The 144,179-nt window shown below is 35.9% G+C and overlaps 1 protein-coding gene across 1 annotated transcript; it reads left to right on the top strand.

The window, feature by feature from the left end:
- Positions 1-55,937: 55,937 nt before the first annotated feature.
- Positions 55,938-130,974, top strand: lrfn5a (leucine rich repeat and fibronectin type III domain containing 5a). Its single transcript, XM_073826891.1, has 3 exons — positions 55,938-56,683; positions 115,730-117,137; positions 129,299-130,974. The coding sequence occupies exons 2-3, from the start codon at positions 115,750-115,752 to the stop codon at positions 130,272-130,274; spliced, it is 2,364 nt and encodes a 787-aa protein (XP_073682992.1). The 5' UTR covers positions 55,938-56,683; positions 115,730-115,749; the 3' UTR covers positions 130,275-130,974.
- The last annotated feature ends 13,205 nt before the right edge of the window (positions 130,975-144,179 follow it).

Genomic DNA, 144,179 nt, shown 5'->3' with positions numbered 1-144,179 from the left:
GTTTGATAGTTTTATATATAAGTCATTTTACGAGTTGAAAAGAACTGTGTGAAGATTCAGCGTATACAGGTTTGGAAGTGAATAATGACAAAATTAAACCAAACAAATACAACGCCTATTATAATTCACAGCACATCCAATAAAACCCCAGATAAACCTAGTTTGCCCAAGGAATCAAATCGTAAAATGAAACAGGCCTGAATAATGTAACATTCAGTTCAATTTCTCTTTTTTCCCCCCACCTCTATTGAAACTAATTTGATGTCTGAAGCCCCATGAGCTGCTGTAAATGTCAGTCATCAATATCGTGATGTCTCCATACTATCTGTCTTAGCGTTCATCTAATGTATTGCGTCTCAGGTAATGCTCTCCAGGAACATGTATCATGATCATTTTCCTACAGTCCATTGCCCTGAGCTCCTCTGAGATTGAGGTGTTTCACTCCATCAGATGTGTGTTGTCTGGGTCCATTGAGAGGCTTTTTGTAGAGTGAGACAGCATATGTCATGTGTAGTCAGCTATACCGAAACCTTAAAGAAGAGAAATAAGACAAGAAAAGATGCAAAGTTGAGTTGAAGGTCATTTACGCATTATTTACTCATCCTCATGTTGCTTCAGAACTGTTTGCTATATTTCTTTTTTCCTTTAATTAACTCTTATAATATAATATAATATACTATAATGCACTATATTCCTCCCACCCTCCAGAAATTAAAAATAATATGAGCAATTACAATGCTATTCCAAAAAAACAACAACAAAAGTAACATTTATTTATGTATGTAAATTAGTCTTTAAAATATTAATTTTGCAAACATTCTACATTGCAGGACATTTCCTATTATTATATTCCACTTCAGTTAGGTGCAAGCACTGAATGTGCGTAGGCACCTATTGTATCTTTTAGTGTTTTTCTTCCTTCTCTTCCTCTTCCTCCACTCTGGAAGTCTATGGCGGCCAATAGAACCTTATGGTAAAAAATTGGGATATTTGGCACACAGATAGAGGACACTTTGTCCATTTGTCCAAAGTTACACTCACATTTGTGCTAATAGCTTTTAAACTGTAAGGGCTAGAAACAAAATTATGTTTCCTTCTGATTCCTAGGTCAAGATTCAATTTGAATGCAAAAGAGTGGTGTAAAGATTATATGTTTTGATTTTTGTAAAAATCAGAAAAATGATCTAGAACGAGCTCAAAAAAGTGTTTTTTTTTTTTTTAAAAATTCAAAATGGATTTTTCGGAAAAAAAATGCTTTTTCAAACTCATTCTAGACCATATGTCTGATTTAGATTTTTTTTTTTTTTAAATGTACTATTTTGAGAATTTTTCAAAAAACCTACTTTTTCAAACTCGTGGTAGAGCTATTGTCCAATTTAGAATTTTACAAAAAAAAAAAAAAAAAAACGACTTTTCCAACTCTTTCTAGACATTTGTCAGATTTAGAATTTTTCTAACTAGTTCTTGACCATTTGTCTGATTTAGAATTTTTTGAAATACCTACTTTTTTTTTTTACTCATTCTAGACCATTCATCCGATTTAGAATTGTTTGGAAAACCTACTTTTTCGAACTTGTTCTAGAATGTTTGTCTGATTTTTATTTTTTTCGAAATACTTACTTTTTAAAACGAATTCTAGACCGTTTGTCCGAAAAAAAAAAATACAGTTTCAGACTCGTTCTAGATTGTTTGTCCGTTTTATAATTTTTCAAAAAAATGACTTTATCGAAATCATTAAGCTGTTTTGTCCGTTTTAGAATTTTTTACGAAAAACCTAAGTTTTCGAACTTGATCTAGACCGTTCATCTAATGTTCATCCAATTTAGAATTTTTAGGAAAACTTACCTTTTCAAACTTGTCCTAGACCGTTTGTCCGATTTGGAATTTTTCCAAATACTTTTTCAAACTCATTCTAGACCGTTTGTCCAAATTTTAATACTAGATTGTTTGTCCAATTAAAAATTTTTGGGAAAACCTACTTTTTCAAACTCATTCTAGACCATTTGTCCAATTTTGAAAAAAAAAAAAAAAAATACTTTTTTGAACTCAATCTAGATTAATTTGTCCGATTTATAATTTTTTGAAAAACCTACTTTTCAAACTCATTCTAGACTGCTTGTCCGTTTCAGAATTTTTACGAAAAACCTACTTGTTTGTACTCATTCTAGACCATTTGTCCAATGTCCTTTTTGTTCGGAAAATCTGTCCAATTTTGAAAAAAAAAAAAAAAATACTTTTTTGAACTCAATCTAGATTAATTTGTCCGATTTAGAATTTTTTGGAAACCCTACTCTTTTTCTTTTTTTTTTACTTATTCTAGATTGTTTGTCTGATTTTTAATTTTTTGAAATGCCTACTTTTTTTTACTTATTCTAGACCGTTCATCCGATTTAGAATTTTTAGGAAAAGCTACTTGTTCTAGACCATTTGTCTGATTTAGAATTTTTCAAAAACCTACTTTTTCAAACTCATTCTAGACCGTTTGTCTGATTTTTAATTAAAAAAAACCCTACTTTTTCGAACTCGTACTAGATCGTTTGTCCGCTTTAAAATTTTTGGGAAAACCTACTTTTTCGAACTCATTCTAGACTGTTTGTCCGTTTTAAAATTTTTATGGAAAACCTACGTATTCGAACTTGTTCTAGACCATCCAATTTAAATTTTTTACGAAAAACCTACTTTTTCAAACTCGTTCTGGGGTGTTTGTCACATTAAGAATTTTTATGAAAAACCTGCTTTTCAAACTCGTCATGGACCATTTGTCCGATTTTCTTTTTTATTCTGAAAACCTACTTTTTCAAACTTATTGTACACTGTTTGTCCATTTCAGAATTTTTATGAAAAACCACATTTTTGAAACTTGTTCTAGACAATTTGTCCGATTTCCTTTTTATTCGGAAAACCTACTTTTTTAAAACTCGTTCTAGACCATTTGTCCCATTTAGAATTTTTATGAAAAATCCTACTTTTTCAAACTCGTTCTAGACAATTTGTCCAATTTCCTTTTAATTCGGAAAACCTACTTTTTCAACCTCATTCTAGACTGTATGTCCAATTTATAATTTTTCAAAATACCTACTTTTTCGAACTCATTCTAGACCGTTTGTCTGATTTTTATTAATATATATATACTTTTTCTAACTCGTTCCAGATCGTTTGTCCGATTTAGAATTTTTCAAAAACGCTACTTTTTTAACTTGTTCTCGACCGTCCGATTCCAAATTTTTTTTACGAAAAAGCTACTTTTTTGAACTCTTTCTAGACCATTTGTCCGTTTTACAGTTTTTCGGAAAACCTACAGTCGTGGCCAAAAGTTTTGAGAATGACACAAATATTAGTTTTCACAAAGTTTGCTGCTAAACTGCATTTAGATCTTTGTTTCAGTTGTTTAGGGTTAGGGTTAACTAAATTCTTTCATAAACACTTCTTGGAGCTTGTCAGAATTAGTGGGTTTTTGTTTGTCCACCCGCCTCTTGAGGATTGACCACAAGTTCTCAATGGGATTAAGATCTGGGGAGCTTCCAGGCCATGGACCCAAAATTTCAACGTTTTGGTCCCCGAGCCACTTAGTTATCACTTTTGCCTTATGGCACGGTGCTCCATCGTGCTGGAAAATGCATTGTTCTTCACCAAACTGTTGTTGGATTGTTGGAAGAAGTTGCTGTTGGAGGGTGTTTTGGTACCATTCTTTATTCATGGCTGTGTTTTTGGGCAAAATTGTGAGTGAGCCCACTCCCTTGGATGAGAAGCAACCCCACACATGAATGGTCTCAGGATGCTTTACTGTTGGCATGACACAGGACTGATGGTAGCGCTCACCTTTTCTTCTCCGGACAAGCCTTTTTCCAGATGCCCCAAACAATTGGAAAGAGGCTTCATCGGAGAATATGACTTTGCCCCAGTCCTCAGCAGTCCATTTGCCATACTTTTTGCAGAAGATCAATCTGTCCCTGATGTTTTTTTTTTGTTTTGTTTTGTTTTTTTTTGGAGAGAAGTGGCTTCTTTGCTGCCCTTCTTGACACCAGGCCATCTTCCAAAAGTCTTGGCCTCACTGTGTGTGCAGATGCGCTCACACCTGCCTGCTGCCATTCCTGAGCTCTGTACATCCCAAGCTCTGCACTGGTGGCACTCTGATCCCGCAGCTGAATCCTCTTTAGGAGACGATCCTGGCGCTTGCTGGACTTTCTTGGACGCCCTGAAGCCTTCTTAACAAGAATTGAACCTCTTTCCTTGAAGTTCTTGATGATCCTATAAATTGTTGATTTAGGTGCAATCTTAGTAGCCACAATATCCTTGCCTGTGAAGCCATTTTTATGCAACGCAATGATGGCTGCACGCGTTTCTTTGCAGGTCACCATGGTTAACAATGGAAGAACAATGATTTCAAGCATCACCCTCCTTTTAACATGTCAAGTCTGCCATTCTAACCCAATCAGCCTGACATAATGATCTCCAGCCTTGTGCTCGTCAACATTTTCACCTGAGTTAACAAGACGATTACTGAAATGATCTCAGCAGGTCCTTTAATGACAGCAATGAAATGCAGTGGAAAGTTTTTTTTTCGGGATTAAGTTCATTTTCATGGCAAAGAAGGACTATGCAATTCATCTCATCACTCTTCATAACATTCTGGAGTATATGCAAATTGCTATTATAAAAACTTAAGCAGCAACTTTTCCAATTTCCAATATTTATGTAATTCTCAAAACTTTTGGCCACGACTGTACTTTTTCAAAACTCATTCTAGACCATTTGTCCGATTTACACTTTTTTTTTTTTTTTAGTTGGGGGTCCTGCGAGACTTATCGTAGTGAAGATCGATAGAAAATCAGTACTGAACCAGAGCCGCTGGACAAGACTGCAGACAGTTACGAATGAGATTCCTGACCATATCATATTTGGATCATGTTGAGTAAAAACATGGGAATCAAGTTAATCAGTCAAACCTTTAATATCAATAATAATAATAATTTTTATTATTATTATTTATAATAGGTCTCTAAACCAGAGTTTTCACAACAAATAGTCTTTGTATATTGTACTTAAACAGCCTAAATGTTTAATCAATACAGCCAGACTGTAATGTATTTTTGCTGGATCTGTGTTATTGCCTTCAAATGGTTAGTAATGAGTTAGCCAGACTGAGGTATCATTATCCGCACCACTTGAAGGCCTAATAATGGATTCACTGTGAGCTGTTTTTGATTTAATTGCAGAGTGTATCATTTAAATGTGTTATATTACCTTCACTTCTATTCACGAGGTGAACAGTGCCATGGAAATTATGTAAACTGTACCAAAGTCCTAGAAAAAAGCATGGAAATCTAAGTATTAAACATGCACCCAGTAATTTTACACATAAAGAAAATTAATAGCAGTTTTGAAGATGTTATTATGTTTAAAATGATGTATGAGATGAAGATTGCATAAGGTCTCTGTATGGGAGCTGTCATGTTTAGATCACATGAATATTGCTCACTTTAGCTCTGTAATACCCCCTTATTTGACATTAAATTAATTGATTACATTTAATAACATTCAATTTAATAATGTACCTTTGTGTGACATCCAGCTTTGTAGAATCCTGTTGAATAATTGCCTTTCCTTTCTGTAAATACTACAAAAAGCATAGCATTTCAACAAATTACATACTACATATTTTTTTCTATTATTCCCAGAAGTGCTTAGATTCTGGTTTTGATACTAAGCTTTTTGCATAATAGAGATGCTTATTATGCTGACATCTCTTGGAACATTTTAACACTGAGTAACCTACAGTTATGGCCTTTGAGCTTTGGCAGGTCTCTGATCTGATGAAAAGAAAATGAGAATGTCCCAAAGACAGAGGAGCAATACAAATTATTTAGCGAGACAGATTTTCACCTGGATTAAATCAATGTCCCAAATGAAGGGGAGAGGAGAGATCTACAATTGACAGATCCGATATCAATGACCGCTCAGGAATTATTTAACACACATTCAGTCCCCTGGGCGAAACAGCAGGGCCCTAAAAACAGACGGATAGTTGGGGGTCCTGCGAGACTTATCGTAGTGTCTTGTGAGCTCTGAGAGAGGCAGAAGATCGATAGAAAATCAGTACTGAACCAGAACCGCTGGACAAGACTGCAGACAGTTACGAATGAGATTCCTCTTTCAGCAAAGCAAAGATTCACAAATACAGATGACCACGGAACTGCACCACTCTCTCATTCAGACATGTTATTGGTAATGCTTTACAGTATATTTACACGTTAAAATAATAAAATCTGCTGAATCTTAAAATTTGGCCTATCTATCTATCTATCTATCTATCTATCTATCTATCTATCTATCTATCTATCTATCTATCTATCTATCTATCTATCTATCTATCTATCTATCTATCTATCTATCTATCTATCTATCTATCTATCTATCTGAATCTAAATTATTCATACCCCTGGCAAATTCTGACTTAAAGTTACTTTCATTCAACCAGCAAGTTTTTTGTTTTTTGACCAGAAATGACACAGGCGATGTACAAGAGGCATCGTTGTGAAAAAAAAAAAAAAAAAAATTCTCAGCTTTATTTACATTTGAACAAAAAGTGGCATGTCCAAAAATATTCGTACCATTTGCAAACTGTCACAGTCTATGGGAAAATCCAAAGTTCTATACCATTCCAAATAGTCAAAACTGTTCTAAAGCATCCTAATGACCCTGATTCATTGGGAACAGCTGTTTTAATCAACTCAACAGGTGAAAAACAGAAGCTCTCTGCTGTGGGTTTATGGACAGTCATGGCTAAGACAAAGGAGCTCACTGAGGACCTGTGGCTACGCATTGTGGCTGCTCACAAGTCAGGAAACTGCTTTAAGACCATATCCAAATGTTTTGAAGTTCCAGTGGCTACAGTGCAAAATATTATTAAAAAATACAAGACGTTCCACACTGTGAAAAATCTCAGAGGACTTGGTCCGAAGCCAAAAGTGACTATCTGTCTATCTATCTATCTATCGTTCTATCTATCATTCTATCGTTCTATCTATCTATCGTTCTGGCTATCATTCTGTCTGTCTATCATCCTATCACTCCACTTTTGCTCTAACTATTTGTTGGTTTTCTTTTTAAAAATTAGTTCATTAATTCAAATACAATTCTAAAATTCAATTCAGTTTCATAAATTGAATTGGAATTGAAAATGCATATTCTATTCAGTTTTTCATAATGCAAAATCCTCTTGATTAAAGTTTATCTTCCCTGCTTTCAAAACCTCAAATCATTAATTCTTTTTTTGGGTTATGCTTTCATATTGTATTTCATATTTCATATTGTAGTGGTTTGTTTGCATGATTCTGATTCAACTGAACACTGAGTCAGACCACAGCATTTAGCATTATGAAGTCATTCTCCTTATCTTACCTCCCGTATTGTGGTTACTGTTCTCCTGCACATTTGTCATTTTATTCCATCACTTTTATACACACTAGTATTTTGTGATTCATGAAACATTAATGAGGGAACAACGTATTTTATTCATGTCCTGGTGGTTGAAAACAAGCAGATTTTTCATAATAGATGTGGTTCAGTAAATAAGAGGAAATTTGCTCCCTGAACAAGATATCACCAATTTAGTGAACATTCTGAATCACTGAACATGGGTGCGGCGGGTTTAGAAAGATGACTTCAGATTTTTCCCATTGTCCTGTTGTTTTGTTAATGAAAACTAGAATGGAAGGTGACTTTTATATTATATTTAAAATGTAACGAGTAATTTTCTGTGTAGTATGTGGTGGTGTTTCATAAGGCAAGCGTAACTATTACTACTGCTCATGTTTAGAGATTTAGAGTTTTAAGATTTTGAACAACTATTGACTGAATTCAATCAAACTCAAACCATGCAGCTTGTTGAGAAGAGTTAAGTACATTTTTAGTTCAGACTTTTCAAACAATAACTAGATTTTACATTTCAGAAGTCACCACCATGGTTGCTAACATGTGGTGATTGGTTGACAGGGCATATCTATGCAGTTGGTAAGATGTTCTGAGTTGTTTTTAGCATGCTTTGTAGTTGCTAGATTGTTGTAGGTAGTTCCTATTGTTGCCATTGAGTTTTAGGTGCTTGTAAGAACATTGCTATGCAGTTACTGTGTGTTTCAGTGCCGTTACTGCATTCAGAGTAAATTACATGGTTTTGCTAGGTACTTTCTAGTGAGTTCTGGGTAGTTATTTTGTGATTGTTTACAGGGCCAAGACATAATAGCCCACCTGTACATCTCTGATATCTAGGCATTGCTCTGCTCCCTTCTGTTTTGTTCCCTGTTGGCTGGTCTTTAAAGGATAGTTCACTTAAAAAATTCCTGATAAGTTACTTACCCCATGTCATCCAAAATGTTCATGTAAATAATCATGTGAAAACTTTTTGAATTTGAAGATTAGGCTAAATTTAACTTATTTTGTCTTTTGGAAACATATAACTATCTTCTGTAGCCTCTGAAGGGCAGTACTAAATAAAATAAAAAATATGATATTTGGGCAAAATAAGAAAAAATTTCATTCTGTTCAAAAGTTTTCACCCCCAGGCTCTTAACTCCCTGAGGCCGGCTGTATCGCCGGCGATACCAGCTCATTTTTTTTAAGATCAGCGCAAAAGACACTAAAAATGCTCTGTTAGTTTCAGTCATACAAATTAGAGATATACATCATTGGAAACTGTAAAGTGTGTACTTTTATTTGTGCACATTCACAAGAACAACAGAAAGGTGTTCTTTTTTTGAGAATAAAGAAAAAAAAACAGGGTGATTTCTGTTTTCTCTGTCTCCGCGAACTGCTTTTAGAAATGCGTCACTTAAATCATTCAAACTCGGTGAATACTCAGCACAAAAACAGAAAAGTGGTATCTACTGAAAGCTTGAGATTTATGCTTTTAAACGAAGTAAGTTTTTATCAAAAACAAATAATCTGTGATAAATTAATCTATATGAAACCAAGGAGATGTCTACTCTATCCAGACATCCAGTCCATGGTTTCATACTTACCCATGTCTCTGCCTCCTTCTGAGTGTGACATATGTACACATATTTTATGTGAAATATCTTATTCAGGTCATTACTAAATAAACAATAACATGCAGTTTGTATGATCCCTCATTTTCCAGATTCTGAAAGGGCCTGAACTGTAAATGGGCCTTCAGTGTTGTTTGAACCCAAACTTTCTTCAAAATAGCTTATTTTGTCTTCTGCAGAAGAAAGTAATAGAGGTTTGGAACGACACAAGGGTAGTAATGAGTAAATGACAGAATTTTTATCATTAGATGATCTCTTTAATTATAAACTCATTTAAAATCAAAGCAGTAGTAAAATCAAGTTTTGCTGACAAAGTGCACTGCATGAGCATCTCAGATTATAACTGCTGAAAACTCCACAGAAGTGTGTATGAGCGTTACTCTTTCTTAAGCGATTCATTTCGATTCGCTCACTCGCCCTGGTGACTCACGTCCTCTCCCGCGCTTTTTCTCTGTCCTTTGCTCTCTTCCTTTCCTGTCATTCTTGATAGGAGGTGCCCATGTAGCCAGTCTCCAAAATGCCTCTCTTTAGAACCCAACATTATCTGAGCAGAAAGGCGGCTAATAGAAAAGCTCTCTCTCTATCAGCCCTGTAGATGTGCAGCACAATGAAGCTGTGGTGGAACATGAATATTTATGAATTTTCACTGCCATTTCTAAAAGTGTCAGGGGGAAGTAGAGCATTTCACAAGCGGCACCAGCCTCTGCTTTATCCGAAAACAGCGAGGAACAGAGTAAGTGAGAGAAAGAGAGAGAGCGAGCGAGAGGAGATGGAGAGCGAGGTGAAAAGCGAGGGCACAGTCATGTCACACATCCTAAGAGATCTCAAATTTAATCAGACACACTAAGAAAGGCTCCCGAAAACGACTGCAATCACAGAATAATAACATTCTTCATCGGAAAACTGGAAGGTGTACCAACTCGTAGGACATTTCAGAAGTTTTTCCAATATGTTCAATAGTTGCACTGAAACTAAATTAGATTCTGGCGTGCGACTAGTGGGATTTTTGTACATTGTGTTGTACTGTAATCCGTTAAACGCTGTAAACATAATACCAACATCAAGTCCATCTGGTTTTGTTGAAACGCCTCAGACTGGGCTTTGAGACATCTTCTTTAAAGACGTATCAGTCAAGCATGAACTCTGTCCCCGAGAAGCCGATATGATGAGGGAGAGAGGTAAGACGAATGGAAGCTGACACTGAGCTCTAACTGAGTATTATGTGAACTCACCATGATACATTCCCATACGGCTCCCAAGCAGCTTACACTTCTGTCAATGTTTTCATTCAGGGACGTAAGACCGATCTGAAGTAGGAGGGACACGTTAATACGTATGAACCCGTCTGATGACTATAACTCACCCAGTGATTTCTTGAAAGGTATGTGGGTAATAGTCATATTAGAAACACATTCTTGTATTCAAAGTAAGCTAGATGCAGTGCAGTCATTTTTAACTACTTTTAATTAATAAAACATTTGCATTTTTCAATTAGCAGGCATCTATCAAAGTCTTTCAAAATGTTAGTTCTTGCTACAGGTTACTACAGATTTTACATATAATTTGCATAATGAAGCACATAATATAAAATAAAAAACAAGATGTCACTTGTTGTATACACCTTTCTTTTATTTATTCAATTGGCTTTTTTAAATAATTTGTAACACTTTACAATAAGGTTCATTAGTTAACTACTTCAGGTAACATGAACTAAGAACAAGCAATATTCTACTACAGCATTTATTAATCTTAGTTAATGTTTTCATCATTTACTAATGTGTTATTAAAATCAAAAGTTGTGCTTGTTAACATAGTTAATGCACCATTAATTAACATGAATGACTGTATTTTCATTAACAATAACAATGATTAATAAATAATGTAATAAATGTATAATTCATTGTTTGTTCATGTTAGTTAATACATTAACAAATATTAACTAATTGAACTTTATTGTAAAGTTCTAAAATGTATATTATTATAAATTATATTATTAATGTAACTTAATCTAAATCATTTTAAATTATCTTGAATTCCCCTTAGTTTTAAGGTAATTATTATTTAATTGTTTATTAATGACAATTAATTATATAATACATTTTTATGATAACTTAATTTAGATATTGTATATATAAATTAAGTTATATTAATTATAATGTATAATTATTAGGGCCGGGACTCGATTAAAAAAATTAATCTAATTAATTAGAGGCTTTGTAATTAATTAATCGAAATTAATCGCATTTTAATCGCATATAAATATTTGACCTGAGAACAGTGAGAAGTAAGTTTTTTCATATGGATTTTTAGTAACCATTGAATAATGACTGAATACATAAACTTAAGCAACAAAATATTGTTTATTTTTATTCAACCAAGTCCAACAGACCAGTGCAATATTGCCATTAACTGTAGCAATAGGATACAGTGTTTCGCATAACGAAAACATTTATTTCTGTGAAAAAATAAATCCAAAACTCTCTATTTTAACATTTTGAACAATAGGGCTTTACAATCTTTTGCTATTTTTTTTTTATATAAATTCTTGTGTTTTAATTTTTAATCAAATGAAAGCATAAACATTTATTTATTTTTAATCAAATGAAAAATAAACATTTTTAATTTTTGTCAAACAAACAGAGGTTTGCTGTTAAAATCAATAAATAAAAAAATAATCATATTATTTTTTTTACAATTAAGTGGTTAATCTTGTTGTTATATTTATTTTTTATCATATATATATTGTTTTTTGTCAATTATTTAAATAGGAATATTGTTCCGTTTCATGTTAAACCGTACTTTTATTTTGACAGGTTGCCGTGAAGTTTCTGTGTGTAAAGTATGATATGATGCTAGTTTTCTCAAATGAAACGGTAAAAGTGACACTGACAGTAGCTTTGGAGATTGAGTCTATCTGTTCATGTGAGATGCAAATGCCAAAAATTAACGGGAGCATCACGCGTGCAGTGTAAAAAAACGCGTCTCTGCCATTCTAACATACAGAGGCAAACGGCACATGCAGGATTCATATTAAAACGGTCTTTTTGCATTTCAGTTTTCACAGACACTAGTCCATATCGCGATTTGAATTAAGTGACAGACCAACTTTTGATTTATCAATCCAAAAATCGACGAATTTACGTGGCATTCCGCGCTATAGTAAATTCGGTTTTTATGAATGGAGTCCGCGATCCAGTCCGTGTTTTCTTGGAGGAGACATTGTAAACGCGCCCCCCTAAGATAATGGTAGGGGAAACACTGGGATATTTAGAAATATACTAGCCTACATTTCAGAAATTCAGGTACCCTATAGGTAGGTAGACCTTCTGTAAAAGCATTGAGGTGATACCTGAGGCTCGATGTGCTGCGGTGATATGCGCATTCCTCTGCTCTGTCTGAACCATAGACTGTAAAAAATAGGTCTGAACGCAAGTTGGTGCTCCAGTATAATCGGTCCGCTGAAACTCATCCAGTGAGAAACGTTCCGCGGTGCAAAATTAAGTGCGATTAAAATGCGTTAAAAAAAATTAACGCGTTATTTTTGTGTAATTAATTAATCTAAATTAACGCGTTAAAGTCCCGGCCCTAATAATTATATATGTATATATATGACAATAATATATTATTTGAATATTATTACAGTGTATAAAATAATATATGTTATTTGTTTTGTATTTATTTATTTATTTAATAATTAAATAATGTATTATTGCAAATTATAAATATAATCAGTGTTGTTGTTGTTGATTATTATAATTATTATTATTTAACTAAAATTAAAACTAAACTCTCATTAATTAATTTATTTATTTATTTCTGTTAACTTATTTTGTTTTATAATATTATATATTTATTTTATTTTAGCTGGTTGCTACTTGATGTACTAAGATGACTAAAACTAACTAAAATGACAAAAAAGAACAAAACTACTAAAACTAAACAAAAATAAAATGAAAACTGAAAATATAAAAATGTACTCAAAATATTTATAAACACTTTAAAAGTGTTTATACATTTATAGACAAAAAAGCTGATTCAATTTAAAAACGTAAGTGTTCATGCTGCCTTTAAATTTTAAGTTTAGTCAACATAAAATGTTAAGTTGTACTACATGAAAATGTGGATATTTGAGTTGAGTAAACTTAACATTTTAAGGCAGCACGAACACTTGCTTTTTTAAGTTGCAACAACTTTTTTCTGTTTTTTCTCCTTTTTACAGTGTATAAAAACCCCACTTATGTACACTACCAGTCAAAAGTATTTGAACAGTAAGATTTTTAATGTTTTTTAAAGAAGTCTCTTCTGCTCACCAAGCCTGCATTTATCCGATCAAAAGTACAGCAAAAACAGTAAAAACTGCTCAGAATCTACGTCTAATCACAATTAAAATGAATAAAATCTGACTTAAATATAGTATCTGTATTTTAACAATTTGATATAAGCACCATAAGGTAATTTTGAAACATTTATGACATTTATTTTCATTTTCATTTTATGTTTCCTTTTATTTACGTTTAGCAACCAAGGTTTCAATTTGATATGACACTTTTACATAGCCAGCTTTTCTTTTCACTGCTTTCAAGTGAAATAAAGCTCTTAAAATATAATGATTATATCTCAAAACGGGAGGCCGGGCACATGTCCCCCAGGTTAAAATGGTTGCTACTCCACTCTTTTGATCCATTTGCAAGCAGTACCCTTTAGCACGGCATCTATTATATCCTGGGTGATTTTTCTGAAGTTTCGGTGAAGGGCAGGTGAATGATTACAATCAAAAGCGCTAGTCAAGGACGACGTGTGCCGATAAAGCCTGAAGTCCAACTTATTTATTATTGATGCCTAACCTTTTTAAAGATGCACAGAGCACACAAACTCGTTAATGTGATAGTTTGCGTGCCTTTAACTGGTTATAGACAGCATGCTCAGAGTGGTGGAAGAAATGACCTTGGTTTTTGTGCCAGTTTGGAACAAAGCAGTGTTGGTCCAGTGTTATTCGATGACTGTACAAGTCCTCGAATAACGATGTGGCAAAGCAAATGAAGACCCCGGTTCTGTAAAAGCAAGGCACTGTCACACATAATGCATGTTGCTCTTGATGTGATCAAAAATAGGTTAGCAAGCATATAGAAAGGGTTTCGACAGAAATATTGTGCAAGCACCGATGCAAATTTGTGAAATGTGCTCTTAACAAGCCTGTCTTGAAGGCCACATGCCTTTATTATTTCATTTCATGGCTTGTAGTTCTCACATATTGTCACCGGCAGAGGCAGATGGGAGTTGAGAGTGTGCAGTAAGGACCTTCAGGTTTAATTTTACGAATATCTGCCGCATTGTTTTGAAGATGGAATTGGAAGGCGAGAAACCAAATGCAACATTTCCACGAGGAAGCCATGTGCTCTGTTCTCTGCTAACTTTTCAGAGTATTCATGGTGTGCATTAAAACAGGCCTTGCTGAAAATATGAAAATGAATTTCCGTGATGGTCCAGACTGGTTTATGCTGGTTAATGCTGCTTGTGTAACTGAAATCCAACATTAAGTCAATATAAGTTTAACATCAAATACTGACGTCAACCCGATTTTCATTCCCCACCAAAATGCAACGTCTGTCTGATGTTGGGGTCCAACATCAACCTGACATTATATTGACGTCCATCTGCTTGGACTATATGGGTGAAGTACTGTATTGCTTTAAAGCAGTGGTTCTCAATCCTGGTCCACTGTAAAAAGTGAACAGTTGGATCAACTTAAAAAAAATTACTTCAATTGGTAACAACTAAAAAATTTAAGTTGATTGAACTAAGATTATTTAAGTGTGATTGACCACACTTAGATAATCTTAGTTCAATCAACTTAATTTTTTTAGGTGTTACCAATTGAAGTAATTTTTTTTAAGTTGATCCAACTGTTCACTTTTTACAGTGTCCTGGGGGACCCCTGCTCTGCACATTTTGCATGTCTCCCTTATTTAACACACCTGACTAAGATCATCAGCTCATTAAGAGAGAGATCCATGAACTGAACTAACAAGCTGAAGATCTCAATCAGGTGTGTTAAATAAGGGAGACATGCAAAATGTGCAGAGCAGGGGTCCTCCAGGACCAGGATTGAGAACCACTGCTTTAAAGGATAAGTTTTGCAGATTTTCAACCAGAATGATGTGTTTTGCATCATTTGTTGAACTTTTGTTGACATATTAACAGGGTTATACAATGGGTGAAGGTAAAATGGATAAACAGTTCACATTGTTAATTTACATACTGTATACTACCAATATTGTAACAATTCAAGGCTGGTTGAAAATGAGCAAACTTATCCTGAATAATGAATAATGAATAATTCACCTGAAATTCAGAATTATTTAATTATTCACTCAACCTAATATTGTGTCAAACCTGTATGACTTTTGTGCTTTCAACATAAAGTCGAATTTTTATGACTTCTTTTTTAATATAATGAATTAAAGAAAAATTTGACCTGTCAAACATCACTAAAAGAACCATAAAATATCATGAAAATAGTCCATAAGGCTTGTGTGCTGTATTGTGTGCTGACTTAACTTTCATTATATGTGACTCTGGACCATAAAACCAGTGTTAAGTAGCACAGGTATATTTGTAGCAAGAGCCAAAAATACATTGTATGGGTCAAAATTATCGATTTTTCTTTTATGCCAAAAATCATTAGGACATTAAGTAAATATCATGTTCTATAAAGGTATTTTGTAAATTTCCTACCATAAATATATCAAAATTAGTGGTATGCATTGCTAAGGACTTCATTTGGAAAACTTTATGTTGATTTTCTCAATATTTAGATTTTTTTGCACCCTCAGATTCCAGATTTTCAAATAGTTGTATCTCAGCCAAATGTTGTCCTGTCCAAACCATACATCAATGGAAAGCTTATTTATTCAGCTTTCAGATGATGTATAAATCTCAATTTCGAAATATTTACACTTATGACTGGTTTTGTGGTCCGGGTCACTTATGTCTTTAAGTATGACTTGGAATTTAGTGGCAAAACATTTTTTTTTTCTGCCTGTTTTTCATAAAAGTGTGCACTGTTTCTCTGTATTACCTGCATGCATGTATCATTTTGCATCATCTGAAGGACCTTTGACATCTCTAGAGCTATTTTTAAAAGTACAGATTAAAAAAAAAACATTTCTGCTGCATAGACAGCCAAGTTTTAATAAACTCCCATTTTACTAGTGAATTCTTCCTTTAACTTGCCTAACAAGCAAGTCTACCACTTTAAACAGAAATCACAAAACCAGTTCTAACCAGTCTTTTCAGTACTGTTAACCCAGCTCTGCCTAGAAAGGAAATAATTCTCGGGCAAGAGCTTTTCCCATTTATCAATGTCATTAGCTCTTTATACCAGCGCTGAACCAACCGATGTAACTGAGACAGATTGTGTCATTTCTGTCCTAATACATGTGCTAAAATGAGAGTCCAGATAGCAAGAGTGCTCTAACTCGCAACCTCAATAGCCGGCGAGCTCCTGACCCCATTATTTGAGCTTCAGAGGCCTGCAAACGGGCCTGCCAACCCCATATTCACATATGCATGTCCGGCCTCGCATCCTCCTCAGCCAGCTCCGTTCTCTCTATTCCCATTCCAGACAGTGTGTGATACTCATATCAGCATCATTGCCATGCAGCTCGAGTTTGTCCTTATCCTTGCCGGTGTCAGACCTCTGCCTCAGACACCTGGAATACTCTGGAGGATTTTCCTCTCAACCGAGCGCATGCGAGAGAGTATTTCACGGAAGGTGCATGGACCGTAGCTTCCTTTGTAGTGCCTGCCCCCTATTTCTCTCTCTCTTTCTCTTTCTCTCCCTCACTCATTCTCTGGCTGTGCAAACATGAGTCCTGCCGAGACAGGACATTAATCCTAAAAACAAACAGAGTGTGTCTGCATTGCAGCTTCTCCTCTCGCTCACATGCCCAACACGCGGCCTTAGTGCATCCCTAGAGTGCCAACTAGCCCTGCCATTTCGATTTTCACACGCCCAATAGCAGCTAAAAGAGCCTGGTCTTGGCGGAGCTTCCACCACCCGTCTTGATGTCCGTGGAAAGCTGGGTTAACTGCCGTTCACATGCACAGTGTTTATTTTTCCTTTAAAGACACAGTAGGTCACGAAAAAGAATCAGTTAAAAGCCAACAATTTGCCAATTTAAGCATGCATGCATTTTAGGTCTTTATTTTTATAGTGAATATTTTGTTAAATGTTTTTCTTTACTAATTTTTTTTTTTGTTTATTCCTTTGTTTTTTTATTTTACATTCTCTTTTTTTTATTGTTGTTTTAAGTTAAATGCTGTGGCTTGCAATTCATAAAAAAAAAAAACATTTTTGTGCTTGAAAAATAAACTGTTAATTTGTTTCAGTATAATTAGCTGTGATGTGATTTAGTTAAATAGCTTTTTTTATTTTAAGAGTAGCTTGACTGTAGTTTAATTATTTTGAAGACAAAAAAAGTCATTGCCAAGCTTAGTTATATAAATTATTATCTATTTCTTTTTTATTATTAATTAATTAATTTATTTTATTTTATTATTGTTTTAAGTTTAATGCTGTGGCTCTAATTGAGATTCATTCAAAAACCCATTTTTGTGCTTGAAAAACATATCTGTAATTAATTTCTAAATTATGGGATAATATTTTTTAAATAAATGTGTTTTGGTATAATTAGCTGTGATGTGATTTAGTTAAATTGTTTTAAAAAAAAATTAAGAGTAGCTTGACTGTACTTATTTTGAAGATATTCACCAAAAGTTATTACCAAGCTTATGAAGTTATATAAATGATTGTCCATTCCTTTATTTTATTTTAGTATTTTTTTTTAGTGTTTTGTGAAGTTTTAAGTTTAATGCTATTGCTTTATCTAATTAAATTTGAAATTATATAATCATTAAAGCTATATCATTTAAAATAGATAAAAAAAATATAGAACTGTTCATTTGTTTCAGTTATTTTAATTTATTTTATTTTATTTTATTATTTGTGTTTTGTGTGGTTAAAAGTTTAATGCCATGGGTCTGATTGAGATTCATTCAAAAATATTTTTTGTATTTGAAAAAAGTATCTGTAAATAAATTCCAAATTATATTATCATTAAAGGTACAGCATTTGTGATAAGTAATAAATGCAATATTTGAATTGATTATGGGAAAGTATTTTTTAAATAAATAAATAAAATATTGAACTCTTGCCTTTCATTCATTTAGAAACCCTCATAGTTATTGTATAGATAAAATAATGAGAAATTTGTCCAAATGTCTTCTGTTGTGATCCACAGTACAGGCAAATAATAAGAATTTTCATTTTTGTGTAAATTATCTCTTTAACTAAACTTTTCCAGTGAGATAATTTCCTGTCAATTTTGAGCTTAAGCATGAAACAAAAAGTGTATTCATGTCATAATATATTGTATGGAGATGACTATTTACACTGTACAGAATGCAAAATATAAAAAAGAAGGAAAAAAAGAAAGCAAAAGCAAAACAACAACAACAAAGACAGAATTTTTCACGTATCCCAGACTGCTAGCAGTAGACAAAAAAGGCTGCTTTGTCGGGATTGACAGAACTCATTACAGACAGCTTTCTTCTGAAACAGACGAGCACGCTGTCTGACATGAGCAACAGACAGTTCACTTTCTGCTCGTCAGTTTTCAACACGAGCCTTTGCTGAAAAAAACATACCGGAGATTCATCGCACATAAATTGTTTACCTCATTATCATTATTTGATGTGGATTTGATCATTTTGAAGCTTCTGCAGGGAGGTTGCGTTTGAAGGTAGCGTACTTCTTTTACAAAGCCTTGTGCTGACTTTGTGCTAGGTATGTTTAGCATACCTTCTGTGCATCTGTGTTTTTACATTTATTCATGGAAATGAAATATGTACCACTATTCAAATTCTAGACCAAACATTGTGATTTTCAAGGATCATTTGATCCATCTTGGAGAACTGTAGTGTGTTATTTTTTCAAGGACTTGCGTAAAGGTTGTGTATGAATATATGTAAGTAACATACATAATCTTTCATCTTTGAAATGCTTCAATAATATACATAATATTATATGTTTAAGGAATTAGATAGTTCAGCCCAAAAATGTATTTTTTTTTTATTTATTTACTTACCCTCATGTCTTCCAGCATGGTCTGGTTGTTTATATGTAGGTATTTACACGTTTACAGGCACAAAACGTACATTTTTGTACGTTTTTATTGATGCTAAAACGTACAATTTAGACGTATTTCAACGTTTAAAACGTATAAACAGCTATGTATTTTTATCTCAAAAAACTTAAAATATTTACATATCTTTTCTGTCATTAAGATATTCTTATAAGTGCCTTTTTACCCAGCCTGGTCTCATCGTTTATATGTAGGTATTTATACGTAAAGTTTACAGGCACAAAATGTACATTTTTGTACGTTTTTATTGATGCTAAAACGTACAATTTTGACGTATTTCAACGTTTAAAACGTATAAACAGCAACGTATTTTTAGCTTAAAAAACGTAAAATATTTACGGATCTATTCTTTCATTAAGATATTCTTATCAGTGCCTTTTTATCATTTTATTAATACGCGATTTAGATTTTTAGCCCCCTTAACCTATCCATTTTATAGCAAATATGCATTTTTATTATTTTATTAATAAGCGATTTAAATTGTTAGCCCCCTTAACCTTCCCCTACCCATTTTATAGCAAATAGAAAAGGATAGAAAACGTAACTGACCAAAATATGCAGGGAAATTACCATTTTAGTAACAGTATAGCATACAAATATTTTTTATAGTCGCTAATCCCACTCCTACCTCTAAACCTAACTTTAACCATAATTCTCTTTGTACAGTAATAAAGAAAAACAACAGAAACGAAGACAGAAAAGTGCAATCGCAATCATTTATTTATTTCAAAATGTCAACAACCGTACCACAAAGTAATCCAAATGACGATGCGTTTGCAGCCGCAGTCCTCTCTGGTGGAATACAGTAGGTTTGTTTGAATTTAGAATTTAAATTGTTAATAGCTGAACATATTAATTCGATTATTATCCATTCCGTGAAAGCGCCCGCGCATCATTCAAACACATCTCACCAGAAACACGGCATGTCGTAATCTGTGACGAATGCAGGCGAGAGCCAATGAGCGTTCGATTTTCCTGCAGTAAAAACCTGCGGCGTTTCTTCAGCTCCGGTTGGTTTGCTCGGGATGGAGATGATCGCCGGATAAATGCTTGAATTTGGGTCTGTTCCTCGCAATCGTAGGGACTCTGAAGATCTGCATTACAGCGCACAAATAAAACGGGTTCCTTTTGTAATTATGGTGCGTGTTCGGAGTATTTTGTGGTTCTATTGTTAGCCACAGCATGTCTGAGAAAACGCCTTTCGGTGTGTTCACACGGGGGGTCAGCGTCAACGCTTCCCATTGAGTTTGAATGGGTGACGTCAAGCGTTGCCGAAAAGAATTGTGGATCCGTCGGCAGTGCTTCACTGGCGTTGGCTGAAGTTTGGCACTGACGCCATGGACATAGCAGCGTCAGCCAATGAAATTAGACCGTTTGCTGCTCTTGAACAGGACGAACGTGATTGGCTGTCGCCTGGCTACTGTATTTGCATAGAGCGATCCTGATTGGCTGACGCTTCCGTCGGCGGCGCTTCACTGGCGTTGCTCGCGGCAGAAGTTGAAAAATTCTCAACTTCTGCCGCGAGCAACGCAAGTGAAGCGCCGCCGACGGATCCACAATTCTTTTCGGCAACGCTTGACGTCACCCATTCAAAGTCAATGGGAAGCGTTGACGCTGACGCCCCGTGTGAACACACGTAGACCTATTCTTGGAAATGAGCTGGCAGCAAAAAATCACACAGAACAATGAATGTTGTAATTTCATATTAAGTAAACGAGTAAACTATTTAATAATGCAATTGAAAACATAAGGCCATTGGTATGACAACAAAACATAAACAAAAATAATGAAATTAATGCAGCTATTTCAATATTCATAAGGATTCGTTTTTAGGTGTTGTCAACATGTCAGTATTTTACGTTAAAATGCTAAAAATACGTAAGTATTTGTACGTTTAGATGCTGTAAATAAGTCAGTATTGTACGTTTTAGTGTCTGGAAAAACGTAAGTGAATGTACGTTTTGTAAAACCACATTTTACGTAAAATACATACGAATTATCATAAGATCACGTTGACAATATACATAATCTTTCAAATGCTTCGATAATCTACATAATATTATATGTTTAAGGCATTAGATAGTTCAGCCCCAAAATTTTTATTTTATTTATTTACTCTCCTTCATGTCTTTCCAACCCTGCATGCTGTTATTTTTTTTCTGTAGATCACAAAAAGAGAATTAATTTAGTGTTATACAGTGTTTACAGTTGTAGAACTTTTATAACATAATTTAGTTGTTAAGTGTTTTGTTTTCATCTCCAGTAATTTCTAATGTGAAGCAGCTGTTTTTGCACTGATGCCAAACTCATTTGTTATGAATATTAAGATCTTTTGTTTCACATTCATTAAGTTCCAAAAAAGAGAGAAAATACTTCAAATAAAGTACTGCACTGCTGTGTCCTGCTTCTATTTTTATAAATAAAAAACATCATACATTTGTAAAGGATTCTTTTGTAAATAAAAAGCTCAAAAGAACAGCATTTATTTGAAATGTAACATTATAAGTGTCCTTACTGTTGGTTTAGATCAATTTAATGCATTCTTGCTGTATAAAAGTATTAATTTCTTTCAGAAAAAAAGAAAATCATGCTAACCCCAGGCTTTTGAACAGTATTGCATGTAACATGAGATACAAAAGAGCTGAAATAACATAGATTTCTGTTGCCATGTTTTCCAGGAGACCTCAGGGGAAGGAAAGCTATGGATCTGACTATGCTGGGCATCTACTTGCTGTGTGCTGGCCACCAGATTCCCTCTGGATTGCAGCTCTTCTCTGGCCAGTGTTCGTGTGGATAGGGTAAGGTCAGCGTTGCATGGAAGACTACAGTATGTGACAGGAACAGATGCTGCAGAGAAGAGCAGCCCCGTGGCCACAGCTGAACACAGAGCGGCCGGATTTACTCGAAACCCTCAAACAGCCAACGAGCTGTGTCCTTTTAGACAACACACTGTGCACACACACACACACACACACACACACACACACACACACAAGTTTTTGATCAAGTTCACATACGAGAGGAGCAGCAAATACACAGTTGTCTGGTTTGTTCAGCTCTGTGGTTTAGTTTAAAGACAAGATATGAACTGGCTGTGAATCTGGGTGAAATATTCATTATATGTTAGTTGTTGCTCTAGAATCTGATTAGAGAAGCAGTGTTAAAAAATGCACATCAGTTGAAAAAAAAAACAGAAATGGTATCCACAACCTATTTCATTTTCATAGGGTGATGTAATTCAGAGTGAAACATATGGAAGCCCGTTTCTAAAAGGTAATTGCAACCTTTTATCTCACATTTCTGACTTTTTTCTCAGAATTGTGAGCTACTTCTGAGAACAGTCCTTTTTTTCCCCCCAGAATTGGACTTTATGACCTTCAGTTGCGAGTTTGTCTCACAATTCTGAGAAAAAAGTCCGAGTTGAGACTAAAAAGTCAGAATTGTAAGATATAAAGTTATAAAGTAAGAATTTTGAGCTATAAATTCTCAATTCTGACTTTTTGTTCCTCAGAATTACATGATATAAACTCGTCGCATGTTTGTAGCTCACAATTGTGACTTTTATCTCAGAATTTGTGGGTTATTATCTCATAATTGTGACTTTTTTTCTATTCAAAATGTGAGTTTATTTTTCGCACAATTGTGTCAGAATTGAGATAGAAATTTGTAATTCTGAGAACAGTCCTTTTCCCCCTCAGAATTAGACTTTATAACTTGCAGTTGCGAGTTTGTCTCATAATTCTGAGAAATTACGACAAGAAAGTCAGAATTGTGAGATATAAACTTGCACTTGCGAGTTATAAAGTCGGAATTGTGAGCTAGAAACTTGCAATTCTGACTCCCCCCCCACCCCCCCCCCCCAAGAATTATGTGATATAAACTCAGAAAAAAAAAAAACTCAGAAAAACTTGTGAGTTATAAAGTCAGAATTGTGAGATAAAAAGTCGCAATTACTTTTAGAATTTGCGAGTTTATATCTCACAATTGTGACTTTTTTCTCAGAATTGCGAGTTTATATCTCACTTTTCTGACTTTATAAATCACAATCACAACTGAGATATAAATTTGTAATTCTGGGAACATAGTCCTTTTTTTCCCCCTCAGAATTGGATTTTATAACTTGCAGTTGCGAGTTTGTCTCATAATTCTGAAATAAAATTGCAACTGTGTTATAAAGTCAGAATTACGAGATAAAAGTCAGAATTACTTTTTTTTTCTCAGATTGCGAGTTTATATTTTGCTTTTCTGACTTTATATAACACAGTTGTGTCAGAATTGTGAGATGTAAATGTGCAATTCTGAGAACATAGTCCTTTTTTCCCCTTAAAATTGGACTTTATAACTTGCAGTTGCGAGTTTGTCTTACAATTATGAAAAAAATAAGAATTGCGAAAAAAAGTCAGAATTGTGTGATATAAACTTGCAATTGTGAGTTATAAAGTCAGAATTGTGAGATAAAAAGTCGCAACTACTTTGCAAGTTCATCTCACAATTGTGACATTTTTCTCAGAATTTGTGACTTTATTTCTCACAATTGTGATTATTTTTCTCAGAATGGTGAGTTTATATCTATTGCGAGTTAAGTCAGAATTGTGAGATGAATTTGCAATTGCAAGAAAAATGTTTGTATCACGCAATTGAAAGAAAAGTCAGAATTGTGAGAGAAAAAGTCGCAATAACATTTTTTTGAATTCAGTGGTGGAAATGGGCTTACACAGAATTGTGTGATATAAACTCGCAATTGCGAGTTATAAAGTTAAAATTGTAAGAAAAAGGTCACAATTACTTTTTCTTAGAATTAAATTGTGAGTTTATATCTCGCTTTTCTGACTTTATAAAACACAATTGCGAGTTAAGTCAGAATTGGGAGATATAAATTTGTAATTTTGAGAACAGGCCCCTCAAAACTGGACTTTATAGCTTGCAATTGTGATTTTATGTCTCACAATTCAGAGAAAAAATTCAGAATTGCGAGCTTTAAACTTGCAATTTCAAGAAAAACGTTATATCATGCAATTCTGAGAAAAATAACTTTTTTTTTCCAGTGGTGAAAACGGGCTTCAACAGAAACAGGATATTCATTGGTAAAAATGTAGGATGGGATTGTTTTTTTTTTTTTTTTTTTCCAAAAGTAGTCTCTGTATGTTGGTGAGAAGGGTTGAAACATTGATAAAAAAAAAAAAAAATCACGAATGGGTGCCGTCAGAATGAGAGTCCAAAACAGCTGATAAAAACTTCACAATATTCCATAAGTAATCACTACAACAGTCCATCAGTTAGTGTTTTGTGAAGTAAAAAGCTGTGTGTTCATAATTGATAACAACGCTTCCTCTAGTTAAAAAGTTAACCCAACGTTGTCCTCTCAAAATCCACTGGCATATTTGTTTTGGACTGTTTACACTTGCAAACAGTGCTTGATCTGTGCATATTTCTCTCCTGATTCAGACCAGATGGATTTTTTTTACTGAAGAAAGCAACATCATGGACTTATCACATTATGGATATTTTAGCTGGAAGCAACAGTTTGAAGTTAAAATGTCTTTAAGATGAATCTTTTTATCACAAACACATAGCTTTTTCGCTTTACAAGATGTTAACTAATGGACTGGAGTCGTGTGATGTACAGTAAAACTAAATTTCTCCAAGTCTGTACAGATGAAGAAATTAATTTTCATCTTGGATGGCCATTTTTAGCAAATTGCTGTAAGAAAGCCAGTAGAGTCTATTTTAATTTGACTTAAAGACTTGATTATTGTGCATATTACCATTTAATGTGCTTGTTTATTGAACATCCGTGCCAGTCATATTGCTGGGTTATCATGTTGTTGATTTGTGCCTTTCTGGATTCTGTAAAAGCAATAAGCCATCTGCTGCAGTGCCTTTTTCCATGGTTAAGGAGGTAAATCCGCTTCATATTGGACCTAACAACACACCTTATCAGAGGTAAATCACTGTCTCTCATGGTTTATTGCTTTTATAGCATCCAGAAAGTCACAAATCAACAACTACTGTCTAATGAAGTCTTGGAGGTCATATGCGAGGGTGCAGAGAGCTGCGGAGGTGAATGAGAAAATCAAAGTGAGCTGCAGTACATAAAGAACATGAGCACTTGTTTGTATCATGGGCCTTAAAAATCCCTTTGTGATTGGCAGATTGTCTCCTAGAAAGCTGTTTAGCACGGCTATGCCCGATAATCCTGTCACCTCAACCCTGTCACCTTTAAGTAAATGTTTTCATCTCCTGGAAGACAACCTGCCAATGCTGATGTGTCCAGTTATTAGCAGTGATTCAAAACCTAGTTATGCTACTAGTCAAAATATTTTTTAAATGGCTTTTTAAAGAAGTCTCTTCTGCTCACCAAGCCTGCATTTTTTTAGTAAAATTTAGAAATACTTTTACAATTTAAAATAAATGCTTTCTATTTGAATATATTTTAAAATGCAATTTATTCTTGTGATTTCAAAGCTAAATTTTAGCATCATTACTCCAGTCTCATGATCCTTCAGAAATCATTCTAATATTCTAATTTGCAGCTCAAAAAATATTTATTATTGTTATTATTACGTTGAAAACAGCTGAAAATATTGAGAAAATCACCTCTAAAGTTGTCTTTATCATCACTTTTTTATCAATTTAAAGCATCCTTGCTAAGTAAAAGTATTCATTTCTATAATTTATTTCCCCCAAAATTATGCTGACTCTAGCTATTGTATATATATTATACATTGTGTATAATTTTGCAAAAGCTTTTTATTTCACATAAATGCTGATATTTTGATCTTTCTATTCATCAAATCATCTTGAAAAAAATGTACTCAACTGTTTTAAATATTGATAACAATAATACATGTTTCTTGAACAGCAAATCAGCATATCAGAATGATTTCTGAAGGATCATGTGACACTGAAGACTGGAGTAATGCTGCTGAAAATTTAGCTTTGATCACAGGAAAAAAATACATTTTAAAATATATTTAGCAGTTATTTTAAATAGTTAAAATATTTAAATATTTCACTGTTCTTGCTGAACTTTGAATAAAATAAATGCAGGCTTGCTGAGCAGAATAGACTTCTTTAGAAAACATAAAAAAATCGTAACACTTTACAATAAGGTTCTTTAGTTAACATTAGTTAACTACATTAGTTAACATGAAGTAATAATGAACTGCACTTATACAGCATTTATTAATCTTTGTTCATGTTAATTTCAACATTTACTAATACATTATTAAAATCTTGTTAACATTAGTTAATGCAGTGTGAACTAACATGAACAAACATGAACAACTGTATTTTCGTTAACTAACATTAATGAAGATCAGTAAATACATTAACAAATGTATTGCTCATGGTTAGTTCATGTTAGTTAATACATTAACTAATGTTTAACTAATGAACCTTATTGTAAAGTGTTACCAAAAAATCTTACTGTTTAAAAACTTTTGACTGGTTGTGTAGCTGCCTTCTAAGATACACTGAAAGAAAAAAAAAAAGTTTACTGCATTTGTGATTAAATAAATGCAGCTATGGTGAGCATAAAATACTTATTAAAAAAATAATAATAATAGTAAAAATAATAATAAGTACAGAATTTTTGTTTCACTTTGTTTCACTCACCACATTATATGGAGAGGTTAAAGGAGTAGTTCACTTCCAGAACAAAAATAGTTAAAGTACTCACCCCCTTGTCATCCAAGATGTTCATGTCTTTCTTTCTTCAGTCATAAAGAAATTATGTTTTCTCTCCATATAATGGATATGGTGCCCCCAAGTTTGAACTTCCAAAATACATCCCATTTTCTCCTCCAACTTTAAAATTATGATGATGTACTGACCCAGTTTTTACAAAGTGAACGTGCAAAGAAGTTCAAACGCCCTTTACCAATAAAGAAAAGGTAAAACAGCGATGTTGGATGATTGTCCTAAACAGCAATACACAGAGTTCACACAGAGCTAAAACAAGCCTTTGAGGTTAAAAGTAAATAAATTGTAATTGGTTTTGGAAAATAACAGATTGTTTCACTATAGAAGAACCTTCTTCCTCGGCTGGGATCATATAGAGCCCTTTGAAGCAGCATTTAAACTGTATTTTGGAAGTTCAAACTCGGGGGCAACATCATCCATTAGAGAAATCCTAAAAAATGTTTTTTCTCAAAAAAAAAAAAATTAAAAAATTAAAAAAATTCTTTACGACTAAAGAAAGAAAGACATGAACATCTTGGATGACATGGGGGCGAGTACATTATCTGTAGTTTTTTTTTTTTTTTTTTTTTCCCAGTAGTGAATTACTCCTTTAAATGCAATGCATATGCTCTTAATGTTGTCTTAAAAGATTAAATATCTTTATCCGCTCTCAGTAAATCCTGTTTTGTATTATAGGCCAATTCTGTTTACAAATACTAAAGGTCACAAGTTCATGGTAATATGTAGAGGCAGCTTTCACATAAAATTGTCAGTAATGATGCATTAGGTGAGCAGACACAATATGAAGCACTGCTGAGTCATAGCTCTGAGTGTCTGAACACCTGCAAAGATTGAATCTCTGTTTCTGTTCTTACAGACATCGCAGTGCACATAGACAAAATAATGTGAACATCCGTAATTTTGGAGAAAAGAGTGAAAAGCAGATTCTCATCTTCAGTACGAATGTCTTTGAATTCTAAGAAGGTTAGAAGATTGTGATAAAACATCTTAAGAAAGAAATATGGACTATTTTCCCCAGGTGTTCACATTGTTTTGTCCAATCCCTTTTATATTTCCCTTGACTCCTGCTTGTTCACTCTCTGAGAGCTGACCGTAAACCTTGAGGTGCCTTAATGTCTAGAGTGCACCTGTCCATTCATTTGAACAGCTGAGAGAGCTAATCAGTGTTTTGGCAGCTAAATGTCCTGGGCACGGCACCCAGTTTTAGGTAAAGTTATCTGGCGTGCAGAAAACCAGGGCACTCTCTGCTTCAGCAACTGCCAGGGTCATTCGTCAGCACCTGGAATGGAGACCGAGGGAGAATACGGCTTGTGAAATGTGGACTAGAGTGAATGTGAACGATTCTTCCCAGCACTCCCGTTTCCTGATTTACAGTCTTCAAAAGTGGGCCGTAAAATTCCTGGCTCTGTCTGACACGTGCACTCAAGCTTTCTCTGCTCTCTGGCTGTTTGTTCCTATCTTAAACTTTCTTTAATCCCAATGGGACGCCATACTACAAAATCCCATAATCGTACGGCCAGCGTGCAGCGTTTATGACATGTCATCTCAACCTCGACAGGGTTGGACTGAAAACAAAACCAAAAAAAAAGCTCTAAAAGCAATTGTGATAAATCTTAAATACTGTTTTATAAAACGGTTAGTTCCATTCCTCAATTCTGATTGGTCAGCAGCTGTGTTTTATTCACGATACAGCACGGCTACGACCGCTTCACTCAACGGTTCTGTGTATCATTGAGCCCCCTTAGCAACATAAATATTGATACGTTTGAGAAAACTCGTAATGAAACAAAATGGGTAGTGAAATGCTTCAATGACTGGTGTGATGAAAAGGGTTTCAGTATTGATTTTAAACAAATCACCAAGGCAGAACTCAACGAACATCTCCGTGATTTCTACGGAACAGCCAGAAACTCCAAAGGTGACGAATATGGCATCAGCAGTTATGTAGCGTTACGTGCAGGTCTGAACAGATATATCAACGATCCACCTTTGAGTTTGTCCTGGTGTTTAATGAGAGACAGGGAATTCACCTCAGCAAATAATGTTTTCGTTGGAGTCGTAAAGACACTGAGAAGACACGGCCGGGACAAAACGGAGCATCACACACCCATTTCTGCTAAGGAATTCAGCACCATTAAACTGTCCGACGCGCTTAATCCCAACACACCTGAAGGACTTGCAAACAAAGTCTGGTTTGATGTGCAGTTGCATTTCGGGCGTAGAGGAAAAGAGGGGAACCGGGAACTCATGCCAGACTCATTTAAGATTTTAACCGATGAAAATGGTCAATCATTATATAGATCAGTGACTTAAATCAAAGAAAGCGCTGGAGCGACATCCTTGCTGCAACAGAAAATATTGAGCCTCAACCAAAGAAAACAACATCGAATATCACAACAGAGCCATTTGAAATGAGACAAATCTTTAATGCCTGCACAATAAATGGAAATGTTCAAATAAATGTAAATAAGCACTAATAAAAAAAATGTTATCTCTTGCTAGGCAGCATTCGAAATGAACAAATTATTAAAGTCCCCCTGAAATCAAAATTGATTTTTTTTAGTTTTTTAGTATGAACATGTTAGGCTGAAGTTTACTTATAAGCTAGTCTACTCCAAAACAATGACAAAATTCGCTTTTAGAAGATATAAGCATTCAAAACTTACAGTCTCATCACTTCCGGCCAAATGGATCAAGATTTTTATGATATCACCGTGCACTTCAGCTTCTCATCAAACGTTGTGTCCAATCAGATGCTCTCAACAGTCCATAGTGTCCCGCCCCTTATACTATAAATAGACGCTGAATCTGCGGCTAAGATCGGTCACTTGTTCACAGTGTAAGTGTTTTCTGTTTCGTGAATGGCATGTAGTGCACAATGTAGGCGATAGAGAACGATTCAGACAGTGTATATGTGCTTTCCATTAGGGCAAATGAGGTTTCACGTTGTGTCACGCGAACCGTGGCAGCGCGCATAGTCTACTCCGGATTTGGCTCGGTAGAGAGACGCAATAACACGGAGGAGATCATATGCGCGGTCGGCATGTATTAAACTACACAGCCTCAGCATGATAATGATCACTATTTTGTTTTAGCAAGAGATTCATATTGAGTCTATGGGGTAATTTATTAGACTGTGGCTGTTATAAGCTTACAAATGCGGCTTTACTAAGCTCAACGGCTCTGGCCCGAGCAGATATAAATGGAACGCTATTGGCTATTCAAAAGAAGTGGGCGGGGCTAGGCGATATGTTTTTGTTTCAGTTAAAATTACGTCACCACATAGAATAACGCTGCGTGTTTCAAGGCACTTCAGTTGACCTTTAACATGTCATTGTCATGTTTTGTTAATATGTTTTAATTAAATATATTAATAAAATAATTATTAAATATGTGCCTATGTGTTTTGTTATTGTAACCATTTTAGAAATGAACTGTTTATAACCATTGACAACTTTGCAATAAGGTTTATTTAGGCTGTAAGCGCAGCGGGAATATTGGGCAATACATGGGAAAAGGACATGTTCTCGTGCTGAGAAAGCTGTATTTGTGTAAATTATCACATACTGTTATAACAATGATGATGGTGATACAAAGTATAGGCTATACATAATGAATACAGCGCATGAGAACTGTTCCTAACCTGTTTTTATTTGAGCTCCATGAAATGACGCACATATAGCACTCTGTTGACGTTAGGGACTACTTTTTACAGCGGAAGGCAGATGATTTTACTTGATGAAAACATTATAATATATTTTAACATATAATAAATATGATTTTAATATTTTTATTGTGTGGTAACCGTCGTGCCTAACAACGCCCTTCAGCCGTGATTTATTCACGATACAGCGAGGCCTCTCGTACCTTATTGCTTAATTAGATGGTCCATGTTATACATCCAGAGAATCCATATATATATATGCAGTATAAATAGATTTAAATGGGATATGTCATGCAAAACAAAATTTCCCTTGATATTTTGAAATGAAAAAGTTCAAGAATCAAGAATGCAGATGTAGACATTAACAATAAAACATCCCTGTGGAGTTTGACCAGATTGGCTACATGAATCCAAGCAGCAAAAACACCTCATTCATAATGATACACATTATATACACTACCAGTCAAAAGTATTTGATGATTTTTTTTTTAAGATTTTTAATGTTTTTTTTTTTGTAAGAAGTCTCTTCTGTTCACCAAGCCTGCATTTATTTGATCCAAAATACAGCAAAATCAGTAATATTTTGAAATATTTTTTACTATTTAAAGTAACTTTTATATTTGAATATATTTTTTAAAAATAATAATAATATAAATTACAGAAATGTTTAGCATTTAGGATGCTTTAAATTGACCAGATGTGATGATAAAGGCATTTATATATTTATGTTACAAACGATTTCTATTTCAGATAAATGTTGTTCTTCTGAACTTCCTATTCATCAGAAAAGCCTGAAAAAATTCTACTCAGCTGTTTTCAACATAATAATAATAAAATCAGAATATTATAATGATTTCTGAAGGATCATGTGACTGGAGTAATGATGCTAAAAATTCAGCTTTGAAATCACAGGAATAAAGTACATTTTAAAATATATTCAAATAGAAAACAGTTATTTTAAATAGTAAAAAATATTTAAATTTTTCTGTTTATGCTGTACTTTAGATCAAATAAATGCAGGTTTGGTGAGCAGATAAGACTTCTTTAAGTGTATTATATTGTATAGTATTATATTTAAATATATTCTGGATTCAGAAATCATTCTAATGATTCTTAATCTTGAAACAGGTTTGTGGAAACAGTTCTTTAATGAATAAGTAAAACAGGCTTTAATGAATAAGTAAAATGAAAAAAGGCTTTTATCTGAAACAATTTTTACAATGCGAAACATACTTTTTTATAAATTTACTGCATCATTGCTGAATAAAAACTATAAATAAAGCACAGTAAAAAAAAAAAAAAAAGGATGGATAATGGTGGATATTTGTTGAATGCAACTGGCATCAGTCAGGTGGAAACCAGAACCGGGCTCCCTGAAGTGCTTGGTCACATGGACAGTTATTTATGTCTGTATGATAAAGAACAACTACTGTTATCCTGTCTGTGCTCCCCTGTCGTGTGTTTTACCATCACACAAGGGCATGCGTTTTTTTTTTCTTTTCTGCTCGGTTTCACAAGTTTACGAATGAGTGCCAGAGTCTCTCAGCAGGTGAGACGGCAGCTGTTTCGCACCTCACTCTGCCAAAAAACACATCGCGTTGGAGCGATACACACATATGCACCTAGACACACATAAACATAACCCACCGAAAGCCAGAAAGCATACAGAAGAGTCAGCATAGCTGGACCTCCTGCAGGAATAAATCCGGATATCTGAGACATTTGGAGGTGATAATATACACCTGGTACAACAGGAGAAATACAAGTGGAAAAAAAAAACACACTACAGTGTAATGATAATGTCAGCAAACTTATATTTAGTTTTGTCTATCATATAACTAACTCGAAGCTCTTTTTTTTTTTTGTCTCTGAAGGCTTAAAGTGCTGAAGAAATTGTAAAATATTCTTCTCACAAGCACAGATGTCACTTATCAAGAGCAAAATATGTATTCAGATCTATTGATACTTAAAGCTGCTTCAAAACTGCTGCTAAAATTACTTCTCAGAAATAATTTACCGAGGAGAAATCTGTGTTTTTACAATATTTACAGATGGCGATAGGCAAAAGACAGAATTATGAATGTTAAACTAGTACAAATGGCAGTATTTCCAAGTGCATTTAACTGTTAAATGCACTTGGAAATTTAACTCCAATGACAGCAGAGTTTTAACATTTTAGATACTGTTAGATATTTGCACCATTGTTTTTCCACTATTTGGCATGGAGGACAAATTTTAGGAGTTTTCCCATCAGCATAGAGAGATTCTGAGCTTCGTGGTGGAACAAAACCACTGAAGCCATATGATTTTTTCATTAATTCAGTCACATTTTGATTAGTCAAATCATTAATTGAATCTTTTAAATAATTGTAAAAGATTTTCCAAATTATAAATTTGTTCAGTGTTTCATTCATTATGGGTCTTTTTGCAGATTAACAAGGAGCATTCCTTTTGTGTGTTGTGAGTGAGTCATTGAATCATTTCCTTAACCAAGTCATTTACATTTATGTTTTGCTATCCTTCACTATTATCTATTATTTGAATGTGTACAATCATTTTTACACACCATTCAGACTCTCCCTACTATTTTGTGGCTGTGTCCGGGCTGAGAGGGTTCACGGGAGGGCTGGGACTGTCAGTGCTGTTCAGTCAGTGTGTTTATCAGGCTACAAGAGCACGACAGCTTGTATGCTTCATTACGGCTTCAACCGCAGCATCGAGTGGCAGGTGGCTGTGTGTGCTTCCTGCCCGCTCTCTCATTCACACATACGTGACAGTACACATACGCAGTCTGTCTCTATTTCTGACTCGCTCTGTCTCTCCTGTCACCTGTGCTGCTCATTAGCGGGAGGTCTTTTGTTTTTCCTCCAGAGGTGAGCGAGTGAGGACTGGTGCTGAGAGCTCTGCCATTCTATGGGTGCCAGACTGTGTCATCCTGAGATAACCTACACGCTCTGATTCCTGCTCATTTTGTAGAGTGGTCATGTTTCCTTACCTTTGAATGAAATTTCACGTACATTCACAAAGGTGTGAACTAAGAGGTTGGCTACATTGTTGTTATTAATATGCGTCACAGATTGTGTTACGCTAACACCCTGAAATAAAAGACAGATAGACAGACAGGCATAAATGAAGAGACAGACAGGCAGATAAACAGACATTTCTAGACAGACAGGTAAATATACAAAAAAATTTACACAGACAGACAGACAGACAGACAGAAAGGTAAATATACAAACAATTCACATAGAAAGAAAGATAGACAGACAGGTAAATACACAGACATTAGACAGACAGACAGACAGACAGACAGGTAAATAAACAAAAACAAATCCACATAGATAGATAGACAGACAAACAGACGAAAATGAAGAGACAGAGATGTAAATGCATAGACATTTCTAGACAGACAGACAGACAGACAGACAGACAGACAGACAGACAGACAGGTAAATATACAAAAAAAATCCACATAAATAGAAAGATAGACAGAGAGACATGAAGATACATAGACATTTCTAGACTGGTAAATATACAAAAATGTCCACATAGATAGATAGACAGGTACGAAAATGAAGAGACAGACAGGTAGATACACAGACATTTCAGGACAGACAGGTAAATATACAAAAAAAATCCACATAGATAGAAAGATAGACAGGTAGATACATAGACATTTTTGGACAGACAGACAGTTAAATATACAAAACTTTTCAGATAGAATGTAAATGCATAGACATTTCTAGACAGACAGACAGACAGACAGACAGACAGGTAAATATAAAAAAAATCCACATAGATAGAAAGACAGACAGGTGAAAATGAAGAGACAGACAGGTAGATACACAGACATTTCTAGACAGACAGACAGGTAAATATACAAAAAAAATCCACATAAATAGAAAGATAGACAGAGAGACAGACAGGTAGATACATAGACATTTCTAGACAGACAGGTAAATATACAAAAATTTCCACATAGATAGATAGATAGACAGGCATGAAAATGAAGAGACAGACAGGTAGATACACAGACATTTCTAGACAGACAGATAGACAGACAGGTAAATAAACAAAAAAAATCCACATAGAAAGATAGACAGACAAAAATTAAGAGACAGACAGACAGATGAAAATGAAGAGACAGAGATGTAAATGCATAGACATTTCTAGACAGACAGACAGGTAAATATATATAAAAAAAATTCCACATAGATAGAAAGACAGACAGGCGAAAATGAAGAGACAGACAGATAGATACACAGACATTTCTAGATGGATAGATAGACAGACAGACAGACCGACAGATGAAAATGAAGAGGCAGACAGGTATATTCACAGACATTTCCAGACAGACAGATAGATGGTAAGACAGATAGACAGATACTCATACATTTATATAGATAGATAGACAGGTAGATGGATAGACAGGTAGATACACAGACATTTCTAGACAGACAGACAGGTAAATATACAAAAAAGACAGATGAAAATGAAGAGACAGACAGGTATATTCACAGACGTTTCCAGACAGACAGATAGATGGTAAGACAGATAGACAGATACTCATACATTTATATAGATAGATAGACAGGTAGATGGATAGACAGGTAGATACACAGACATTTCTAGACAGACAGGTAAATATACAAAAAAATCCACATAGATAGAAAGATGGACAGACAGACAAGTGAAAATGAAGAGACAGACAGGTAGATACATAGACATTTCTAGACAGACAGGTAAATATACAAAAAAAAATCCACATAGATAGAAAGATGGACAGACAGAGAGACAGACAAGTGAAAATGAAGAGACAGACAGGTAGATACATAGACATTTCTAGACAGACAGGTAAAAATTTCCACATGGACAGACAGACACATATAGAGGCAGATATACAGAAAATTCCACACGAACAAACATACAGACAGACAGGAAAACAGAGAGACGAACAGCTAGGTAGATATACAAACATTTCCAGAAAAACAGATAGATACATCCTTGCTTTAACTGGACTGCAGTGGATTGTGGGTGTATAATGTACTGCTTAGTTTGAGTAGGCTTAGCATGCTTTTTTTGGACTCTATTTGCTAGTATCTTGTACATTTAAAACTATGTGCTCAAGTACTCGTAGATGGCCCTGTTTTGATCCAGATAAATCCATCTGTGAAACTGCCACACACTGGCTTAGCATAAAGCAGAATAGCGTGCATAAATAGAGTTCTTGACTCTTTATCCTTGCATGGAAGATGAAAACGGAATAAACTACTGGAGAACCTCTGGAGGATGTTGCAAAAACAAGAAAAAAGAAAATCAACAGGTCAAAAAAGAAAGCTGTTGACTGAACTCATTAGAGGATATGTCTTCACCAAGGTGAAAGCTAATAGTTGGTGGTTCGGTCCTATTTGCGTTTGAGGATGAGTTTGTGTATGCCTGAGCTTGTGTGTGTGTTTATTTACTAGCGTTGTGCTGGAGTCTGGAGCCGATCACTGGATTAATCAGGCATTTATTCCAAGGAGAATAGCAAACGGATCTGTTCTGTAAACACTTTAGGCAAGTGTCAGAGAGGCAGGCTAAGCCATGCCTGACAGATTGGGCATGTCAAGGCCCCATCACACACATTCTTTACTAGCTTTGGCCTAATAATGAGTGTGCCCGTCACATGAACCTCCTTTCCACCGTGTCACATTATCAGATGGTCTCCTTCTGCTATATGTTGGCTCAGCCATTTAAATAATCAACAGGGTCTCATTAATATTCATAGGTATTCATACCAAAAGTGTGGCTCTAGCACACATACGCTTTTCACGACTAGATAAACACTGATTGCAATAGATAGATAGATCTATCATTCATTGGATCTATGGAGGTTAATTGAACTAATCAGCTAGTTTTATTGTATTTTTAATAAATTAATTTGGTTAAACATACTACATTTTTTCAAAGCTTAATGTTGAGATATATATCAACATTTGGAAGGTTTATGGAATTAAGCTGGTTTTATTGTATTTTTAATATATGAATTTAGTTAAATATATTAAATTTTTTTCAGAGCTTTGATGATAATTCAATTCAAAAACAAAGACTGCAAATGACTTATTAATCCCATTCAGATCAAGTAAATTTGCCATGTCTTCTCTCTCTCTTTCTTTATCCATTATATTAAATTGATAAAAGAGTCTCACTATGACATTTCTTTTTTTTAATGGTATGTAATTTTCAACTGTAAGGATTCCATATCTGACCAGACTTAATTCATAAACATTTGTCTGTTTAATTTTTTTTAGATTTGTACACTGTATAAATAAACAAACAAAAAAAATAAATAAATACATGTCTAAAAATACATCTAAATAAATATGTGTAAAACACCTGTAAAAAATGCAGACTTTTCATAGATTAAACATATGGTTGCTTTTATGATGTTGGTTTTGTACATTTTAGTGACTTTGAGTGTTTGTGTGAGCACAATTTATTTTCAACTTCTTGAAAAAACAATTAAATCATCCTAAAATAACACTGCTACCTTTCAATGAGTCATATTCGGCATACACTAATGCTCATGTTTTCACTGTATTGAGTATCTAAATGCTGCTACAAAGCAGAACTGACCTGCTGTGCCAGCTTATCCATGATATCATTGCATCACAAAACCTCTTTACTATTACGCCCCCCTAATGCTTTATTCCCCACTCCACACCTGACACGGCACCAAGCCACAATCCCTCATCAGATCAGCCTCAGCTTCGTGGAGATTCATGAAGGTTACCTTCACAATTTAATCCTTGACTCCATTCTTCACAAAGGGGGGTTAGATGTTTAGTGAGGCAGAGGAGGAAGGCCACACTTTTAGCTACTGTTCTCAGACCCCCTCCAATCCAATGCCATAATATGTTGCTTTTCACTGGGGAAACTGAATGTTCTCTCTTTCTCATCTTATTTCCAGAGTGTAGCTGCAAGATCTGCTCCATAAGCTCCTAAAAATATTATCCTCCATTATCCATCGGAGAAGGATTACTATCCAAGGAGGTCCATATAACACCTAGAGAAAGCTATACCCTTTTATTTTATCTCAGCTGGCAGAGAAGGTATGTGGCTTGACATTTGTCATAAACTCCAGACAGTTCAGAACTAGTCAATTCTTAGACTTGAAAGGAATCACAGGAATGGCGCTCAGCTCAGACCAGCTTCAGTGTAATTGAATGTCATTTCCAAGATGTTGGCAACTAAAACAACATTACGTTGGTTCTTTTCATTTGGATGTGGGAGAATTTTAAGTTTGAGCTGACTATAACTCTAACTTGACTGGAAATTTTAAGGTTAGAAGTTGGAATTGTCTACTCTTATCGACTTGTCCTGACATTTGCTATTTAACACAGTTATTTCTGAGTAAATTTCTTGAAAAAAATTTTATGATGATGAATTTTTTGCTACTACACTCTAAAAATTATCTAAATGTTCTTTATTGCCATTGATGGTTCTTTAACATTCATGTGAACTTTCCATTGCACAAAAGCTTCTTTATCCACCTTTTGTTACTCGTAAGAGTGGGTGCACCCATTTGAAAATGTAATGGGTCAGGCTTCCGGGCTCATCCACGTCCTGCTATTTTTAGCTGTACAAAACAGTTCATTTTGCTGCGTCCCATTGCAAATTGGTGTGTTCTACCATGTTATCTCAATGTATTATCTTAATTAGGAACACAGTGGGTTGTAGTGCAAACAGTTTTACCATTTATTCTTCTCTTTATTTCCCTATAGGAGATAATGAAGTCTCACCCATAGGCTTACTTCCATGTTGAAGTGAAAGGTGGATACTGGAAAAAGGATCTTTAGATCAGTGTTTCACAATTTCTTGGAGGCACACCAACATAACATATTTTCAAACTCTTAATTAAACACAGCTGAATCAACTCATCAGCTTGTTAGTAGAGAATCCTAGACCTAAAATGAATGGCTCAGATAAGGGAAATGTCCCCAATGTGTGCTATTGGTGTGCCTCCAGATACAGGGTTGGGAAACACTACTTTAGAGTATTAAAAGGTTCTTTTTACACTACATTCTTAAAAATTAAGGCTCTTCATTGGCATAAATGGTTCCATGAAGAATCTTTAACCTTACCAATGCTTTAAAGTGGAAAATGATTCTTCAGAATATTAAAATGTTCCTCTTGATTCTTTGGAGAACAAAGGGGGTTAGATGTTTAGTGAGGCAGAGGAGGAGTGCCTCACTTTTAGCTACTGCACCCCCTCCAATCCAATGCCATAATATGTCGCTTTTCACTGGGGAAACTAAAAGTTTACTCTTTCTCATCTAATTTCCACAGTGTAGCTGCACAATCTGCTCCATAATCACCTAAACCATTATCCTCCATTATCCATCAGAGAAGAATTACTATCCAAGGAGGTCCATATAACACCTAGAGAAAGCTATTCCATTTTATCTCAGCTGGCATAGAAGGTATGTGGTTTGACCTTTACCGTATATTCCAAACAGTTCAGAACTTTGAATTTTTACTTGAAAAGAATCACTGGAATTGGAATCATGGAGTGCAAATGAGTGTCATTGGATGTCATTTCCAAGATGTTGGCAACTAAAACAACATTCTTGGTTCTTTTCAGGTGGATAATGGAGAATTTTGAGTTTGAGCTGACTATAACTGTATTATGATTAGAATTTTTGAAGGTCAGAACTGGGAAATGTCAACTCTAGTCAGCTGGACCTGGCATTTGCCATTTAGTTATTTCTGAGTAAAAAATTGTAAACTCTCTACAGTTCTTTATTGGCATTGACACTCTAAAGGGCCCTTATTGGCATTGAAAGTTCCATGAAAAACCTTTAACATTCACGTAAACTCCTTATCCACCTTTTTTCCCGTAAGAATGGGCGCGGCCATTTGTAAATGTAATGGGTCCGGCTTCCGGTCTCATCCGCGTCCAGCTATATTTAGCTGTACAAAACAGCTTGTTTTGCAAATTGGTGTGTTTTACCATGTTATTTTAATATATTATCTTAATTATGAACACAATGGTTCGTAGTTGTCACGATTTGAGCCTCCGTCGTCCTGTCATCACAAACTCTTGCACTACACATCATGGACTTCATCCCCCACAAGCCACTGCACCAATCACTGCTCACACTTGCTCCTCGTGACCCACTGCACTGATTGCTGCACGCATCTGTTTCTCATCACACTGACTGTTCATAAACCACTCACACACACAGCTTCTTCGCGAAGTCTTGTATTGCCCCGGCTGCATTTCTGAGCGTTTCTTCCCGTGTTTGTTTTCCCGTGTTTTGATTCCTGGACTCCCTCCCGTGTTTGATTCTCGCTGCCTGCCCCGACCATTCTGCCTGTGTTTGACTACGATTTCTGCCTGCCCCTTTGTGTTTGTTTGCCTGTACTATTAATTGCTGCATATGGATCTGCTCGTCTCAGACCATCCTTGTGACAGTAGTATACACAGTTTGACCACTTACTTCATGTTGTTATACCTCTATAGCGGATAGTCTCACCCACAGGCTTCTCCGCATTGAAGAAAAAGGTTCTTTAGATTAGTGTTTTACAATTTCACGGAGGCACACCAACATAACACATTTTCAAACTCTTTCTAATTAAACACAGCTGACTCAACTCATCAGCTTGTTAGTAGAGAATCCAAGACCTAAAGTGGATGGCTCAGATAAGGGAAATGACCAAACGTGTACTTTAGGTGTGCCTCTAGAAACAGCATTGAAACACTGCTTTAGATTTTTAAAAAGTTCTTCACACTACATTTTAAAAAAATAAGGCTCTTCATTGGAATTAATGGTTCCATAAAAAATCTTTAACATCTACAGAACCTTTCCAATGCTTTAAAGTGGAAAAAGGTTCTTCAGATTATTAAAATGTTCCTCTTGGTTCTTTGGAGAACAAAGATGTTTAGCAAGGCAGAGGAGGAGTGCCACACTTTTAGCTACTGCACTCAGACCCCCTCCAATCCAATGCCATAATATGTCACTTTTCACTGGGAAAACTAAATGTTCTCTCTTCCTGTTCTTATTTCCAGAGTGTAGCTGCAAGATCTGCTCCTTGAGCTCCTAAAAACATTATCCTCCGTCATCCATCGGAGAAGGATTGCAATCCAAGGAGGTCCATTTAACACCTATAGAAAGCTATTCCCTTTTATCTCAGCTGGCAGAGAAGGTATGTGGTTTAACATTTGCCATATATTCCAGACAGTTCAGTTCTCAGACTTGAAAATGGTAACCAAAAATGGTCTTTAAAGAGCTGTTCACTGAAAGGTTCTTTTAGAAACCCAAATATGGTTTTAAACTTCTGAGCCAAGCCTTCATTCCTTGTTACTAACTATGAGCATTGTGTTCGAAACATGCATGGTACGCTAGTCAAAGTAATTTTTCTTCATTTCAGATGAACTGGGACATTGGCCGGGGCTCTTGAAACAGCAGGAAACTGTTGTGGCTTTTTATAGTGAACGTGACAGCTTGATATATAGTTTTTGTTTATTCATATAAACAGAACAGCAGAAAGATGCAGTCGTGACCTTAAAAATCACCACAGATGCATCCTTCCCTGCAATGCCATGCATCAATAGACTGCTGCCTGACTTATCTAGCGGCCTCAGTTGGTACGTTCATTGCCTTTGTTATATGGATGGCTTTAGAACCAAGGCTTACGTTTCTTCACCAAATGCCTCTGCATGTGTTCTGTGATTCGAATCCAATATAGGATTGAGTTTAAAGCTTTTTGCTGGACAGGGAATTGGAAGTTACTACAAAACTGTGTCACGGTCAGCCATGGTAAATCAGAAACACAGTATGGGGCCGTTTAATTCTGTGCAGCAGTTCTAAGTCCTCGCTTTTGAATTACATCTGGGACTTAAGATAATGTCATCACCATATATTGAAATGTTCTTCTAGTATATGGTCTAGTTCACAATACAGATTATATACAGTTGAAGTCAAAGGTTTACAGTACACACCTTGCAGAATCTACAAAATGTTAACTATTTTACCAATACAAAGGGATCATACAAAATGCATGCTATTATTTTAGTACTGACCTGAATAAGATATTTCACATAAAATACATTTGCATAGTCCACAAGAGAAAATAAGTTGAATTTATAAAAAAACAGTTCAAAAGTTTACATACACTTGATTCTTAATACTATGTTGTTACCTGAATGTTCCACAGCTGTTTTTGTTTGTTTGTTTGTTTGTTTGTTTGTTTGTTTGTTTGTTTAGTTCACGAGTCCCTTGTTTGTCCAGAACCATTAAACTGCCCACTTTCAGTCCTTCAGGTCCCACAGATTTTTTGGTTGCTCAGCATTTTTGTGTATTTGGACCCTTTCCAACAATGACGGTATGCTTTTGAGATCCATCTTTTCACACTGAGGACAACTGAGGGACTCATATGCAACTATTACAGAAGGTTCAAACACTCATTGATGCTCCAGAAGGAAAAACAATGCGTTTAAAGCCAGAGGTGTAAACTTGTGAACAGAATGAAGATGTATAGCCTATTTTTTATTTATTTATTTTTTTTTTTTGCCTAATAACATAATATATTTTTTGTTTTTCATTTAGTACTGCTCTTTGAACTAAGAAAGTAAAGTTTTCTGGATTAAATTTGAATCTTGGCTCGATAAAGCTTTGTTTGAATCTGGTGTTTTGTTTCCTGACAGACTGATAAAGCACTGTGCTACTCTTGTGTGTAAAGTCAGCCAATAAGATTTGAGCTTTTCAAATGGAGAAAACGATTGCCAGTTTTGTGTACAGTATACATCATATGGTTGTCATGCCCGTCTGAGACTAATGTCCACCCACCTGAAACAACATAAACAGTCCCTGAAGAAGCTGTCCAGACAGCAGAGACACTCAGTACATGATCCTTAAAGCCCCACGGGAATCATTCTACCACAACCAGATGCCTGTCTCTTTATTTCTTAAGAACTACTGAGCTTGCTCTCTTTACACAAATCCCTCCAGTGCACCCCGCGAGGGAAGACTCAAAGAGCGGGAAATACAGAGCCTGAGAGAACATCTCATTTTTCTCTTGTACTTTCCAAGCGGTAAATTCTTTTTACATTATTTCACACAGCTCCTACAAAATAATGGTTGCAGGGGGAGAAAGTTACAGAGCAAGATCCAATTATAAAGGGGCGGTGAAAAACCCCAGACATGACACGCACCGAACAGCAGATAGGGAGGAGGAGCAGGAAACTCAAGCAGGTGTTGAGACTCCTCTTTGACTGAGGGCGAACAGATTGCCTCCATCCCGCCAGTGCTCATCTGCATGGTAATATCAGCTGCCCCCTGCTAACCAGACAAAATGATAAGACCTTCTGCCACTAAGCAGTCCTGAGCAGTATGTGAAGAAATGCAACACAGTTCTGATGGTTGCTTGTGGAAATGCAGCACATCAGCCTACAACTGTTTGACAAGATTGTGCCATTCCAGTTAATGTGCATGCAAGTTCTTGAATAAACAAACTCTAAAAAGGCGGTACTTCCATTTCTAAAGCTGCCAAATTGATTTAATCAACATAGGCTTATTGGAAATATACGTGCCTAAAAAAAATGTACCTACAGTTTTAGAATCTGCTAAATGTTATTTTACCAAAATAAGAGGGATCATACAAAATGCATGTTATTGGTCATTTATTACTGACCTGAATAAGATATTCACATAAAAGATGTTTACATATAGTCTACAAGAGAATATAATTGTAGAATTTATAAAAAATTACCCTGTTCAAAAGTTTACACACTCTTGATACTTAGTACTGTGTTGTTACCTGAATGATCCACAGCTGTGTTTTTTGTTTAGTGATAGTTGTTCATGAGTCCCTTATTTGTCCTGAACAGTCCTAAAAATCATTCAGGTCCCACAAATTCTTTAGTTTTTCAGCAATTTTGTGTATTTGAACCTTTTCCAACAATGACTGTATAATTTTGAGATCCATCTTTTCACACTGACGACTTTTACAGAATGTTCAAACGCTCACTGATGCTTCAGAAGGAAAAACGATGAATTAAGAGCCAGGAGTGTAAACTTTTGAACAGAATGAAGATGTGTACATTTTTCTTATTTTGTTTAAATGTCTTTTTTTAATACTGCTCTTCAGAAGCTACAGAAGATACTTATATGTTTCCCAGAAGACAAAATACGTTAAATTTACCCTATTCTTCAAATTCAAAAAGTTTTTAATGCACTGTTTCTTTCTGGAGCATCAGTGAGTGTTTGAAGCTTCTGTAAAAGTTGCATATGAGTCCCTTAGTTGTTGTCAGCGTGAAAAGATGCATCTCAAAATCATACTGTCACAGTTCTGTCTGTCTTGTCATTGGTTTTTCCCATTTGTCTTCCCCCTGTCATTTTGTTATCATTTGGTTTAGTCCTCGTTTGTGTAATCACCGTCACCTGTGTTTGATTTATCAGTCATCTATGTCACCTGTGTCTTATGATTAGTCTGTCCTTAAAAGTCTGTCTGTGAGTTGAGTTCCCTGTCGGTCCTTTTTTGAAGTAGATGTGTGTGAGTGTTCCTGCCTTGTTCCTGCCTTGTTCCACTTGGAGATTTATATTAAATCTATTGTATTTTGTATATATCGTCTATCGTCTCGTCTAATCCTGCACGCACCCCTGACATAAGGACCGACCTAAAACAGTTTAACCCGGCACCTTCCCCTGCGTTTATTTTTCCGTCTTTGTTTTTCTCAGTGTTTTGTTTTTGATTTATTATGGACCCTGCCGTGATCATCATCCTCCTGAAGCAGGGGAAACGCTCTCTCGAGGACCACATCAGAGACTTCATGATTCTCGCTCCAGCTACGCACTACCCGGACAGCTGCTTGTGCACGTTCTTCCGCAATGGATTAAATGATAACATCAAGACGCAGCTGTCCGGGGAGGGTCCTCGAGAGAGCCTTGCCGGATTTATCGAGTGGGTGCTGGCGTCCAGTGGATCTTCCTGGACTGTAGGCGTTGTCGAGGAGGACGTCTGCCCCACTCTTGACCCAGAGAGCAGCCAACCATCACCCCGACATGCAGAGCATGAACCCGAGCGCACCGCGGATGAGGGACTAGAGCCGCGAGCGACAGAGCCAGAGCCCTCTCCGGCTGATCAGGTGCGTGAGCCGGATTCTACATCTGTGACGGTGGATTGCGACGTGGAGCAAGTGAGGGAAATGGAGAGCCCTGCCCACTGCAACACCACTGGGGGTGAGCTGGACAACTCTGGGGACCTTATTGACTTTTCCGAAGTTTTGGATTATAAATCGTTTGACCTAATAGACTTTGTCACTGAGCCACTGGCTGGCATGAACTTCCCTCCCCCCCGTCCTCTTCTATCTGAATCTGCCTGGTCCCCGCTGGTTCCGCCCAGCCGTCCTGAGTCCCCGCTGGTTCCGCCCAGCTGTCCTGAGTCCCCGCTGGTTCCGCCCAGCCGTCCTGAGTCCCCGCTGGTTCCGTCCAGCTGTCCAGAGTCCCGGAGTTCATCTGCCAGTCCCCTTGCTCACCCTCAGCCCACCATCTATGCAGTGGGCTCGCCGCAGGGAAGCCAACTCACATCGGTGGCATGGCTGGAGGTTCCCTCAGCTCCGCCTCCAGCCTCTGAGCCCAGATCTCCACCGCGGCCCTCTGACCCTGCGGTTCCACCACGGCTCTCTACGCCTTCAGCTCCACCGTCGGCCCACCAGCTCCACCGGGCTCCATCGTCCTTCCGGCTCCGCCTTGGTCAGTAGTCGACCATCCGCCGCCTCGGGACTCCACTCCTCTGGCTTCGCCTCGTCCCTCTGTCCCTCCGGCTCTGTCAGGCTCCTCCTTCCCGTCAGCATCGCCTTCGTCCTCTGTCGCTCCGGCTCCGCCGCGGACCTCCGGATCTCCGCCTCCGCCTCGGCCGCCAGAGCCTCCTGTTCCACCTTGGCCCTCCGGTTCCGCGGTGTCGCCCTGGTCCGTCGGCTCTCCATCTCCGCCTCGGGTTCCTCTGCCAGCTGCTCTGCCTCTGTCGGTCGGACCCCTGGAGTCGGCGGTCCTCCCTCCACCATGGCTCCTCCCTCCGTCGGCTCCTCCGTGGGCTGTCATCCTGGCTGCGATCTGGGTCCTGCTCTCCTGCTTCAGGTCCCTCCTGTTTTCTCCCTGGCTCCTCCCACCGTCGTCGCCCCCTTGGACTGTCTTTTGTGTCACCTGGACTTTTGTTCTGGTCCTCCTCCGGGGGTTGCGTCCTCCGCCGGAGCCCCCTCCCTCATTGACTGTGGTTTCCTGGTTTTCCGCCCCTCTCGTTTTTTCGTTTTTTCCACGGCGCGAGGACGCGCCTTTCCGGAGGGGGGCGTAATGTCACAGTTCTGTCTGTCTTGTCATTGGTTTTTCCCATTTGTCTTCCCCCTGTCATTTTGTTATCATTTGGTTTAGTCCTCGTTTGTGTAATCACCGTCACCTGTGTTTGATTTATCAGTCATCTATGTCACCTGTGTCTTATGATTAGTCTGTCCTTAAAAGTCTGTCTGTGAGTTCAGTTCCCTGTCGGTCCTTTTGTGAAGTAGATGTGTGTGAGTGTTCCTGCCTTGTTCCACTTGGAGATTTATATTAAATCTATTGTATTTTGTATCTATCGTCTCGTCTAATCCTGCACGCACCCCTGACACATACAGTCATTGTTGGAAAGGGTTCAAATACACAAATGCTGAAAAACCACAGAATTTGGGACCTGAGGGACATTTCTGAAGAACAGCGGGCAGTTTAACTTTTTCAGGGCAAACATAGAACTCATTAACAACTATCACTAAACAAAAACAAAACAAAAAAACAACTGTGGATTATTCAGGTAACAGCACAGTTTTAAGAATCAAGGGTATGTAAACTTTTGAACAGGGTTATTTTTTATAAATTCAACTAGTATTTTCTCTTATGGACTAATATGTAAATGTCTTTTATGTGAAATATCTTACTCAGGTCAGTACTAAATAAAAAAAAATAACATGGATTTTGTATGATCCCTCTTATTTTGGTCAAATAATTAACATTTTGCAGATTCTGCAAGGTGTATGTAAACTTTTGACTTCAATTGTAGGTGCTGTTTTGCTGAAAGAAAAAGATGAACTTGTGTATATGGTGAATATGACCTGTGCGGTTTGATTTATTCATGGACAAAACAGCTAAAAAATTATATTGTCAAAGAAACAAAAATTATATTTGAATCAATGTAATGTAAATCACTGGTTAGAATATTTTAAGCCTGTTTAATTTTCTCATTCATTCATTCATAGATTATTGTTGGCAACAAGTTAGACTGTATCACTGCATATCTATCTATTTTTCGAACATTATTGGAACAAAAACTACTGTTAGAAAACTACTTTTGTCTTTGTACTTCGAAATTTCACTTTTAGTTTAATGTATTACTTGTGATTTCTTTGTAGTTATTTGTGAAGATTGTATTTACAGCTTTTTTTTCAGTGTACAGTTGTCCTTGAAGATTGTTATTGCTGGACAAGTGCGCCTATAAAATCATTGCTAAAATCATATTGGCTTATTCGCTGGCTTGGCTGAGATTGTTTATCTCTAAGTATTCTCTCTTTTTTCAGTTCACAGCAATTTAATGATGAATGCAGAATCAATTTTTTATTACAGACAATTTGGCTTTTTATTTGCTGTTCTTTCATCGAGTGAAATAATGTCTAGTCGACTACCTTAACAGAAGCACATTATCGTCTGCTTCTATTCCAATTAAGTAATACTGCTGCTAATGTTCAAATGTGTGTGCATGTGTCATATTCGCTTACTCATCAGTATGCAAATACCTGCCATACTTTACCACTTGTGGCCAATAATTAGACTCTGCTGAAGACATTCGGTCTACTGGACACAATCAACATGACACAGTGGAGAGTATAAATGAGACCGCAGCCAGAAAAATCAATCCTGAGGTCCTTACTTGTTTTGCCTGAAATCTTTTTTTCTGCTTATGTTGGACAGTGGCTGTGCCGGAGGGCTGAGGAGGAGATGATGTGACTCAGGGAGATTTCTGCCTGGTTGCTCTCTGGAGGCTGCGTGAAGGGGAAGGTAACCAGCAGGTGGGCCGAGGCTTGAAGAAATTTTCCTGCACATGGAGGAAATAGAACAGAATAGTTTTTGTGTCACAGTGAGCAAATAGCACCCTCAATCAGAAAGCACATGACCTGTCACACACGCTGAACGTGAACACACACAAACACACACACTATATGTGTCTGTACTTATGACATAAAACTCCTTCTTAGCCCTGCAGCTGATGCTATAGTGATGCAGGGATACCACTGACATTTCATGCTCAGAGACACCATCTCCCATAAGCAGCATTAAGTTACTTTTAAGCATTAAGCATTCTAAATTGTTAAAGTAAAAAAAGAAAGAAAAAATTATCCTAAATAAATGCTTAGTATTTTTGGTGCACTAATACTGTATACAGATGGATAGATCTAAAAAAAAAAACTTAAATATCTTAAATAAATACTAAATACTTTTGGGTGAACTAATACATTGATATATCTATTGATTTTTTATTTGTTATTAATTAATCTTAATTTTTTTATTAATTATTAAAAATATTAAAATTATAAATAATTATATATATATGTTTTTTTATTAAGTATTAATTATTAATTTTATTACTTTTTAAAGTACAATAATATCTATCTACTATTTTTTTTTATTAATTAGTAATTTTTTTTTTACTATATATATGTATATCCATTTACAGTGCCTTGCGAAATTTTTCATACCCCTTCATTTTTCTCACATTTTGTTATGTTGCTGCCTTATGTTAAACTGCTTTAAATTAGTTTTTCCCTACAATTTACACTCCACACACCATAATAATGACTAAGCAAAAAACTGATTCGCAAATTAAAAAAATATATATATTAAAAATAAAACACTGAAATAAGTACATTGCATAAGTATTCATACCCTTAACTCAGTACATAGTTGAAGCACCTTTACAGCCTCAAGTCTTGAAAAAAACTCTATCTATCTATCTATCTATCTATCTATCTATCTATCTATCTATCTATCTATCTATCTATCTATCTATCTATCTATCTATCTATCTATCTATCTATCTATCTATCTATCTATCTATCTATCTCTGTCTGTCTCTGTCTGTCTGTCTGTCTGTCTGTCTGTCTGTCTGTCTATCTGTAGACTAAATACTTTCAAGAAAAAGAAAATATATATTTACACACTGTCATTATTTACTAAATGTCAACTCGAATCCTGTATGGTGTTTTCCACCTTTGAACACAAAATGATCTTGGCAAATCACTGCCATGCAGTGTTACATTAAAAAATGCTGAGTGAAGATTCATCTGGGAGAAAACAACAACAGTAGCATATGGGTTTGGAGTAACATAAGGTTGGAAAAAAATGACAAGGAAAACCTTCAAATTCAAGAGCATCCATGTCTCCACAGGACCAACACCCCTAACGCATAAAGAAAGAAAATCTGATCTCAGGCTGTGTACTTTTTTGTTCTATTCATACTGCATAAAATTACAGCTAGTTACACTCCATCAGAGTCATTAGCATCCTCTGCCTGTCTTTCTAAAAACAGAATATTGTACTGTGCAGACGCGTAGCATGATTACAAGAGAGGCAGTCTCAGGAGTACAGAAGCTCAAATCAGCAGCGTGAAAGTGTCCCTCAGGGGCTACAGCAAAGGTGTTTCATTCCCTCTGATGATGTGACAAGATATAGCACAAAAGAGTGCAGGTCATGCGTGTGTGAGCACAAGCACATGGGTGTTGCGTAGAGGATGTCTCGCATCTGTTTTTGGATGAAGGGGGGAAAAGAAAAAGTGTTTTAATTATCATAGTCGTTATTAAAAAAAGAAACATTGTCTCGAGGGAAATCAAACAGTTACTGATTCTTTCCCTTTTAGTGAAAGCGGCCTTCCACAACTTTTTTCTGTCCACTAGGTCTGTCTTATTTGTCTGTTGCATCAATTACTGCAGTTTGCTGCTCCCAGCAGAGGACACCTGGGAGTACATGGAAGATATTTATCAGTATGTTTGCAGTCTGTAGAGAGCTGATAATTAAATGACAATAGTGTTTTCACCACTACATGCAAAGGTGTTAGGAATTGACAGCGTCGTAATCTATTCCTGACATTTTAATCATTTACCTAATCTGGTTTTCTTGTCCATGCTTGTAAAACTCCTATTATGCTATATTATCTGCTAATCTTAGATTTACTTGTTTTCTTCCAATTAGCACAGGTCTTGTATTTCCTTTTTGGAACTGATTGATCGTGTGCCTCATTGATCTGTGCTGACGCACCTCAGTTTTTGAGTTAACATTGTTAAATTATCCAAATTACGCCAGAATGAAGGAGCATAAGCTTTGATCAGTGAGGCCTATGATCAATCAGTTCCAAAAAAAAAAAAAAAAAAAAAAAAACTGATAAAAACATTGAATCCACTGTTTGCTAATAATATAACATTATGGGACATTTAAAAGCAGTTTATTTATTTATTTGCAGGCTGATCATTTTTGAGCAGTATTGAGCAGACAATACAAGCTAAATATTTCGACAACAAAGTCAAAATTATGAGAATAAGGGTGAAATGTTTTGAGAATAATGTAAAAATTACGAGCATAAAATCGAAGTGTTTAGAGAATAAAGTCAAGATATTTAGGAAATAAAGTCAAAATCATGAGTATTAATTCACAGCAATTACAAGAATAAAGTTAGAATATTTTCATAGTATATTCCAGTTTTTTGCGCTTGCAAATGGCCCGGATTGGGAGCACCAGGAGATATTCTAAAGTCTCAGCTTTCAAAAAGTTTTATAGTGAAACACAAACAATATGTCTGTTACAATAATGTGTTTTTCACACGCTTTAATACGGTGGCCGAGAGAGCTCAATGCTCTGCAACTTAAGAAAACACATACAAACAGAAAAAAACGACAACAAATTAAGAAAACATCTTCATTTGACAACACAGGCGCTGCAAATCCTCGCAACGCAAACACAAATACGGAAACGCGCTGCAAATTCTCACAACACAACCAAACTCAGAAGAGACCTTGATATTAAAAGTATCAAAAGCACAAAGCTTATTGCTATTATTGGGTGGCTGGGGCACTACAAATAGGCCTCATGAATGCAATCGAAGACGTGAACTATTATTTTCAAGCATACTGTCCCTGCAAATATAACACATGGTATGATTTCTGCTAATAATCCCACATATATGTAAATAAAATTACAGTGACCTGGCAACTTCTCCCGGTGCTCCCAATCTGGGCCATTTACATGCACAGGTTATACTCTCAAAATATTCTAACTTTAATTTCTACGATTTAATTCTCATAATTTCAACTTCATTCTTAAACATTTTGACTTTATTCTCAACCATTTCAACTTTATTCTCAAAACATTTCGACTTTATTCTCGAAATATTTAAACTTTATTTTTAAAATATTATGACTTTAACCTTGTAATTTTAGATTTTTTAATTAAAACCCTATCATAGTAACAAGATGTGGGGAAAAATCCTAAAAAAGTACAATTCTATTCATTTTTTCTTCAGAAGTTTTTATACCCTGTGTAAGCAATGTTAGTAGTTTTCAGTCCAGTGCAAAAACATTAAAGGATTTGTTCACTTACAAAATATAAATTTCTTGATAATTTACTCACCCTCATGTTATCCAAGATGCTCATGTTTTTCTTTCTTCAGTTGAAAAAGAAAAACAGTTTTGGGGAAAACATTCCAGGATTTTTTTCCATATAGTGGACTTTAGTAGGAGCCAACTATATGGAGAAGAATCCTAGAATGTTTTTCTTAAAAACCTAATTTATGTTTGACTGAAGAAAGAAAGACGTGAAGACGTGAATATCTTGGATGACTTTAACTGGCATTTTCAGGAAAAAGAAAATCCAGAATACAGTAAGAGGGTTAATCAGTCTGTATCATACAAATTCATATCTACTCAATGCTATATTTAAAATAGTTTGAAATGAAATTTAGCTCTTACAATTTCAAGGTTTTAAAATATCTCTGTCTGCAAACATGGCCTTGCTTTGGCAAATCAGAACCCTCATAACGGCTTTCAGAGCGAAATAAAGTAAGTGCCAATTCAGCTAAACAAGAGCTTGATTATAGGATGATCAGCAAGGGGGGCATTTTATTTTGCAGGGCGGATGCTGATGGGCTGGTTAATGCTGAGTGGAAGTGTTTACATTGGAAAGAGAACACCCACAATGAACGGTAATAAAAAGAGAACAAATAAGGAGATTTCATGGCCATTTTGTAATTCACCCTGTAGAGAAAGCATAACGTGTTTTGCCTTGCTTCATATAAATGTCTGTACTGGAAGTGCTGGACTGAATAATCCATAGCAATATAGTATTCAGTGCAACAGCTCCCCCATCTTAACAGACCTCTTGCACGCACGCTGTGCTTCGGAATAAATTGATCCAGCACATAAAGCCATTTTAATGATATGTTCGACTTGCTCAGTTACACTGAGTGAAAGGAAACGACTGGTCTTTATTTTATGGAGCGAGCTCATGACAAAACGAATAGTAAATGACCCAGGCAATCAACCGAGTGAAAAAGTCAAATAGATGTCAAACTTTTTTCAAGCATGTACAAATGGTTTTAATGAACGCATGGTGGCCTTATGTAAAAGAAGTGGGTGTATCAATTTACGATTCATAGACTGTTCCAAGAGGACCTCAGTGTAAGGTTACTTTGAACTGTTGTGTCAAAGGAAAAGTTCAAACACATCTGCAGACAATGCTTTGGCGGTTAGAGGGGGCAAATCTAAATTCCAGTTACATCAGTGTCTAACAGATACTGTACATTTGGTAACTTAAAACTGGTTTGTAGTATGTACATTACATCCGATTATGCTGCTTTTGTGTGTGTGTGTGTGTGTGTGTGTGTGTGTGTGTGTACCTGGTATTCATCACGTTGTGGGGACCAAATGTCCCCACAAGGATAGGAATACCAGTAGATTTTGACCTTGTGGGGACATTTCTCAGGTCCCCATGAGGAAACAGGCTTATAAATCATGCACAATGAGTTTTTTTGAGGAAGTAAAAGTATGCACAATCTCCTGTGAGGGCTAGGTTTAGGTGTAGGGTAGGTGTAGGGCGATAGAAAGTACGGTTTGTACAGTATAAAAACCATTACGCCTATGGAATGTCCCCATAAAACATGTAAACCCAACATGTGTGTGTGTGTGTGTGTGTGTGTGTATAATACATTTGTATATACATTTATAATAATAATTAATGTTTGTGTGTGTGTGTGTGTATATATATATATATATATATATATACACAGTTGCAATCGAAATTATTCAACCCCCTTGACATGCAAGACATTTTGTTCCAGATCATTTTTTTTTTCTAAAAACAAATCTACAAAGGCATTAGTACACTATTAGATAAAGTATTTTAATACACATTTGAGTAATTCTGAGAAAATAAATTGATAAATAATGGAAAAAAAATCAAATTGGCTCTAAACGTTCATGTTCAAAATTATTCAACCCCCAAAAGTAAAATTTGTTGCAGAATCTTTTATTATTTAAAACCACCAATAAACGCTGTTTGAAAGTTTTTAGAAGCGTTGATCACCTCTCTACTGCAATCTTGGACCATTCCTCGGCTGAAAAAGCTTTTAGATCATGGATAATCTTTGGTTTTCACTTTGCCACTGCTTTCTTCAAATTCGACCAAATATTTTCAATGAGAATTAAATCTGGAGACTGAACAGGCCACTCAAGAACATTCTGTGACTGATCCCTGAACCAAGCATAAGTAGATTTGGATGTTTACTTTGGGATTATTGTCCTGCAGGAAAGTCCATTGATCATCATCATTTGTCTTTGCACCAAAGGCATCACAATTCTTGACAAAATGGCCTGATACTTCAATGAATCCATGGTTTCCTTCATACGGTCATGTTTTCCACTTCATGCTACAGTAAAACAACCCCATAATTATGTTTCACCATGGAGATAGTGTTCTTCTGCTCATTAGTTTTCCCTTTTTTGCACCAGAAATATATATATTTTTTTATTATTATAATTAGTATGATTATAATAATATTTTTATTATTATTATTATAAAACATAACTTTTTCCCATAAACCTACTAACAAAAACAGTACGCTAACTGCTGGGAACGCTGTCCATGGTGCTGAATCGCCATAACCAAACACCCTTAAACCCACTTGAAGTAGTTTGTGTGCAGTATACGTACACACACACACACACACACACACACACACACACACACACACACACACACACACACACACACACACACACACACACACACACATATACATATATATATATATATATATATATATATATATATATATATATATTTAAATAAACCTACTAACAACTAACTCGCTGTCCATGGTGCTGGATCGCCACACTAAACCCTTATACCCGCCTAAAGTGGTTTGTGTAGAGTATTTATGTTTGTATCAGCAGTTAGACCTGCATACACAAATTCGCCTGTAGGAAAACTAGTAATAGTCATGATGACATAGCTTTTGATGGCCATTAACTCAGAGCGTTTTAAATTACGGCATAGAATGCAAGAGTTGCAACGATATCGACAGCTGAAATGTCAAGCAATATGTAATGAGTGAACTCTTGACGCAGAGGTAAATGCAGCGTTGACGCTTTTATTGGTATGATCGTAGGTAATCGATCTCCTGCCCCACACAACACAACACGAGTGTGGAAGCGGTAATTCAGCGGCAGCACCTCAAACATTTATAGCTTAATCAGCTGCAGCTCCATTCTCCGCGTGGAACATTCCTGCACAAGGACCACGTAAGGTTCGTTCTTAATCCCGACCATCTGCTGGATTTCCGTGGATGGGGCAGAGGGTTTTGCATTGAACGGTAGTCAGTGACAGACAGTAACCTGTCCAAGTATGGCAAGCCGAATAAACGTTTATTCCTTTAAACGGACAACTTTCATTTTCTAGTTCTATTAAATTAGTGAGTAAAAAGGTACTGATCTATCCTAATAGTTAATTTTTATGGCCCATTATTTTCTCACCCTCTAGGCATCCTAGGTGTATATGACTTCCTTCTTTCAGACGAGTTGGAATTATATAAAAAATGATCCTGGCACTTCCAAGCTCTATTATGGCAATTGGCAAGTATTCTTTGTCAAGTCCAAATAAGTGCATCCATCAATAATAAAAAGTGCCTCACACAGCTCCGGGGGTTGAATAAAGGTCTCCTGTAGGGAATTGATGTGTTATAGTAAGAAAAAATATCCATATTTAAAACATATTAATCACTTTTGACTTGCTTGCACTAGTTGTCCTGGGCGGATTACATAGGATGTCTGTATTTTGTATTTGTTTACAGGAGCAAAGGAAGCAAGGAAAAACCAGTATTCTTTTATTTATTTATTTTTTACAAATTTTTCTTTACAAATCCTCGTTTTGTACTTCTAATTAGTGACTGTTGTTTTGTTTATATACTGTGTATATGCATGCGCAAGCTAGAGTAAAGTGATTATTACGTTTTAAATATGGATATTATTCAACCTCTAGAGTCATGTGAGGCACTTTTTATTATGGATGGATGCACTTTATTGGACTTGTTTTAGACTGTTAAAGAGAAACATCCACTCACTGCCATTATAAAGCTTGGAAGGGCCATAATAATTTTTTAATATAACTCTGATTGCATTCGTCTGAAAGAAGGAAGTCATATACACCTAGGATGCTTTGAGGGTAAGTAAATAATAGGCTATCACTTTCATTTTTGGGTGAACAAACGCTTTAAACCAGTTGTTTTTATACATTCAGTTATCTTTCTGTTGGTCCGAGTAGCGAATTTGCTTGACCAACTTGAATGTGAGCAAAATCTGCAGAAAAAATAAAAATCGCTTTCGCACGGAATCACACTCTATTGGAATGACTGGATTTCATCTGCGAAATTTCGGCAAGCAACATTAATGTGACCGCACCTTAATAGTGTCTAATGAAAAGTTATCCAGTGAAAAAGAGCATTAGCCTTAAAGAATCATAGTTCTGGATAACTTTCTAGTCAAAAAAGGTAATACTAATCGATACTACTTTGTTCTAAGCAATAAACGCTAAAGCAGCTTGCCATAGTCCGTGGTTTTCTTTACCTTTTCCGTCGTCTTCGAGCACTAAATCAACAACACTTCTCACTGAGAGGCGCAGAGTGACACACGTATCAAGTATTGCGAGCGTCAGTCTGAGCCAATCCGTGATGACGTCCTGCGTTCTCTCTCCCAATCCAAACAGCAGGGGAGAGAGAACAGCCGTTATACGGATGATCCCAGGCAGTGGCTGGTGCAAAACTAGTTTGTTTAAACAGCTCGACCATTATGATGAGGAATTTGCTCTCTCTTCCCGCTTCACGAGCAATTAATTAGACCTCTCTTTACATTTTCAGCATCCTATGTGTGTTGCATCGAGTTATCGGAGACATTTCGAGTTATTAATCCATCTCCAGTCGCGTGTGGAGAGCGTACGCTGCCTGAGGAGAAGACACTTTTGATACCTTTTGGATGGAGGGTCAGCGCGGAAGGCAGTCGGTCAGTGACTGTGTGGATTAAGCGGGGAGGAAGTACTTGTAAAGGTGCGGCGGTGCGAAGGTCTCCCTGTTGAGATTTGATTTGACTTCCCGGGTTTAATGCGGACGAAAGCTCGCACTCGAGCGAGGTGCGTCGACGGGCGGGAGGAGAATGGAACGAGCTTCCGCGCTTCTGAGGGGAAAACAAGTACTTGGCTTTCTTGAGGGGCGTCGGACACATTGCGCAGGAATTTGACTGTCCCTCAGAGTACGTTTTTTGGGGATATCTATCCATTACGTCGAAAGGAAAAACCCATTGGATTTTAGTGGTTTGGATATGGGCTTTGGGGAGTTGGATGCCTTCATATCACGCTCACCTTTGAATTTAGTGTGAATCCACTGGAGCACAACATGGGAAAATATGACAAGTGAGAAGATTCGGTTCCTCTGACCCTCGGTGCTTCAAGCCGGACTGGCGTTCCTTCTGCTAGGTAAACTTTTCTCTCTGAATATTGAATGGCTTTTCACATTGAACTGTCCCTTTTCGACCTCCTTGAACATTCGGTGCCGAAAGTCCGATTCTCTTCTCAGAGTATCTGGAGGGGTTTTGGTTTTTAGGCAAGGTCAATATGTATCTTTATTTTGCTATCAGAAATTACAAATAAGTGCATTGAAATGCTTCATAATAGCATATTGTAGAACATCAGCTTCATGCATAAAAGATACAGCCATGGTTTGGTCTGAGTGCTTGTATAGTTGAGATAATGGGATGGATGGGTGGGTGTGTGTGTGTGTGTGTGTGTGTGTGTGTGTGTGTGTGTGTGTGTGTGTGTGTGTGTGTGTGTGTGTTTGTGTGGTTGTTGGGCGGTGGAGGGGTTGTGTTGAAAGACTAGATTGAAATCAATTATTTTATATGCATCCACATCCGTAATCTGCTCTATTCTAAGTTTCTAAGTAATGGTGATATTAACAGTGTCTTTTTCTGTCTCGTTTGAGGGTTTTTGTGAAATATTGACTAGCAGAAGCTATGAAGTAATAGTCTTCAGCATTGGCACAGATCCAGTCGATGATATAGGAGGCGTATCCCAGTCATATGTGCACTTGGATTTCATGTAATTTGTCCGATAAAAGTCATATTTGCATTCTCTGTAGGAATACAAAGAATATAGCAGCGTTTCATATTGTGATTTTAACCTACAATTTTATTTTGTGTGGCAGGAGTTGAATTCGTATAGTTCAGCAAATGGTTTTAGTTATAGATTTCAAACATGCTGGATTAATATTAAGGGCTGAAGGAGAGGAAAAATTAAAGAGCGTTTTGCAGTGGTCTTTGTGTTTATTTAGCTATTTGATTATTCTGAACCCTTACTTTGAGATTTAGGGCTGTTTAGGCAGATTCTTGTCATTGCTGTTTAGGTTTTATCGTCGCTTGTCATGCACCTGAAACATATACAGCAATATAAATCGTCTTCACCAGTCTTCATTAGCCTTTCTGTTACCAAAAACTTAAATGAACATTTTCTTGACATATTTTGTGATTCTCTTGATCATCAAGACATTACTTTATATATTTATTTAATTACATACGTTATATGTTCTGAAATTAGATTTTATATCTAAATTCAAAATAATATACCATACAGAGTTCTTGTATTTTAAACTGAATCAAATTCCATCAGTTACTTTGACAGAAATCCTTGAAATTACTTGAAACGAAATGCATCTTACTATAGTATATTGTTGTTCGTAAGCTCATAAAACACCAGCATATAAAACATATCGTTTGATATGAAGCTGCTTTATATTTTTGGCCACAATGTTTGAGTTTTCACACAGAGTAGATGGGTAACTGAACTGCAGCACCTCTTCCACTGGCTGGTGGTGCTATAATTCAATTTATGGCTCACACAGCAGCTCTGAGGGCTGAGTGCACAGTGGATAGGGGTGTGGGAAACTATGGTTTTATCATGCTGACAAGACAATATGCAAGTAAAGAGGGCCATATACTTTATAATGTTGCAGTACTTCTAACAAACTACATATTTGAATGTGTAATAGTTTGTTGAACTGCTTGGACCTCATGGTTAACTGTAACCAATTATTTTAGTTTGTAAAATGTGCAGCTTAGAATCCCCATTCTTTACATAGCATTGAAATTAGCACATTTTCCAGCACTATGGACCGATCCTAAAACTCCTGTAGCTGTCTGTTGTGTTGAATGTGGTGCCAGGATGCCAGAAAGTCCTTCAGACTTGTTTAATTACTCTTGCTGAGCTTAGACCCATGATATGATGAGATGGAGCCAAGAAGCCAGCAAGAGTGCAATGATTCCCACAGCTTGCGTGATTGTTTGAGTAAAGAATTGGAAAGGGTAAAAAGGATTATCACACTCATTGAGTTATTCTGCAGTTCAGAGTACAACTGAGCTTCCCTTGAAATGATGCAACTAGCAGGCCGGAATCACAGCAGACCTGAGAAGTCGTAGGTGAGTTCTAGTGGTACAGTAAGCTGTAAGCTACATGTTTGAGACATAGTGTTAAGATTGCTTCAGTCATACAGTTGCTCTTTGCATGTGAGTAATTAGGAGACATGTTAGCTGCGCTGAGATGGTGAAACCTAATATGGTGCTGTTTACGGATGTCTGGAGAAGGAGCCTTGTCTCTGGTTTGTTCCTGTGCATTTCTGGCTCCAAATATAGAACTGAGAGAAACCTTAGAGCAATGTACACTAACAGTCAAAGGATTGGAATAATCTGATGGTTTTGAGAGTCTCTTATGCTTAACGAGGCTGCATTTATTTGATCAAAAATACAGTAAAACAAAAACAGAAGCTGAATAAATAAGCTTTTCATTGATGTATGGTATGTTAGGATAAGAAAATATTTAGCCGAGATACAACTATTTGAAAATGTGGAATCTGAGGGTGCAAAAATTGTTCTTAGCAATGCATATTACTAATCAAAAATTGAGTTTTAATGTATTTATGGTAGGAAATTTACTAAATATCTTCATGGGACATGATCTTTACTTAATATCCTAATGAATTTTGGCAGAAAAAATCTATCATTATGACCCATACACTGTATATTTGGTTATTGCTACAAATATACCCATGCTTATTAAGACTGGTTTTGTGAAGAAAAAAAAAAAAGATGCAAGGATGAAGTCATAGTAAATATATTTCAATATTATGAACAATTTCTATTTCAAATAAATACTGTTTGAATGCAGCAATAATTGATAATAATTGAGCAATAAGTCAGCATATTAGAAGAATCGTGGCAATGAAGGCATGCTGAAAATTCAGCTTTGCATCAAATAAATAAATTGCATTTTAAATTATTTTCAAACAGACAGCGGTTATTTTAAATTGTAATAACATTTCGCAATATTTTTTTCTTTTTACTGCATTTTTCATTAAATAATTGCATTGGTGAGCTTAAGAAATCTCTTTCAAAACATTTTAAAGGCTGTATTTATTTCAGACGTTGTATGTATGTGTTTGGATGCATAAAGAATAATCCTATATTTATTTCTTTAGCTTTTCTGACTTTGTTTGATGTCATGGACTACAAGGTTAAATCATCTCTGTCATGTTGCTTTCTGTGGAAGATTTGTACTGTATGTCTGCTCTGACTGGTATGGAGTATTTGCAGGCCTGGATGGCCAGCTGTTGCCTGATTTATGTCTTCTAAAACAATAGAATTAAACTGTGACCCAAACAAATGAATGTAAACATGTCAAAATAGATTAGATGCTAGATATGAGGTCCAAACTCAACCTTCAGTGCACGTTCTGACCTTATGTTTAACTTTGAGAACGCAGCAGATGACCACTCAAGATGTTTGCCAATACTGTCCCTAAAAAGTTACACCTCAGCCCCCCCCCCAGGTTTTTCTTTTATTGCAGGTCTGCACAGGTTAAAACAACCCTGCAGTGTTTCTGCAGATGCTGTGAGGCACCACCTGAATGTTCTGGAAGCTATTTTTGAGTCACAGAGGACAGAGTCACTGGGATGTAAAAAGCTTTCGGGCAGGCGTTCAGAAAACATTTGGCGAGAGACGCAAACTGAAACAATTCCAGTCAAAACAGCCAGATTTTGAAGCTGCATAAAATCACAACACAGCCACAGTGAGGTCATGATCAGCTCTAAACGCTCTGAATGCCGGATTCAGGAGAGCTGGCGTTCGCAGACAGGGAGAGTGTGGTTGTTGTCAGAGTGACAGGAGAGCCGGCGAGGTAAAATGGCAGAGGTTCGAGTGGGAGTCACTTTAGGGGGTGTTTGTCTGTGATAATGAGCTGTCACTGAGGCACTGGTGCCTTGTTTTGATCTTGCCACCCTGCTGCTTTAAGCAAGAGAAAACTGACAGCTGTGAATAGAAATAGATTCTGTGTACAAAGGCCAATGAGGCTATAATTCCATTAGTTATGTGTATGTGTTAGGGAATGAAGGCTTTCTTCTGTGAATGTACAGTGAATGTGAATATGTATTTCCCTGTGTCTGCAGCAGCACTGTTGTACCGGATGGTGGTTGATGTGGTCTACTGAGACTTGAACACAGAAAAATGATCATGAATTAGAAGCCATCAAGAGCAAAAATAGGGAATAAATCACTAGAAGGAAGAGGAACTGACAAAAGATGAGTTATCTATCTAATCTAATAATATCATAACAGCACTATCAATACTCTAGTGAATTCCTTACCATTTTCAAGTGCTGCAGCTCAAATGTAACATATGGACTTTTTCAAAGCATAGTTTTAATGATGTTCAAGAGTAGTTGGTAATTTATTCAATATTAAAAATATGTGGCACATCTACATGTGTAAGAAAATTCATATTTTATCCCAGTAACAGTGCATATATTCCACTTTAGATTAGGAAAATTCAAATTTTGTCATAATGTATTCATCAATTACAAACCTCTATTTATTTATTTTTAATCCAGCAATTTGTTTCACAGAAGAGAATGCTACAGGTTTGGACCTAAATAAGGATAAGAATATGATAACCAAATTTGAATATTCACAAATGTCTTGCATTGTGACATTTTTAATAACAGTTAAACACATTATTCTTTCTATTCCGTTACTGCAAATAAACAATAAAACAAAATAAAAATGTTTAGAATTATGGAGCAAATATATCATATATACTACCAGTCAAAAGTTTGAACACACTTCCCCATATTTATATCATAATAATATGACAATATATTAATTTAATAATATTTATATTGTATAAACAATATATTTATTGTGGACTTGAATTAAGAATGTTTCCACAAATTAGGAATCATTCCATTGTTGTTTAACCTAAATCATGAAATCATGAGTTCCCATGACTTACAGTATTATTATTATTTTAGGTCCCTCATTTTAATAAGACATATCTGGTTTGTACTTATTTGTTGACTTAATTAAAACAAATGAACAAATTAGTACAATGTGGCCACAATTTATTAGTACGAGGGAGCAATCTGTTACTATATACTAAAAAGAGAGAAAAAATTGCCACCATTTACTTAAAGTCAACAAATTGTTGATTTGTGGCCACAGTATATCATTTTTTTGTCCCACATGGTATGCGTCGGCCTCCATATAAAATTATTTTATTTATTGTATCATTATATTTTTACATTACATTAATGAGGTAGGTTTAATTGCTTTGAAATAGGGCTGCAAAACGATTAGTCACAATTAATCGATTAAAAATAAGAATTATTTTTACATACCCTATGTGTATATTTATTATGTATGAATACACACATACATGTATATTTTAGATTTATATGTAAAATATTTATATTAAATATAATATACATGCAAATATTGTTTTGTAATATATACATATGTGTATATTTATATATGCATAATAAACATACACAGTACACACACATATATACATATATACTAAACATAAACTTTTATTTTAAATCAGTTGATCACGAATAATCGTTTTGCAGCCCTACTTTGAAAATATCTGTGCCATATAATGTCAATGCAATTTGTCTTAAAATAGAATCTTTCATGCAAACTATGTAAATATTAATTTTGTTTTTGTTTTTATTATAGGAGTGTAAAATTTCATAGATTTCTTTTTTAAATATATTAATCTTGACTTTGGTATCTTCTTGACAAATTTTGTGACTTTCGCCCACATTTGTGTACTCAGTTAACACTGACTTCTAATAAATGTGGTGGAGTAGACCATAAACTGAGCACTGTGATCCAAAACACAGATGGAGTCATAGAAGATTCTTGGAGCATTGATATTCTGTGCAGTTTGTTGTTGCAGTGCCATTGAAAGTCTTCGGTGACTGAAGCTTCATCAGGCCTCTCTGATCTAGAAATAAATCATCAACGTGCATTAGCTGTCATCTGCATTAGCATATCACCACTACCTTCTGCTTTCCTCTGTATGGAGCAAAGCCAGTGTCATCCATAACAAGATTAATAGAGCTTAGCTAACCAAAACTATCTCTTTAAAGTAGCCCATGCATCCACACTGCACTTATTTAAGCCTCATCATCTAAACTGAACTGGCTCGGAATGATTTATATACACACGCATATAAAAACATTTCATATTTGTTTCCTCTGATCTCTATTATAGGGCCTTTCACCAGTGCCAATCCCCTGTCTAATCGGTATGCAAATATTAGTCCTGTATTCGCAAGGTGAAAATGGGATAAATATTTGTGTTGTGTTTAGAGAAAGGAAGTGTTTTGGGTTGGTGAGTGCATCAGAGCGTTAGACCTGATTTTATCTGAACTGATCAGATTACAGACATAGAGAAAGAGCCTCCACTGCATGGATGGCCTTAATCTGGTCCAGGGAGCTGCACGCTTGTGCAATCTATCAAATGAATGCTTAGGTTCACATGACAAAGCGTAAGCTTACTATCACATCCTAGATGTTTACTCGGCTCTGCATATATGAGCAAAACAGAAATGTTATGCAGTATCATTGTTTGCCTGGACTGAACATATAATCATGATTTTCTTACTCAAAAATTGTAATCACAATAACTAACCATGATTTATATGAGTTATTGCACTTTAATATAAGTACAAATCAAGATAACTCATTTAGTTAACTAATGCATTACATTTATTATATTAATAAACTCTTTTTGTGAAAAGTGGTACAATAAGAAGCTTCTCTCAACAGCTATACCAGTAAAATTCCTAATTATGTTAATATTTTTCTATTGAAAGAACAGCTGAAGGGCGTTTATTCAGCAGACACAACTGCAAACAATATAGTCCAGAATAATGTTCAGATTTATTTCAATTCAGGTTAGCAAACAGCACAAACGGCCACATGAAAGAAAACAGACTGCTGTATTACAATTTAGTTTGAGCATAATATTGCAGTGGAGATCACTAAGCTCCAACATATTTGCTGGAGTTTTTATATTATCAGCACTTTTTTTCTCGGTGCAGAGACTGCACAAGTTGCATTGTTGCCAGATATGTAAACACTGGGCAGATGGGTATCCATTTAAAAGAAGTTCTGATTAGGGGATTTTAACTCTTGATATCTGGCAATCGCTTATGAAAGCTTGTTACTAATAAAAGTCGCATTGTTGCCAGGTTGGGAAGATTAAGTAAACACTAGGCAGATAGGTATCCATTCAGGTAGAGCCGATCCTCCCTATACACAAAATACGCAAGCTTGCTCTCATAGATGATTAATTTTTAGTTTTGTGTTTGAAGTGAGCCAGCAGTTATCAAAACATGAACGTTCATTTCTTTAATGCGGTGCGCTGTCACCCTTTCTACGTTAAAATCAGTCAAATCATGTATCGTGAATGCCGTACAGCCGTGGAACAGACAAGTTTCTCAAGTGCTTTCCATGAACACAATGGAGTAAAACACAGACAAATGCGTTTCATTCATTCATTCATACCCCCTCCACCAAATATTTTAATGTATACAGCTTAATGTGTCTCCGTGTGGACGGGCCTTAGAAAGAAAAGTTCTGATTAAGAGATTTATACTCTGGATATCTGGCAACCCCTTAAATGATAGGTTGTGAAGGCTTCTTACTAATAAAAGTTTCATTGTTGCCAGGTTGGGAAGATTATGTAAACGCTAGGCAGATATGTATCCATCACTTTCATGATAGCTTGTGAAAGCTTGTTACTAATAAAAGTTGCATTTTTGCAAAGTTAGGAAGATTATGTAAACACTGGGCAGATTCAGGTAGTGGTATCCATTCAGGTAGAGCTAATCATCCCTATATGCAAAATATGCAAGCTGTGTAGGACCCCTAAAACACCAGGGGGCCCCCTTGCTCTCAAAGATGATTTATTTTTAGTTTTGTGTTTGAAGTGAGCCAGCAGTTATCAAAACATTAACGTTCATTTCTTTAATGTGGTGCACTGTAGCCCTTTCTACATAAAAATCAGTCAAATCCTGAATGTCGTACAGTTGTACAGCGTACAGAGCTGTGGAAGAGACAAAGTTTCTCAAGCACTTTCCATGAACGCGATTCGCGATGGAGGAGAACACGGACAAATGCGTTTCATTCATTCATTGATTCATTGATTCATTCATTAGTTCATTCATTAGTTCATTAGTTCATTCATTCATACCCCCTCCACCAAAATGTATGTATACAGCTTAACGTGACTCCATGTGGATGGGCCCTCGAAAGAAAAGTTTTGATTAGAGGATTTAAACTTTTAATATTTGGCAACCACTTACATGATAGCTTATGAAAGCTTGTTACTAATAAAAGTTGCATTGTTGCGAGGTTGGGAAGATTTTGTAAATACTGGGAAGATGGGTATCCATTTTAAAAGAAAAGTTCTGATTAGGGGATTTAAGCTTTGGATATTTGGCAACCACTTACATGGTAGCTTGTGAAGCCTTGTTTCATTCATTTGTAGAACATATGGATGAAACACTGATATGATACAATTTTTTTTATTTTTTTACGTATACAGCTTAACTTGTTTCTGTGAGGATGGGCCCTCAGAAAAAAGTTCTGATTTAAACTTCTGATATCTGGTAACCGCTTGCATGGTAGCTTGGGAAGGCTGGATATTATTAAAAGTCACATTGTTGCAAGGTCGGGAAGATTATATAAATACTGGGCAGATATGTGTCCATTTAAAACAAAAGTTCTTATCAGGGGATTTTAACTTGTGAAGGCTTGTTACTAATAACGCAAAAAAAAAAAAAATACTTCAGGATAACTAATCAGTGGGCGAAATTGCAGATGAAACTCATAGCATGTGGCCCTAATGATGGGAGAAATTAAGGTTTGCAAAACTTAGAACCAGTTGTGTCACAGAATTATTAAGTCCTGATTAGGGGATTTTAACTCTTGATATATGGCAACCTCTTGCATAATACCCTAGCTTGTGATGGCTTCTTACTAATAAGAATTGCATTGTTGCTAGGTTGGGTAGATGGGTATCCATTTAAAAGAAAGGTTCTGATTAGAAGATTTAAATGCTTGATATTTGGCAACCACTTGCATGATAGCTTGTGAAGGCCTGTTTCTAATAAAAGTTGCGTTGTTGTCAAGTTGGGAAGATTATGTAATTTACTAATTACTAGGAAGATGGGTATTCATTTTAAAAGAAAAGTTCTGATTAGAGGATTTCAGTTCTTGATATTTGGCAACCACTTGCATGATAGCTTGTGAAGGCCTGTTTCTAATAAAAGTTGCGTTGTTGTCAAGTTGGGAAGATTATGTAATTTACTAATTACTAGGAAGATGGGTATTCATTTTAAAAGAAAAGTTCTGATTAGAGGATTTCACTTCTTGATATTTGGCAACCACTTACATGATAGCTTGTGAAGGCTTGTTTTATTCTTTTATAGGGTGGTTTTGTTTGTTTTATGGAGAGCTTTGTTAATTAGTCCAATAAGATACTAATAGCTACAACTCTTCCTTGTTTTTATAAAAATATGTCACAAAATATGTCTAAACATTTTTTTTTAATTTGATCCAAGGTCTGGTAAAACCATACAGACATGGTTCATGGGTTCACAGAAATCAAACCATTGAATTTTGAAACAGTTTGAAATGGTCATGACCTAACAAAAACTCATTTACTGAAAAATGTGAGTTTGATACATGTTAAATCACTGGTTCGAAACAGATGATTCATAAAGGTTTTGAAGCTTCATGAAGCAGTGATTGTAAAGCATCACTAGCCCTACTACTCTCAATCCAGTTTATTACTGTTCGTGCTGATAAAGTTTCCTTGCCTTTTGAAACTGCAGACCACTTCAGTGACTTTGATAAGGGAGTAAAGCAGAGAAAACCTTCTGATACAGTAGGTGGCATCTGATACATCTCCCTTGCTGCAAACATGGCAGGCCAGGTTTGGCTTGCAGTAAGCAGATCTTCCTAAAGTAAGCAGATATTGAGTCATAAAAGAGGTCTGCAGCTGCTATAAAATGAGACAGTGCCACTCGGCATGTTTGATATACTCGCTTAAGTGGTAAAGAGCACATTAAAGCTCTTGCTGTATCCTTGCACCAGTTTCTGGTAATGGAAATGGCTGCTTATCTACAGGCGTACACAAGCACGAACTGTAAAGAGCAGCTAGGCGATGTGTCCTACGCCAGGAGACCCTAATTGCACTTCACTTGGCCCGGCTGATGAAGATAAAGATTTGGTAGGTGCGTTTATTGCGTATATGATTACCTCCTCTGGCCTCTGTCTCCTGTGCATATTGACACTAAATGATGGACTGAAATGGCTGCGTGCACATCTGTATTCAGGGTGAACAGCAGACTATAATGGCTTAATGCAGTCTCTCTCCCTCCCTCTATGGCCATGAGAGGCTCAAAGCAGATAGAAGTCTGCCAACAGCTGGGCGGAATACAAATGCACTACCACCCCGCTCTCTCTCATTAGCCAGTGATTTATCACACACCACAAACTATTTCAGGCTCGTGTTTAATGGGGGCGACAGCACTGTTGTTGTGACCTGTGTGGATCAGGGATTTTTACTTACGTATTTATCTGAAAAATACTAACTTTTGGTACTTTCTGGAAAGTGCATGTTAGGGAAAAGGAACTACAAATAACAAGCAAAGAACATTTACAATATCAAAGAAAAAGAGGCATGAGACAACAGCTAATGATATATGCTGGCTAATTTGGCCTTGGTTGATTTTAAAGCATCCTTTACAAGAAAAGACCTACAGATGAACTGACTTGAAATTCCTCTGAAGAAATTCCTCTGTTGTTTGCTCTGTCAGACTAAAAGTTTTTTTTCTTTGACAACTGAATGTAATTAACAAAGTCAGTTTGTGTTCCGCTTTTGAGAGGAAAAAATGTGTATTTAAGAGAGTTTTTGTCATGTAACGGCCGGAGTGGTAAGGTCAGTCCTTGCTTTTTGTAATATTATTTGAATGAATAGTTCACCAAAAATTTTAAGTGAATTGTAACATTTTGAATAACTCACAGATACACAGTCAAACCAAAACTTTTTTAGACACCTTGAACATTTTTCACACTATTATAGTTTATTTGCTTTAGTTTAGAAAATTGTGATAAAATCTGACAAGAAATCAAGAGTTAAACAGTGTCAGAACAAATTAATCTTGATAAGGTCAAATAACTTTGATAGAAAGGTATGTAACAAAACATGGTCAGGTAAAAGTGTTGTAACAATATTTTAGTCCCAAATTTTGATCAATTTTACTGTTAGGCCACTGTATGAAGAATTTTTGGGTATAATATGACGGTTTACTTTATTTTGCTATCCTCACTTACATATAATGTCCTGCACCCACTAGTAAAGAAATATTTTAAAAATTATATCTGGTGTCTGAATTTTTTTTTTTTTCGTCCTTTTTGAAGCTTGAAAGCTTCGATTTCCATTCAGCCCTCCTTTTCATTTCATGAAAGAAAACCATATTGGTTTGGAGCACCACAAGAACAAGTAAATGACAAAAATTTTATTTCCAGGTCAAGCAATAACAGGTTCGGTCATTTGTATAGAAGAATGATTATTAATTGTATTTTTTTATGTCTTTATTTATTTATGCATCAAAATAATGCTGGTCCTTTCATGGACCAGCATTAACCAGCCAAAGAACCAGCATGAACCAGCAAAGGACCAGCATAAACCAGCTTAAACCAGCATCCCAGCACCAAAACATACCTAAGCAGCATATGCTGTTTTTTTCACCAGGGTTTGACGATAGCAAGACGATTATTAATATTATCCGTCAAAAAGGCGCCTAACTTTAGCGATGCAGTGCAGAGAGTCGGTTCTAGGATGCTTCAGAAACTTGTCGTGATATAAACACACGCATAGAGTGGCCACGTCGCCTTAACGCGCCGCATGGGGAAGAGATTTATTTATATTAAAGTGCACTTCGCACTAGACTAGGCTATGTTCTTTGATATTGTAAATGTTCTTTGCTTGTTATTTGTAGCTGCTTTTTAAGATGATGTAAGGATTATATTATCCAGCATTGCACAGTCATTAGGATAAAGGTAGTAAAATGTGGTTTAGGCTGAATTAAATATGATATATCAGAATCTGTCTGTATATAGGAAACATAAACAATCACCTCAGTAACATCTATATGCGTTCATTAGAATTACGATGCGATAAAATGGCGCTAAACATACGCACGTGAATTACACGGGCACTGTTTCTCCTCATTCTATATGGACTGAACTACAACATGAACTGATGACAACAATCAGACATACAGCGGTAACATTATTGCAATATGACGGGTATAGAAAGATACATTCATTTACATTCAAGCACGCACATTCACCACTCAGAATGAAACCGAAAGTATACTTTAACTTCTCCGGCAAAACTACAGTCAGCGCTCTGTACACGCACAACTTAGTCACATGCCCAATAACAAGACTACCCTTACAAAACTAATAAAGAATTTAGCACTCATGTTCAGAGCCGGATTAAATAAATGGACTACACTAGGCAGGCTGCATTTTTTGGGCCCCCCTCCATCGATGTTATTTATGAATTGAAATCTGAAACTTACCAAAGTTACTAATACAAGATAATTCACATTTTACATAGCCTAGTCTTTAGTTACAAATTGGTTGTTTGTATACCAAAATAAGTCATGTGTTGTATATTAAACAGTCTATCAGACTATTTTTTGATATTCATTATTTATACGTCATTACACGGCTCTATTAAATGCTATTAAATTGTCCACCTCATCCATTGGGAGTGTCCTTGTTAAGGCAGTAGTATCAGTAAATAACCAATAGGTGTCAGTAAACTATGTAAACAGAGCAAATAACTTTATCTGGTTTAGCTGGCGCCTCTATATATATCAGTGATGCGCGGGTCAATGCAAGTACAACCGCCCGCAACTTGGACCGCAAAAAAAAAAAGAAAAAAAAAAGTAAATTGTACCCGACCCGCTTCCTGACCCGCATGTTTAATATTTGCGACTGACACCAGCGATTAGGCTATATGCAGATATGCGGTGGAGATGCTTTCACTATCAAACATCATTTGGCATTTATTAGGTAATTTTGTCAAAGAAATGTTCTTGATTAGAAGAAAAATAGGCTACATATTGTTCTTATTGTGATTTATTTTGTCTTTCCTTTATACAGATTAGTTTCGTTTTCTAAATATTCTAAATTATGTCAGTGATTCTGCGATGTTAAATATGATCAAGAATAATTTTATTTCGATTTACAGTGTAATAAAAGTTAAGAAAAATATTAGCATGTAGCCCTAAATATATATAAACTACAAGCTAATTCCTTTTTTCTTAACTTTTAACTTTTTCTAAAAATTATCAAGAATATTTAAATCAATTTAATAGGCTAGGTTAACGAATTTTCTTATACAAACGAATGCACTTCAAAACGAAGTTTTCATATAGAAATTCAGGAATCACGAATATGACAAAATAATATTATTTTATATATATTAATAGTTTTATCAAATGAATAAGAAAAATTATAGTGCTTTGAATTTATTAAGTAATGTTTAATTTCGTTCGTTTTCGCTCTCTGGAAATGTAAAGAAAACATACCGTTTTTGCATGAATTTCGTTATTAATCCCTGGTTTAAAACAAGCTTATATGAGATAATTTATATATTATTGCTTGAATAAACGTTTAAAAATAGTGCTAGAAATTGTATAATTAAGGAAATTAAACAGACCTAGGCATTTAAAAAGACATAGTGAAATGTGTCTAATAATTCTATATATATATTTAGTAGCCTATAAAAATGGCATTGCTCAGTTCAACCTGTTGGGAAATCGGGCATTTTTCTACATTTAATAACGCTTAACATTCAAAAGGTAAATATTATTCAGCCAATAAGTATATGTATTTCATAGAAAATCGTGTCTAGTACTATATAAATTACAAAGGTTTAATTGGCATCTTTATTTCAAACGACCCGACCGACTGCGACCCGAATATCATTAACAAAAAATCATTAAAATATTTTTTTATTCGTAACCGCGGGTGACCGCAGGCACCCGCTCATTTTGGATCAACCCGCGCATCACTGATATATATATATACAGTCATGGGCTGGCATTAATGTGACGTAATGTAACAGTCCATGGTTAAGATAAACATTGTCACTATTTTTAGTTAATTAATAAATATTGAAATAAATTGTAGATAGGACATTTGTACATTTGTTTATTTTTTATTTTATTTTATTTATTTTTTATTTTTTTGTCCCTCTGTCTGGGCCCCATCCCGCCAATCGGGCCCTAGGCACGTGCCTAGTTTGCCTTTGCGTTAATCCGGCTCTGCTCATGTTGCATGTTGCCACTGGTGAGCTCCGCTCTGCTGTTGTTTACCTAGGCGCCGTGCATGCACGTGTGAAAAAGTTGCGCGAGTAATTTACGTCAAGTGATCGGCTTTTTTGATCAGCGCTTTTGGGGTTCGCCGATCAAGCTATTTTTAGCCAGTATCGGCCGATCATGATCGGTTGCCGATCAATCGGAGCATCACTAATGGATAGTGTATTTCTGGTCTACTTGTGACATACTTTAACAAATGAGCGTAACAGCACACATAAAGAAACTCTAAAGAAACACACTGAGGGAACAACTGAAAATGTATAGTTTATTTATAACATGATATAGTTCAGTAATATACCAAGTGAGCTTTTTGCTGAATATTCTCACGATTACAAATGATACATTAATTTTAGTTTAATAAACTAGTTAGTGAAGTATTTACTTACATTTTAGACAAAATATTTACTTGTCGTGTTCTTTTTCACCAACGAAAATAGTTCCAAACAAAGATCACAGCTAAAGTACAGTACATTCTCCAAGCTTCGTTTTACTACTAAATGATTCAGCGTTTTTGCTCGAATCAGTTGAAATAACTCAATAATTTGCTCATGACTAACTTACCGCCACCTGATGGTAGTTTAGTATGCTTAAAAGTATGCATCCCCACCCCAATATATCTAATTTGTACATTCATAAATGTATTGTAAATTATGTAATCTGACTGCTAACAGCCATATAGAATTTGTTAAATTGTAATAATTTCAAAGGTGATGCATACATTTCAAAAGTAAAAAAGGTAAATCAAATATGCAGATTTAAGATGTAAAAGCTAATGGAGCACTGATGAAAATATTGCTTCAGAATAAATTGTTTACATCACCAGATATCTCTAAGTGGTACTTTAATGGGGACATTTGTGTGGAATAGTATCTGCTTATATGAAAAGTTCACTGTATATTTTGTTTACTTTTTACATTAAACACATTAAATATTACTTATATTCATGTAATATAACATAGATTTCCATTACAGGTTTAGGTCTTAAATTTCATATAAGGTGGTATTAAACAGGTCTTAAAAAGTCTTAAATTTCACTTGTTCATATTAGGCATGGGATGATAACCGGTTTCAAGATTTACCGCGGTTTGAAAAAGTCACGGTTTCAAAACCGGAAACAAAAAAAGTTATACCGTTCCTACGATATGCGCATTTTCTGTGTCAAAGTGAAAGCGCAGGACTCCCTACTAGGTTGTGTGTGTGCGTCCCTGCAGAGAAAACAATGCAGCCCCTCCCCCACCGGTTAGTGCTCAGGCGCGTGTCTGTGTTTGTGCACGTGATCCACAGTCAGTGAGATTCAGCAGTAATATAAGTTCAGGACGGCCAAAGGAGGTGAACCCCCACAACACAGAGTGGGGAATAGCAGACTATATGTACTAATTTTACGTTTCTGTGAACTTTAGCACAACAATTAAGTTAAAGTAAAATCACGTCTTTGCTTTTAAGCCTTCTGTCACGTTAAAGGTGCAGTGTGTAGGTTTTGTGGCATCTAGCGGCGAGATTGTGAATTGCAGCAGAGTACCGCTCACCCCTCCCTTTACAGAACTACGGAAGCCGATACAGGATTTAAATCTCACCTTTTTTTTGACAGCAACGAATAGTGAGATTTCTTTTAAAATGTAATTTAAGGAATTATATTAACTTTATCATTCAATAAAACTATGTTATTGTGAATATTACTTCTTCATCATTGTGTCAGTGTTTTTTTCGCAAGCTGATTCTATGTTAATAAAAACATAATGGTTAATTAAGGTCTTTATGCACCCCTGAAAACATAGTTATTGCACCACTGTCTAGAGATCATCTTAAATATTACACGGGGCACCTTTAACACAAGTGACTGCAATTTAATTTAATTAAGAAGATTCAATTATTTATTTTAATTATTTTGCCTTCTGTTCCATGTTACAAAATGTTCTATATGTTTCCTAAAATAAAATATACTGTAATCCGTTTGGGGAAAAAAAGGTTGTTTTTTTTTACCCAGACATTTAAATGTAACATTGTAGAGCAGTGATTACAATACCGTAATACCGTGAAACCGTGATATTTTTATCCAAGGTTATCATACCGTCAGAATCTTATACCGGCCCATGCCTAGTTCATATCTGCAGATACCCTGCTTTACAAAAAAAGGTAAAACAATGTTGTAGGGCGATTTTTAAGTTGAAGACGAAAACGAAATGGGAGTTTTTCAACATACCCTAACTGTGTTAACCCAGATCACACAGACTACACATGCGCATCGCAGAGACGAGACAAGATGAGCGTTTGAGGTTAAAATGTATATAAATTGTCAATGTCGAAAATAACTGATTGTTTCAATAGATAAGACCCTTCTTCCTCAGCTGGGATCATTTAGATCCCTTTGAAGCTGCGTTTAAACTGCATTTCGGAAGTTCAAACTTGAGGGCACCATACATATCCATTATATGGAGAGAAATCCTGAAATGTTCGAATTACTTTGCATTATTGTGCAATACTAGTTACCTTATAGCACCACATACCAGTGGTATTACTAGTATAGTTATTGTTAGCATAAATACTGCAGCGGTGTAAAAATTATGATATTGTGAAAAGCCTAATAATCTGTTGTTTAAAATAATTTTAGGCTAAGTATAGCATGTCACACTGCAAATGCCATTCCACTGCACAAATACAATAAAGAGTGTATAGTTTGCATTGTGTGACGTTCATTCCCGGCTGTACTGCGAAAAGAGCGAATCATTTCGTGAAAGATGGGAAGCAGGAGTTTAGGAAGGCTTTGATGCTTTGTTGATTCTCATTAAGAAGCTGAAAGGTTGAATAGCTGTTTTAGAGGAGACACCTGGGAGGCCTGAATGGAGGCTGTCACCGTGAGTTTATGTCCCAGCGCAGGCAGACTCATGAGCTGAGCAAAGGCCGTCTGTCACTCCAGAGGTGCCACTCACCGTCTCTAGAGATACCACAGAGCACAATGAGCACCTGGGAGGATTTTGAGATCCTAAAATGTGTCTGTCAAAGCACTAGCAGAGGTTAGCCAGACTCTGCTTGAGGATAAAATAGCTATCGCATGCTAACGAGCAGTGCTTAATTTGTAAATGATGAGGTTGTAGAACAAAGACTGCTGATGGATCTGCTATTAAAACCCAATTGACACTGCAAGCAGTATAACATGCAACAGTAGCAGCATACCTTTTTTCTAGAGAAATACACTAAAAAAGGTGCCAGATCCAAACCTGGCTTGTTCTGGCACAAATTAAACTCTGCTAACAAGGCTTTTTGATAGGGCTCGGGGAATTTGAGTGAGGGGGAATTTCTAATCAACCAGACAGGTGTGAATTAAAGGGCCCTGCAGCACTTATAGATTGCAGGCCTCATTTTTCCCATCAGCACCTTGATCACTAATGACAATTGATTAGGCAGTAACTGAGTAATGATTGATCGTACAGAGACAGATTTCTGACTATAGGCAGAATATTCTGGTTCAGTTTGCAGCTTATTCTGGAAAAGAACCATACATTTAAATTGGTAGATGCTGTCTGAGTGACATGTGAAGTCATAGTTTGTTTTTTTTTATGTGAAAAATCTGAACTCGATTCTACTCTAGTAAATCAACTTGCTTCTTGAGTTGTAGCTCATTCAATAATGTCTCCATGAATAGTTGTACAACTGTGGAAAAGATGGCTAAATAAAAAATCATCAAAAAGCATGTCCAATTAATTGAAATTATGAAATGTACACCATTTAACAACAATTTATTAAAAGTTTAACAAAAATTACTTTTTTAAGGCCCTATGATTTTTTTTCAGCTTTATTTTTTACAAATTTTATGTTTTCCATTAATTACATTTTTTTTCTAGGAAAATAAATTCTGGTAAATATGCCTAAAAATAATGTTTTAATATTTGTATTAGTATTCGTAGTAGTACTATAATTACATTAATATATTTCTATCGCAGATTTTTCAAGTTAAACTGAACTTTAATTTTGATGGGTTGCTGTGGAGAGTTTTACGTTTTGTTTGTATATATGACGATAGTTTTTTCTCAAAGGAAACATGAAGTGACTCTTCAGTTCTAGAGATTGTTTGTACTAATATATTGAGTACAGAGGCTGAAAACAACACAAGTGTCACGCAAGTTTCAGTTTGTGTGTACTAAACAAAACCATTCATGAACACAGAGAAATGCAAAACATGCAGGATTTACATTTAAATAGTATTTTTGCAACTTAATATTCACAGACACTAGTCCATATCGTGTTTTGATTTAAATGTACTAATCTACTTTTGATTTATTCATCCAAAATTCTGTGACATTCCGTGTTTACAGTAAATTCCATTTTTATGAATGGAATCCGTGATTCCGTCCACATTTCCACATCGCGGAAATCATAGGGCCCCACATAAAATATTGTTTTGATTTTACAATAAAACTATTTATGTTGCATCTACAATACAACAATACTATAATACTGTAATACAATAGTATTATACAACTATGATAGAATATCGCTTTTTTGTTATTACAAATTATGGGCCTGTTTCTATACTCCCTCAGTTCTCCAAAGTCCTTAAAAAACTTAATTTCATTGAAATCCACAACCTTTTAGTTGATAGTCAATATTAATTTCAGACAAACATATCAAAATCTTTGTCACTTTGTAAATACAGTTGAGGTCAAAAGTTTACATCCCCCTTTCAGAATCTGCAAAATGTTAAGTCGATCAAAATTCCCACTACATGTTTCTTCTTATCTGTACCATTCAGGAAATTTTCATAGACTTAACATTCTGCAGATTCTGAAAGGGGGATGTAAACTTTTGACCTCAACTGTATGCTTTACATCCACATATGCTTTTTAACAGTATTTTCGTGAACTTTTTAATGTTTTTACCACTTGTACAATGCTTTAACACCTGCTCCAAACCATTCCACATAAACAGTATATTATTATTATAAACTGTTTTGGACCTGAGACCGATCCTTGCTGGACACCACCTAGTTCATGAATGCAGATTTACGTTTACCAATTTTTACAAATTGTTGCCTACTCACCCAGTCCAATCCAACCCCTCTATTGCCATACCTCTCTATTTTACCTAATAAAATATCATGATTCGTGGTGTCAAATGCTTTCTTACTGATACTCCAGAAGGAAAAACCATGCATTAAGAGCCGGGGATAAAAACTTTTTAAATTTGAAGATCAAGGTACATTTAACTTATTTTGTCTTCTGGGAAACATGTAACTATCTTCTGTAGCCTCTGAAGGGCAGCACTAAATGGAGAGAAAAAAAAAGATATTTAGGCAAAATAAGAAAAATGTACACATCTCCATTCTGTTCAAAAGTTTTCACCCTTGGCTCTTAATGCATGTTTTTTCCTTCCGAAGCATCAGTGAACGTTTGAACCTTCTGTAATAGTTGCATATGAGTCCCTCAGTTGTCCTCAGTGTGAAAAGATGGATCTCAAAATCATACAGTCATTGTTGGAAAGGGTTCAAATATACAAAAATGCTGGAAAACCAAAGAACTTGTGGGACCTGAAAAACAGCAGGCAGATTAACTGTTCAGGACAAACAAGGGACTCATGAATAACTATCAGTAAACACAGAAAAAACACAGCGTGGGTCATTCAGGTAAAAATATACTGTAGTATTAAGAATCAAAGGGATGTAAACTTTGAACGGGGTCATTTTTATAAATTGAACTATCATTTTCTCTTGTGGACTATATGTAAATGTCTTTTATGTGAAATATCTTTCTCAGGTCAGTTTTGCAGATTTTGAAAGGGGGATGTAAACTTTTGACCTCAACTGTGTATGTATCTTATGGATTTTTTCGTTTGTGTTGCAACACAGAAGAAAATATTTTTTAATTAATTTGTACCATTTTTTATCGAAAACTGCTATTTTCTATAAAACAAATACCACTTTTTCATATGTTGTTAAACTAATCCTGTTTGTACATTTACATGCATCATAAGTATTGCTCTTTTTTTTTTCTTTCAGCAACCTTGTACCTTTTTAAACTCTAATTTGTTTCCTTTGATTACCTGAAATTGCAAATAGCCAGCCAATCAGATCTTGCTATTGTTTACATATCTTGCCATTTTCTCATGTGCAATATGCATTAGACGTGCTGTAGGCGGTCCTGGGACTAGTGATTAATCTTGGTCTAGTAACTGTGAAATAACAATTAAAAAGAAGTGAAAGGAATCCGATGCATCATAATTACTTTCACGCATGAAGATCTGCTGTTTATTATGCACAAATCATACTAGAAACTGTTGGACTGTAGAGTTATGTGTGTTGTGTTTTTTTTCCTTCCCCCAAGAGAGCAAAACATTTCATTTGGTCGGTTTCTGCATTTGTCTTAGACATTTCTAAATGTTTAGCGAAACACATGTGAAATGTCTTGGTGCAATATGGCAGCGAGGCACTGAAGTGTTTGCTTTCGATTGCAATCTTTTCTGGTGGTATGTGACAGAGATCGCATGTGACGGTCTCATTACTTTGAGCTGTTTATGAGCATTAGCATAGCTTTGATGTCACACTTCCCGTCGGAGGTGTGCCATAATGTATGCATTGTTTTAAGGCTCCTGGATCTTTTCTCGTCTCTCTCAGGCTTTCTTTCTCGCTTCTATTTTACTCTCTCTGCATTTTTATTCTCTCTTTGATCCACTTTCCACATTGCCCAGCTGATTACCTTATTTCTTGACTGCTTTATTATGCTTGTATTGCCTCATAGGGTTATACAACTTTTATTTTCCTTAAGCTTCAGATAGTTTACATACCGATTTTATGCTTAGTTTTATAGCTAATTTGGATACATTATAGATAAAGATAGTGGACTGCCGTGTGACTTCACCTTTGGAGAATAAAATCAAGGTTAGAACCATTCTGTCATAATAGAAGCAGCAAAAACCTTCATCTGTGCAAAAGCAGTGTTAAGTTTCATTGAAATCCACTCAAGGTTTTGCTCTTCGTGGCTACTGCCTTGGTTACTGTGGAAACTGTCTTGAAAATCTCAGAACGTCTGCCCACTTCAGATGTTTCAGTAAAACACACGCACAATCACACATGCCTGTTTATCTAAGTGGAGACGTGTGTTGTTCATAAATTAAGCACATTACAGTGCATTTAGATTGCATGAACTGAATTAATTGCATTACCTTTTTTTAATCTATAAAACAAACTTTTTTTGTCAGAATGAAAATTGTACTGTTTTACTTTAAACAAATGTCTTATTTGTTTGTTAGTTTGTTTGTGTAAAAAAAAACATCTTAATTTTGAACGCTCTATCTTTTTGTCCTTTGCCTTTAGTCTTTTTTGTGAAATTGTGTGAAAAGTGTGCTTTTTTTTCCTAAAAAATAAATGCCCCTTGATTTTACATTTTATTTAATACAGTGATATTCATACATTTCTAAAAATTTTTTTTTTTTTTTTTTACTGAAATCTGTACTGTTTTCAATAAAAATAAATGTCACTTTTTTCATTTTGTTAAACTAATGATAATTGTAAGGGTAAAATGTTCTTGTTTTTTTATTTTTATTTATTTATTACCTTTTGTTTAAACTGTACTGTTTTCTATCAAATAAATGCCACTATTTTGTTAAACTAATGATATTTGTACATTTAAAATATGGTTTGTTTGTTTTGTTTTCATTTTTAACATTAAATTTTATCTTTTAAAACCTAACAAACTTTTTTAAAATGTTTTATTTTATTTGATTTTATTTAAGGAGTAGAATTAACTAACCTCTGGGATATTAAAGTATAATATTCTTTTATACTTTAATTTCATTTTATTGTATTTTATTTTATTTTTTTATGTTATGTTATTTTATTTTAAGGCTTAAAATGAACTAACCTCTGGGATATTTTATCTGGAATCCTTTTTTATATATTTTTTTAAATGAATGATATTCGTACATTTAAAATTTGGTTTCTTGGTTTTGTTTTAATTTTTAACAGTATATATTTCGTCTTTTACACATAACCTAATACATTTTTTTAAGTGTACTATATTATTTTATTTTATTTTATTTTATTTTATTTTATTTTATTTTATTTTATTTTATTTTATTAGGATTAACTAACCTCTGGGATTTTTTTTTTATTATTTTATTTGTTATGTTATTTTATTTTATTTTTAAGGATCAGAATTAACTAACCGCTGGGATTTTATTTTATTTTTTTATTTTTTTTAAAGATTAGAATTAACTAACCTCTGGGATATTTTATTTTATTTTATTTTAAAGGATTACAATTAACTAACCTCTGGGATATTTTATTTTATTTTATTCACCAAAATCGTTCCTAGGTCAGAGATACACCACATCTCTCCTGGCCCCATATATTTTATCATGCATGAGTACAGGCGAAATCATCAGTATCATTAAATCCTAATGACCCTGCAATTATCTCCTTGCATTTATTGGATAAACCTAGAGTGCATTCATCTCCATTCACTCTCCATATTGTGCTTTGTTGGCTCGATCACCCCTAATTTGCAGCTTGTTGTCTTGACCTTCAGAGGAAGCAAATCATTAGGATGCTGCAGCGTATTGATGATTAAGGCTTTTCTTTGTTCGGTGTCCTCTGACACCCTCCTCGTCCCGCATACATGTGCGCATACATGTTTATGTGTGATATTTCGAAACTAGAGCGCTTGTGACATGTTATGATGGAAAACATCACAGTGGGAGCGAATGCTTTTAGCTCTTCCTGTCTGCCTGACTGTTATGCATGACTTGCCAGAGTGACAGAGCTTTTCTTCAGACGGGACACCCACACAACACACACACAAACACCTACACCAATACATATAATTACTGAGATGTGTCTACCCTGTAAGCCGTCAGCTATTACACAGGAAACACAGAGACTGCGATAATCAAGAAGCCGCAATGCACAAAGCGACAAGAGGAAGCCCCTTAAGGGGGGCGGCATTTGTTTGTTTTGCCTTCTTGAAAACATACCTCTGTGATTTGTTCCCTGTCTAATGGTTCTAGCTTTTCGAGTCGTCAGCATTTCCACATGCAGTGGCTGAAATCCACGCGGACCTATTCTTTATGAAATACAGCCGCAATACTGTCCACATGCGGTCAGCATGCATAGTATAATCTATGTTTTATAGGATTTACAAAGGGGCGGATTGTTGTAGTCTCTCAGACAGGCATCCCAGTGTGTATTGCATTCGGAAAAGGTAAAGGGTCATTAAATTTTATGGCTTTTCATACATATTCAGGGACGGTAAGTGAGCTGAATGTGCATCGTTTATCATCTCAGACCAGGGGCTATTTAATACAGTTTCAGTATTAATCATGGACAGCACTTCATAGCAGAGTGGCCTATTCAGAGTCAAAAATATGACCGAAAGGCTGAGAACAGTGCTTGGATGAGTGCGCTATGAGCCTGATCGGTACGCCATATGGTTATTGAGCAACTTGTGCCGGTTTGAGATGGGTTTTGAGGTGTTAGGGCCTAGTAGTCATTGAAGCAACATATGAATGGAACATTTTTTTTTATTTTTTTATAACATTTATTTATTTTTTTATTTTTTTATAAAAGATAACATACTTGTAATAAAGTTAGAAAAATGTCATTACAAAGGCAAAAACATAACATTGTAACGGGAAGGCAAATTTCTGATCAGATATTTTTATTATTGATTTGAAGGTGCTCCTATTTTTTTTAAGTTACGAGCACAAGTGGCAAGAGGCAATACCTCCATCGCAATATGATTGGACACTGTTTATGTTTGGCTGTGATTGGTTCATAGGATAAAACCTCTAATCAATAGGGATGTAATGATATCAAAATCTCACAATGTGATATTACGATGTTTAAAATAAAATAAAAAAATAAGACAAATTAAGACTTGGATTTTTTTTTTTTTTGTACATTTTCAAGTTAAATTATTCTATCTAATACACTTTAAAAGTTCACAATTAAGAGCTCCAACCCATGTTAACTAAAAAAAAAAACAGTCTCAGTCTAAATTATATTCACACTGGGTTTTTTTAGAAGCCAAACAAAATATAATATAGTAAACAGTAATAGCCATATATGTTAAAACAATTGCAATGTAAAATAAATTAAAATATTTAATATTATTATTTTTTTACAGGAAAGCCTTATTTCCGCACTTTTTTGGACTGCAGTAACGTTACCCATTTAAACCGCTAGCTGCCAGCAATTCATACTGCACTTTTAAGCTTTTATTTTGATAGAAATGGCAGTAGAGCTTTTATTTTAAAGAAAAACATCTGATCGCAAGCTGAATGCCTGAATTCGCTTTGAAACGTGTAGCGAAAAACTGTCTTGATGAAGGGATTACGCTATATATTGTGCTTTCGGTTTTAGTTTGTTTGACAGATACTGTGCCAAAGCATAATGGCCCAAAAACACAACTTTGAGGACCTTTTATGTTAGAATTATGCCCAAAGGACCTATATCCCTTTGCTATCGCAAAATCACAATGTTGATAATATCATTACATCCCTTCTAATCAAGCAAACAGCAGAATAAATCGGTTGCACTCTAAGAAAAAAGGTACAATAGTGTTCACTGGGGCTGTGCCCTTTCAAAAGGTAGTAAAATGTACAATTTAGGTAGTAGTATATACACTTAAGGAACTAACATGTATCTTTAAGGTACTAATGCACAGCCATTAGGGTTAAATAAGGTGCAAATGTGTAGCTTTTGAAAAGGTACCACCTCACTAACAGCTTTTGTACCTTTTATTCTGAGAGTGCAGTGAGTCAGCACAAATTCTAGTTGTTGTTGATGCGGACTGATGCTGTTGCATTCTACCCTTCTCTTTCGAGAAAGCTCACCATTCGTATTTGTAAGCAGAGATGCACTCTCTGAATGTATTAGAGCTTTCAGACCGGCAGGTGAACAATCAGCCAGTGAATTTGCTTTTGGCAAGTGGTTCTAATGGGCCTTACAAGTGATCTGAACGACCCCTTAGTCAATGTGTGGGACGGTGACTGGTGGCTCTCACAACAGGACCACTGAGACAGACATTGTGACATAATTGAGAGCGACATCTTAGAGACCTGTCCTGACCAGACCTCTCAATCTTCTGAGAGGCCAGATGTAAGTGCTGTAAGCTCGAAATCCTAAACAAACAGTTTTTGTCTCTGTCCATGTCCCAGATATGGCCAAGATATTGTGCTTTTTGTGCGAGCCAGTGGTATATAAACTGTGACCTACTTCTCTGAATAATGGGATATGCATCATTTAGTTTAGATCGCAGGAGGGAGCACGACCTGAGCTGCACCACCGGCACAGTTGGCGTGAGGTGTGTGCGTGTTAGTGCATGTATGTGTGAACGCCACAGGCAGGTTTAAAGTGAAATAGCGCCCTCGTTCCGTGCAGCATTGATCAGAGAGGCCTCAACCTTGTGCCTCGAAGCCAAACTTTGCTGATGAGGAACTAGAGGGGAAACAGTGGGGAATGTTTGAGTCGCAGGAGCCAGACATAGCCACGGGCTGTGCGATTTAGATTCAAGCTGGAGAGTCACAAGGATGAAGCCCCACCAGGGAGAGGAGAGAGAAACTCCATCTGCAAAGACCCCAGGTGCAGCAGACACAGGTGCAGAAGAACCCAGAGGAGCTGAGACAGCCGGCTCAACCAGACCTGTGTCTACAAAAAAAAAAAGAAATCAAAAAACCCACAATGCACTAATGACAAGTGCAAAGCTGCATGGACAAAATCATCAGCTCCAAAGTGCATAGTGGATCGTTTTTATTCCTGAATCCATTTATAATGCTCTCTTTTTAGTGAGGAATGAGCTAAATATTTTTCTGGATCTCTCTAAAAATAGACAGCCATTTTGTCATTGTTTTCTCACGTCATATTTTCCTAGTAGAAACACAATAAGTGATATCAGGCAGAATGTTCAAGCTTCTATTTTCCGTACAAAGGAAGTGTATTGTCAAGCTCCTAGGCTTAACAAAAAGCAATGCAAAAGTTTAATGCAAGTAATCTTACATTTTGTGCAAAATTTAAATCATAGAGTACAATAGCTTGAGAGTAACTGAACAAAATGCAATAATCTTAATATGTGCAATTGGATAACTTTCCTACTGAGGGGAAAAGCAATACAATAAAATAATGAAAAACAACAAAATGCAATAATCTTAGTATGTGCAAGTGGTTAACTTTCCTACTAAAAGGAAAACAAATAAAATAAAATAAAATAAAATAAAATAAAAAGAATAAAAAAGATTGAACAACTTTATCTGTTCACCACACATGAAATATAGTGCAGAGTTATTATGGTTAACTAAAACTGAAATAAAACTATAAAAAGCATTTTTATTAATTGAAATAAAATAAATGTTAACTGAAATAAACTTACAAAATAACTACAAATAAGCTCAAATTAAAATGAGTAAACTAACTAATAAAAATAACAAAAACACAAAAACACAAAATTATTCAAATTTTAACTAAAATTTTAATAAAAATGGAAAATACAAAAATAAAAGGTATTTTTTTTAAAACTATAGCAATATCCATGTAATGCTAAAACAACACTGTTATAGAGAACCCATGATGGGTTCTCTATAACAGTGTTGTTTTAGCATTACATTGACTACTTTTTATTATAGTTTTATAGCTTTCTAGTGTGAATAATTATTTACTTTTGTTGTATGGAAAACACAATTTTGTCCATTTTCATCTCCATTTTTAAGTTAATAATAACAGAACCAGTGGTGTTAAGTTTTTCAAATAGGTTTATTATATTAATATTATATACATTCAAACTTTTAAAAAGTTTTATTTAAATAAGATTTATTTTAAATTAGATTTTATTAAATTAAAACTATTGAATAAATCAAATCAAAACTAAATAAACAAATCTAGAAAAAAATATTTATTTATTTATTTATTTATGTGAATATAGTTGATATATCTGTTCTAACAGTAATTTCAACTTCTAACTTAATTACTAGCAGGTAAAATCTGACAAAATGTGGACAAAAATAATACTATAACATCATGGAGTAAAGAAAAATAATGACAGAACCAGTGCTGTTATTTTTTACTCAGTATTTAAAATAGTTTTTGATGATTGAAAAAAATAAAAAGCTGAAATCAAATATAAATATCAATTAAAACTTGTATTTAAATTAGATTTAATTTAAATTAGATTTAAGTACAAATGTTGTTACAATTAATTAAATAAATCTTGAAAAATATCACAATCAAGGTTTTTTTAATACAATATGATCCATTTCATTGTATTTAAACTTAAAATAGTTTTTGATAATTAAAATGAAACCAAATATAAATATTAGATACATTTAAACTTGAAAATGTTTCAAAGAGATTTAATTTAAATTAGATTTATTAAATTAGAAATTTTGTCTTGGCAACTAACTGAAATAAGTTGAAGTAGTAAAATGACTAAAACTGAAATAAAAATGATAAAAGCTCTATAGAATTATCAATAAAAATGAGAAAAGGTACAATATTACTTACTAAAATCAAAATGAAAACTGAAAATAATAGTAAATTAACAGGTGGTAGAAAGTTTATAAGGTCACCTATTCCTTATTGTATATAGTATTGCTCTGATATTTGAAGAAGTTATTTTGCTTCCAGACACAAGTTCAAATGAGAATGATGTGCTTGAGGAGCATCTTTAAAATTCAGCTCTTAAGCAATAAAGACAAGGCAATGATTTGCCAAAAACAACAGCGAGCATTGCTGCAAAACAAATTGATTATATATCTCGGCGGTCCCTTCCTCCTGATGCCGAGAAGACTGAGAGGGAGGTGGGGTGCTATTCCGACTGATTGTCCATTAGACTCTGCATTAATCCTTAAATGCAAAATCAATACCGAGAGGCAAATGAGATCAGAGCCCTGTTGGAGAGAAGGCTAGGAAGGAACAGACACTGAAAAAACACACGCCGGTGCCAGTCATGATCCGACCAGATATTTTTTCATTTTCTACCCCACGTTCTGTTCCAGCCTCTTCAGCGAAAACAAGAAGACATCTAAAGATGTCTTCGGAGACAGACACAGAGCCTGCTTGAGAGCCTTTTTATACTGTCGTAAATACAAATGAGTGTGGAGAGTTTCGCACAATAGGATGCTTTGTAGAGTTGTGTGATTTTCAATTGCAGGACAAGTCACTGAGGCGTATCGAGAAGTAATGAGCTCGCAGAAAGACGTTGCTGTTGTCATACATTGCGTGCTGCATTATGCGCTTATTTACGCTTATTTCTCTGAACCGTGAGTTTGTGTGTGTACTTGTCCTCTGTTTGACAGAGCTGCGGCGTGTCCATCTGTTGTAGGTTTTAATGTCTATTCGCGGCTGGTGCGGATAGCCGAAGGGTGTGCATCAAACCGCCAGCTCTCACACAGATGGCAATGATCAACTCCACGGAGACATTTAGGGTTAAGCTGTCCTCATACCCGCCAGGAACCGTGTGACCCCTGCATTGCAAGCGCTCATTCGTGGGACAAGAGGATTTAGGGATCAAACTCAAATCAAACAAACAAACGAATGCACGATGGGAAAAAATGTTGGTCTGTTAACATTTAGCTATTCTCATCTGTGTCATACTGTGAAAGCAGATCTATTCAGAGTGCACCTGTGTCTGTATCAATGTAAACACCTGCTTCATTGCATGCCAGCAGTGTAATTTATTTATACTTAAGGACATATGAAATCCCACCAAGTACTACTTTCAGTTGTGGTTACGGTTTGGACTTGAATCATTTATTTGGTCTGGTTTAGTCATTGTAGTGTCTATATAAGGATTTTTGTTTGTTTCTTTAGGCCTGACACACTTTGAGAAGATCTTCTGGGTCTGGATTTTGGTGTGGATTATGATTAGGATCCTGCTTATTTACATTTCCTGGGGTGAAGGTCAGAAGATACAATTAGTGAGTCCAGAGCTGCTTGATCTAGCCAAAGCCAGACACACAGCTGACTGCTGTGAAATAGCCAGCTATTGTTTGTGTTAAGATTTAGGGACGAGTAAATCTAAAATCAATGATACCGCAATAGTAGAGCAATCAAATCTAGTGGAAAATGTGTGGTCGAAAAAAAAAAAAAAATTAAATCTTTATGAAATTCCGTTCACTTATTATACGTTGTAAGTATATACAGTATTGCAGTAAATCAGTGTTAATTTTGACAGCAAATTTAGATTTAATCTTAGTCATAGTCTTTTGACTAAAATGCCATTTAGTTTTAGTCATATCTTAGTCATCTGAATTGTCTAGTTTTAGTTGACTAAATATAAGATTTAGTCTGCTAAAATCTAATGGGTTTAGTTACAGTGTAATACATTTCTTAAGCGTTTTTCTAAAATTAACAAACTCATTGTATAGGTTTAATATCAAGGTTTTATAATGAAAGACACAGATTTAAATGGGTCCTATTATGCTCTTTTACAAAGTCTTTATTTTGTTTTGGGGATGCACTAGAACATGCTTGGTGGTTCGAAAAACGCATTATTTACATTATTACAATAGCTTTCTCCCCAGGCTGGCACAAATGGCTTGATTAGTTCTGGGTTTGATGAAGGTCCGCCTCCCCGAAAAACAAAATGTGTTGTGATTGATTAACAGTCTCACTGCGTTTCAATTGGCAAACAGCTAGATGGCGTTTCAGTACTGCCATGCCCCTTCCCAAAGCAGCAAGCTAGATTAGCCATTCAGTCTATGCCGTTGTAAAGCTTGGCAGTGCCAGGGTTATTTTTTTAACATAACTCCGATTGCATTCGTCTAAAGGAAGGAAGTCATATACACCTAGGATACATGGAGGGTGAGTCAATAATACGCTACAGTACTGTTTGTCATCAGCCTGCGAGATCGCAATACATGATATGATATTATAATTATTGTGCTAATTTATTTAATTATTTACATGCCCCGAAACCAGCTCCAGCATAAGTCTAGTGAAGCTATGTACACTATATGATTAATAAATCTCTTACCACGTACTGTACACATCAATGGCGTGGCTCTGATGCGGCCGCTGATGATTGTCACTGTAGTCAATGCTTGTGTTTACATCAGCTGTAGTTTTGCATGTGTTTTGACCCTCTATACTGCACACGTCAACGGTGGGCTCCAGCATGGCTACCATAGCAGTTTGCAGACACTGTAGTCAATGCTTGTGTTGATATGATCCGCCATGCGGCTCACTGAAGCATCCCAGAAGTGGCTGCCCATGCTACATTACATTTACAAGTTAGGCGTATCCCTCACCTCGTCCCTCCCCACCCACCAACGATTTGAATTTCCGTAGGCGGGATTTACTTTGTGACATCATAGTTTGTAATCCGTACCGAACCAAATGCCTCGTACTGAACGGTTCAATATGAATACGTGTATCGTTATACCCCTGTGAGATACGAAAGAGTACTTGTGTGCTGTAAGGTTCTGCTTCCGTGTCTGTGCTCAGAAAACCAGACCGAACTGAGTTCTTTTTTGCGTCATCAAATTTATCCATATATCTGCTCTTCTCTTACTCCCAGATATTGACATTTTTTTTGGACATGCAACAGTTTAAGTTAGCTTAACCACACAGCAGATTAGTTCTAAATTCGTTCATCTCTCCCTAATATTTTTGTCTATATAATATATAATTACATACAATATAATATTGTTTACTAAGACTGATTTGCGAAAGCAGAATGCACACAAGAGGCAGGATTTATCGCATGAACCAATCACAGCCAAACATAACCAGTCATATCCAATCATATCGCGATGGAGGCATTGCCTCCTCTCACGTGACTTTTCCCCATTCATTTTCAGTTACTAGTGTTGGGCGATATGCACAATTTTCATATCGTCATATCGTCCTATCGTCAGCCTGTGAGATCTCCGATACACGATACTATCGTGCTAATTTATTTAATGATATGTAAACATGTCAATATGTAATAAATTCCTTATTCGTTTTGTAAGGGTAGTGCATGTGACTAAGTTGTGCGTGTACAGAGCGCTGACGGTAGTTCTGTTGGATAGGTTTAGTTTACTTTCGGTTTCATTCTCTGCTGTCTTCAGGGAGCGGTAAATGTGTGTGCGTGAACGCAAATGAATGTATCTTTCTATACCCGTCATATTGTAATAATGTTACCACTGTATGTCTGATCTTTGTCATCACTTCATGTTGTAGTTCAGTTTATATTGATTGTGGAGAAACGGTGCCCATGTAATTCACGTGCATATGTTTAGCGCCATTTTATCGCATCATAATTCTAGTTAACGCATACAGATGTTACTGAGGTGAATGTTTATGTTTACTATATACAGACGTATTCTCATATATTGTATTTAATTCAGCCTAAACCACATTTTACTACCTCTGTTATCCTAATGACTGTCTACACTTAATCTATGTACACTGTATGATGAAAAAATCTCTTACCCATTTCCACTGCACGTTTATACCGCGGCAAGTTTCTGAGTCATCCTAGAACCGACTCTCTGCACTGCATCGCTAAAGTTAGGTGCCTTTTTGACGCATAATAATAATAATAATCGTCTTACTATCGTCAAAGGCATCAGCAACAGGCGATATCTTTGACTATCGTCGATACACGATACTATCGTCTATCGGCACAACCCTATCAGTTACCCCCCACCAAACCCACTGCATGCTTTAGGGTCTTTGTTAATACTCAGTGGGCTCAGAGGAGGCGAGAAAGACACAATCTTCTCCTGTAACTTTTACCTGCTGGAAAATGTTTCTTTAGAAAATAAAGTGATTTATAGACTTTTTAATGCTTTATTTTGAAATGTTGTTTTGTTTTTGAAGTTTTTTTCTCATTTAATATTTTGAGGCACTGCCTACCTTGCCCCCTTAGAGAAAACACCCCTGCATTCAAGGTACACAATACAATCTTTTGAAAGTTGTGTAGGAGCCAGCCATAGCCTTTTGCTATTTTTGTGCACACTATGCATCATACAGTCTGTGGGCAGTCCGTAGATATGGGTGCCTTGCTAAAATTAAGCCCTACTACACCATATTAGTACGTTTTAGTAATATCACATAACTAGATCTACCTTTTGACCTGTTCACTATTACTCCAGTGGAGCAGTTACTTTGATATCCCTCTTCAAACAAACCGCTTTAAGCATTTATATCCTGAATCTTAACCTTTTGCAAAGGCTTGTTAGAGTTCCCACATTCTCAGATGGATTGGATCAAGTTATAATATTTACAAATATCTGCAAGGACGCTCGTAATGGCATTAACTCAAATGTCACCGCCGACATAAGACGATTCCCTCATCTTTAACCTCTCCTTTGAGGTGCACAGACAGTTATCCTGTACTCATCCTCCTGTTTTCCACTGGTATTTTCCTGTAATCCCATAAAGCTTTGCTTGGCTGAAAGGGTGATGTGAACTTCATGCATGAGGTAATCACCTCACTGGGTGTGTTTTCTTTTTCTTCACTTTGAGACCGAGTAAAGCCAAAGAGAGAGAGAGCGAGAAAGGGAGAGGACTATTGATCTTCATAAAGCCTAGCTTTCCCAGCTGTGAACGCCAGCTCTCAGCTCAGAGATAAGATGCTTGCTTCACTTTACATACTTAGAGACACTTTAATGGCATTCAAGCGAAATACCAAACAAGCACACCCACCCCTAAACATTGCAAAAGCAAAGCTTGTTTGGATATAGAAAGACCTAGAAGTGTGTTTCTGACACACTTTACAATGTTGACTTTGTTTTTCTATGTGATCTCAGTTTATTAGAACCCACTGTGTTTTAACAGCATTAGATCTTTCAGATGAGATTTTTATTCCCATTTACTAAGACAAGTTCATTTTGATAAAGACCTTCAAAATATTTCTGACAGTTATGACGTTTTTATATTAAAAGCATCTCGGTTTATTGGCATCGGGCCTATTTTGGTTCTTAGTTGTGAGTATATCTATAATGGAATTGAAATACATCTGCTTGACAGATTTAGCAAAGGTTGTGATGACACAAAGCAATTTCAATAGCGAGTGCTCTTGGTGCATTAGTCATTTATATAACATTAGTAGAAACCCTTACATAAAATCACTGTTGTGACACAATCATGAATACTGATAGATGAAAATTTAAGCCATTGTGCATGATAACATTGAGCGGTATCTGTTGCGCTTGTGGCTTAAATCTCGCAAAAAAGTCTTGTCTATAAAAAAATAAATATATAAAAAGACCCAAATCTGGATCAATTACTTTCAGTTCTGGGAAAGAGAGATATCCATGCTGCTAAGCCCTGGTGCTATGGATGTGACGGACAGCTCAGGTGGAAAGAATGAAGGCCTCACCCCGTAATCGCACACCGAAAGGCAGAGAGAGTATCTCAGCCCTGGGCGGTATGTTGGAAAGCGCACATCACAAACGCTTTTCATCTTATCTAGCATTGCCGTTTTGCCTTTGATGATGGTGAGGGCTGCCGTATATCTGATTGTACTGCGTATGAGTGCAGGAGATCCAGAAGTTTACTTATTTATAGCTACTTTGTCTGTAGTAAAAGTATCTAAATAACACTAAACAATTGACATTTATGTAGTAACATGTTAAGAACAATGTCTTTTCATTCTCTGTTGCTCAATGTTGATTGGTTAAATGCTATACTAAAATGCATTTAAAATACATTTATTTCATGCTAAGTATACTACAAACACATTTACATATTATGTACGTAATAAAAATACCCTGCAATTGTACTTTTAGTATACTAAACTGGTATATTTAAAGTCTGCTAAACTGGAACGACTAATTTTGTACTTAATGCACTTTAATTGTGCGTAAGTAGTGCTGAAGCCCAACTAAAGATATACTTAAGTATATCTGATTGTGCTAAAGTGGAACTTTTGCAAGTATACTTTAGGTACACTTTAAATATGTTTCATTTAAAGACCATTATTATTTAAAGACCATACAATCCTCATCAATAGTGACATTAAAACATATTTTAGGCTTAATATTAAGAAATTTGCATTGTGCACCAGTAGTACTCGAAATAAAGTTTAATTACAATTTTTATATCAGTAAGTCTTGAGTGATATGTCAGTAAATATGTTAATAGACTTAAACTATACTTAGTATAAAATAAATGCATTTTAAATATATTACTTTTTTTACTAGGGTGTCTACTAGGGTTCAAATATCCAGATTTTTCATTTTGTAAGATGAATGACATGATGAAATGAGCATTTGTCTTTCTGTGTGTGTGAATGAATGGTGCAGACACACAGTTTCGTTTACTACACACACTGAAACACACATGGTGTTTCCAGCCTCTGCTGTACATGAACACATAAACATAATCTGTAGTAATAATCTCTAATGCTGTGACATTAACTGCATGAGCTTTTTACCATTTCTTTTGAGAAAAATATCGAAAAATATATATTTTTTTTTTTTTTTTTTTATAAAAATGAATTAATTAGAGATGCGTTTAATTATCAAAATGTAAAGAAACATTAAAATTGAATCCAGAAAATGAATGGAAAACAGAGTTTGACGGGGGAAAAAAACGTATTTCATAGGGCCCCATAAATGTATTTTTTGTTCAACTTTTAATAAATTGATTTTAAATTGTGTACTGCGTTTCCATCAAACATTTTTAATTTAACCATTAAAACAGAATCCAGAAAAATTAAAATAAAACAAATTTCATAGGGCTCTAGTAATTATTTGTGACATTTACTTGCAGTTTTTCTCAGTAAAAAAAAAAATATTGTACACCAGATTTTTTTTCCAGGGTAGATGCAAATTGATTTTCTCACCAACTTGTGATGTAACCAGTCAGTTTTTTACATGCTGTTTAAGCTTAAATATATATATATATATATATATATATATATATATATATATATATATATATATATAATCTTAAAATATAAAAGATTATTAATGGTTATTAATAAACATGTTCCACAAAGTTTGACAAGCAGAAAGCGTCCAAGAATTTATTATTATTATTTTTTTAATAATGTGTTGTTCATATTTTAAAACCTAAAAAAATATTTTAATTTAGAAGTGTGCTATATTTCTTTAAATGTCACATGTTTTGATATTTTGTAATATTATGCTAATAGGTTTAAGTTTTTTTTTATGTCTTTACTTTTATATAAAGTATTTGTGTCCAAATACTTTTTGAGGCCACTGTATGTAGATAAACAGACAAATAGAAATAGAGACAGAGATAGATACAGATCCCCCCTTTGCGGGGAGTATGATTGACAGGTAATCTGACCAATCATAATGCAGAATCTGCTATTTTTGTACATCTAACAAACCCAACAGGAGATTAAATTAAAGTTGGTGGACTTGAACTTGAAAAATGGTTTGTATTAACATCTTACCGCAGTTGAAACAAAATACCTTCTGCTGTTCATCCATGTTTATTTGTAATGCTCTAACTGGTAAAGAGAAAGAGATGATTGGTTCACATGCCGCTTGAACTATGACGCCACAGTGATCTGTCACAATACTTTCAGGGTATTTATTGTTTCAATTTCTTTTAAAAAATTACAAAATTTGAAAGCTGGAACTTTGTTCCAAACGTAAAGTAATCTGCTCTGTCTTGTCTGTATTTTTCAAGTGTTGTATGAGAGCGCCTTGGCTTGTCAGACATAGCAATAATACTGAAGGGGGCAGGTCCTTACAAAAGGTCAATTCTATTCATAGATATGTAGTCTACAAAATTTGGAACCACTAAAACTTTGGCAAATCCAGTGGTTATTTTTTTCCACAAAAAGTGTGTGTTGTATTTTGTAAACATGACTGTTCACAGAAGCCAGCCAATTAGAAGTGAGCTAGAGATTTTGCCATTTATGTGTACAATATGCATCAGGCGGTCAGTGAACAGACTGTGGGCGGTCAGTGAGGCTGAGTCTAGTGTCACAGTAATAAGGTGAAGAGGGATTTCAACCTATCACCTTCTGGTTACCAATCTTTTCACACTCATTTCCCAGTGGAGGTGCTACAGATGCTCTGTTACAGATCAAAGAGTTCTGGGTCCTCAGCTTCAAAAGCGATAGGGTTGTGGTGGCAGTCCAGCATAAGTATCTGGAGGCCTTTCTCTCTGTCCACACTCGCCGGCTCCTCTCCCCTTTCCCAGCTTGAGCCGATGATGCTGGCTTTCTCCATCGGTTGTGATCGCCGGCCAAGGTGGGCGGAAGCCCAGCGGGGGGTGAAGGATCTTCTAACGAGCTGTGAGAGGCAGGCTATGGGGGGCCGTGAGAGTCACTAGAAAAGGGCTCGGGTTGTGTGTGTTTGTGTGTGTGCGGACGCACTGGGTCAAACACACTGACAGCCAGACAGAACAGAACAGCTCCCGCTGAGCTTCAGTCATCAGACACATGATCCCACACGGAGACCTTATTAACATATGCCAGCGTGCACATGCACACGCTTGTCGTCATGTCAAGATGAGTCTCAGGTTGCTTGGCATACAGTGTTGGCTCAAATCGTGTTTGCTTCTAAGTGGTTAGGTGCAATTTCCAATTTAAATCAACTGCTCTGAGGTCGCTCTCTCAAAGCTTAGGAGATTTAGTGGCCGTCTCCATTAAGTTAAATTGAGGTATCAACTTTATCTCTCCTGCACTCTTAATAATAAAGGTTCTTATTGGCATCTATTGGTCCATGACGAACCTTTAAATTATTCGTTTATTTTAGTTCCAGATTAGTTATTCCTTCCAGAATAAAAATGTCCTGATAATTTACTCACCCCCATGTCATCCAAGATGTATAGGTCTGTCTTCAGTCGAAAAGAAATTGAGGTTAATAATTTACTCACCCCCATGTCATCCAAAATGTTCATGTCTGTCTCTCTTCATTCGAAAATATATTGGTTTTATTGAGGAAAACATTCTTTATATAGTGGACTAAGAGAACAACAGGTTGAAGATCCAAATTGCAGTTTCAGTGTAGCTTCAAAGGGCTCTACACGATCCTAGTTGAGGAATAAAGGTCTTATCTAGTGAAACGATTTGCCATTTTTTAAAAACAATAAAAATGTATATACTTTTTAACCACAAATACTTGTCTTGCACCAGCTCGACTTCACGCATGGCCACACGTGATGAAAGTGGAAGTACCAACCCAGTATTTACAAAGTGAACATGCAAAGAAAGTCAAACAACCTTTACAAAAAAAGGTAAAACAACGATGTTGGACGATTTTGAAGTTGGAGGAGAAAATGAGGTAGTAGGAGTTTTTTTTTTCCCCCTACCCTAGCTTTTTGATCCAAAGTACACTGAGGAAGAACTAACCTTGCGTGACCTTTCCAACATGACTATATAATATTTAAAGCTGGTGCAAGATGAGCATTTGTTGTTAAAATGTATATAACTTTTTTGGAAAAAAAATCTGATCATTTTGCTAGATACACTCTTTAAAATAAAGGTTCTTTATTGGCATCAGTGGTTCTATAAAGAACCTTGAACATCCATGGAACCTTTCAAATGCAGAAAAGGTTCTTTAAAGTCAAAAAAGGTTAAAAATGGTTATTCTAAGAACTGTTCACTTGAAAGGTTATTATGGGAACCAAAAATGGTTCTTCAATGGCATCACTGCAAAAACACTCTTTTGGAACCTTTATTTTTTAGAGTGTAAGACTCTTATTCCTCAGCTGGGATCATGTAGAGCCCTTTAAAGCTGCATTGAAACCTCAATTTGGACCTTCAACCAGTTGATTCCCAGTGAAATCCATTATATAATGTTTTCCTCAAAAACCTCAATTTCTTTTTGAAAGAAAAGTAAGACATGAGAATCTTGGATGACGTGGGGGTGAGTAAATTATCAGGAAATTTTTATTCTTGAAGTGAACTAATCCTTTAACATCCAAAAACCTTTCCATTCCACAAATGGTTCTTTTTTGGAACAAGGTTAGTTAGATTGTAAAATGTTCTCCACACTAAGAAAAAATGGTTCTTTTTAGACCTGTTCACTGAAAGGTTCTTTGGGGAACCTAAAATTGCTCTTCTACACTCTTAAAAATAAAGGTGCTTCATGATGCCATAGAAGAACCCTTTTTGTCTGAATGGTTCCATAAAGAACCTTTAACATCCGAAGAACCTTTCTTTTTCACAAAAGGTTCTTTGTGGCGAAAGAAGGTTCTTCAGATTAAGAAAGAGATGGTTCTTTAAAGAACCTTTGACTGAATGTTTTTTTGGTTGGACCAAAATCGGTTCTTCTATGGCATCACTGTGAAAACCCCCTTTTAGAACCTTTTTTTAAAGAGTACGGAACCATTGCACAAACATTTATTTCTATAGATGTTTCTTATTTCTTTGGCATGGCTTTGGCATCTTGGCAGATCTTAACACAGTTTTAAACACTGAGATCTCTTCTGAAAACTCTAGAGGAGACATGAGGGTCTTTTTCTCAGAATGAAGATTATATATGAAGGAGATATCACTTTTGATTTTTTATTTCCTTTTAATATGATTCCGTAATGCAATATTTCTCATTGGTTGGTCCATGCAGCTTCATAAATATCACATTTTACAATACTATAACAGAAAACCAATTTATTTTAGTTCTGGCTCTAAATTTTGATTGGATCAGCCAAGTTTCAAGCTGTTTTCTTTAGCTGGTATACAGTATGCACACCTGTGACTGCACATCAGTTGAATTCTGTAGAAATGAGCCAAGCTGGTATGTTGCTCAGCAACCATAAACATCCTACAATTTGGCTAATGAACTACATAATTATATCACAAGAAGGTAAATTTAGGAACAGTATTTCTACCAGAAAGACTCGGGAGAATTTATACTATACCGATTACATTTATGTAGAAGCTCAGCAAGCAATCCGGTTCTTTGGCGTAGGCCCCGTTCGTAACTCGCATTCCGAGGGTACGGAAACAGCGAGTCCCGCCTGAAGACGAAGGCGGGGGCGCCGCTAACCCCCCCGCGGAGTCAGGAAAGGGGCCAACTGGTGATGGTGAGGATTGAGGAAGACAATCTGAGGTCTTCGTGAAGAAGGGGATAGCCTGATTGATGGATGTGGTAATAGAGGGATGACCCAGCTTGGTAGAATAGAGGAGTTGGAGGAGAGATTCCATCTTGGTGGAGGTGGGGAGGATGGAGGTGCTGGAGCAACAGCATCTGCGAACTCAGACATGGTAAGCGCTACCCCTTAAAGCTACAGTAATGATATGATTGGAAGATGAGGAGGTAATTAGTGACGCGAACGATTGAGTCTTCCTGCCAGAACTTGCGCTAGCTTCATTTCTACCAGAAAGACTCGGGAGAATTTATACTATACCGATTACATTTATGTAGAAGCTCAGCAAGCAATCCGGTTCTTTGGCGTAGGCCCCGTTCGTAACTCGCATTCCGAGGGTACGGAAACAGCGAGTCCCGCCTGAAGACGAAGGCGGGGGCGCCGCTAACCCCCAAAGATAGGTGGACTAAGGATCCACCAGAACGGGGCCCACCCCCAAAGGACGGTTTTAAAATTACCTTACGGTCGTGAATCCTGGGGTTCCTGGCTTAGATGGAGAAAGAAAGAGAACAAATTAGATTTAGATGAGTGCCATTCATGGTTAACTTAAATGAACCACTAGCTGTTTTTTTTTTTTTTTTTTTTGAAAATGAACATATGCTCCTGGTATCCTTGATTGCGACGTGAAACAGGGCCATCCTTTGATAGAACGCATGGACCACGGGCATCTTTTGATAGAACACATGGGCCACAGGCCATCTTTTGATAGAACGCTTGGGCCACAGGCCATCTTTTGATAGAACACATGGGCCACAGGCCATCTTTTGATAGAACGCTTGGCCACAGGCCATCTTTTGATAGAACGCTTGGGCCACAGGCCATCTTTTGATAGAACACATGGGCCACAGGCCATCTTTTGATAGAACACATGGGCCACGGGCCATCTTTTGATAGAACACATGGGCCACAGGCCATCTTTTGATAGAACACATGGGCCACAGGCCATCTTTTGATAGAACGCTTGGGCCACAGGCCATCTTTTGATAGAACGCTTGGGCCACAGGCCATCTTTTGATAGAACGCTTGGGCCACAGGCCATCTTTTGATAGAACGCTTGGGCCACAGGCCATCTTTTGATAGAACGCTTGGGCCACAGGCCATCTTTTGATAGAACACATGGGCCACAGGCCATCTTTTGATAGAACGCTTGGGCCACAGGCCATCTTTTGATAGAACACATGGGCCACAGGCCATCTTTTGATAGAACGCATGATTGAATACACAGCCCTCTTTTGATAGAACGCATGATTGAATACACAGCCCTCTTTTGATAGAACGCATGATTGAATACACAGTCCTCTTTTGATAGAACGCATGATTGAATACACAGTCCTCTTTTGATAGAACGCATGATTGAACACACAGCCCTCTTTTGGTAGAACGCATGATTGAATACACAGGCCATCTTTTGGTAGAACGCATGATTGAATACACAGGCCGTCTTTTGTTAGAACGCATGAATAAATACACAGGCCGTCTTTGGACAGAACGCATGTCTTTTGGTAGAACGCATGAATAAATACACAGGCCGTCTTTGGATAGAACGCATGATTGAATACGCAGGCCGTCTTTTGGTAGAACGCATGAATAAATACACAGGCCATCTTTGGATAGAACGCATGATTGAATACACAGGCCATCTTTTGGTAGAACGCATGAATAAATACACAGGCCATCTTTGGATAGAACGCATGATTGAATACACAGACCATCTTCTGATAGAACGCATGGGCCACGGGCCGACTTGATAGCTTTGGTATTTATAATTACGATAGCGCATGAAGGCAGCATAAGCTGCAGCCACTTGAACCTATAGCGTGTACAGCTGTTTGACAGACGTATAACCCGCAGGCCATCTTGCTTTAGTAGCTAGCCATGCAATTCGTGAGAGTGCCAACCGCTTTGGCAAAACACCACCACCAGTAGAAAAAAATAGGATTTACCTAGATCGAGGCTGGAGAGCTTGCTGGGCTTCGAGGATGGAGGTACGGGAGCGATGGCATCGGTGAGCACCGCGGGTTCGTGTCGGCGCTCGGCCGCTCGGCTCTCTCCGGCTCGGGTTGGCGCGTGTAGCGCGAGCGCGCTGGCGATCAGAGCCTCATGCCGCCGCTTGAGCAGCTCGAGCTCACAGATTCGCCAGACTGGGCTCTAGCCGCTGCTTCTGTCTACCGCCGCCAGCGAGACGACGGTACATTGTTACGACTCCTGCACCGCAAACACATCCGCAGAGGAGGAGAACCGCACGGTTCACGTTAAACTATGCCGACAGTCGTTTTTAATGAAGTAACCATGGTATCCGTGATAAATCCTGTCAGTTTGAGAGAGTTAACAGCTCCGCTCCTTGCAACTGCGGCTGGAATCCAGTTTCACGGCTGTGTGCTGGAGCAACAGCATCTGCGAACTCAGACATGGTAAGCGCTACCCCTTAAAGCTACAGTAATGATATGATTGGAAGATGAGGAGGTAATTAGTGACGCGAACGATTGAGTCTTCCTGCCAGAACTTGCGCTAGCTTCATTTCTCATTTGTGAGTCATTGGTAAGGTTTCTCATATCTGTAGCCTTTATATCTGTAGCCTTCTAATAGAATGCTAGATTACTTTTAAGAATGTTTTGTAATTGTAATTTTAATAGAACATTTAAATCATTCAACATAGTGTTATGTTGCTGTGGGCATTATTATATAGCAGTGTTTAATAAAAAAAAATAAGGGTGATATGGTAAAACCACTTTAACATTTCAGAAAAGGTTTTTTTGTAGGCCTCTAACAGACTAACGCGTTCCTGGTCATACTGTCTGATGGTATTGACACCTACTTATAATAAACTGCTCGAGTGGCATTAAAAGGTTCAGTGGGCATAGATGCATCTGTTCATGCTCAGACGCCAGGGACAGCACAGGAACCAAAAGAGAAATGATATTCCCCTGATAGGATCTGTCCTGTGTCACAAGCTTCATGTGCTTTATTAAAATTCATCCCATCGTACGCAACGCCGAATTCATTTTCTCATCCAATTAAGTGACCTGCGTGCCAGCTCTCTTTCTGTCGAGCTGTTGTTCTCGTCTCCGACACGCACACACAGTCACACAGTCTCTTCCTGCTCAGGTTTGATCAGTGCCGAACAATAGGTTATCTTTCCAGAGCACAGATTTCTCATGATTGCTGCACTCTGCTCCTCTAAAGCGTAACTCCAGAAAATTGGGGAAAGTTGGCAGAGCAGGAAGAGGTGTAAAATATTGCTTTATTTTGACATCATACAATGGCAAAAGAGAGAAAAAAGAGGAAATGGGGCACTTACTAAATCACTCAAAGGAGCACTTTGTTACTTAGAGAATGCTCTTTGTAACGCAGTAGATTTATGTTTTAAGTATACATTTTGTTTTTTTTTTTTTCTGAGATGTTTCTCCTGTAACTCTTGGACAAAAGTAGACAAATAGGACAGTTGTTGACTTGTTGAGTATCGCCTATAAAATGTATGTGGATATTGTAAATGGAAGAATTTAATGAGAAATGTTAAAATTAATATTGGCTTAGAGTAAATATGATCACAATTTTTGAAATTACAGAGATTATTGGGGTTGTTTTCTTAGAAAAAAATATTTTAGAAGCAGAAATCGTTAAACTTTTAATAGCTATATAATTCGTTTTAGATTTCAAATTAATGAAAAAGTTAATTCGTTGCAGTCCTATGAAGTCCTTGTTTCCACCATGGAATAAAAAAAAGGTAATTTGTGACTTTTTCTCACAATTCTGACTTCCTGAGTTTACAACTCTCAGTTCAGACTTGAAGTTATAAGAAAAAGGGTCAAAATTGCTAGATGTTAACAATTGTGAAACACATATCTATAATTCTAATAAATAAATAAAACCTTAGAATTGCAAAATGACTTTTTTTCTCAAAATTCTGAGTTTATATCTCACAATTCTGATACTTTTTCTCAGAATTGCAAGAAAGTGTGAGAAAATATAGCAATGATTTTTTTTATGTTATTTTAATCTGTTTTATTTTATTTTATAGAATTGCAAAATGACTTTTTTTTCGCAAAATTGAGTTTATATCTCACAATTCTGACACTTTTTCTCAGAATTGCAAGGAAAAGTGAGATTTTTTTTTTTTATGATCTTTATTTTATTTTATTTATTTTGTTTTGTTCTATTCTGTTCCGAGGCCTAAACTGGCTTCTATAACTTATGGAATGAAAAATGTAGATATTGAAAACTTTAGATCATAAAATAATTTGTGATTTGTGTGGAATTGTAGAAATCTTTTCCCAAACTCTAGTGGAGACATTTCTTTCTTTCTTTTTTCTTTCTTTCTTTCTTTCTTTCTTTCTTTCTTTCTTTCTTTCTTTCTCAGCAGAAGATACAAAAATCTTCATGTAAACATGTTGCCATCTAAGGAGAAAATGTAGAGATATATTTTAAGTACAATAATTTGTGATTTTTTGTGAGATTGTAGAAATCTTTTCCCAAACTCTTGTGGAGGCATTTCTTTCTTTCTTTCTTTCTTTCTTTCTTTCTTTCTTTCTTTCTTTCTTTCTTTCTTTCTTTCTTTCTTTCTTTCTTTCTTTCTTTCTCTTTTTTTCTCAGCAGAAGATGCCAAAATCTCCATGTAAACATATTGCCATCTAAGGAGAAAATTTAGAAATTAGGATTTTGCATATTCAGATACATTCTGACTTCCTAGTTGAGAGCGATTACTAGAGTCTTCATGTCAAAGATCTGTCTAGATGTCTAGAAGAAATACCTGAGATATTCAAAGAAGCTCATTTGTGTTTTTTTGTTTTCCTGTGAGGGAGGTAGCAAAAAGTTAGGGAAGGCAACAGATGAGCTGAGGGGCAAATGTTAGACAGAAGGAAATTGTAGAAAAGGATGGAGAGAATGCAGTAAGGAAAGATGTTTAGTATGCATTCTGTCTTATTGTGTTCCTCTGCGTGTGTGTCAGTGGGAGTGATGCTGAGGCTGGTCATTGCTCCAGGCAACTGCTGCGGATGTGTTGATGTTTCTTTTTTTCCCTTTCTGTATTTCAATCCATCTCTCTTAGTCTGTACCCCTCTCACTTTTATGGAGATTTTAGCACTCTGTTTTGCCATTAGGTGCTGATTAATCTTGAATAAGCAGCCTGAAAAATGCTGCTGCCATCACTTAGCGTGAGGAAAAAATGCAGCTTCATTTCTCTTCCTGTTGAAGTCTGGATCTACATCCTCCAGAACAAGTCAGTCTCCCTCCCAGCCGTCGGAGCAAAAGTCTCCACATTTTTCTACAAAAACATCTTTAGGCTGACATCTGCAGTGCATCACTGTTCCTAGTGCAAATGGGCCAGAAAAGCGGTGTTGGAAATACAGTAAATGTCCAAATGGCTCTGATTTTTTTTAACCCCACACTGTAAAAAACAAACAAACAAACAAACATAAAACAATTTTCAACTTAAAATAATTTGTTACCCTGCTGCCTTAAAATTTTAAGTTCAGTCAACTCAAATAAGTTTAGCCAACTTGAAATGTTAAGTTGTACTGACAACTTAGATATTTGAGTTGACTAAACTAAAATTTGGTTTGTTAAACTTAAAAGTGGCGTTTGTTACCCGGCTGCCTTAAAATTTTAAGTTGAATCAACTCAAATATCTAAGTTGTCACTTAGTAAAACTTAACATTTAAAACTGACTAAACTTTTTTTTTTTAGTTGACTGAACTTAAAATTTTAAGACAGCGGGGTAACATTATTTTAAGTTGACTCAACAAATAGTTTTTTACAGTGCAGGCAAACGTGAATATAGCTAGAATTTACCCTTAAAAAATTGGAGGTGAGCAGTCACACCATTTTTGACATAAGTGAAGTGTGAAAATGTGTATGGTTGACCAGTACAGAATCTGGATTGACCTCTTTGAGCAAACATAGACAATGCCTGTTTTGCATAATTTTATTTTATGCAAACAAATTTTAAATTCAGTTAAGAAGATGTAAATGGTTAGTTAATATGGTTAGTTATAAAAAAAAAAAAAAAGAAAATCACTCAAGTTGTTCCAAACCTGTATGAATTTCCAACCAATTGCTGGTACCCAGTGACTTTCATACTATGGGAAAACACTGTGGAAGTCAATGGGGATCTGAAATATCTTCAATGTTCCACATAAGAAAGTAGTTCATACAGGTTTGGAATAACTTGAGGGTGAGTAAATAATGACAGAACTTTTATTTTTAGGTAAAACCAATTCAAGTAATTTAAAATATATTTTAAGAATTTGATATCATCCCATTATATTAGAGGTCTGTTATACCTTTATGCACATATTAAAGACCTACTTAATTGAGAAATAAATGGACACTGAAATTTTTATGATTCATAAGTTCTTAATGGATACATTTTATAAAAACATGGGTACTTTTGAATGGCTGTCAGTGGCGAAGCATGCCTCTTGATTGCAGTTATGTTAATTACCAGCAGGGTTTTACTGTCAGAAATAACTAGTCCTAGTTAAAAACTGACCCGCTCATAGCACTAAATGTCAGTCTGAGATTTTTGCAGAATGAGTTTTATATCTCTGTCTCTTTTTCCCCTTATCCAGCTCCGCATCTCTGCTGTGTTGACATGTCTTAAATATTCATGATAATATTTTCAGCGAGGAAAACATCTCCTTTTAGGGCGTTTAAAAATTCATGTGTGCATTGTGTGTAAAATATGACCAATGTGAATAATGGAGCAGTTTTTATGTTTTATCATATAAATGATGCATGATAATCATGGAGTTCTGTACATCATCTCTTTCTCATTTTCACTGTCTCTCTCAGGTCAACACACAGTTGTTACAAACACAATACAGATATATGTGTAACCAGTTCGACATCCTCCATTCTCCACCACTTTTCTTTCTCTGGAAGAAGTTATGTTGTCAGAGTAACTTTACACAACTCAGAACATACTGAGTAGTCGTCTGTGGGAATTGTATTTCTGGTCAGTATACAATCCACTCCAAATCTTCCATGGAAGCTTGTTTCTGCTATGGTGTATATATAAGGCTTGTGACTTTCAACTTTTTTCTCAATTCTTAAGAATTCTGAGTTATTAACACAAAATTGTGAGAAATAAACTCAATTCTGTTCAAACATGTAAGCTACTTAAAAAAATACTGTTCTTACTTAATATAAACTCACAATTCTAAGCCAAAAAGTCTGAAATGTGAGACAAACTAGCAGTTGAAAGAAAAAAGTCACTATTACCATTTTCCCCCAACAATACATTAAAATATTGTGATAAGAAATACCACTTTAATACCAATATCAAGCAGCATAAGTTTTTTTGTTCAGCTAAAAAAAAAAATGAAAGCCAAGGACACTGGAAGCTTCACACATTCAAGTTACAAATGGATTAAATACATTTTGTTCATTAGTATTGCTCACTACTTAATCATACAATTATATGAATACATAATTAAATTATGACATGAATATGACTACAGTTTAAGTCAAAAGATTCTTGCAGAATCTGCATGTTAATTGTTTTAACAAAATAAGTGGGATCATACAAAATGCATGTTAATTTTTTTTATTAGTACTGACCTCAATAAGATATTTCACATACAAGACATTTACATGTAGTCCAAAGAGAGAGAAAATAATAAATAATTTGTAAACATGACCCCGTTCAAAAGTTTACATACACTTGATTCTTAATACTGTGTTGTTACCTGAATGATTTTTTTTGATAGTGATAATTGTTCATGAGTTCCTTGTTTGTCCTGAACAGTTAAACTGCCCGCTGTTCTACAGAAAAATCTGTCAGTAGGGCTGGGCGATTTGGCCTAAAATCAAAATCTCGATTAATTGAACATTTTAACCCGATTACGATTAATGAACGATTATTTTATTCATTAATAAAATTATATTTAAGTATATTTAAATAATATTTATTTTTTTGCCCTCATAGTTCACTGACAAGTTTTGTACAGTAAATATGCGCACATATTACAAGTGAGAGATTTTTGAATGAAGGGTGCACACACTATCTACTATCTATGATTATTTATTGAACATCAGTGTTGAACAACTGAAATTAAAGCGCACATTGCGTAAAACGAAAAGTCACATTTTTCTTAAATTAGTGAAAATAAATAACTTGCACTTTTGGAAACAAAATAAATTATTTATAAAATAATAATAAATATTAAAAGTAGAAAATAAGCAGTATCTCTTCTAAATAAAATTACTCTTTTATATCCTGTAAATACTTTTTACTGTATAAATACTGTTTAAGCTCTCCATCGACATGTCGGAGGAATAATGTAACGTAACGGAGCGGTGTCACCTGACTCCACACGCAGTAATGATTTTAAAGGGAAAGTAATTGAAATAATTGACCTGGAAAAATTTGATCGATTATAGGTTCTGAATGTCGATTTCGATTACTTTTCGATTAATCGCCCAGCCCTATCTGTCAGCTTCCACAATTTTTTTTATTTTTTCAGCATTTTTGTGTATTTGAACCTTTTCTAACAATGACTGTATGATTTTGAGATCCAGCTTTTCACACTGAGGCCAACTGAGGACAACTCATATGAAACTATTACAGAAGGTTCAAACACTCACTGATGCTTCAGAAGGAAACATACATTAAGCCTGGGGGTGAAAACTTTTTAAATTTGAATATCAGGGTAAATTTGACTTATTTTGTCTTCTGGGAAACATGTAAGTTGCTTCTGTAGCTTGTGAAGGGCAGTACTAAATGAAAAGAAAAATATGATATTTAGTCAAAATTAGAAAAATGTACACATCTTTATTCTGTTCGAAAGTTTACACCCCTGGCTCTTAATGCATTGTGTTTCCTTCTGAAGCATCAGTGAGCGTTTGAACCTTCTGTAATAGTTGCCATTGTAATATTCCCTTAGTTGTCCTCAATGTGAAAAAAAGACAGATCTCAAAATCTGTTATTGTTGGAAAGGGTTCAAATACACAAAAATGCTGAAAAACCAAAGAGTTTGTGGGACCTTAAAGATTTTTCTGGAGAGCAGCAGGCAGTTGAACTGTTCAGGTAACGAACCAGTATTAAGAATCAAGTGTATGTAAACTTTTGAACAGGGTAATTTTTATAAGTGAACTACTATTTTCTCTTATGGGCTATATGTAAACGTATTTTATGTTAATTCAGGTCAGTAGTAAATAAAAAAACAACATGCAATTTGTATGATTTTGTATAATTAACATTTTGCAGATTTTGTGATGTTTTATTAACAAGTTTCGGGAGGAGCTCGCACAGATAATTAACACGGCCAATTCACCCTTAGCAATCACTCTCCCTAACCAATCAGCACAGGAAAAATCCCTATAAATAACACAACAATCCTACCTTCATCATCTCTTGTCTTGTCAACGCCCCTCCTCCACCCCGTCTCCTCACCTTCAGCCCATAGGGGGGAGCACTTATAGGGTTCGGGCCAGTGCTGAGCTCGGACCCCTCCCCCTGGGCGGGGGAGAGCCCCGGGCTCGGGAATGACTACCGAGCTCGAGGCCCTCTCCCGGACAGCACGCCAAATACGCACAACCTTTCGCTCAGTTCATTATCTGTGAGAGGGAACTCGTGAAGCATGGTGTATGTAAACGTATGACTTAAACTGTATATCAGAATAACATTAGATTTTATGCACAATATGAATGATTGCAATTAGCAATCATGATTTTTGTTAATCATATCTAAACATTATTTGCAAAGTTTCCTGTCTCAGGACTGAGGCGAATTTAGACCCCTGCATAGAGAACCACAGAGGAGCTGCATGGAGCCCACATGTATTGGTTTAACTGAGCGCCTCACTTCATTAAGGGCTGTGGTGGGGTGAAACATCCCATACTCTCTCAGACATGCTTGATTAGCGAGTGTTTGTCTTGGGGCTGCTCTTCACAGTGAAGTGCACGGCAATTGCTTCCTGTCAAAGTGACTGACAGCACTCTTCAGCTTCCTCATTACAGTAGCTATCATTATACTTTTCATGAGTGTTTGTTGTGTATACATCATCCACTTGATATTCAGTGTGGTCACTTGTCATTTACAATAATACAAAGTGGCTTTTTGTCTGGTATGTTTAAACAGGGTTTTAATAGGATCAGTGATATTTTTTTACATCAGTATGTGTTTGGGTCAGGAGCTTTGTGGGAGGATTGCTGATATTGTTTCATTAGATTGAAGATTATGTAAGATTGTATGTATACCAGATCCCCCAAAAAGTGCAGATTAATACACATTTTCAAATAACGCTCAAGCTTACAATTCTGCGTTCTTAAAATTCTCAGTTTCTTGTTAAAGTCTTAGACAATTAATTTGCATTTAGATTTTTGTGTAAACATGTCTTTTCATTTGGCAGTCTGATAGAATGAGTCAAGAAAGACATGCATCACATCTGATATTACCACTGATTCATCCATTACACTGGTGCATTGTGGGATGCAGTATTCCACACAGTTGCAAATGTAATGGGTCACCTGGGTATTCTATGCATATAGAAAATGTGCATACTGTGCACAGTATGCATATTGCAGCAGTAGGCAGCATGGCAGCATTCTGTTTATAAACCTGAAATCGATTCCAAAATAGAACTCATCAGTTTATACAAGATGAGACACCATGACTGCGGCCAAAATCACATAATTTCCGAGTAGGTACTTCCTTTGAGTCAGTAATTTGTTTGTGACCGTTAATAAAAATTAATGTGTGTGTCTAGTATGAATTTAATCCGGACATACTACATCCGTCAGTGTCAGTCTGCTACAGTCAGGATGCGTCACTTCACTGACATGCACAAATCCTCTTCTGTGGTCTCATAGAATTGTAAAGTGTCCATCAGATGCACACTTCAGAATCTGACTGGAAATAGTAGGTTTTCCAGGTACATTTCACCTACTGTCCCAAATGACACACTATACAGTATGCACTAAGCTCTATACTCTCAACAGTGTAGTGTACAAATTATATAAGGTTATTTTGTCATTCATAATAAGAGTCTGATAGACCCTCTACCTCCACTATGTAATTAAAGCTTGTATGTGCAGTCGTGGCCAAAAGTTTTGAGAATGACACAAATATTAGTTCTCACAAAGTTTGCTGCTAAACTGCTTTTAGATCTTTGTTTCAGTTGTTTCTGTGATGTACTGAGATATAATTACAAGCACTTCATACGTTTCAAAGGCTTTTATCGACAATTACATGACATTTATGCAAAGAGTCAGTATTTGCAGTGTTGGCCCTTCTTTGTCAGGACCTCTGCAATTCGACTGGGCATGCTCTCAATCAACTTCTGGGCCAAATCCTGTTGTGGATTGTTGGAAGAAGTTGCTGTTGGAGGGTGTTTTGGTACCATTCTTTATTCATGGCTGTGTTTTTGGGCTAAATTGTGAGTGAGCCCACTCCCTTGGATGAGAAGCAACCCCACACATGAATGGTCTCAGGATGCTTTACTGTTGGCATGACACAGGACTGATGGTAGCACTCAACTTTTGAACCATAAAGTCAAGAAGAAAATACCTTTTCTTACCAGCTTTTTTCCACCGATTTTTTTGGCTCATGCCAAGTTGAATACATACCAAAATTGATATTTCAATGGGTTAAATGTGCTTGGTAAAGTTTGAAACAAGTTTTTAAATTGAAAGTTTTTTAGGTAAAAGAGTCAGAATGAATAAAGTAAAAATGACGAAGTCATACATTTAAAATGGATTGGAAGAAGAGCAAAGTATTAATGTAGTTTTTTTTGGTAGTATTTTGTCAATAACATGTCTTTCTTTTTTGAATATATTTATCACTTAAATGCCCTTAATGAAGCATGAAATATGCAGAATAATTAGGCCTATTGTTCAGTAGTTTGTCTCTATTTAAGTTTGTAAAAGAATTGGGAAATGCAAATGTGGTAATTCTCAAATCTGCATACATAAATGATAAAGAAGGATGATGAAAGAGAAGTTTACTGAGTGTTGTAAACTTGGATTATAAATGAACACATTTTAGCTAGTCTGTGGGGTTCTTTATGAATATTGGTCACAACAGGTTTAATCAACATCCGTAATAAGGTTGTCATTGTCACAGGTAATGCAGGAAGAAACAGCGGAATTGTCACCTTCAGCGAGGGAAACAGCAGCTTGGATAATTGCTGTTAACTACTGGGAATTATCTGAGTATGCACCTTCTCAACCTGCTTTAGATTCCTATAAAATCTTTGATACCCTAGTTTTAAACATAAAATAGAATACACTCTAAAAAGTGCTGGGTTATTTTTGTAAACACATTGCTGGGTTAATTGTGCTGGGTCAAAATGTTGGGTTGTTTGAGGCACTGTAAACACACAGTTGGGTTGATCGTGTTGGGTCAAATGGACTATAAGGGGTTCTTTCACTATGAACACCTGGGTTGGGTTATTTTGACCCAACCGGTTTGTTTATTTTTTTCACTTCATCGAACATTCTGGATTCTTCACTCGTCTCCTTGCCAGGCGGTCACGCACCTCGCAGCAAGCAGGATTATAAGGTAAATTAATATGATTATATCATTATTTACCTTTATTTTTAATAAGTTGTGTTTTAGAGCACACTGATTTCACTGTTTAATGCAATATTTGATATGTCGCTGTGTGGGGTTGGCATTTTATTCCGTGAATGACGAACGTTGTAACTTAAGCAGCCTAGCCCTAGCGATGTACTTTTTTGCCTCAACAATCGCTTTATTGTTATATAAAGTGTGTGTGTGTGTGTGTGTGTGTGTAGTGTTATTTGTATAACTTACAGTATACACATGGCCTTTATTTTAACGCCTTATGGAAAGAGTAGGTCAGAAATACGGGGGTAAGTTCCTTTACTGTCTGCATACTGTATGGCTTTGTAATGTTTTGTCAAAATTAGATAATTTCATACAAAAATTTATCTTTTAAGGGCATATTTTTTCAAGTAAATGCCTGCGACGTGCCGAATCCAACGATAGATCCATATGTTTTATGTTGAGCATTTTCGCGCTTTTTTCCTTGAGGTAACTTATCTGCATTAGCTAAAACGCTATGTCCCTTACTTTAATAATGTTAAACCACAATATGACTGGTATGTACTATTGTTTATTACTTAAATGTAATGTTGTCTTAGCTACAGTATGTAAAGTTAGACTTAATCTCTCGTGGTGTATGTGGCCGTTCACATGTCGCGTTTTTTGCGCACTGAAGTTTGTTATTTCGGATGTAGATGCCAATATACGCTCGTAATGGAAGCTCGTTTTTCCAGGCACGGGACATGGTTGCTTAGCAACGGCAGACGCCATGTGAGAGCAAGCTGCGTTTTGGAAAGAATGAGAAAGCGACGCGTCTTGCGTTTTCACGCGTTTTTAGGCGCGGCATGTGAACGGCATTTTAGTGAATGCCTGTGTTGCATTACAAACTAGGAGACCAGTATAAACCTTAAACTTATTGAACCACATTTGTTTTTCAGATTTTATCAGATTTCACAAGACTTTAGGAAGCTATATCCAGAGGCAGACTTTTTGAAGACTGGGCTACAGTTGCAGACCTAATTCTTGCGAGTGCTCAGCAAGGGATAAGGTGACTTAAGGTAAGCTTTTTCTTATAATATGTCAATCTATAAAAAACATATGCAACTGTATTTGACACACATCAACTGGTAAATACAATGGTACAGTAACACTTAACTAGTTGCTTATTAGCTTGTATATTGGCTGTTAATTAGTACTTATGAAGCACATACTGATGCCTTATTCTGCATGAGCATATTCTACATCCCTGAATCTGACCCCATACCTAAACTTAACCTGCAGTAGTTGAATGAGGGTGGGAATTAATTTGCATTATTTAAAGGAATGAAGAAATCTTCATATGAAAGTGTTTCAGTTTGTTGTTTTGATTATAAAATATGTTTCACAGTTTGCATATTATTCCTATGGTTTAGATGCTAAAGGGTAAAGTGCTTTCAAAGTCCTGCCCACTCTGGATAAAAGGTCTTCAGACCCACAACCACGGAATCCCGGAGGCCATTCATTGACGTACAACCTGTAAGTTTTGTTTTACGTTTTCTGCTCTAATAAGGGTGTATATATATATATAAACACAGTGGTGGCCAAAATTATTATAACAGTAGTATTTTCACCAGCTAAAAAAATATTTTAAGTCAGTGTTTGTTATCTTTTGCTGTAGTGTGTCAGTAAGAAATATCAGTTTACATTTCCAAACATTCATTTTGCCTTTAATTGTGAATCCAGTGAGGTTTTTGTTTGCACAACAGCCAATCCTCCACACAGAGATCTGATCTCATCATCATCCAGTCTGTCTGGAATGACATGAAGAAACAGAACAAACTGAGACAGACTAACTCCAGAAGAACTGTGACAACGTCTCCAAGATGCTTCAAGAGACCTACCTGCAAAGCTACCTGAAAAACTATGTGCAAGTGCACCTACTGTAGGGCAAAAGCTGCTTTAAACGCAAAAGGATGGTCAAACCAAATGTTGATTTAATTTAGTTAATCAAGGTTAACTGATAAAGAACATTTATTTATGACATTATTTTTGACAGCATCATTTTATGACATTTTTAGACAAGTGCTTAAAACTCTTAACAGTACTGTAGCTTTGCAGTTAGGTCTCTTGGAGCATCTTGGAGACACTGTCACAGTTCTTCTGGATGATGATGAGATCAGATCCTGTGTGGAGCACTGGCTGTTGTGCAAACAAGAATGTCACTGGATTATCACAATTAATGGCAAAATGAATGGAAATGTAAACCGATATTTCCTACCGACACACTACAGCAAAAGAGAAATCATTGACTTAAAACCTTATTTAGCTGGTGAAAATACTAGTGTTCTAATAATTTTGACCACAACTGTATGAAAAGTTGAGAAGCAAAATGAGCATTTATTTCATGCCTCTATGTTTATGTTCATAAAATACACTTAACTTAAAATGTTAGTTATGTTGCAAGACTAAATGCCGTATAATTAACAGGTGGGGACCAACATGGTGGATTTGAGCCTTGGGATGAGACAACAACATTTCTAGACCATCGCCATTGTTCCAGGCCATGCCATTGAAGCGGACTTGTTGCCTGGGAATTTCTCCAGCTTGCAGTATATCATATTGATGGACATAAGACTTCATGTGTGAAGTTTTTGAGGGCAAAAGTTTTTTTTCTTGGCCACTTGTAACATGTTTTAAATTGTAAGAATTGTCTGGTGGACTCTTTGTTTGGCTAAGTATTAATGGCATAATGTTTGGAATGATTCTAATTTGGTAATAATTCATTTTTGAGTGTTCTGCTGCTGCAATGTTGACATAAAGAATAGGAATATATTGTGCCTTTTTTCAGTTTTGTGTTTAAAAGAAACTGATCTACTAAGACCGTTATTTGTGTCTGTAAGGGTTGGACAAAATGTGTGACAGCTGCACCTATTTGAAAACTGTATTAAAAAGAAATATGAAAACTCATTAAATTGACATTTACAGATGCATTTTTTTGTGTTGTGTAACTGTATTACAGAAAAACAATAATAATTTTACATTCTTTTGTGATTTATATATTATTATTGGTAAATATAAAGGTAGCAAGGCAATTAGACAACAAATAACCCAATATTTAGGTAGTTTTTAACCCAGCAACACAGTTAATCTGACCCACTGGTTGGGTCAAATAAACAACCCAGCATTTTGGGTCAAATGATTTAACCCAGCACTTGGGTCAAAACAACCCAACGCGTGTTCTGTCCCATAGTTACCCAGCAGCTGGGTTATGGTTGGGTTATTTTTTAACCCAGCACTTTTTAGAGTGTAAAAAGTAGTTTTTGTACACATTCCTTGCATAACCATGTGGCCTGAACACATTATTCAGTTCATCTCGAGGCAAGACATAATGCACATTTGCCGAGGCCTCTTATGCTTTACTGCACTGGTGAAGAGTCAGGGCTCGTGAATCAGATCCACTGGCATGAATCATACACTCTACATACTATTCCCTGTTGTTCTTATGCACAACACATCAGTCTCCATTACGGCATCATATTTCTCTCTCTCGCTCACTCTTTCCTTTTTCCTTCCCTTTCTTTCTCGCTCACTCAAATCTCGCTGCTCCGTCCCGTCCGCAGGGTGGTATGAAAATCAATAGTTAAGACTTGAAGTGTGGGAAAGAACACGATCTTTGCATTTGCTGTGTGACTGGACGCCAGCATCGGGTTTGTGGTACTCGTGAGTTTTTCTGTGCTTAAGATAGGATGAGTCATTCACATGAGAGGGAGTATTTTATCGTTGCCAGCCTTGTTCAAAAGTCATCTTTCCATCATCTTTTTCACTCAAAGGAATGGCCAAAAATAAACTCATAAAATCATAAAAGATGATGTTATTGTTAATTAGGGGCCAAGCACCAAAGGTGCTTAGGAAGCTATTGTATCTTGTATTTTCCTTTTTTCCTTTCTTCTGTTCTGAGAGTCTATGACAGCCCATAGAACCGCTTGCGGGAAAGTTATGAAATTTGGCACACAGACATAGGACAATCTCAACATTAACCATAGCAAATTTAGAGTCTCTATGTCAATCTCTCTAGCGCCACCAATAGGCCAAATTTGTACTCATGTTTCTGCTAATAACTTTTGAACTGTAAAGTCTAAAAGCAAAATTCTTTTTCTCTCTGATTCCTTAGCTCTACAAGTGAAGATTTTTCACGATTTAGAATTTTCCCAAAAAACCTACTTTTTCAAACTGATTCTCTGATTTTCACCAAAATTGCATCAGATCATCTACAGAGCATTCTGGCAAAAATGATCAAAAGCTTTTTGATATATGATACAGTTTTCGTAAAGCGCGTTAAGAAATTTGAAAGTTTGTAAAAAAAAAAAAAATGACTTAAGGCTATGTCTCCACAATGCTGAAATCTTGACCAAACTTAGTATGTCTTATACCAAGCATGACCTGATGGCTCATGAATAATTTCTGCACAGCACCACTTTCTGGTCAAACTGACATTTCTTGTTATAATTTCTGGTCAGCTTGGACCAAAAGATTGGTCTTGTTAGATTCTGAAACAAACAATACCCAATTTTCCTCTGTCAGCCTTTTCGGGCGTCAGTCATTTTGAGTTTTGTAGTGAAACTTTATCAACAGATGTCTTTAACAGGGGTCTCCAACCCTGCTCCTGGAGAGCTACCATCCTGCAGAGTTCAGCATCAACCCTAATCAAACACACCAAGGTGTTCAGGGCTACTTAATTACAGACAGGTGTGGTGAAGCAGGGTTGGAACTTTAGTCTGCAGGAAGGTAGCTCTCCAGGAACAGGGTTGGAGAACCCTGGCCATTATTGAGTAATTTACAGCTCCTTAGCTCTTCATCTTACATCAGCTATATTTAAAACTAATGGTATTAAAAATTGTTTTTGTTAATTGAAGTAAAGCAGGCATAAAATATTAATATTAGCGAAAAGCTTAAACTTGAAACTTACTAGAGACAAAAACCTAAATAAAAATAAATTAACACTACATATGAAAACAAACAATAACAACTTGTAATATCTGAGATATACTATCCTATTAAGGCCGTCACCATCTACAAGATGACATAATCAGTCAATGATCATGCTTCTTCGGGTAATTTCAGGTCAGACCATCTCATGATTTTATAGTCTGATGTCAGCTTCTCTTACCATTTAATGATGGCTGTTTTTAATGCAGTACTCTCTATGAGTGCAGAGTTGTTAGACCCTGTATTGTGTCATTACATACTCAACTCAGTATAATTTTATAATTAAATATAATACAGTTGCCCCCACTGGGTCAGGGTCTAGCAAAAGCGCTCCCTGTTCACACACACGGTCATTATGAAACAGCTCTTCTGCACACCCACACACTTCTAATGGAGAGAGAAGGACTCTACAGTAGGAAAGAATGAGTCACACCTTCAAGAGAAGTGTGAGAAAGTGAGACAAGGAAGATGTTGTGTTAAAACCCTCGAAATTTAAGATGAAAAGAACATATTGGGTTTAAAATGAACCAATGTTGTGCTTAATTTGCAGCTAATAAACTTAAGTGTTAAAACAGTTCGTGTTATGTGCATGACGTTTGTTAGCCATGTGTTTTGCCTGAAATAAACCCACACTCCTTTAGAGACTGCAGCGATCTATTTTGAGCAGTGTTGCCATGAGGACTTATTATAAGCTACTTTGGGCCGTTTTCTTTTTTATATAATGTTGCTTATACATATGGGCAAGTGGTTGCATTCTTTAGCTTATTTCCAGTCGTCCATTTGGACTAGCTAGTGATTAGCTGCCATATTACAAAGTGTGACTAACCACTAATTACAGCTGTCAAATTTCCCCACCTGCTGTTCAAGCTGCACTTTATGTCAGTGGTTTTCAAACTGGGGTCCGAAGAACCCTAGGGAGCTGCAAGTGGTGCTGTTGTCTGTGAATTTAATGTATATTTTTACAGTAATAAGAAGAAAGCAAATACGCATATAGTTTTGTGAAAGACATATTTATTTCCAAATGTTCATTTCTTGTGTTTTTGTTTTAAAACGGCATTTAAAAATGAAAACAATCCTCGTTCATACTGGCGTTTCCACTGTTTCAGAAAAGATCTCTGTCCACTCGATATAAGCAAAAACACAGGCAGACAATGCTGGAAGAAGCTAATGTTCATCAGTAAATCAGTGAAAAATGAATAGAAAATATGATTCTGTCTGAGCTATGTGTTTTAAAATGACTTATTTTAGCATCTTTCAGCCTAAAAGATGTAGAAACTATTTGAACTGTGAACTATTTGCACTGATTTATAATGTTGGTTACATTTTGTTACTTTGTGGCTCAGGGTGCTTTGTGGCTCAGTCTCTGAGTCTGTAAAAATGTAAACATGCAAAAAAAAAAAAAGAGAAAATTTGAGGTAATGTAATTTTGTTAAAACAGATTTACCTAGACCTTATCCAGCCCTACCGAGGTTACCGAACAGAAAGTGTTCCTTCATAAAAAAAATATTTATTTTATATTCTAATATTTGGTAGAACGAAATAGAAAATATACAAGTAAAATATTTGAAGGGAAAGTATGTTCTAGGTAATAACTATAATCAGTTGTATTAGGATTAGCATATTGACCTATAGGTCCATCATTTAATTTGGGGAAACATTACCTTAATTATATCATGCTTTTATTTAATTTTTCCCCCCAAACAGCATAAATGTTCTTTATATATGAAATATTTAGCTGCTTTCAAATTAAGTTAAAATTTCTAGATATACTCATCTGAGAACAAAGAAACAAAAACTACTTCTAGCTGTCAAAATACATTACAGTTGTGAAAATATTGACTTTGAGTCTGCAGAAGCATAGGACATGCTTTTAATTAATGTTGCAAAAAATATTTGGCAAAAAATTGAGTCACTTATATTTTGGACTTGTTTTATCCAAGTAGGTTGCTTGTTTTTATTTTGAGATCTGGCAACACTGTTTTTAATCTTGGGAATGTTACTGCTGTGTTACAAAACTGCTGCTTTCTTACATCTGACATGGGGTTTTGTTTGTGCAAGATGAACTGTTTATCACACTTCCTGAAATGACTGCAGGATAACCAATGGCCTGCTGTTATCACATGCATTCTGGCTGCGCTAAGCACTGGTGTTTGATAAACATCTACAAATGCAATTATGCTCTAACTGAATAAAGGCCTGAAAATTGCAGTTCAAAGGCACAGTAGCATATTAATCACACCCTATGTCTTTTTTCTCTCCTTTTTCCTTAGGTGTAAAAACCTGATTTACAATGGAAAAACTGCTTGTCTGCTTGTTGGTTATCGGAATGGCAGTGAAGGCCCAGATCTGTCCGAAGCGCTGCGTCTGTCAAGTTCTATCCCCCAACCTCGCAACACTCTGTGCCAAAAAAGGGCTGCTCTTTGTACCGCCCAACATCGACAGGCACACCGTGGAGCTCCGGCTAGCTGATAACTTTGTCACCAGCGTAAAACGGAAAGACTTGGCCAACATGACCAAGCTGGTGGATCTTACTTTGTCAAGGAATACAATAAGCTACATCACTCCACATGCGTTTGCGGACTTGGAGAACCTACGAGCCTTGCATCTAGACCACAACCGGTTGACGCGAATAGCCAACGATACCTTCAGTGGCATGTCTAAGCTGCATCACCTGATTCTGAACAACAACCAACTGACCCTCATCCACATGGGAGCCTTTAATGACCTACTAGCCCTCGAAGAACTGGACTTATCCTACAACAACCTGGAGACCATCCCTTGGGAGGCCATTCAAAGGATGACCAGCCTACACACTCTTAGTCTGGACCACAACATGATCGAATACATTCCTGAGGGGACTTTTTCCCTCTTACAGAAGCTCAACCGCTTGGATGTGACCTCCAACAAGCTTCAGAAGCTTCCACCAGACCCGCTTTTCCAGCGGGCGCAGGTTCTTGCCACGTCTGGCATGATGAATCCCTCCTCTTTCGCTCTGAGCTTTGGAGGAAATCCTTTACACTGCAACTGTGAGCTGCTGTGGCTTCGGCGGCTCAATCGGGAGGATGATTTGGAGACCTGCGCCACACCTTTGCACCTCTCTGGACGCTATTTCTGGTCCATCCCGGAGGAAGAATTCCTCTGCGAGCCGCCCCTCATCACCCGCCACTCTCATGAGATGAGGGTCCTGGAAGGCCAACGGGTAGCATTGAAGTGCAAAGCCAGGGGAGATCCTGAACCTGCCATCCACTGGATATCTCCCGATGGGAAGTTGGTTTCAAATACATCACGCACACTGGTTTACAACAATGGCACGTTGGACATCCTGATAAGCACAGTAAAGGACACGGGCTCTTTCACGTGTATTTCCTCGAATCCTGCTGGGGAGGCCCATCAGACCGTGGAGCTGGTCATCATCAAGCTGCCACACATTAGCAACAGCACCAATAACATCCAGGAGCCTGACCCGGGTTCTTCTGACATCTCCACTTCGACAAGGGCAGGAGCAAACGGCAGCAACCACACCGGCGATGCCAAGACTAGCTCTGATAAGAGGGTGGTTATGGCAGAAGCCACATCATCCACAGCACTCATCAAATTTAACTTCCAGAGGAATATACCTGGAATACGCATGTTTCAGATTCAGTATAATGGAACCTACGATGACTCTCTTGTTTACAGGTGAGCAGTACTTACTTTTTACATTTATGAAGTTACCCTTAAAGTACATTTACCACCTTCTGTACCCCTAAAGGGTGCCTTAGTACCTTAGAGTAGTAATATATATCCTTAAAGTATTAGTTCACTTCCAGAATAAAAATGTCCTGATCATTTACTCACCCCAATGTCAGCCAAGATGTTCAAGTCCTTAAGAAATTAAGGTTTTTAAGGAAAAGATTCTAGAATTTTTCTCCATATATTGTACATCAATGGGAATCAATGGGTTGACAGTCTAAATTGCAGTTTCAAAGCAGCTTCAAAGTGCTCCACACGATACCAGCCAATAAGGGTCTTATCTAGTGAAGCAATCCATCATTTAAAAAAAAAAAAAAACATATAAAATTTATAGACTTTTTAACCACTAATGCTTGTTTTGGACTAGCTTGACTTTACACATTACGTAGTCACGTTGGAAAGTACCGAACCAGTGGTTACAAAGTGAATATGCAAAGACAGTCAAACACCTTTTAAGGCCGGGACACACCAAGCCGACGATCGGCCGTCTGGCCTCGTCGGGCAGTTGGTGGGCGTCGGTGAAGCGCGTCGGTTCGGTGTGTTCCGCACGTCGGCTCTCGTCGGCTTTCGTCGGGCTCGCATCGGCCAAAGTTTGCCCGATTCGACATGTTGAATCGGCGTCGGGCTTGTCGGGGCTGTCTGGGAAAGAGAGCGCTCTGATGGGCTGTTCAGACATCGAATCAGAGCGCGTGGAGGACTTGAACGTGAAGTGACGACAAGCAAAGGAAAGAGACAAGAGGGAACCCGCTAGCTGTCATTTTCGCAATTCGCACAATTCGAAACCAACTATGGCTGTTTGGAACGAAGCTATTGAAGACGAGCTGATCAATTTAATCCAAGACAGGCCAGCGCTGTACAACATAACGGAAAAACATTGCATTTCTTTTTTGGCCTTCATACACACACACAAATATATACTTACTTTTTATATAGGTCAATGACATGCTGCGTAATTTCCTTAATCTCCTCAAAAATTGATACTCAAGGTGATAATGTTCAAGAATGTAGAGACATTAGTACTATAAGCATGCAAGTACAGGACACAATAAGCTTGGCAGACGGCAATGTCTGAATTTTAATTGTGTGAATATTGGGTCTTTAGGGATAAGTGGCCGTTTTATGCAGCAGTGTACTTTCATTGTTATGCAATGAATAGTTTTTTGCAAGAATAACGGCGATTACGGTTCACCCCAACGTGTATTGTGAGAGCTTTGAAATGTTGTAATTTTCAAATGAAAATAATTATAAGTACATTAAAAATGCATATATATATATATATATATATATATACAGACACACACATACATAGAGAGCAGATAATTAATAATTTGATATATGTGTGTGCGTACAACAGCTGTTATACTTAAATTGATATTGATTGTATTGATATATAGTACAATTTCCCATTGATGTAATTTGTAAACACTTTGACTTTTAGAAAAAAAAGATTGTCTGGTGTACTTTTAAGTCCTTTTTTATTATGTTAAGTGTCAAAATATTATGAGGAGCGACTGTCTAGCCATAGCCATAATTCCTTTTTTGGAAATGTCTTTTAATTAACTACATTTTCTAAAAAAAAAAAAAAAAAAAAAAAAAAAAAAAAAATCATACACTATTACAACAAAATTCTTATTGTTTGTACAATTCAAATTCCACCCTTTTACAACACTGACCATATATGTGTGAACACATACTATTGAAGATAAAGAATACTTCTGTTATTCATTTTTTTAGTATCCGGATAACACTAGAAAACTGTTATAAATTTTTTTATGTTTTATTTAGCAATTGCACTCTGTAGTGAAAACTCTGAAAATATTTACAAGGCCCAGTGTTGTACACAATTATACAATGTAAATCAAATGTACACAAACTAGATTTTGTTCCATTGAAAAGGCACTGCACCAATTTCAGTGTTAAAATACTAGCACAATCTTTCTCTGCACTGCTTGGCTTGAGTTGATGTGTTGGTGGTCCTTGGCAAGGGGGCTTGGAGTAGCTCAGGGTCTTGTCTCCATCTCGGACTGTATTATGATCTGGCCCTTCCTGGTATATTCCCTCCATGTATAGCTCACCACATTCTGTCCCCAGAAACCACTGCTCCACTGTGTGGGGACACTAAAAAACAACAAAAAAAAGATGACATGTTGGCTTTTTCAGCTTCATGATTCATAACAAAAAAAAAATAAATAAATAACGACTTAAATGTATGATAAAATAGAACGTTCATACCTTGAGGTAATTATCCTTTAAAGCCTGATAGATTGCTGTACATGTTTCAGGAATAAATCCCTGAATGGTCGATACACCCACTCTAAACTGGTATGAAAGGCTCTTGAAGCTTTCCCCTGTAAATAATGCACAGCACAGTTATCAACAATGCATTATTTCAACACATTTTCAAATGTAAATGCAACACTTTGCAGGCATTTCCTACGTACATCGAAACATTATAGCCTGACTATAAACAGGCTGATTACAAACACACACACACACACACACACACACACACACACACACACACACACACACACACACACACACACACACACACACACATACATACATACATATGCAGCATCAACAAAAGAAAAAAAAAGTTTAGCTTGCTTACCTGTTGCCAAGAACCGAAGGGTAATCATGAGACGTTCACCGACGGAGATGCAGTCGCGAAAGTTTGTATTTTCCCTTTGAATGATCGGTTTGATAAGTTCCGTCAGAAAATGGAACTGGACAGAAAAAAGCCGAGCGAATTTTTTTAAAATCTGAAGTTTCCGCTACCTGGCTTCACAAAACAGAATCTTTCTGTGGTGAACGGGAAACGCTGATTTGTTTGCACAGGCAACTCTACTTCCGTGTTCTCTTCTTGGAATGAAAATACAGACTTCTGCCATCTGCGGGTACGCAACGGTATATCTCCTCACGCATGTGCAGAAAGCACCTTCTAGTTTGTAGTCGGGTTTCGTCAGTTCAGTGTGTTCGAGCTCAGTTTAATCGCCCAGACGCCCGCAGACGCAGCCGACTAGAGGCGACAAGACGGTCGGCTTTATTCGGCGCTAGTTGGTTGGCGTCGGGTTGGTGTGTCCCGGCCTTTACACACAAAGGTAAAACATTGTTGTGTGGAGCCCTTTGAAGCTGCAAACTGTAAATTAGACCTTTAATCCATTGCCTCCTATTGAAGTTCAATATATGAAGAAAAATCCTGGAATGTTTTCTTTAAACACCTTAATTTCTTTTTGACTGAAGATAGAAAGATATGAACATCTTGGATGACATACAGGTGAGTAAATTAACAGAATTTTTTATTCTGCAAGTGAACAAAAGCTTTAAGATAGTAATATGTACTAATATTGCACTTTTATGCACCTTCCAGAACAAAAATTTACAGATAATTTACTTACCCCCTCGTCATCCAAGATGTTCATGTCTTTCTTTCTTCAGTCGATAAGAAATTGTGTTTTTTGAGGAAAACATTTTAGGAATTATCTCCATATAGTGGACTTCTATGCAGCTTCAATAGCAGCTAAACAATCCCAGCTAAGGAAGGAGGGACTTATCTAGCCAAACGATTGGCCATTTTCTAAACAAATTGACAATTTATATACTTTTTAACCTCAAATGCCTGTCTTGTCTAGCTCTGCATGTACTCCGTGTATTCTGGTTATGTCGAAAACCTTGCTACAGAAATACCGACCCAGTGTTTACAAAGTGAAAGTGCAAAGAAGATCAAACACCCTTTAAAAAAAGGGAAAAAAAAGCGATGTAAGACTAATTTGAAGTTGGAGAAGAAAATGAGATGGGAGTTTTTCGACATACTGTCTTGAACCGGAGTTCATGCTGAGCTAGACGAGCATTTTGATGTTAAAAAGTATATGTATATAAATATTTTTTTTTTCAGAGAATTTTTCGTTATTTTTCGCAGATTTTTCGTTAGGTAAGACCCTTCTTTCTCGTCTGGGATCATTTAGGGCCCTTTGAAGCTGCATTGAAACTGCATTTTGGAAGTTCAAATTCGTGGGCACCATTGAAGCCCACTATGGAGAGAAATAATTAAATGTTTTCCTCAAAAAACATAATTTCTTATTGACTGAAAAAAGAAAGACATGAACATCTTGGATGACAAGAGGGTGAGTAAATTAAATGTTCATTTTTGTTCTGGAAGTGAACTTCTCCTTTAAGGGGAAAGAACATAGGGTACTGATCCAGTGACAAGCAGTTGTTTTTCTGAGAGTGTACAAAAGCAAATTGTCAAAGAGTCAACAATATTTGTTGTATGTAATTCCAAGTTTATTAGACAACTAGATTAGAAAGCAGGCTAGATGTTTATTCGTGTCTTTAAGTGAATTTCAAGCAGTTATTGTTAGTCATTGTTTTTTGTCATTGCTGTTTCTTTGTTCGTTTTGCTTGTTTGGCTTTGCTGACTGAAGCTCCACTGCCATCATTTAGAGGAAAGCCAATAAGGACGATTAGCTTAACGAGGACAACTTATTCCAACTGTGAAACAACAAAAGAGTAAAACTTGGAATTGAACTGAATTAGAATGTGTGTTGTTTTAGATCTATTAACAAAATGGCCACAGCTATTGAAACTTATTGACAGTTCTCCAACACATCTCATTTCAGATTGAATTTCAGATGTTAGCATTTCAGATTTGCAATTTAGTACATAATTAATGCGAAGTAAACACTATCAATAAACACATTAGTTTTTCAATGTAAATTGAGTATTTCGATGTAAATAATACAGTGCAAACATTTGGAAAATGGACAAATACACCAGTATGTCTTTGAAATGAATTGTAGACTGTAATTTGTAGATTGAAATTTAAGAAGCAATCTTACAATCTCACACCAGCCAGCAAGAGGAAAATGAACGATTTGGTTTAAAGGGCAGTTGAAAAAACACAATCAGTCTAGATGCATGATTGAACTGACTTTTGCCCTTTGAGTCAACAGCAAGGTGTTAAAGGAGCCGGTTGAAAAAAAGGATCTTATATTTAGTACATTAGCACAAAAATCCATCACCAGTTTGTGTTGTTCTAATGGATGGATGGATCAATGCGGTGCTTTCTGTCCATGTGAAATGGTAGAATAGAAATCCATTTCTAATTTTCTCTTGAATGAATAATGCTGGTGTTTTTCTGTGTATTAGTTCTTGTAGCCTGGCTTTTAGACTGTGCAGTGTTTTGTCTTTTTTTGGCTCTGTCAAAGTATAGCCTTTAGTTTGTATTACATATAACTTTATATTTTTAAAGTTGTTTGTTGATTTAACCTAGCTTTTGCAGAGACAACTATAAGTAAATATTTGTAGACTGGTCTTAGCTGGTCTAGTTTGATGGTTTAAAGAGGATTTGGGCATTTTGGAGACTAAATACTGAATAAAATCCATTAACATCTTTGATTAGGATTAGCAAGGGTGTCTACCTAGAGCGTATAGTAGTTCACTTTCAGAACAAAAATTTACAGATAATGTACTCACCCTCTTGTCATCCAAGATGTTCATGTCTTTCTTTCTTCAGTTGTAAGGAAATTGTGTTTTTTGAGGAAAACATTTCAGTATTTCTCTCCATATAACAGACTTCTATGGTGGCCCAGAGTTTGAACTTCCAAAATGCAGCTTCAAATGCTCTAAATGATCACAGCTGAGGAAAACATGGTCTTATCTAGCAAAACGATCGGTTATTTAAAAAAAATAAAAAATAAAAAAAATAAAAAATACATAACCTCAAATGCTTGTCTTGTCTATCTCTGTGTGTACTCTGTGTAGAGATTAAAATATATAAATTGTAAATGTTTTTAGAAAATAACTGATCATTTCGCTAGATAAGACCCCTCTTCCTCGGCTGGAATTATTTAGAGCAGGGGTTTTCAAACCTGTCCTGGAGCCTCCCCTGCCCTGCACATTTTGCTTGTCTCTCTCATCTAATACACCTGATTCAAATCATCAGATCATTAGTAGAGACTGCAAGACCTGAATTGGGTGTGCCTGATAAGGGAGACATACAAAATGTGCAGGGCAGGGGAGGCTCCAGGACAGGTTTGAAAACCCCTGATTTAGAGCCCTTTGAAGCTGCATTTAAACTGCATTTTGGAAGTTGGGGGGCACCATAGAAGTCCTATGGAGAAGAAATCCTGAAATGTTTTCCCCCAAAAACAAAATTTCTTTACGACTAAACATCCACATGAACATCTTGGATGACAAGGGGGTGAGTGTATTATCTGTAAATTTTTGTTCTGAAAGTGAACTACTCCTTTAAGGCAAGACACTGCAGGTAAAAAAAGGAACCAATAGTTATCACCTTACACAGTTGTCACTAGTTTTAACTTAAAAACTTAAGTTTAGCAGCTGCCTTAAAATGTTAAGTTAAATCAACTAAGTCATTTCAACTCACAAGTTAAATCAACTACTTTTATTGTAATGAGTTAAAATGACTTGTTAATTTAACTTAAAATTTTAAGGCAGCTGCTGAACTTAAGTTTTTAAGTTGAATCTGGTGAAAACGTTTTAGAGTGTACTTACCCAGTTCAATTGCAAAAAAAAATTGTATTACGAATTTTCTAAAATTTTAGGTCTAAATATGCAAATGAGGCATTATTTAATAAAATATGCACTAATTTGCATATCTAGTACAAAAATCTAAACACTGGATGAAGTCAGTTTCAAAATTCTTGTTTAATGTTTTTGACATATTAGAGTCAAATATTTTTACAGAGTGAATTTTGGGTATCTCATTTCGTCACTCTATAATTCAGAATAAACTTAGAATTTTGGGGGGAATAAAATGTATAAAATCAAATGATATATGAACAAATCCCTCTGTAAAAACCTTCAGGATATAGACTGGAATAAAAATGCAAACTTTGGTGTGTGTGAAGTAGAGATTTATGCCTTTAAAAATATGGATTGTAATTGAAATCTATAAAAAAAAAATAGATAAAGTGCTATAAAATAAACACTTAACAGTGTCTTTTGGATGTTTTCTTTTCACTAGTCTGAAAAAAACACTATGAAAACCAAAAAGGCCTGCAGTGTCTCCCCTTAAACTGTAAGATTGAATATTCACTATAGTTTATAGTGTTGATAATATTTAGAAGCCATTGTATGTGTTAGCCAATCTACTTTAGTGTTATCTCAAACAGTGTTTCCTTTCACATACTCCGTTCTCGTTAATACATTCTCATAATTATGTTTTTTGCAGACTCGCTTGGGGGAATCAAAAAGAGATTCATTTTTTGGCTTACTTTATCTCAATGGGCTGCTGTAAATGAGCCACAGTCGGCTAATTACAATAACACACACTGGCCATGAGCGTTCTCGTTCAATGAGACACACTGCGGAAGCAAAGCCATTACCTCATCATTTGTGTACAGAGCACATTGTATGGGAAGCTCTTTTCACAGATGATGAGAATGAAGCCCACAGAAAGACTACAGATACATCTCGACCTATTTTTTTTTTACTAGAGAAGCAGCTGGCTGATACCCCGTGTTGTTATCAAGTTCTCCCTTCTCAGTTAACACATTTAGCAACAGACCGGTCGCAGTGAAACATAGACTATAATCGAATTTTCGCCACAAAAACAAGGCCAGTGAAATTTGTTTCTGCGATAAAGCTGCAGAAAAGTGGCATGAACTTTTAACAGAGACAATCCTCTGTTAAACCTGAGGTTAAGTGTCTTGCCCATGGGCACACTGATGATGGCTGTTATCTTGATTCTTTGAGTTCTGAAACCTTCCGACTATCACTCCTGAGCTTTGAGTCATTCACATTTTGCTTTCATAATACAATGTATTTCTGAGTTACACAGAATATTTGATGAGAAATTGATTGGATCTTGCAATGCGAATGTCCTGGTGTAAGACAGGAGCCAACCAGAAAGGTCATTTCACAGGGGAAGCATTTTGATTTTTTTTTCTCTGGAATAAGACGACCAATGATCATGCATAAGACCAGGAAGGTGCTTTAGGGATAGTTCACCCAAAAATAAAATTACCCCATGATTTACTTACCCTCAAGCCATCCTAGGTGTATATGACTTTCTTCTTTCAGATGAATACAATTGGAGTTGCATAAAAAATGTCCTGGCTCTTCCAAGCTTTATAATGGCAGTAAATGGCTGTTGAAATGTGGATGTCTAATAAAGTGCATCCATCCAGTATATAAAGTTCTCCACATGGCTCTGGGGTGTTAAAAAGGCCTTCTGAAGTAAATCGATGCATTTGTGTAAGAAAAATATCCATATTTAAGACTTTATAAACCGTAATATCTAGCTTCCACTAACTGTCGTATGATTTATTTATATCTATTTTTAAATATGGATATTTTTCTTACAAGAATGCATCAATTCACTTCAGAAGGCCTTTATTAACCCCCCGAAGCTGTGTGGAGTACTTTTCATGATGGATGGAATGCACTTTATTGGACTTCAAAGTCTCAACATCCATTCACTTCCATTATAAAGCTTGGAAGAGCAATTTTCATTTTTGGGTCAACTATAACTCTAAAGAAAATACAGTTAATTTTGATTTCACCAATACCAGTACTTTCTCTAACAAAGAGAGAGAAAAAAACTTTTAAAAGGAAAGCGTTTCCAATTTACTTTTTTTTAAAAATGATTTTCTTGCTTTCATTTTTCAAAGGTGCAAAATACATGAATAATTGTGCTTAATTATTTAAAGGGGATTTTTTTTACATTATTCAAGTGCCATTTACATTTCAGAGGTAGAAAATCATACTTTTTAATCCTTGTAATTTTGTTTAAACCTTCAAAGTATGAAGCACATAATTCACAACTTTTTATTTTACTCATTTTCTATTGAAACTGAAGACTGGTACTTAATTAGATTTCTAAGGTGGAAAAATAATACATTTAATCTTGTAATTTCGTTTAGACCTTCGAACCTTCAAAGTACATAGGACGCATTTCACTGCTCATCATAACACATATCCGTCTTCTTGTTTTAAAAAAAGAACCTATATTTTTGTCTATTCTTTTGAGCACTGTTTCCTTGAACTTGAAACTAAAAAACAGTAAGTGTAAAATTTAATTAGCCACAACTGGTCATTTATCCTCCTTTTTTAGATTTATCAGTCACCTCAGTGTGGAGTTTGATATAAATCAGTTCATGCTATAACCCTAAAGCAAATCTGGTTTGAGATGATCATTGATCAGCCTAAGAATAACTAAAACATCAACAAAACTGTGATTAAAAGAAATGTTCCGCCGAGTTTGAGCATCAAAGTTACTTTAATGAGAAATCTTCTACCGATTTCATTAGTGTTTTCAAGAGCCAAGTAGTACTCTCTAGGCTACTATTAAATATTAAGCACAATTAAATGGAGAAACTTTTTCGTATTTGGTTGAATACTTTGTGTACAACTTTGACATAGTACCCAGACTTTACCAGAAATATCTTTGTACATTTTTTACCCAGTATTTGTTGTCATTGCCAAGCATTGTAAACTTTTCAACCTCTTCACGTTAACAGCGCCAACTGCCTGCTAGTATCGAGAAACTCCTCCACAGAGGAAACTTATGTTATCCAGACATAGTGACACTAATAGAGTCTAGGCAGTGTGCTAATTAGATGTTACATTTAACAATGAAGCATTCAGAAATAGAAGGATATATTCAGGTTTCACTGCATAAAATTAGTACTTACTCAAACAGTAGAACCATGCAAATATTTGCAGCCATTTTATGAAACGTGACCCTAGCAACTAGCCTCTTGACACCATTAAACACACTTTGAGTTACTCAGAACAACCCTGCAATTAAAATGCTGGGCTCATTCATTAGTATGTACGACGGCGGACGCTCTCACCCAGCATACTGAAACGCTCTGACCGGCTGGGGCGCGAGGCCGCTTCTACTGAGAACCTTTGTGCTCCAAATCCAGTTGGTTTGCATTGGAAATCACAGTGCGCTTCTTTCAGCAGGCTGAATGAGCTGAATGTTTGCCAGGCTGCAGAGGAGACAGGTGGGGCGCGTGGGGAAGGATGATAAGAGATGCTATTGTTCACGTCTGAAGTGAACGGTTCAGAGAGTGATAGCAGACCCCAAGCTCCTGCAGGTACAGCAGGACTTCCTGTAGATACAGCACCGGAGCAGATTTACCGCCGCTTCAGACTTACACGCTCTAGATTATGTGATTAAACATGCCTGCAGCAGAGTAAACATGGTGGAGATAAGAGATAGTCCTGATATCACAGTTTGTTTTACGCGTTTATTGTAACATGCTCAGAATAGTATAATACGTACTCTGCATGCTCCGTGCCTGAGCCTGCTACGCAAATAAAAATCCTACTCCGGTATTAGCATATTTATCAATAGCTTAGTACCGGTGCATTCCTGTACAGAGCCCTCTGATGTGCAGTCTTCTCTATCCTGCTCTCTGCTTAGGTTATGAAAATCATATATTCGTGTGGGTTTTTGATTCCAGAACACAAACCAAAATGAGATTCATACAACTGGCCCACTTGAAGTAATGTAATTTTTTCCCCTAAATAAAAAATACACAGACTTTCGCGTGTACACGAGAAACTGTTGCATGCTCACGAAAAAGCTTACATCTGCTCATGATAAACTATGATGTGCTCATAACTTTCACATGCTCACGTGAAACTATGGCATGCTCACAATAAACTTTCACATGCTAATTAGAAACTATGGTATGCTCACAAGAAATTTTCACATTCACAAGAAATAATGGCATGCTCGCAAGAATCTATGGCGTGCTCAAGAGGAACTTTCACATGCTCACGAGAAACGTCCACATGCTCATAAGAAACTATGGTGTGCTCGTGCAAACTTCCACGTGCACAGGAGAATTTTCCATGTGCTCACGAGAAAAAAATGGCGCATTCACAAGAAACAATGGTGGCTTACGAGAAACTATGACGTGTTCACAAGAAACTATGGCATGCTCACGAGAATCTGACATGTTCACAAGAACCTATGGCGTTTTCACAAGAAGTGATGGCATGCTCATGAGCAACTTTCCCATGTTCATGAGAAACAATGGCGTGCTCACAAGAAACTTCCACATGTTCACGAGAAATTATGGCATGCTTACAAGAAAGTTTCACATGCTCACAAGTAACTTTCACATGCTCACAAGAAACTATGGCGTGCTCGAAAAACTTTCAGGTGCTTGTAAGAAACTATGGCGTTGTCACGAGAAACTTTCACGTGCACAGGAGAATCTTCCATGTGTGCATGAGAGAAAATGGAGCGCTCACAAGAAAGAATGGCATGCTTACGAGAACTATGACGTGTTCACAAGAAACTATGGACTATGGCGTGCTTACGTGAAACAATGGCATGTTCAAAAGAAACTATGGCATGTTTACAAGAAATTATGGCATGCCCATGAGAAACTTTCCCATGTTCACAAGAAACAATGGCGTGCTCATGAGAAACTTTCATGTGTTCACAAGAAATTATAGAATGCTCAAGAAAGTTTCACATGCTCAAAAGTAACTTTCACATGCTCACGAGAAACTATGGTGTGCTCACGAAAGCTTCTCGTGCTCGTGAGAAACTTTCCCATGTTCACAAGAAACTTTTACGTGTAAAGAAATAAAGAAATTAGGGCATGTTTCATTCTGTTTGTCCACCAGCCATATATCTTTGTAGGATGTCTGCTTTAAATATGCAAATAAATATTCAAATATACATTTTCGATCAAAAGTTTGGAGTCAGTTTTTTTTTTAAAGAAATTAATACTTTTACTTTTATATAGAAATATAGAATCTTGGTTTCTATAGAAATAGTAAGCAGCACAATTGTTTTCAACACTGATAAGAAATGTTTATAAACTTTTTAATAGATGAATAAAAAAATGAATTGTGTATAGTGTAATTTTGAGGAAAAAAAGACAAGTTACAGTAGCTAAAACATTTTTTTTTCTCCTTATGCATATATGTAGAAGATTACCCTCTCAGGGCTACTGCTGAGCTAAAAAAAAATGTAAATTAAAATGTAAAAGCAGAAACTGCTACCACTCTTGAGGTTGTTAAAAAGGTGTAAGGCTGTTTAATAAATGAATGATGAATGAAACATGTCATGTTTTATTCTAACACTCTTATGTTTCTTCACCCAACAGAATGATTCCCCCTACGAGTAAAAACTTCCTGGTGAATAACCTGGCTGCCGGGACACAATACGACCTCTGCGTGCTGGCCATTTACGACGACGGCATAACCTCCCTGACGGCTACGCGGGTTGTGGGCTGCGTGCAGTTCACCACCGAATCCGAATACCTGCGCTGCCACTTCATGCAGTCCCAGTTCTTGGGCGGCACTATGATCATAATCATAGGGGGCATAATCGTCGCCTCCGTCCTCGTCTTCATCATCATCCTCATGATCCGCTACAAGGTGTGCAACAGCGGTGACTCCGCCAAGGGGACCTCGGTCACCGATGTACACTCGCAAACCAACGGCTCGCAAGGATGTACCGTCACGCCGTCCGCATCCAAACAAGGTGCTTTGAGCTTGGAGGAGGGCGAGGGGTGCAAAAAAAGCTCCGCCGCACCTCTTCCTCCGCCTCCTGATTCCCAAACCCACACCTCAGAGACCTCCATCCCAGACTGCTCCACCTCCACTTCCCTGGTAAGCCAAAGCTGGACAACTCCCGGCTCTTCAGGGTCACTAAAGCCAAAGCGCAAACCAGCGCCAAAGCCCGTCCCGGTGGCCGCCGCCGCCGCAGAGCCCAAAGCAGAGGCGCTACCCAACGCAGAGACGCAAAACACCAACCGCAACAACTCCACCGCTCTTCAGCAGCCCGTCCCACCCCCTCCATCCCGCTTCAAAGACACTCCAATTTTAAGGAGGGCTCGTCCGTCTTCGTCCAAGTATATGACACTGCCCGTGGAAGGAGCGCGGGCGAAACGCAGGTACTCTTTGAACGAGAACCTGTCGAAACATCACTGCTACATTGGCTCGCAGAAGCTGGGCAACGTGTTTTGCAAGCGGAGTATGTCCGTGAACGGAATGCTTGTCCAAATGGCGAACTCCAATCTAGACAGTGAGAAAACTGCTTTTTCCAGTTCAGAGTGGATTCTAGAAAGCACTGTGTGAATGTATGACTGCTGGAGACTTGATGGAGTGCCTGCATCTCATTGTGTACATGTGTTTGTGTGTGTGTGTGTGTGTGTGGGTGGGTGGGCGTGTATAGGCGCTCATAGTACATAGATGTGTGTGATCGTATGAATGTGCACGTTTTGCACCATTTCTTTCGTTTCCATCTGCAAATCATATTTTCTGCTGTCTTTTTATTAATGTTTTCTGGGAACCCATGGATTAATGTGGATATTTGCCTTGAGGGAGGTGCGAGAGATGCGCTTTGAGCAAGATCCATCACCTGAGAGAGACACGCCTCCATCTTCACTCCACACGCCGAGCGTCACGGTAAGAGGAAAGCATCGGTGCCTTCCTGTGTCCTCTTACCAGGGGCTCCTACTGGATACGAGCTTTGTGACGGTTACACGGATGGAAGGAAACATAAGAGATTTCACAAAAAAGCCTTTCTATTCGAGGAAATGACATTTCCTGCATATTATAGAGAAACTCTTATTAAAAAAAAAACAACAACAACAACTATATAAGGACTTGATACTGGGACCTGTTATTAAATTGATATTTTTTAAAAAATCAAGCTTTTTCTTTTCAGTGACAACATTGATTTTGCCTTTGTTTTAAGGCACAAAAAAAAACATGTACAGAAAGACAACATCTGCTGTGTTCTTATGTTGTGTAAAATAATAAAAAAACAAAACTATTTTGCTTGCGTCATTATGAAAACGAAAGAAATGTTTATGATAATGAAAGTAGCCTTGGAAGGTGCCCTGTGTTTGTGAATTTATGGGATAGCATTGTAGGACCTGTATGTTTTACAATTCACAGATATATTCAGTGTTAATTAATAGCATAAAAAAAAACTTAAGTAAACATCAAAATCATCTTTTAAAAAGGTCAAATAAGTCATGATTACAAATTGTGTGAAAAAAATGGTCTTTGCATAAACCACAAATTAGGCAGATTTACAATAAATGCCTCTAAAATAATTTAAAAAATGCTGTAAACTACTAAACAAATGTAACATACTTGTATACTCAATTTATAACAAAATAAGAAAGATTATATAAATAAAAGATAACCATGTGATTTTACACAGAGACATCTGATAATGCCATATTGCTGTATAATAATAATTTCACATGTTAACTGTAACAGTACACATTAAAAAAAGGTTTTTTAGGTTTTATTGTAAATTACAATTTTTTTTTATTTTTTATATGGTGAGATATCTAAATCTTAAAGGATTTTTCTGCAGCATTATTATTCATTAAAATTAATAAATGGCCCATTTTACAGAATTGGTTCAAAGTCATCTTTTTTTTTTTTTTCACAAATTCTGTATGTATGCAAATTTTATAATATCCGAGGTATACATTTCTAGTAATTGTGCAGTTAATTCTCATATTGTATTTTCAGAAAGTTTTGGAATATTTGTCCTCTCCCAAATTGGTCGCTACCGAAACACAGTAATATTTAATTTAATAATAAGGGTTATATTGACCTACATCTTCCTTTGTAAATATGTTTTTTTTTAATATTTTAATAAAAAGTTTTATATAGCAAATCAATGACAATTACAATTTTAACAATATTTCAAGTGTGATTTGAGATTTGTTGTATTTTAAATTACTAAAATTTTTCTTTGTAAAAGGCAAAAAGTTGATCATACTGATTTCAAACTTAAGGATTCATTAGTTTGAATATACATTGAGCCAAAATCTTTCATAAAATCTTTGTTGATAATTCAGTATACTTTATTTTTGACAAAACATCCCATGTTTCGGTAGTGACTACACATTTTCGGTAGTGACAATAATGCTTTGGTACCGACCTTCACATTACAGAATTTTAAACTGCATACTAAACCACAACTAAAATTAAATTACTACAAGCTTACTGATATTTAAAATATTATTGTGGGTTTAAATAGATAATACAAGGATCTTAGTAAACATCTAAGTTTTTTAAAATGCTTTTTAAATGTGTTTTTTGATTGTGGGACAGCAGTTTACACTAATTCTGTAGAATGGCCCATGTACACTGTATACAGTGCAGCGTTGCTGCCAAAACAGATATCGTAGTGTGGTGGTGCTTTCAGTCTGTTATCCTCTCAGTGTGAGCTTCAATCCAGCTCAAGGATAATGTGAGGAAATAATCACCTTGGTAACAGAACCTAATTCTCTATGGTTCATCATTCATTAAAGCATCTGCATTATAAGATGATTAAGATGACAACGCATCACATCATTTACACACTGGCGTGTAAGACTTGTCAGGAATGTGTGCAACAAATGTTTGCAATGTGTTAATGACATTATACATTTATATAGGAAAGTGACACTTTTTTTAATAAGGTACATAACGTAAAAAAGTTTAAAGCATGAATAATTATCCTTTAGGTCTCTAATCAAATAGAAGCCGAAATGGACTGACAGCTGTTAAAGTCAATCATTAAAAGTTTAAACAAAATCTACACATTCATATAAAGGGTTACGGCCTGTAAATAAAATTGCCCTTGCTATGGCCCCTTTAAGCCCAGGACTAATTGTAAGTAGCTTTAGGAAGATCTCTTTGACCACATATGGTTTCCGGTTTGCGGGTCCAGAGCGTTACGTCCTTCTTCAGCTTTATTGTCTCATAGTGAGACTCAGAAGTCAGAGCACCCATGTGTCTCTGCCATCAAGATTTAGCCGAGGGCATTGACATTTTAACAACCCTCACTCCACTTTTCTGTCACGAGTCTTTAATCGGCATGTGTCAGCTCATTAGAGGGAGGAGGAAAGGCGAACGGAGACAACTGCAGCTAGGCTGCAGGGGGAAATTAAAGCACAATCGTTAATCACAGGGATGTCTACTCAACTTGAGCACAATGAGCACAATTCACTATTTTATAGTGGAATACAATACAAAACTCTGTCTTTTACTACTACTAAAGATGATAAACTTACTGTTGTTTACAAATTGCTATAAATGGAAATTAAAATTTAAAATAGAGTTGCACATCATGTGCATACTGATAACAGATGGCATGTCAACAATCAGCCAGCGATAGTAAATACAGATTTAAAAATACATAAAGGGCCCAATATAGAGCCATGGGGGACACCACAAGATATCACTTTCAGCATTTTTGTGCATTTGAACCCTTTCCAACAATGACTATGATTTTGAGATCCATCTTTTCACACTAAGGATAACTGAGGGACTCATATGCAACTGTTACAGAAGGTTCAAACGTTCACTGATGATTCAGAAGGAAACACAATGCATTAAGCTTTTGGAATTTGAAGATCAGGGTAAATTTGACTTATTTTGTCTTCTGGAAACCATGTAATTATCTACTGTAGCTTCTAAAGGGCAGTACTAAATAAAAAAATATATATATACTTAGGCAAAATAAGAAAAATGTTCACATCTTCATTCTGTTCAAAAGTTTTCAACCCCAGGGCTCTTACTGTATCGTTTTTCCTTCTGAAGCATCAGTAAGTGTTTGAACCTTCTGTAACAGTTGTCCTCAGTGTGAAAAGATGGATCTTAAAAGAATATAGTCTTTGTTTGAAAGGGTTTAATTGCACAAAAATCCTGAAAAAACAGAAAATTTGTCAGACATTTTTTAAAGAACAGCAGGCAAACAAGGGACTCATGAACAACTAGCAAAAAAAAAAATGTATGTATGTAAACTTTTAAACTGTTATTTTTATCAATTCAACTAATTTTCTCTTGTGGACAATATGTAAACGTCTTTTATGCGAAATATCTTATTCAGGTCAGTACTAAATAAAAAATAACATGCATTTTGTATGATCCCTCTTATTTTGGTCAAATAATTACCTTTTTTTTCAGATTCTGCAAGGTGTATGTAAACTTTTGAGCTCAACTGTAAATACATACATAATTCACTGACACATATGTAAATATGTAAATTTCTCTAAACCATAAAAATCTTGAATGTGGATTGTTCCTCAAAGATAAAAAAATCAACCAACAGATGTCTTTTGTAATCCACAGAGTAGTTTTGAGAAGATAAAGGATGTTTAATTTCCTTTGTTGTGTTTATAAAATAATACTTGGAAAGCTGGATTTGGAATTTTGACAGCATGTTTATTTCACAGTTCCAGTGAAATCAAACATTATTGTTAGCTTTGCAATGTCACATGTACAAAATCTTACATATTCAATCGTTTACACTTGGAACATGATAGATAATTCCTTTCCACAAGCAGGATACAATATATAGCATGAAACAAACAAAAATAATAATAAATAGTTAATTATTAAAAAAAGATCTAGACACAATTTTAAAATATTAATATTATTTTATTTTTTAGCAATAAACTACACATAAATTAGGATTTAATGCTGAAATACTGTAGTATGATTCTGATATTTGTGTATCAACATTAAAACATTTTCATATTTTTGCCCCCAGAAAATTCATGCTGTTTGACAACAGACTAAAGCGCAATTTTGAAAAGCAAGAAGCAATAAATAAATAAAAAGCACAGTAGAGCACAAGACGCAGCCTTTCAGCCCACGTCAACATATACCCTCGACATCGTAAGAATAAAAATATATATGTTGGTTCAATCACAGATGTTAGGCTGGAAATTCTGTCAAGGTTTGTGTCAGATGCATTTTACACAGCATCTCTGACATGAGCCATTCTTGACTGCAATTCGTTTTTTCTCACAACTACACCAACACCCTAGTAATCTCTGCTACCTGCTGGAGAGCTGAAAAAAATCAGTCAAATTAGAGATTCACAGGATCAAAACACAATCTAAATCAGTCTCTCTGTCTATATGCCAGCCTTCTAATATACCTTATACAAGAAAATGGCAAATACGTGCATGCCAAGCTAAATAGTTATCAAACAGAGGAAAATACCAGTTTGCTTTGTGTCTGAAACAACATAGCATGGTTTAATTTAACCAGGAACGGACGAGAGATAGATCTGTCTTATGGCCTATGTCTAAGCTAGACTGAAATCCTCTAAATCTATCTGTCCTATATTGCTGGACAGAAGATGAACTCTGCCATCTGGATACTTAAAGTCCGCATGCATATTATTTCACTCTAAGCTTTATATCTGTGCACAGAGGAATAATGAAACTTACACACACAAGTGCACATATTAATATTGGATTTGTAAGGTTGAAAAAAGTTTGCCTTTTCATGTTTTAGCAACAATAAAAGTTGCTTTGTGACAGTATTTTCATGACAATTAAATGATTAGTTCACTGTTATCCAAGATGTTCATGTCTGAGGAACATCTGGGGGGAGGGAAACTAAATTAAATTAAGTAAATTTAGCTTAAAACAAGTAAAATTATCTGCCAGTGGTGTAAGTAAAATATTCTTAGAACAAGAGTATTTTACTTACCCCACTGGCAGATCATTTTACTGAAAAAACGCACCTAATTTAGTTTTTCCCCATGGAAACAAGACTAAATATATTACGTCATTTTGCTTATCTAGTAAATGCATCTAAATTTAAGAATTTTTAGATATTTTGGCTAGAAACAAGACAAAAATACTAAGTAAGACAAGCCTTTTTTTTTTTTGCAGCGTTGACCTCAACTGTAAATACATAATTCACTGTCACATATGTAAATATGTAAATTTCACTAAACCAAGAAAATCTTGAATGTGAATTGCTCTTCAAAGATACGATTAAAAATCAACAGATGTCTTTATGATCCACAGAGTAGTTTTGAGAAAATGTAGGATGTTTCTTTCCTGAGCGTTTACAAAGCGAATGTGCAAAGAAAATCGAGCGACTTTTACAAAAAACGGTAAAACAATGATGTTGGATGATTTTGAAGTTGGAGGAGAAAATTAGATGGAGTTTTTTGCCGCATTACATAATCACGTTAAAAAAGGTCATGCTTTGTTAGTTTATCATCTGTGTGCTTCAGTTCAAAAAGGCAGGGTAGGGCAATTTTTCAAATTCTCCAACTTTAAAATCGTCTGACGTTGTTTTACCGTTATTTTGTGTTGGGCGTTTGACTTACTTTGCAGGTTCGCTTTGTAAACACTGAGTCGGTACTTCTGCCTGCGTCCTTTTTTTTTTTTTTTTTTTTTAAGAATATAACCATTGTTTCACTAGAGAAGACCCTTATTCATCAGCTGTGATTGTGTAGAGCCCTTTGAAGGTGCATTGAAACTGTAATTTGGATCTTCAACCCGTTGATCCCCATTGAAGTCCACTCTGACGTTGTTTTGTGTTGGGCGTTTGACTTTCTTTGCACGTTCGCTTTGTAAACACTGAGTCGGTAATGAATCCATTGAAGTCCACTATATGGTGAATAATCCTGGAATGTTTTACTCAGAAACCTTCTTTTTTATCTGAAGAAAGGATTAGTTCACTTCCAGATTTTATTATTATTATTTTTTTAATAATATACTCACCCGCATATCATCTAAGATGTTCATGTCTTTCTTTCTTCAGTTGAAAAGAAATTGAGGATTTGAGGATAACTTTACAGGTTAATTTTTCTCAGTGGACTTCAATGGAGATCAATGGGTTGAAGGTCCAAATTGCAGTTTCAGTGGAGCTTCAAAAGGCTCTACATGATCCCAGCCAAGGAATAAGGGTCTCATAATTAAATGGTTGGTCATTTTCTTAAAAAAAAAAAAAAAAGTTAATAAATACTTTTTAGCTACAAATTCTTGTCTTGCACAAGCTGGACTTTACGCATTACATAATCACATTGGAAAGGTCACACATGGTTAGTTCTTCGCCTGTTCTTCAGTTCAAAATGGTAGGGTAGGACAAAAAATTTAAATTTTTCCCTCCAACTTCAATATTGCCCAACATCGATGTTTTACCTTTTTTGTAAAGGCTGTTTTAATTTTTTTGCACATTTGTTTTGTAAATACAGGGTTGGTACTTCTGCCTACATCACGTGTGACTTTTTTCAACATGTTTACTTAATGCATAAAGTCCAGCTAGTGCAAGAAAGCATTTGTGGTTTAAAAAGTATATCAATGTTTATTTTTATTTTTTTGAAGAAAATGTCCGATCGTTTCACTAGATAAGACCCTTATTCTTTGGCTGGGATCGTATAGAGCCCTTTGGAGCTGCATTGAAGCTGCAATTTGGACCTTCAACCCATTGGCCATCACTGAAGTCCACTATATGGAGAAAAATCCTGGAAAATGTTCCTCAAAAACCTATTTTATTTTACTTTTATTCTGGAAGTGAGCTCATTCTGTAAGAAATAAAATAAAAAAGGGGAGAAAGAAAGGATTTTGGTGTGAAATGTATAAAAGAACACAGATGCAGTCATTGCATAATGGGTAAAGACATGCTTTTTAGCATTAAATAATGGTACAAATATCAGTAAATTGACAATCACAAACCTTACACTCTTAAAGACTCTAAAAAAAAAAAAAAAACTCTTTTGCAGTGATGCCATAGAAGAACCATTCCAAAGAATCTTTCAGTGAACAGTTCTTAAAAGAACCGTTTTGAAGAACATTTTAAAAATCTAAAGAACCTTTTTTCCACTATAAAGAACCTTTTTCTGCATTTGAAAGCTTCCATGGATGTTCAAGGTTCTTAATGGAACCATCAATGCCAAAAAAGAATCTTTATTTATAAGAATATAGTAAGTCACATTGCATTTAAATACATTGCTAATGTTTGGCTGCATGTCTTTAGTGAATCCTGACAGTAGTTTTTAACGCCAACAAGGGTTTGCGCTGGTGCAAGCTGTTAGTAAATCTGGCCCTTGAGTTTTTAATGACATGCTTAGTAAGAGCAACAAGGGGTTTCTATTAGACTTGGATGGATGCATTGCTAACTTTAATAAAGAGGAAGAAAAAAATATCTAGCAATTAAGGTGTCCTTGGTGATTTCTTACACCCAGCGTTATTTGTCCCTGGTTGTTAATTATTTTCATTTATGAAGTCTAGGAACAAACAACCTGCAAGTTTTGTGTTAAAAAGACATTTCACTAACTTAAATTATTGAAACATGAATTTTTTAGAAGCCCAATCCAAACTCCCAGTGCACCTTAATCAAATATGCCAAGGTTATTTACATGTTTTAATCTCTGACTAAAAACAAACGTCATTTTGGAAAGCAAAGAAAAATGACTACTGTAGTGAAAAGGCAAAAAAAAAATGTTTTCCATTTAGCCATCATTCAATTAGTGCAGCTGAAACCCAGAAGCTGCTCTGTGATGATTTTCCCTAAAGCTTTGGCTGAGAGATTTAAAAGCCCCCTCTTGCACACTTCAGCAAAGTAGTTTGGTTTTTGTCTGGCGTGTCGTGTCCAAAGAACTGGGAGACTAATGAGAATGGATACATGTAGGCGGTCTGATTCCTCTCCATTAGCATTGATTTGCACTTTAAGGAGAGCGTAATTTAACCACACTCTTCTCCACTGTAGTCTGTCTTGCGTGGAGGGAATGGAGGATGCAAACATCAGGAAAGGATCAAAGGCGAGAGAGCTCTGCGCTTCAAAGAGACCTTCAACGTGAACACACAGGATCCACGTTAAGTCTGCCAGACATCTGAGGTGTTGCGCTGTCAGTTCCTCAACGCAGGAATGCAGTCGTGGCCAAAAAAGTTTGGAAGTTCAAAAAGTAGAAGGGAAATATTGGAATTGCCAAATCGAGGCAGACGCAAAGTTTCTGTTCTCTGAAGAACTTAACTGGTCTGTAGAAAGCAAAGTCCTAATCCCAACTGGACACCTCTGGTGTGACTTTAAATGTAGACCTTGAGCCAAAAACTCATCACCAAACATCAATGACTTGTACATACACTACATGGACAAAAGTATTGGGACTCCCCCTTTTTTAAAACAGAAAAATGCACTTCCAAAACTGTGGCAACAAAGATGGAAAATTGTAAAAATTGTATTTCAATCTCTGTTGCAACCGTTTTGGAAGTGTCTAAAACAACTGTACCCATATGTATAAGTCTTTGGTGTTTGGTGATGAGTTTTTGTCTTACGGTTTGCATTTAAAGTCACACCAGAGGTGTTCAGTTGGGATTAGGGCTTGGCTTTCTGCAGTCCAGTCAAGTTCTTCCACACTGACTGAAACAATCATTTCTTTTTGAACCTTGTCTAATACACAGAGGCATTGTCATGGTAGAATAGAAAAGGGTCTTGTCCAAACTGTTGCTATAAAATTAGAAGCACACAATTCCCTAGAATATCATTATATGCTTAAACATTACGATTTGTATTAATAGAAATGACTGAAGTAGTCAAACCTGTTCATTAGAAAGAGGTGTCCCAATACTTTTGGCAATATAGTGTTTGTCTCTTGTTAAAAAACAAAACTTTACAGAAAATTTACTTAGCCCTTGAAAGAAAGACATTCATATTTTTTGAGGAAAAGATATTAGGATTTCTCTCCATATAGTGGACTTCAACGGTCCCTGTGAGTTTGAACTTCCAAAATGCAGTTTCAAAGGGCTCTAAACGATCCCACACGAGAAAGAAAGGTCTTATAAAGCGGAACGATTGGCCATTTTCTTAAATAAATTTATATGTATACACTTTTTAACACAAATGTGTGTCTTGTCTAGCTCTGCGATGCGCATGCATACTCTGTACTCAATATAGTTGTCGAAAAAAACTCCCATCTCATTTTCTCTTCCAACTTTAAAATCGTCCTACATCGCTGTTTTATGTTTTGTTGTAAAGGCTGTTTGATCTTCTTTGCATGTTCACTTTGTAAACACTTAGTTTTTCTGCAGCGATGTAAGATGATTTTAAAGTTGGAGGAGAAAATGAGATTGTTTATATGCAAAATTATGATTATGCACATAACTTCCGTGTTTTTTAAAAAACAAAAACAAATTAGGTGCTATTATAGTTATTCATGTTTTGAATTAGTTTTTATTTTTAGATTTTAATGTAAGTTAAAGTTTTTTTTAATATATTATTATTATTATTATTATTATTATTCATATTTTAAATATATACTTTTATACAAATGTTCATTTTAGTTTTAGTTATTTTAGTACATTAAGTTGAACAAATGTATATCAAATTATTATAATTATATAATTATTAATAATTCAAGTCTATTTTATTTCAAGAGAAAATTCAAGTAAAAGGCTTGTTTCTGCCACTGAATAAAAACATTTTAAAAAAGGTTATCGTGACTTTTTCTCACAATTCTGACTTTTTTGTCAGAACTAATATAAACTTGCAATTCTGACTTTTTTCTCAGAATTGCATGATATAAACTCTCAATTTCAAGAAATAAAGTCAGAATTACAAGATATAAACTCACAATTCAGACTTCTTTTTTCTCGCAAACACGAGTTCATATCTCACAAGACTGACTTTTTCTTGCATTTCTGACTGTTTTTTCCTCAGAATCATGCGATTAAAAACTCGCAATTCTGACTTTTTTCCCGTAATTTTCACTTTTTTTTTTTCTCAGAATCGTGAGCTAAAAACTCGCAACTTTTTTCTCGCAAATGCAAGTTTATATCTCACAATTCTGACTTTTTTCTCACAAATGAGTTTATATCTCACAAGGCTGACTTTTTTCTAGCAATTCTGACTTTTTTCTCAGAATCATGAGAAAAAGATTGCAATTGTGACTTTTCTCGCAATGCGAGTTTATATCTCACAAGTGTGATTTTTTTTCCCTCGCAATTCTCGCAAGTCTGACCTTTTCTCACAATTCTTTTTTTCTCGCAAACACGAGATTATATCTCAAAAGTCTGACTTTTTCTTGCAATTCAGACTTTTTGCTCGCAAGCCTGATTTTTTTTCTCGCAATTCAGACTTTTTTCTCGCAAACACGAGATTATATCTTGCAAAAGTCTGACTTTTTTCCTCACAATTATTTTTTTATATTATTAGTTTATATCTTACAAGCCTGACTTTTTAATGAACTCGCAATTTCGAGTTATAAAGTCCAATTTTAAAAGGGGAAAAAAGACTGATATGTTCTCAGAATTGCGAGTTTATAGCTCATGATTCTGAGAAAAAAAGTCATAATTGCGAGATAAAAAGTCATAATTACTTTTTTTAATTTTTTAATATTTTTTCTCAGAATTTCATGATATAAACTCTCAACTCTCAATTGCAAGAAATAAAGTCAGAATTACAAGATACAAACTCACAATTCAGACTTTTGTCTCGCAAACACGAGTTCATATCTCGCAAGTCTGACTTTTTTCTTGCATTTCTGACTTTTTTTCTCAGAATCATGCGATTAAAAACTAGCAATTCTGACTTCTTTTTCTTATCGTTTTGACTTTTTTTCCTCAGAATTGTGATCTAAAAACTCGCAATTCTGACTTTTTCTCGCCAATGCAAGTTTATATAAAAACGGACTAATTCTGACTTTTTCTCGCAAATCTTTTTCTCAGAATTGTGATATATAAACTCGCAATAGTCCAACTTTAAGGGGGAAAAAAGACTGAAATGTTCCCAGAATTGCGAGTTTATATCTCACAATTTTGAGAAAAAAAAAGTCACAATTACCTTTTTTATTTTATTTAGTTGCAGAAACAGTAAAAATATAAAAATATAACCCAGACTATAAATGTGGAAGAAATTATAAATAATTGTAAAACATAACAAATGATCACTAGAATTTTTTTTTTAATCAAAAACAACAACAAAAGGATGGGATATGGGATGTTTGTAATAAGATATTTTTTTATCTTTTAAAATTCACCCAATTTCCTTTATTTGGTAAAATTCCAAACTCCTGCTGAAATAAAAGAATTGGTCAGCACTAAATCATTTTTAAGTTCTTCAACTTGAAATCCTTGCAGGATTTGCTAGTGATAAATGAGAACAATGATATTGATCCCTGCCGTTTATTTTTATGTTTATGTAGTGTTATTAGTGAGCAGGCAGTTTTATTGAGGTGGAGGGAGCTGAGCTCTTTCACTTGAAGAGTGATGAGTCAGAGGCGTCTTGAGACGCAGCAGACTAATATTCCTGCACGTGACATTATCACATGTGCATCATCTCAACGGTGAGCTGACAATATCAGTGTGCCACTGCCCTTTTATTCACAACGCATGTGCAGGTCTAACGGAGGGGAAGCGTTTCAGTGCATCTGGATTACTGTCAATCTTGATTGACATCGTCAATAATCCTGACATAAGCCTGACGCCCACTGATTGGCATTAACACTGCTGGTGAGGAATCTGATGAGGAATCTCTTCACACAAATACAGGCTCTGAAGGCCCTAGTGCTGTTCTGGGCTTATTACATCACTACACTTAGTATTTTATGACCACTAGAGCAGTCTGTTATCTATATGGAACAGAACTTGCAATTAATAGGTTACAGGTTTGCATCTGTCACTGAGGAGACAACGTCTTTACTTGTTTGTTTACTTGACTTCAAGATGCCTGATTAATGCAGTTAGAAGTATGTTAAATGTGCTGAAGAGGCAGATTCAGTATTAAGCAGTGTTGTTTTGTTGTCAATGAAAGAAATTGAATCAAGCAAATGATAGTGTAACTGTTGCAGATGCTTAGGATAACTTTGTGTGGTTTTAGCAATAGTTGGAATGTGATCAAGGTTTTGAACTTCAGCAAATAAAAAAAAAAAACAATAAATATAATAGGATATAAAATGACATCATAAAAAATGTATATGCAATAATATATATAATATATAATAATATATAATAATCAAATAAAATGCAATACAATTAAATTAAAAACAATAATAATAATAATAATATAACTATATAGCATAAAATAAAATAAATTAATGATATAAAATATTACATAAAATAAAAACAAATAAAATATTATATAAATATATAATGTCAAATAAAATAATAAAATATAAAAATGTAAATGAAATTACTGTATTTACATGCTTTTATTGCTGATCATTTAGTGATTTTGAACCTGATTAAGATGGTGTTAAGGTTTTAAACTTCTGCAATTAATAAAATACAATAAAATAAAATATAAAATAAAATATATTAAATAAAAATTAAATTAAATTAAATATAAAAATTAAATAAGAAATGAATAATACTTTATTGCTTTTATTGGTGATGATTTTGTGACTTTGAATCTGATTAGGATGGTGTTAAGTATTTAAAATTCTGTAATAAATCAAATAAAATAATAAAATGAAATAAAATAAAATAATACTGTATTTACATGCATTGATTGCTGATCATTTTGAGATTTCGCACTTGGTTAGGGTGCTTTTAAGGTTTTAAACTTCTCAAATAAAATAAAGTAATAAAATAAAATAAAATAAAAATAATTAAATAAGAAATAAATAATACTTTATTTACATGCTTATATTGCTGATCATTTTGTGATTTTGAACCTGATCAGGATGGTGATAAGTATTTAAAATTCTGTAATAAATAAAATAAAATAATAAAATAAGAATTAAATAATACTGTATTTACATAATTTTATTGGTAATTATTTTGTGATTTTGCACCTGGTTAGAATGCCTTTAAGGTTTTAAACTTCCTAAATAAAAAATAAATAAATAAATAAAATAAAAATATAAATGATGAAAAATAAAAATAATTAAGTAATACTGTATTTAAATGCTTTTATTGGTGACCATTTTGTGATTTTGAACCTGGTTAGGATGGTGTTAAGGTTTTAAACTTCTGCAATTAATGAAAATAAATTAAAATAAAAAGGAATTTAAAAAAGATAGTCTATATATTATATTATATTATATTATATTATATTATATTATATTATATTATAAAGAATTTAAAAATAAAGAAAAGAATAATACTTAGAGTCAGTCAGATTTCTTTGTTGAATTGACAGCAGTTTGCACATCCAGTATGAAATACTATATTGACAGGAATGTTTCGAACTGCTGTAGAAAACCCAACAGGCCATGACTGAAAGAATTTCATATTTGCCCTTTAAAGACATACAACATGAATGAATGTCAAACTCTCTTAT

Source organism: Garra rufa, chromosome 21 (assembly GCF_049309525.1).
Source record: "Garra rufa chromosome 21, GarRuf1.0, whole genome shotgun sequence".
NCBI classification, from domain to species: Eukaryota; Metazoa; Chordata; class Actinopteri; order Cypriniformes; family Cyprinidae; genus Garra; species Garra rufa.
This window is presented reverse-complemented; position numbering and strand designations above follow the sequence as displayed.

Coding starts and splice junctions, on each gene's coding strand:
- lrfn5a (XM_073826891.1), top strand. CDS start 115,750: ATGGAAAAACTGCTTGTCTGCTTGTTGGTTATCGGAATGGCAGTGAAG. Junction 117,138..129,298: donor GATGACTCTCTTGTTTACAG/GTGAGCAGTACT, acceptor TTCACCCAACAG/AATGATTCCCCCTACGAGTA.